The sequence below is a fragment of the Neomonachus schauinslandi genome, chromosome 10, assembly GCF_002201575.2.
Source record: "Neomonachus schauinslandi chromosome 10, ASM220157v2, whole genome shotgun sequence".
Taxonomy (NCBI): Eukaryota; Metazoa; Chordata; class Mammalia; order Carnivora; family Phocidae; genus Neomonachus; species Neomonachus schauinslandi.
Genome location: NC_058412.1, coordinates 127,335,165 through 127,463,388, shown reverse-complemented (window position 1 = coordinate 127,463,388; position 128,224 = coordinate 127,335,165). Strand labels below are relative to the sequence as shown.

Here is a 128,224-nt window from a genome sequence, read left to right as displayed (position 1 = left end):
TGGACATCTTACTGGGCCTGAGCTGGAGCAGGCCATGGACATCTTACAGGACTGCCCTGGGCAGGAAGGTCACAGGAAGCCGTAGACTGTGTGATAAACTGAGGGAAGGGACCCTCTTGGATCCTGGAGCCTGACTCCCATGCCTGGTCTTGAACCATCAGTAAGTTTCCCTTGGCCTCGCAGCCCTGGGACAATGAACTCTGGGGGGACAGTTAGGGCTCCCTGAGGAGCTGCTTGCTCTTCTCGTCCACTAGAAACCAGTGCTGTCTGCTCATCTGGCTCTCCATCAGGCCATCTGCAGAGATACAACTGGGTTTCCCACCACCCCTTCCTCCTGGCTCCTGGTCCTATTTCCATGGTAGGACCCAGAAATGTGGGCTGCCAAGAAGCTGGGTTCCTACCTGCTCTACTTAAACCAACTGTCCTTCAAATCCATTACTCTTCATTTAAATATGCTATTATTAAAAAAAAAAAAAAACCCACTTTCTATCATACAGAAGACAGTTTGCTCTAAATAGGAGGTTACCTTAAAAGAAATTCAACAAGAAACCTGAATAAATCTGAGCTCCTCCCTCTCCTGCCCATCACCCTGTGCCTGGGGCCAGCTCTGTACTCGGCTGAACAGGGGGGTGACAAGTATCAGATTGCTGGGGAGCCAGGACAGAAAGGGGACTAAGGCAAGTGAGTCGCGGTGTCTACTGTGAATTCCTCACTTGGCCCAGAGTGGCCTGCGCTTGGGGGACCCTGAACCCTAGCCCAGTGTTCCCACTTTACAGACGGGGAGACAGAGGCTCAGAGGGGAGGGAACTTATTCAAGATCACATGCAGACCCCCTGGGCCTGCTTCCCTGGCTCAGGAGAGGTGAGCAGATTCCTAGCAGCAGGGAGAGAAGCATCTGGAAGCATCCGGTAGGAGTGGGCCCCACTGGGCTGAGCGGAGAGAAGGGGAGCCCGAGTGGCAGGTGTCAGAGCTAACGTGGCCTCTGTCCTCCGTGGGCTGGCTATGGGGTTTTCCCTCTCAGCAGACTATCAAATGTCTGGGTCTTGTTTGTGGGGGAAGCAAGGGGTGGGTGGGTCAGGGATTGCCTGCGGAGGGCAAAAACCCAGCTCAAGCTGGTATAGGCCGTTCAGGGTGTCCGAGTTTTCCAATAAATGGTGGTCTGTGCTAGCCCAGGAGACACAGACCGTGGGCCAAAGGAGTAGAGGTCTCCCCGGTGTGACTGCCCCCAACCCCTGGATGGAGGTGCCGTGTTTGAGGGCCTGCACGCAGTAAGCACTCGTTCATTGTCTACTGAGACACAGCATTGTCCGGCAAGGTGTGCTGGGGGGCATACTGAGTAAGTGAATGAACTCAGAGGGTGCCATTACCGGAGCCAGTGGGTGCCAGAGGCCTGTCCTGCCTACTTGTCCCAGATGCAGCTTAAACCCCCACCCCCACAAAGGTCTGGTCCCCACTAGCCCCTCCATACTCTAGCCACACACACTGAACTGAGTTCATCTAACTGACCCTATCTCTTGCCTCTGAGCCTTTGCACATGTTGTTCCTGACACCTGGCAGACTCTTCCAGCCCATCCTCTCTCTCTGCCAATTCTTCCTCCTTTTGATTTCTTTTTTTTTTTTTTTAAGATTTTATTTATTTTATTTTGACAGAGAGAGACACAGCGAGAGAGGGAACACAAGCAGGGGGAGTGGGAGAGGGAGAAGCAGGCTTCCCGCGGAGCAGAGAGCCCGATGCGGGGCTCGATCCCAGGACCCTGGGATCATAACCTGAGCTGAAGGCAGACGCTTCATGACTGAGTCACCCAGGCACCGCCCTCCTTTAGATTTCAACATATCGCTTCCCCCAAGGGGTCTCCCCAGTCACTCTCCTTTGGCTGGGTTAGGGGTCCTTGTCAGCTCCCCAGGCCCCTTGTTCCCTGTTACGGTCCAGCCTCATTTCTTCATGTCCTAATTCCTGTCTCCCACTGGATTAGTTCACAGCCGTATGCCTGGTGCCTGCATTCAGTAGGCACTCAATACATGTATGTTGAAGGAACAAATCAAGTGAAGGCACAGTTCTGAAGAGACGTCCTTCAATTGTTCATTTATTCAAGCAGTCACTTATGAACCAGTACTTCTGGGGGGCCCCCTGGTTGGTGAGGTCCTGGACAGACAGCTGTGAGCAAGACCAGAAAGTCCCTGCCCCGTGGAGCTGGGACTCGTGGAAGGGGGCCGCACAACTACCAAGCAGACTGATGAGACAATTTGGGATGGCTAGGAGTTGCCCAAAGGATCTGAAACAGGGGGAGGGGAGAGGGCCTCTCTGAGGGGGTGGCCTTTTTGCTGGGACCTAAAAGCTGGCAGGGAGCATCAGGGGAGACCTGCAGGAAGAGCATGCCACGGAGGGAGAGGCCACGGCCTGGAGGGGGCTGCAGCCGTGGAGCTGGGGACTGTGCTGGCAGGGGGAGGAGTGTGGACTCTTACAGCCCTTCCGTTCAGCACTGGGCCACCAGGGCCAGTCAGGTGACCACTCTGGGCGCGCTCACGGTGAAATGAGGGAGCTGGCCTCCATCAGGCGCAGACAGTCTGGTTCCCAGAGCGGCCTCCTCCGCCCATCCCTCTTAGGTATAAACTCAACATTCCTCATCCTGGGCTATTTTGCCATTTCCTTTCGTGCTAAACCAAACGGTCTATTTTGGAAACTCCTATAAGCAAACAAAGCCCTGCCTGGCATTTGAGCGGATATAAAAGAGCCCTAAGTGAGGGACTCAGGCATAAAAGCCACCCAGCCCTGAGAACCCACGCTGTTAAATTTAGAAGCATCACCTCCAAATGAGGTGAAATTGTAGGTTCCCTGGGCCGGCGGGCGGCTCTGGCCGGCAGTGAGCTGGACGGATTTAGCGGAGTGGGCTCGGGCTCCCTCCAGCCGCGCCTCGGGGGCGGAGGCCCAGGACGTCGTGCCTGAGTCTGGGGAGCAGCTGACTGGGTGAGAAGCCCCTCCAGCTGTCATGCCCCGGCCGCACTCACCAGCTGTGTCCGAGCCATCCGTCTAGGTGAGCGCTGCCCGGGGTGCCCGGCCAGAGAGGCAGCGAGGGACGTGCAGGGAAGACGCAGTCCTGTCTGCCATCAAAGGTTTGGGACCTGCATGACTTCTGTGCCTCTCTCCTCTGCCCAGGGGCCCAGCGAGGTCTCTGGCTTGTCTCTCATGCCCTGCAGAGGGCCAGCTGTCCGGAGCTGGCCTGAGCCTCCTGAGTGTCCCTCCCCAGGGACTTCCTAGACCTGCCCACAATCTAGTGGCGAAAGGATGAATGCCAGCCACCGCGGGGGAGGGGGAGGTGTGGGGTCTCCAAGGTGCCCGGTCTCTGTTCTGAGTGGTCGGTGCCCCTGTTGTGTCGATGATTCAACGTCAGGAATATGAGCCTTGGTCAGAAGTGACCAACATTCATGGGGGCTTGTCAGGAGCCACCCACTGAAGGCTCCTGAGATTCCAGGGGTCTCAGCCTGGCCACCCCATCCCCAGTCCACAAGAAGGGACATGCTTTTGCAATAAGAAACCCAACGGGGGGGGGGCGCCTGGGTGGCTCAGTCGTTAAGCATCTGCCTTCAGCTCAGGTCATGATCCCAGGGTCCTGGGATCGGGCCCCACATCGGGCTCCCTGCTCCACGGGAAGCCTGCTTCTCCCTCTCCCTCTCCCCCCGCTTGTGTTCCCTCTCTCGCTCTATCTCTCTCTGTCAAATAAATAAATAAAATCTTTAAAAAAAAAAAAAAGAAACCCAACGGGGTGAGATTGCAGAGGTCAACTGGTCAACCACCAGGATTAGCCCCATCAGAGCCTTGGGAGAGGGCTGCTGGCCCCACTTTTGGAGCAGCTGAGCTGACTGGGAGCTGATGCTGGTCCCGAGAGGCCCACGGGGACACCCTGAAGCCTGCAGGGGATGGGGCTCGATGTTTCCTGGCCACCCCCAGCTCACTGCTGGCTATGTTTCTAGCTTGGCAGGTGCCTTTCATGACCTGCTTCCATTCTGGGGCCCCCTTCTCTCCCCTTCAGTGTGGGTCTAGCTCAGGGGTGGGAGCATGTCCTCAGCCCAGCCCCTGGGGGGCAGGTGTAGCCTAGCATGAAGCAGCCAGGCTTCTAAGGCCTGTCATGCCCAGGTCCAAATCCCAGCGCTGGCATCTCCTACCTGTGTGACCTTGGATGAGTTCTTTCCTCTCCTCTCTGAGCCTCGATTTCTTTTTCTGTAAAATGGGGATATGAAGGGTACTTACTTCCTATAATCTTGGGAGAATTAAATGAGATCTGAGGCCCTTAGAGCAGATAGCGGGTAGAGTGCTGGCCACCCAGGGGTCATTCAGTAAGAGCTGCAGCTTTTGTAAGTACTGTTGCATGAGAACGTAGCCATGCTCATCATTTACGTAATGTCTGTGGCTACTTTTGTACTAGAACAAGAGAGCTGAGTAGTTGTGACAAAGAGTATATGGCCTGCAAAGCCAAAAACTTTAGTATCTGGTCCTTTACAGAAAATGTTTGTCAGCCCTTGCCTTGGAGTCTGTCTAGCACTTAGTGGAAATTCTTATCCTTATCCTTCCGCTTATCTGGCACCAGGGGGCTGTGCAGGCTGGTACAGTGGGGGCAGCGGCCCCAGCCTGTCAGGCCTTGTTCTCTGGGCCCATGAGGATGTGCTGTGAATCTTCCAAGCACCAGGGAACACTCCATCACCGCCTGCAAGTTGCTCTCTGTCTAGTGGGGGAGACAGGGAAGTCACCATTCACAGTCCACTGTAACTAGCAGAGCAGGGAGGCTTGGGGAAGGGCGTTCCAGCCCCCCAGCCTCCAGGCTGGTGCCAGAGTGCTCGCCCCAACCAGTGACCTTGGTGATCTCCCTCCCTGCTCCCCGCTCCTCCTTCCCTTGCCCGGCTTGGCTGGGGGGCTCTCAAGAATTTGAGAAGTTTCCCAGTGCCACCCTGAGCTTGTACTGATACTCGTGGGGCAACACTGTGCTGATAAATGTTTAACAACCTGCCGGGGTGGGGAACCCCAAAAAGCAAATTTGTAGCACCTGCCAACAGCCAGGGTGCAGATATTCCTACCGCGGCTGATTTCAGGCTACCAATGGACTCTTGTGAGCTGGCCCGGGCTGGCAGCCGCCCAGCCCAGGTGGGGACACTGGGGACCTCCTTGAGGGGCTGGGGCATCTCCTGGAGGGGGGACGCCTGACCGCGCACAGGAAGGAGCGGTGGCGTCCACAAGCCGTCACACTCAGCTTCCAAATGTGTCTCTGCCGCTTCCACGCTGGCTTCCTGGGCCAGTCTCGTCCCCTCTCTGGGCCTCAGGTCCTCGTCTGTCAGCGTAGTCAGCAACAGCTCCTACGCCTCAGGGGTTGTGGAGATTTAATAAGAGAGTTTCCATGAGGCATTTTGCGCAGGGTCGGCCTCACAACGAGCACTTGGTAGAGAATGGCGGCTCCCAACAGGGCTGGTGTTCACAGACCCACAAACAGCATGTGACGATCCCGGGCGCCGGGGCTCGGCACACAGTGGGTGCTCAGCAAACCCTCGCCAGCTCGGCCTCCCCGTCAGGGCTGGAGGGCGCTCACCGGGCTCATCTGCATCTGTAGTCTCCTCCAGAGCTGCGGCCCCGGGCAGCAACCGCACGGACACAACCAGCTCTTCCCGAGCGGCCCCTTTGCACTGTGCGCCCTCCGCACCTTGTCTCCCGGGTCCTTTTCTGACTTTCCACTTTGCAACTGTGACCACTGAGGCCCAGAGCCAGTGAGTGGCACGGCTGGGATTTGAGCTCAGGTCTGGCTTTCTTTTTGTTTCCAGCTCTCGCCTATGTACAGCACACACGGCGTGGGTGGGGGAGGTATGGGGGGAGGAGGCCCGTGGGGGCCGCAAAGATCTGCCAGGGGGGCTGTGGGGCCTATGGCAGGGGCTGACCACATGCAAAACGCAGGACGGGACGCTGGAGATGTGGCTCGAAAGAGAACGTTATTCCAGGGGGAGAGGCCCCAGTATGAGCAAAGGCATGGACGCTGGACTCAGCTGGCTGGAGAAGGGGTGCCGGGACGCGGGTGGAGGGAGGTGGTGCCTGGAGCTTGTTTAGAGGTGTGGCTTGGGCAGTAGGGTCCCTGGAATCCTTGGACTGACTCCACGCTGGCTGAGGAGCAAGGTATGAAACTGTAGCTGCAGAGATTTAGGTTAGATACGAAGAAACTTGTGCTCATTGGGTGCTTGGAAGACACTGGGCAATATTCCCAAGGGAACCTAGAGGTAGTTTGGAAAAAAGACAAGACAGCCAGGGTTCTAGGCTGGCCTCATTGCAGCCTGGGTCAGAGACGGGGCAATGGAGCCGGGGATTCTGGAGGCCTGGGATGCCTGCAGCCTGGCCTCCTGTGAGCTGGGCTTTGTCAACCCCTGGTCAAAACCCTCTCATGGCTCCCAGTCACCCTGGCCCAACTGCAAGGCCAAACCGTTCCCTGGGGTTACCAAGGCCCCCCATGACCTGCACTCTGCTGGCCTCTCCAGCCTCGCCTGGAGTCACGTCCCAACCCACTGTACTGCTTTCTGTTTCTGGAAGACACCACGTCCTCTGCACCCCCAGGCCTTTGCCCATGCTGTTCCCTCCGCCTCAGATACCCTTCCCTCCCCTCCCCTTCGTCTGTCTTTCCTTCTCAGTACTTGGTGGCCTCCTCCATGGCGAGGTCAGGTAGCCCCTGGGCTCCCCTGTCACTTCGCTAGAGACTTCCTACTCTAACTGGTAGCTCATCAGCCTCCCTGCTAGATTGGGAGCCCTGGAGGTGAGGGCTTTGCCTGTGTTGCTCAGTGCATGTCTCCAGCACTGCGTTTGGTACACAGCACTCAGTGAGGGTTTGTGGAGGAGGGTGAGGGTTACCGGCAGAGAGGAGTAGCTGAGAGGGCGGCAGGTTTCAGGAGGAGCAGACTCCCCCCTGCTGGACAGCTCAGTATTGCTCAGGCATTAAGGACCTGAGCGCAGAGTACAGAGACCTGGGTTCGAATCTCGCTCCTCCCACTGGCCCCAGGCAGGTTCCCTAACCTCAATGAGCCTCAGTTCTCTCCTCTGTCAGCTGGGGACAGGACCAGCCGCCCCCTCTCTGCGGCTTTTGTAAGGACCTTGGGGGCCATGGTGGAGGGGGGCCGGCCGTGGGCAGCACTCACCAGGTGGCCGTGCGAGGCTGACTCTCCTGTCCTCTCCCCGTAGAGGTGACGGCCATGTCGGTGAGGCTGCGGTTCCTGTCCTCCGGGGACGCGGGGGCCGTGGGGGTCGTGGGCCGGAGCGCCTCCTTCGCAGGCTTCAGCAGCGCGCAGAGCCGGAGGATCGCGTAAGTTCTGCCCCGGTGGAGGGTGTGGGGCTGGTTGGTCTTCTGCTGCCTGTGACCCCGAGGCTCGCTCTCCTGCCAGGCCTGCAGCCCAGCACAGTGTGCGCGCGTGTGCGTGAGTACGTGCATGACACTGGGTGCTGGGAGAAACCTGTAATGTCCTTGAGACCCGAATGGGTCTCATCTCAGTTGGTCCTGGAAGTCTGATCTGCCTGAGCTTATCAGGCCCACCTGGCAATCAGAAAACAGGCTCAGAGAGGTGGAGCTGCTCACCCAAGGTCACACAGCAAGACGGGTTCAGAACTGGAACTTAGTCTCCTGGGGGCGGGGTTAGGATAGAATGTTCTTCCTGTTTGACAGAATGGGACGCGGGGCCACCTATCCCAGCTCTGTGACCTCCCGGCTGGTGACTTCACCTCTGAGTCTCGGTTTCCTCATCTGAAATGGGGATCATGAGTGTCCCTCCCCCACAGAGCTGTCATGAGAGTACAATGGGGTGACACACAGCCAGCAGCCAACACATGCTGGTGCACGGCGGGGGCTTGAGGGGAATTTTTGAAGGAAGAGGAGCAGCCTCTACAGAGATGGGCCCGGGGTCAGTGTGGACCTTCCAGACACGGGTTCATGGCTCTCCATGTGTTTCCTCTAGCTGCAGGTAATCCCCAGGAGGAAGGTTCGTTTCCACTCCTGGGGCCACCACCTGGTCCTGGGCTTCCTAGCAGGCACGGTGCAAGCCTGGGGGTGCTGTCTGCCAGCTAGCAGGCCTGGGGTGTGGGGCTGTCCTGCGGGCATCCTGAGGGACCCGAATATCTGCCTGTCCGAGCCAATGTGGTAACAGGCAGGACTCCCAGCCAAGCGGGGCTCCGAACCTGGTTGGTCAGGTTGTCAGTCAACAACCAAATCTCATCATAGCCCTCTCCTGCCTGAAGCCCTCCACAGGTTCCCATCCACCTAGAATACAATCCAGTCCTGTCACGTGGCCTAACAAACAGCTCCCCGTGATCCGGCTGGCCACCCTCCTTTTAAATCCTCTGCTTTTGCCACAACGACCTCTCTCCCCTCCAGGCCTTAGTGCAGGCAGTGTCCTCCACCTGGGCCTCTCTTCCCACTCCTGTTTACCTGGCCAGTTGCTGCTTAATCTCCTTTGGGCCTTGGCTTCACTGTCATGTCCTGGGGTGGACCACCTGAGCCCCAGACTACGGTTCCTCCCTGGGGTTCCACAGCTGCCCTCTCCATCCCCAGTGATGCCTGGCCCCTGAGGTCAGGCTCTCCCAGATGCCCACTCATCTCCCGGCTGCTCAGTTCCAGCACGTACCTGTGGGGGGAGGGGCATCTCAGGGCCGAAATCCTGGAGTGTCCTAGTTGGACACACCCTTAGGAATCCCTAGTTCATTACACAAATATTTATGGAGCACCTACTCGGCCCAGGCCAGCTTCCAGGCTCTGGGGACAGACCCAGGCCCTGCCCTCCTGTCAAGGCAGTGAACAAGAAGCCAAAACTGTAATCAGGATGGATTCAGCTGGTGGCAAGTGCGGTGAGCGAATTAAAATGGGGGGCTGTGGGAGGGCAGCAGGGGTCTCAGAGGAGGCTCTCAATGAGGCAGTGGCACGTTTAAGGCCAGAGAGAAAAGTTGCCCATTTTGTGCAGACAGTGGGCGGGGCTGGGGAAGTCTTTCAGGTGGAGGCTGCCAGTGCAAAGGTCCTGAGGTGGGGATGAGTTTTGAGGCACAGAAAGTGGGTGTGTGGCTGTCTTGTGGGATAGAAGTGAGAGAGGGAAGACTGCAGGGCTTTGTGGGAGACAGTGAGGACATCTTTAGGGCAAGGGGAGCCTCCGAAGGGGCTGAAGCACCAGAAATGGAAATTCCCAGAGGGAGCGAGTGCCCAGGTGCCCCCGCCCCCAACTCCCACCTCCAAGAGGAGAAAGTGTGGATACCACTGTGCGGAAGGCATACAGTAGGCACTCCATAAGTGCTGCTGAGAGGGGCTAAGTAAACTGGCCAGGGAATGATGATGTTCCTTGATGGAACCACTCCCCAGCTGCCTCTGCTGGGCTTCATTAGGGCCCCCACCCCACAGGGTCTGTAATCAAGGCTGCTAAGGACAGTTGTGCGGGTCACCCAGCCGAAGGGGTCATCCAGCCATGTAACCCTCCCAAGCTGTGCGCCCTGGTGTGCAGCTTGTCCACTTGGCGGGGGCCTTTCTCTAATTCACACAGAATTAGTGGGGACTTTGTTCCCGCAGTGACGGGCAGGTTGGAGGGGGGTGTTCCACAGACCCTGCAGCCAAGGCCAGCTGCATGAGTGTTCCACGTGTGTGCTCACCAGGGCCCCGTGCTCAGATGTAATGCTCTGCTGTTGCTGTCTCGAAATCCTTAATATGTTTTGAAATAAAGGGCCCCTCATTTTCTTTTGCACTGGATCTCTTGAATTCTGTGCCTGGTCCTGCCTGCATCTGTCCTCCTGCTGGGCCTTTGGGGGCCTCTGGATTTCCTGCATCCATGGGAATGTTCCTGCAGGCCCCAGTCTGGAACTCTGCCCAGATAATGTCCCAAGGTGGGCCCCTGGCCTCTTGCTGCTCCACTCCGGGATTTCTGGGGTCAGCACTCTGGGTGGGAAGAGGACAGAGGGGATCGGACCCTGTCCCACGAGGCCTCATCGGCCATCAGCAAGGACAAGATCACGTCCGGCAAGGTCTGCATCTTGGTTGGAGAAAGATGACCCTGATGGCTGGACCTCTCCTGGGGGCTCCTTCTCCTGGAGGATCCCCCGCTCGGGGAATTCTGGAGAACTCCCAGCCTGGGTGGGTTCTGAGGTCCCTGAGTGACCACCATCTGGCCTCAGTCTCTTCGGCCCCCTTGTCCATGGGTGAGGAAGAAGCTGCCCACGAGGACAGGGAAGCAGCACATCTATTTTTAACTTCCTGTCTCTGTCCGACTCCCAGGAGTCTGGACCCTTGGCTCTGTGGCTAGACAGCCTAGATTAGGTTTCAGACCTAACCTTCTGGCCTTATTTCTCAGGTAATCCAACCAGGCTGAAGCACAGCCACACTGCCGAGGCAGGCAGGCAAAAATAACCTTAGAGAGGAGAGCAGGAAATCGAGGCTCATTGATGCTTTTTGTCCCTAAACCCCACCCCTGTCCTGGCACCTGAAACCCCCTAGACTCTGGCTGTGGCTTTTTATTCCATAACCAAAGAATTCACTTGAGGAAGTGATCTATCTGGTGGGGAAATTTTACACTAAGGTGTGAATGATTGCTATTTTAAGGCCATATCGAATACATATATAGTAATATAATATAAGGCCATATGTAATAAGGTGGGGAGAGGAAGAAGAGGGCCAGGCCCTGATGCTGTCCCATTCTGCCCCCATTCACAGGCGTGGCTGCTCTTAACCCCCTCCTGCCACTCCTCTGCCAGGTCAGCTCTCCCCCAGGCTGTCAGGAGGGCACCCTCTGAGCTAGGAGCCACTGTCCTACCCACCTCGGGCATTCCTCTGTTGGGATGGCTGGGACACGTGGGGGTGAAAACTGAGCAGTAGCCTTTGATTTTCAAGGAGAGGAGCCCGGAGAAAGAGGAGCAGTTAGGGGTGCAGCCACGTGTAGGAACGGGCTAGCCTACGCGAGCCTTGAACCTTGGCGCGTGCCCTGTGCGTGTTACACATCCTCCCCGCCCACCCAGTGCCACCAGACGCGGGGGGAAAGGTTAGCTTACACCGTTGGCGCACTGGGTCCTGGACTGAAATGTGTGCAGTTGGTCCAATAATTGCCCCATGGCCACTGCCTGCCTCCGGATCCCGCACCTGCAACAGCCAGGCACCGAAGTGTGTGCCGACGACCCCAGGCAGAAGGACCGTCCCGGTGGCCTCACGTGAGGGCAGGGGCCCCTGGGTGACACACGTGCCCGTCTGGCATGCCAGAGGCTGTTTAACATTGACTGAGTCCTCCCCGAGCTGGTAAAACATCCGCCCCTGGAGGCTGCTCCCTCCCCTGCAGCTGTGTCACTGGGCCAGACCCGCAGCCTGATTTCGCCACCCAAAGGATACAGCACCGCCTTGCCCGGCTGAGCCAGCACTCAGGGCCCCGCGCCTGCCCGGTGGAACCTCAGACAAGAGCCCCGAACTCCGGGCCTCCCCGGGAGCCAGGCTCAGCTGCAGCAGCGAGGCTGAGGAGGTCTCCAGGTAGATGGCGGCGGGCCCGGCCAAGGGCACCCACCTCCTGGGGACTGTGGACCTCCGGGAGCTGGCAGGTGAGCAGGGCTCCTGCAGCCCCACTTCAAAGTCGCTTGCCTACCCCGCCTGCCCTCCCGCCCGCCCGCCCACCAGGGCCCCTAGCCGGTCTGAAACCCACCTCCCTGAAGCCTGCAGCCCCGCCTGTCTCTGGCAGCCTGGAGATGTCAGCTTTGTGGGCCTGTTCCAAGAGGTGGGTGATGTGGCCTCAGGCAGGGTAAGGGAGGAAGGAGCATAGCCCCCTCGAGGGCCTCCCAAAGTGTACCTTGACATACAACGTATGAATAACAGCAAAAGCAGGTAAGGGATGAGCAGCGCTGATGGACCAGGCTTTGTGCCCAGTGCTGATTGGAGGGGCCTTCCCTGTTCACCCCCATGTAAATTTAGCATCCTGCTTTTATTTTTGCCCTTGGCACTAAGGACTATCTGATGTTTATTATCTTATTTAACTCCGACAGGTATACGGCACTTACCCTTTGCCAGGCACTACTCAAAGCCCTTTCCATTTGTTAACTCATGCAACTCTCATGTAGCAACCCTTTCCCTGGTGCCCATTTTACAGAGGAGAAAACTGAGGCACAGAGAGGTTCAATAACTTAGCCAAGGTCACACAGCTTGTAAGTGGGGTTTCCATAGAGACCCTGGCATCTAGCTCCAGAGCCCGTGCTGGCTGTCCCGTGGTCCCCCCCCCCCCGCCCCCCGCTGGCCTGGCAGCTCACAGGGACATGGGTTTTGTCTGTTTTGGTCACTGTTTTACCTCCAGCCCCTAGAGTGCTGTTTGGTGTGCAGTTAGTGCTCAGTAAACATCTGCTGAATGAATGACTGTCTCATGACTGCGCCATGGGGTCGGTCCTTTTTACAAATCGGGCAACTGAGGCTCCAGTATGTTAAGTACCTGTGACTTCGGGCTGGGATTGGAACATGGGTGGCTGACCAGGAGCTTGTGTCTCACGAGACAGTACAGGCTCCCAGGTGGGCGAGGCCCCCGATCTTCCCAGATCTTTGCTTGCGGCAGTATCCAGGCAGGGCCTGGTGTCTCTATTTCGAGCGTGTTGGTGTGTGATGTGGCTGCGCAGCCGTGGCGAGGAGCCCAGCCGGAGGGGTGGCCGGGACGGCTCCTCCTCTCGAGGCAACAGCAGGTGTGTGTGTGTGTGTGTGTGTGTGTGGACTGGGCAGGGTCTGGCGGGGCTGGATCTACAGCCTGGCTGCCCGATGAGCCTCCTGGGGTGCCAGGGAGCTCCCCTCAGACCTGCCGAGGGAGCTGAAGCTGTGTCCTGCTTGCCCCCTGCTGGGCTCTCCAGATCCCAATCCTCCTCTCCTCCCTGGCTCACTCTGTCCCCCGACTCGGGACACGCTTCTAGGGTTGACCCCTTGTCCTGTTCTTCGAGGTCTGAGCACCTTGGGTTCCTGGACGTCTCTGCTCTCTAGTCCCCACGTCACGCTGTATTTCCCTCATCCCGTTCAGCTCACTCTTTACTGAGCACCTACTGTTTTCCAGGCTCTGGGTGCAGGGAATGATACAGTTAGCATGTGCTGATTGTAACAGTAGCAAACATGTATCAAGCACCTACCGTTTCCATTGTGCCAAATGTTAGACCTGGTGTCTAACAGAATTCTCAGCACCGCTCTCTGATTTAGGGTCTGTTGTTTTCCCATTTAACAGAGAAGTAACTGAGGCTCGGTTTGTGCATTAGTGTAGAGGTGAAATTCCTTTGACAAAGAACTCCCCCAGATACAGGCACTTAACTAAGACTGATTATTCTCCCCTGCACCCCTCCCCGCCTCCGACTTTGTGCATGCTCCCCCCACCTTTCTCTCTCCCTCTACTCCTCCCCCTCCCCCGCACCTCTCTCTTCTCTCTCTTTTTCCCCCTTCCCCCCCTTCCCCCCCCACCCCCGAACTTAGAAAGGTTAGCGGCTCCTTTAAGAAACTGACCCAGATGTTACTTTGAGTGTCATTTCCGCCCTTGTTTCTTCTGTGAGAAGGGAGTCCTGAAGCCGCACCTGGCGTCAGGGGCATCTGGGAAACAGTGTCTTTATTAGAGGATGGACTGAAGTCTGCCTGGTGGTGAGTGTGTCAGCCGCCCTGCTCTTGCACCTACGGGACAAGGCATAGGATCAGAGGACTCTAGAAGGGGCTCAGACACCAGCAAAGCCAGCCCCGTACTGGGACCTGGGACGAGGGGACCCTCACCCTGTACGACTGCAGTCACTCGTGAAACGCAGGTGCATCCCTCAAGGGCTGAGAGACACAGCTGTCACTGCCGGGAGACATCAGTTCTTAGGATCATTCAACCCACGCCCCCAACTCCAGTAGGCTTAAGCAAAAAGGAGAACCAACTGGCTCCTGTAACTGAAATTCCATGGGCAGGTCTAGCTTCAGGCATAGCTAGATCCAGGAACTCATCGTCGTGTGGATTTGGCCTGCCTCCCCCCGCTTCTCCCTGCGCTAGTTTCATTCTCCCTACAGGATGCAAAGGATGTGGCAGGCAGTTCCAGGTGTAGGTTCCCCCAGAATAGCAATGCCAGAAGAAAGAACTCTTTTCTTGCCTGTGACTTTGGAACCAAAATCCAGGCAGGGTTACTGGCCAGATTTGTGTCCCATGCCTCTCCCTGAGCCAGGGGAGTGGAGTCTGTGGACTAACCCAGGCCTGGGACATGTGTTTGCCTCAGAATGCCGTGTATGCGTGTGCAGGTGCGTGTGTGCGTGCGTGTGTGTGCGTGTGTGTGAGTGTGCGTGTGCGTGTGTGGTGATTTGTCAGGCTACCTCCCTCCAAACCACATGTATAAAGAGCAGAGTTAGGGAGGTACCCCAGAGGACAACTGAGGTGCTATTTCCAGATGGAGGGGTATGGATCCCAGGCAGACAAAGCCAACAGGTGCCCGGGCCACGATCTGGCCTCCGGGCTTGTTTGCCCGTATAGACAGAGCACACTGAGCAGAAAGCTTTGGCCTTTGGGCTGCTTCAATGTATTTCTCACTGTGTTAATTTCTCATGTCTGGTTCTTCTTCGTCTTTTTTTAATCTTCAAATGCAAGCCCTCATTTTGCAGATGAGGAAACTGAGGCCCGGAGGGTCTTGGCAACTTGCCTGAGACCACACGGCTTGGTGGTGATGAGGTGGGACTCAGCCAGGCCTCCTGACAGCCTGGGGTTTGACCATTGATCCCGAGGTGCCTGCCCCCGGGGAGGGCTTTGTCCAAAATCCCTGCTCTGACCCTCCTCCCTCCTCACAGAAAGTCTATCCACGGGAACTCGGTGAGGTCTCGAATGCCTGCAAAATCCTCCAAGATGTACGGCACACTGCGGAAGGGGTCTGTCTGCTCGGACCCCAAGCCACAGCAAGTGAAGAAGATCTTTGAAGCACTCAAGAGAGGCCTCAAGTAAGGACCCCGTTTGTTGCCCTTAAAATGCTTGTCCTCTGTCCTCGCCTGCTTCTCCTCTCCACATGTCCCTGAAGACCGCGGCTGGGTCTTGTCTGTGAGAGGCCACACAGGGAGCTAGCTCCTGCTTATTCACTTCACCCACAAGCATGTCTTGGGGGCAGCCCCATGCTCAGGCCTGTCCTCGGGTGCTAGGGATGCAGTGCAGGCTGCTGGAGGACCCTGGTCTCATGGAGCTTATGGCGTAGAGGGGAGACAGCAATGAGGGAGTGACACGATCAATAATGTAACTCCCACCAGCCTTGGTGCAGTGAAGGAAGGTGATGGTGAGGCAGCTCCTGGAAGCCTATCAGACAGAGAGACCGGGGAGACTCACCGAGGAGATCCGGCTGGTCGTGCTGGCCTCTGGGAGATAAGCATCCCGGGCAGAGGGAACAGCACAGGCAAAGGCCCCGAGGTAGGAGCGTGTAGGACAGGCGGCCAGGGTGGCTGGATTTGAGTGAAGGAGAGCTGGACTGGTTAGCTGGGCAGAGGCCAGGACGGGAAGATTTAGTCACTCACTCCAGATCTTTTGATTGAGGGCTTATGAAGCGCCAGGCACAGGGTGTGGGAGTGAGCAACACACAGAAATCCCTGCCCCCGTGGAGCTTCCTAATGGGAGACAGACAGACAATAAACAAAATATAGAGTAAGGCAGGTGGTGGTAAATAAATCAGGGTAAGAAGGCGTGGGGCTGATTTTATTTTTTTTATTATTATTTTTTTTTTCAAAGATTTCATTTATTTGAGAGAAAGAGAATGAGAGAGAGACAGCATGAGCGGGGGGGGAGGGTCAGAGGGAGAAGCAGACTCCCCACCGAGCAGGGAGCCCGATGCGGGACTCGATCCCGGGACTCCAGGGTCATGACCTGAGCCGAAGGCAGTCGCTTAACCAACTGAGCCACCCAGGCGCCCCAGGGCTGATTTTAAATAAGGGGTTTCAAAGAAGTTCTCATTAAGAAGGTGACATTTGAGCAAAAACCTGAAGGGCTGAAGGAGTGAGCCCAGCAGATAATGGAAAAAGAACATTCTAGGCCAAGGAAGCCACACATGCAAAGGCCCTGGGGCAGGAGCATGATTAGAGGATTAGGGGAGTAGTGAGCAGACCAGCTTGGGAGCTGAGAGAGGGAGGGGTGAGGAGGTCTGGGGGACAATGGGGACCAGATGATATGGGTCCTTGTGAACACATGGTATTCACTCTGGGTGAGTTGGGAGCCATGGAGTGTTCCACGTGGGGGAAGGATGATCTGAGTTTGGTTTTAATGAGATCCTTCTGGCTGTATATGGAGAATGGACTGCAGGGGGCCAGGGCAGAAGCGGGAAGGCCGGTGAGAAGGTGACTGCAAGGGCCCAGGTGGGAGATGATGGTGGATTTGGCCAGGTGGCAGCTGGGTGGTCAGGGGACAAGGTCAGTTTCAGGATACATTTTGACAGTGGGGCAGACAGGATTTACTGAGGGAGGGGTTGGGGGTGAAGAGGAAGATGAAAGGAGGGAGTGGGGGCACAAACCTGAGGTTCACGGAAGAGGTCAGGACTCTGGCTTAAGCTCAGTGTTGCCCCATGAGTAAGCCGCATGGAGGGAGGGGCCCTACCAGTAGCCCCTCCATGTTCCTCAACCCCAGATGCCCAGTTCAGGGGGCCTCCTTGCTCCCAGCAGCCACCTTGCGGCAGTCCCAGCCCCGTCCCCACTCACCCCTTCTGCACCTGCCGCCCCAACTCTGTTCAAGTCTCTCCCATGGCTCTCTCCTACCCTTGGGAGGGCATTCAGGGTCCTTTCTGACCTTCAACTTTCCTAGACTTTTCTTCTATTATTCACTCCCCATCCTCACTGGTACCCCGAATGTGCCATCTTCCTTCATATGCCTGCACCTTGGCTCTTGCTGAGCAGCTCCTCAGCAGTGGGGAATCTCCACAGGCTGCCATTCGCCCATGTCCCTAGTTCAGCACACATGCACACCTTCTGAATTGAACGCTGTTCCTTCCTGCTGGGATGCCTGTCCCGCCCTCTGCCTCTTGTGATCCTGTTCTTTGTTCCTCACTAATTAATACCAATGACAGCAGCAGCTATAGCTTGTTCGGGGCTTTATACACATTGCGTCCTTGAATCCCTGAAGAATGCTATCAGAGAATCTCCTAACCTCCTCCTCTCCTCAGTAGAGGAAACTGAGTCCCAAAGATGGGAAGCAACTTGTCCAGGGTCCCCACAGCCAGGAAGCAGGAAGTGGGGCTCCAGGGCCGGTGCCCACCTGCCCCCTGTCCCCCCCCACCGTACCGGGGTTAAGGGTAAATGTCACCTCCCCCACTCGCCACGTCCCGACTCCCCACCCAGGGGGCATCCATCGCCCTCCGCCCATGATGCACACTGCACATCCGGCCCAGCGCTGGCGCAGAGTGGGAGCGGGGGGCGTGTGCCTGGAGCCTGTCTTCAAGGGGCTCATCTCCCAGGACTGCCTCTGGATTCCTATAAGGACCACACATTTGGGACTTGTCTGGGCTCACTCAATAGCATCCCCTTCTTCCTGGAGAGCCCAACCCCTAAGTGAGCAATGGCCTGGTAGATGGTGGTGTAAGTGGGCCCAGAGAGGGTGAGTCCCCTTCCTGGGGTGGTCCAGTAAATCTGTGATGAAGCAGGATGGGCCCTCACCCCTGCCCCCCAAGTCCAGACCTCAGGTTTCATGTCTAAGGCTCTTTGGCTGGAAAAGAACATGAAATGTCCCCACAGAAAGCCCACAGCTTTCTCTATGCTTCCCAGAACGGGTCTTCCAGCCCCTCTCTGGTCCTTGGTCCTAAACATGCCGACACCAGGATGGCCTGCTTTTGTCAGTGAGGGGGGTGTGCTCTTGCTGACCTCCCCATGGGCTGGGGCGAAAAGAGTGGCCTCTGGAGGCCACTGCCTGGTTTCAGATCTGGGTTCAGCCTCTTCCCTGCTGTGACTCTGGGCTGAGTTTACTTGCCCATTTTGAGGGTCAGTTTGCCCATCTCTAAAATGGGTATAATAACCATAGAACCTGTTTGTGTGGCTGTTTTGTGAATTGATGGAGAGACTTCCCATTTTGCACAGCGCTGGGCACACAGCCCACAGCGTGTTGGGTCTGGAGGCTGAGCGAGCTGGGGCCAGGCTGCCGGTGGGCGGGATGCTCTGTCGTCTGACCACCGAGCGCTGTTCCTGCTGGCAGCTGTGGCCGCCTCCGCTCCGGAACACTGGTCACCTGGCCGTTTCTTTTCGTCTACTTGTTCCTTGGCAAACTCCTCTTCCTCGTTCTCCTCACAGGGAGTATCTGTGCATCCAGCAGGCCGAGCTGGATTACCTGTCAGGTCGCCACAAGGACACCCGCAGGAATTCGAGGCTGGTGAGACCTCTCCCTGCCCCTCCGCACCCGAGCAGCCTTGATGGGGTGCTCCTGCCTCGCACCTGTGATAAAGCTCAGTCTCGGGGCTCAGAGGCCTAAGGAATGGACTGTCTTTATTTTCCGATGATCCCACCTCACTTGGCCCCTGAGGGATTTAACCTCACAGGTGGTTAGGAAGCTTCCACTCTCCCTCCCCCTCCTCCCCTCCCTCCCCTCCCTCCTCCCCCCGCTCAAGGTCCAGCAGTCCACCTCCACTCTGTGGCTCTAGAAGTGACTGTAAGGTAGGCAAGTGTATAAAGGCTCCTCCATTCTAGCTGCTCCCATTTCATGGGCGGGCACACTGAGGCAAGGAACGGCGTGGCCACGCTGGGGACCTGGGGTCCTGCCTCACTGGACACTGCTGCTTCTCAGCTTCCTGCGCAGTTACTTTTCCTCCCAAAGCCTTGAGAACTTTCCTATTTCTCTATAGCTTACGTGGAGTCTTAATTTCATAAGCACACACATACAATTTCTTGTAAATGCCTACGTGGGAAAACACACACTTTTGGGGGGATTTAACTCACCTTTCCTTTTGCTTGACACCCCTTCCTCCCCAGTCTTCGGTGTCCCACCCTGTTTAACCCCTGAGGACAATCTAGGATTTCTCTTTCCATATTTTTCTCCCTGATCACGTAGTCACATAAATACACAAATGCATAGAGAAGGTTTTGGTCAACAGTCGTCTTACAAAGATGAAGTCGCAACTTACCCACTGTCCCACGTCTTGCTTTCTCTCTCTAGTGAATCTCTGACCTCGAGAAAAATCCTCCCAGCTCAGGCAGGGTGATTTAAGCTTAAATGAGAGCCTGTCTGGAAATAGAGTTTATCCGCACGTGGCCACGGCCACACTGACGTGTTGTGTGCGGCTGCGTGCAGACCACGTGGCAGAGACCACGCGGCCCCCAAGGCCAAAAATATTCACCATCTGGCCCTTTAGGCGAAGATCTGCTCAGTTGATAGCTTCTTTTTGTTGGCCGCCCCCTGGCCCCTGGCGTGGCTGGATTGATCTGGATTTGCATTTCCCCAAGCCTGAACCCTGCCCCCCCGGGGTGGGGGTGCCCTCCCTCAGTTCTTCTGGTCATGGCCGAAATCACCCCTTAAACAATCAGACCGCAACAGTCCCCATTTTGTCAAAGGCTTACTGTGTCCTTTACTCTTCGTGACAACCGTATGGGGCGGGGGCTATGTGCTATGGCCACCCCATTTTACATGAGGACGTGGAGGCTCAGAGATGTTGAGTCACTGGCCTGGGACACACAGCTGGGAAATAGAGCCAGGCCGAGAACTGCATCACCCAAAGCGCGTGTGTTTATCACTCTTCCCCCGGGCTCTGGACAGGCCACTGATGACTGCAGGCCGCAGAGGTGGGAGTGCGTGCTGGCTGTCATCTGAATTCAGGTGCCCCTGGGATGTAGCCTCATGGGCCTTGGAGGGGCACCTGGAGCCCTAACATCCTGTCCCTCACCCTCTTTTTCTCTCCCACAGGCTTTCTATTATGACCTGGACAAGGTGAGCGAGACTTTCTGTCTGCAGGGCTGTAAGAGAGGTGGGCCAGGCCTGGGTCCAGCTGCATGAGAGGGACCCATGTTATTGCTCCCATTTCGTCCCTCGGGCCATCCTGCAGGAGGGATACCTGGGTTTCCTCCCTATTTTACAAATGGGGAAACAGTTTCAATGATGAGCCTTCCTCGAGGATGGTGAGGGGCTGGCCTGGCTTCGAGCCCAGTTCTGTGTGTTAGTACCTAGAGGGGGGCGGGCAGGGGCTGGGGCCTGGGGGGTGGCCCAGGCTACTTTTAAAACACCTTCTCTTTTTCCGGGAGAAGCAAACGCGCTCTGTGGAAAGGCACATCCGGAAGATGGAGTTTCACATCAGCAAGGTCAGCCTGCCTCCTGGAGGTCACGGGGTGGGGCTCGGGCTTGCTGGACCTCCACTGGGTTAGCAGGGGAGAGGCTGAGGAGGAGCAGGGACTGCAGGGGCTCGGCCCTGAGGTGGGAGTCAGGGAGGGGGATGCCGCTGGGCTCCCCAGGAGTGTGGGATTTAGATGGAAAGACCCCATGCTCCATCTTACAGGGCGAGAAGGCTGAGTCCAACCATCCCATTGTAGAGATGGGAGAGTAGAGGCCCAGAAAGGGCCAAGAATGGGCCCAAGGTCACACAGCGAGTCCTTTAAGCTTTACACTCTCCCAGCTCTTCCATATGCCCTTGCTTTGCTTTCCTGGGGGTCCAGTGGTGGGCAGGGTGTCACAAACCCACCTCCCCCATTTTACAGTCCAAAAGTCGGGCATGGGGAGGGGAAGTGATGCATTTACCCATCCAGGTCACTGGGTTTTACTGTGCGCTCCCAGGCGCTGGGGACACAGAGTGGATGAGCAATGTGGTCCCTGCCCCTGGGCCTCATATTCCCAGGGCAGGGGACCCAGGACCGCCAGCCCAGTAGCGCAGGGCTGTGTGGCCTCTCGGAGGGTGAGCCGGGTAGGCAGGCCTGGGGCCCTGCGCCTCAGCATGGACAGTGCCCAGCAGCCCGTGCGCCCTCCGCAGGTGGATGAACTCTACGAGGGCTACTGCATCCAGTGCCGCCTGCGAGATGGTGCCTCCAACATGCAGAGGGCCTTCTCCAGGTGCCCGCCCAGCCGCGCCTCCCGAGAGAGCCTGCAGGAGCTGGGCCGCAGCCTGCAGGAGTGCGCCGAGGTGGGTGCACAGGGCAGCCTGTGGCGGTGTGTGTGTGTGTGTGTGTGTGTGTGTGTGGCCTGGACCCCGAGGAAGCATCCCTCTCTGCCCCCGGGCCTCTGGCTGGCAGGATCTGCGTGCCCCCCTCCTCCCACCTCACCTGGCCCAGGGCTGGGCGGTGAGCCACCTTGTGTGGGGCTTTGCAGGACATGTGGCTCATCGAGGGGGCCCTGGAGGTTCACCTGGGAGAGTTCCACATCAGGATGAAAGGTAACAGAGCTGAGAGCCAGTGGGCAGAAGCCAGTTTGGGTGGGGGCTCAGGCCTTCTTGGGGGCCCTGGGACTTCTGCTGAGGGTGGGGGTTTGGTCAGAATCCCAGGGGTCCAGGAAAAACTTTGGGTTTCCACTCATGGGACTTGTGACCTCAGCCGAGTCCTGTCCCCTGAGTTGGACATGACGGCCCAGTCCTGTCACTGTCCATCCTGATGATTTATCCCTCCCTGAAGTGGATACCCACACTTGGGCAGGGGATCCCCCAGTGAGGGCCCGAGGTCCATGGGGCAGGGGCAGAGCAGGCCAGAGAGGAGATGAGCCCGTCTCTGTGTTCCAGGCTTGGTGGGCTACGCACGCCTCTGTCCCGGAGACCAGTATGAGGTATGGCCACCTCCACTGTCAGGCCTCAGGGTTCCCCACCAGGCCTTTGGGGGTTGGGAGCTGCTGGGAACCAGGGTCCCAGCTGGGTTTCTATCTCCACCCCCGCCTGGCCAGCAGGGAGGGCCCCCAGGCAGGTGGCAAGGGGGAGTGCCTACCTGGGGCAGCTGACCTATCCCTTCTTGGGCCGTGCCCACAGGTGCTCATGCGCCTGGGCCGCCAGCGCTGGAAGCTGAAGGGCCGGATCGAGTCAGACGACAGCCAGACCTGGGAGGAGGAGGAGAAGGTCTTCATCCCCACCCTGCACGAGAACTTCGAGATCAAGGTGGGCGGGGCCTGGGGGATGGGGCCAGGGTGCCCAGGGGCTCAGCTCAGACACCATCCACAACTCCCACCGCCCCCCCAGGTGACAGAGCTGAGGGGCCTGAGTTCACTGGCAGTGGGCACAGTGACGTGCGACATCACTGACTTCTTCACGACCAGGCCGCAGGTGATCGTGCTGGACATCACAGAGCTGGGCACCATCAAGCTGCAGCTGGAGGTGCTGTGGAAGTGAGTAGGGGCCAGCCGCCTTCTGGGGCTCTGAGGCCCCTCCCCAAGGCCAGCCCCAAACTCCCACCCACAGGGACTCCCACCCAGAGCAGAGATGTGAGGGGCCTCCCTGGCTCCCCCTGGTGGTCTGACCACACCCTAGAGCCCACCAGTGGACATCCTGCCCTCATTCGGCCCCAGAAAGGCTGGAGCCCAGACTTCTTTGTAGCCTCTGCCCACCCCACCTTCCCCGCCCCCCTGAGCTCTAATTCCCTTCTTAACTAGAGACCCGTGCTGGCCAGGACCCTTTCCAGGGGCCTCCTGGGCTGGGTTCCATGCAGGAGCCTTGCCTCTACCCAGGAGGGCTCTCCTTACTGCTCCCAACACCTCATTCCCTGCTGGTCCCCGCCATCGAGCAGTCACTTAGCCCCCCTGGACCATAGACCCCTTGGGTGGGGGACACTCATGAAAACAACCCCTGCCCGGGGTGGGGGCTCTCCATCAGGCATTGCAAGGGGGAAGGGGGAGTGCCCGTTTGGGGCAGCTGACTCATCACCTTCTTGGGCCGTTCCGTGAATGCTGGTGGTCTCCACAGGCTTTGTGTTTGCTCTTCCTCCATATGAAACCTAGTGTTTCGAGAGAATTCTCTTCCCTTTACTTCCCAAGGCAGGTGCAGCAGGAACTAAGGGCTGAGGCCTGCTTCCTCCGTTCTGGTGCTTGCTCCGACTGGTTGGGGCCAGTCTCTCTGGTTTCTTCTTCCTGGGGTGGGCGTCCGAGCCTGGGGTCACTGGATGCTGCTTTCTCCCCAGTGAGCTGGGTGAATTGGGGCGAGTGAGCACCCCCAGCCTGTGTCTTCATCTGTCTAGTGGGGGCTGAGCACACTTCTTCCGCAGGACGCTCCTCAAGTCTATAGGGTGGTGGGCAGCCCAGCACCAACCAATTGGAGTCCAGGCAAATCCAAGGCCGCAAGCATCCTGCTGGCTGCAGCCGTCCTAGCCAGGCAGGGAAGGCTTCCCAGGAGGTGCCTGCAGCGTCTGGGCCCCACACAGCGAGAGCCAGGCCTTTAAGCGAAGGAGAGCGAGCAGGTTTCTGTGAGGCGGGGAGGTTACCCAGACCTCCTGGCTCCCTGGGCAGGCTCAGGGAGGGCCCAGCTGAGCCCCACACCCCCTGTATTTCACACGTTCACTTTGGATTCCCAGCCTTACCTGTGACCAGGACCGACAGAGGTCCTTTGATAGATTATGGCGTCCCTTTTACAGATGAGGACGAGAGGGATGGTGACGTCGTTGACCCAGAAAATGGCAGAATTGAGTGTCCACTGTGCCTCTGCTGAGCTTCTGAGGGGACCTCTAAAGGGGGTGCCATTCACATGAGTGGTGGCCGATGGCTGCCCCTGGCCATTTGGCTCAGGGCCCTCAGGGTGGTGGGAGTCTGAGACGTTCCCAAGGGGGTTGCAAATGTGCACCTCGAGTCCCCAGGCCGTGCCTGTGACCCCAGGCCAGGCCAGGCCCCCGCCAAGCCTCCATCCCTCTTATAAGTCCCCCGGGTCTGGTCTGTGCTCCGGTGTCCTCCCAGGCGGTGATGGCACCCTGCCCTTCTGCTCTCTCCTCCAGCCCGTTTGATACTGAGAGCCTCCTGATGTCACCCAGCCCCACAGGCAAGTTCTCCATGGGCAGCAGGAAGGGCTCCTTGTACAACTGGACACCCCCAAGCACCCCCAGCTTCCGAGAGAGGTATTACCTGGTGAGTGAGCCTCCCCAGGGCAGGGATGCTGCGGTCACGCTGGGATTTCGGATGGGGGCAGCTCCCCGGGGGCCAGCATGCGGGGCTGGGTGGAGCAGCCTGGTGCCTCCGGAGGTAGCAAACTCTGGACTCAGCCTCCCTTGTTTTGGGGACATCCTGGGTGGTTTCCGGTGCTTTTTCTTCCTCGCTGTCAGCCCTCCATTCTGGGGGCCTCTGGACTTGGTTCCGGGTTTGGCTGGTTCTCCAGGAAGCCTGGAATGGGGTTCCCTGGATGGTTCTACCCCCCCCGCCATAACCTTGGCCTCCGATTTACTTGTTTTAAAATTAAATTTAATGTATGTTTCTAGTAGGTAATACCTTGACATAGTGCACGGTAAAACATCTCTTTCCCGTGACCTCCAGAGATCTGGGTCCCTCCCTTAGAGCCAACTATTGTTATCAACTTCTTCCATATTCTGGCCATGGTGGGCCCGGCATATACTTCAGTTTAAAAAAAAAAATCACATCTGGTCCAGAGTATGGACTCTGGAACTAGACAGGCGGGGGTCAAATTCTGTTTATGCCTCTCACCTGCTGTGTGACCTTGGGCAAGTCACTCAGCCTCTCTGGCCGTCAATTTCTGTATCAGAGAACTGCGAACAACAGCACCACTCTGGTGGGGGTTTGCAAGGATTAAACGAGTTAATACATGAGAAGTGCTTGGCAGAAGGACTGACGAGAATAGCTGGTGCTGTGGGAACATCAGTTATCAGTGGTCTGCCTAAGGGGGGCGGGGGAGGGCTGCGGCAGAGGGGGCAAGGGCTTGCCCATTCACGTCACTCGTTCAGAACTCTGTGCCAGGTTCTGTTCTAGGCCAGGTGAGGACGGTGCCCTCAGGGAGCACCGCCTGCCCATGGGGGTAGGGACAGTGAGAACAAAAGCCAGGAAGCGGGAGGGGACTGCTGGGGCAAGGTGGGACTTGCTCCTTAAAATAGGGTGTGCAGGGGAAGGTCCCCAGAAAAGGTGCCATTTGACTGAGGGCCTGAGGGGACAAGGGCACGACCACAAAGACCTAGGGGGAAGAACGTTCCAGGAAGAGAGAACAGTCACTGCAAAGGCCCTTGGCCAGGAAGGCGCGGAGCCTGGAGGCCAACAGCTTGGTGGCCTCAGGGGCTGGAAAGGAGTGAGTTCGAAGGACGATGGGGATCAGGGCAGAGAGGCTGCAGGGTCCTGTCAGCACCCCCAGGCCGCTGGTCACCTTGGGCCTCAGTCATGTTGACAGGGTGGGTGTGCAGCGCGAGTGTTTAGGGAGGGAAGCACTGCCGGGGGCCTTGCCGTGGTCCCCGGTGCGACAGTAAGGATGCCCGTGTCCCCCTCCCCAGTCTGTCCTGCAGCAGTCAGCGCGGCAGGCTTTGCTGCTGGGGGGGCCAAGGGCCACCTCCATCCTCAGCTACCTATCTGACAATGACCTTCGGGGCCCTGGCCTGCGGAGCCAGAGTCAGGAGCTGCCCGAGATGGACTCCTTCAGCTCCGAGGACCCCCGAGACACGGAGACCAGCACATCGGCATCCACCTCAGACGTGGGGTTCCTGCCCTTGGCCATTGGCCCCAACTCCTCCATTGAAGAGGAGGCCCAGGAGGACCCCCAGCCCCTGGGCCTCCTGCCAGAGATGGACCACCTGGCAGAAGGCTCCTTTGTGGAGCAGCCTGGCTGGAGGAATTTGGGAATAGAGGGCCCCGACCTGCCACAGGGCTCCCCATTCCACAACCATACCGCCCCGGGTAGCCAGAAAGACCATGGTGAAGGAGAAACCGAGGACAGAGTGGATGGGCCTGAGGTGAGCCTCGAGAGGCCCTTGCAAGAGGTCCTGGATTTACTGAGGTCCGTGGACCCCACCCAGCCGCAGCTGCGGGAGCTGGAGTACCAGGTTCTCGGCTTCAGGAACCGGCTGAAGGTAGGTTTATTCATCAAGGGGCGGCAGCCCTGATTTACCAGTGCCTAACAAGGGAGAGTAGTCTCTGGGGCCAGCCAGCCTGGGCCAGCATCCTGGGCAAGGTCTTCCCTTGGGGCCTCAGTCTGCGCATCTGTCGAGTGGGGAGAACAAAGGTCCTCAGTGGCCGGGAGGAGGATTATAACAGGAAGTCGGGGATCACAGTAGATAACCCGCTCCACGTCTGGCCAAGAATCCGGCCCCATCTGGCATCTTCTGACCCGGGCAGGTTGGGGCTGAAGCTGGGTGTTCCATTCCCAAACCTGGGGTGTGTTCGGGGTCAGAGCTGGTGCCACAAAGGCCCCGCGCAGCCTCACACCCTCCCCTGAACCTGCTTCTCGGCAGGGCCTGTGGCGAGGGCCGTCCTCGGGTGGCTCTCAGCGGTGCTGGCCTGGGCAGATTATTCAGTTTTTCCAATTACATAATTTTAAGTGTATGGGCAGTAAAACGTGTAACGCGAGCACCTATGTACACACTGGGACTGAAGTAGTTTAACGGCTCTCTTCAGAAATTATTTGGGGGGGATTTCGAGATTTAGAACAGGCCCAGCCGCAGTGCTGAGGGGCCTAGGGCTCCCAAGCGCAGGGAGGCCGTGACGGGCCTGGGAAGACGCGTGTGTGAGCTCAGCCTCGTTCCGGTGGGAGTTAGTGCTGTGGCGGCTTGAGCTCAGTGTTAGGGAATCGTGGGTGGAAGGTCAACACTGTGTCTTCACCCAGAAGCACACATAAGACAAGGTTCGGGACTGACGGGCTGATGACAATGTTGTGACCACCGGAGGCTCACGGTCTCTGCGTTTCTCCTAGGAGTGATGTTTGGTACACCGCGGATTATGAGAACCGAGTGTGTGTGTGTGTACATGCATATATACCCATACCCAAGAAGAGAGACCTCCCCACATTTTTTTTTTCTATCAGGAGAGGGAATCTCTGCAACTAGCCTTGTTATTCTCATTAGTAAAGGTTTTCTCTGTGGGCTCCACCTTGGGGAGCCTCGTTCTGGCTCCCAAGGCAGGATCTGGGAGCACTCTGTGTGGGACAAGGCCTGGGCGTGCTGGGGATGGGGACACAGCCAGCCCCGGAGTCCCGCCATGAATCGAGAGGAGACCAACGTCTCCCGCAGTGGGTTTCTAAGCGCTGAGGAAGGACCTGCCTTTGAGAGCTGTGGCACCAATACTCTCTCCCCACCCCCACCAGTCAGGGGGTGCCTCAAACGTCCCCTCCTTCCGCGTTTCCCTGGGAGAAGAGACACTTGAGATCTAGAGGCTCACCTGGCAGCCTGTGAGCCTCCTGAAGAGGTTCTGACGCACGACATCTTTTAAAATAATTTGGAATTGGTGGCCAATATTTAAAAACTGGCAGCTTCCCACAAAAGTCTAGGTTTCCAGCTTTTTTTTTAAAAAAGAAAATGGAACGATCTGGCAACCCTGGCCCCACATTCCCGAGTGGCAGGTGTCAGCTGGGGCAGAGCAGCAGCCTGGCCTCTCGGGGGGAGGACGCACGTTCTGCTCCCCACCTGCCCCACTCACTCACTCCTGTCTCTCGCCCTGTCCCTGTGGGCTCTGTGAGCCAGGTGAGGCTTTTCAGATCTGCGTCCCTTGTGCTCCCGAGCCATACCTTGTCACAGGCTATTTGGGAGGGACCTCGGGCAGGGCCGCGCCCCCGTGCCCGTCCTTGAATTGGGGGATCACACTTGGGCAGCTGAGGCTCGCAGCCCTGCTGATGGACGGTGCTCGTGAGCCCCCGTCCTCCAGGTCTGCCCTAAGGGCTTGCTGCTCCGTCCACAGCCCCGCAGAGCCCGCCAGGAGCACGCCTCTGCCGAGAGCCTGATGGAGTGCATCCTGGAGAGCTTCGCCTTCCTCAACGCTGACCTTGCCCCGCAGGACCTGTCCCTGTTTGGGGGCTGCCAGGGTCCCCAGTAAGTGCACTCCCCTCCCAGCGCTGACCCCGGGGACCAGCCTCAGTTCCACGCTTCCTGTCGGCCTCCTGGCCGATGCCTTCCATCACCCTGGGCCCAATTTGTACCTCTCTTGTTTCTCTGTCATGCCCCCGCCCCTGCATGCCCACTGCCCGGCGCAGAGCAGACCTGTGCTGACCACTGAGTGAATGACCGTCCCCCAGCATGGTGCTGAGCTCTGAGCAATGGGCTCTTTTGTGTTTATCTTAAAAAATGACAATAAGGTACAAGGTAGAACTTCTGTACTCTGCCTCACGAACGGGCAGCAGTGAGCAGTGACCCATGCTCCCTGTTCTTCTGCACAATTCGCCCTGACCTCTGACACCAACTTCCTTCTCAGCTCAGCAGCCCCCACTTGCCCTGCTCACGCCTTGCTCCTGTACCAAATCTCAGCAGCACCAAAGAGGTTACACAGTAAACTTTTTCTCCTCCTCTTGCGATCCCATGGGGAGGGGGTGGCACTCCCACCTGCCATCCAGTGTCACAGTGTCCTCAGGCCTCGGGCTCAGCTCCTACCATGAAGCCAACGTGGTGCCAGGCCGGCTGGCTGGCAGGGTTGCACTTACCCCTCACTGCCCCGAGCTTGATATTCCTGTCCCCACTTCACAGATGAGTACACTGAGGCCAGGGGGGCAGGCCGGTCCAGAGACACAGAGCTAAGGATTAGTTTGAGCTTCTGACTTTAGGTCACCCACCCGGGAAGGTGTCCCCAGCTCCCCCGTCCCCAGGGCCCATGCCAGGCCAGCACCTGTTTTGAGTTGTTGCCGGCTTTTGCTGCTTTTCCTTTTCTCTTAGTTTTCTCCTTGGTCTAACTCTATCTCCCTGGGACCTGGAGTGGGCCTCCCTGACCAGAGCTCTGCAAGGAGGGAGGGTTTCTTCTACCATTGGAGGGAGCCAGGCTGCTAACTGGAATGGTCACCCGGTTCTTCTCAATCCAACTCAGGAAGGACAGGACCCCGCCCCCACAGAAAGCGTCATCTGGGGAGCTCACGGCCGGCACCCTGGAGCTGGACAGGCTGCTCACGGTCCACCTCCACGTCTGCAAAGCTCTGCTGCAGGTGGCTAAGGGGTGGGGGTGGGGAGGGCTTGCTGGGAAACCGGGTTGGGGGTCCTCTTTGCGAAGAACTGATCTTGATGGTGGGGGGGGAGAGTACGGTGCAAGGAAGAGAGACCCCCCCCCCACCCTGAGGGCCAGTGAGACAGAGGAGGTTCCTCTGTGGAAGGTTCAGGCCTGGGTGAATAGCCACGTGGCTCTTACGCATCCCAAGTGCTGAACCAAAAGCAGTGGCCACGGCTCCTTCGGCTGCAGACGCCAGAACTCCAGTCTAAGCTGGCTCAACCAGAAGGAACTTTCTGGCTCACAGAATTGAAAGGCCCAGGGGTAGGCTTCGGGCCCAGCTGGATCCAGGGTTTCAAATATCATCGTAACCGGGTCTCTCTCGGCTCTGCTTTCCTGCGTTGGCTGGCTTCACCTTCAGGCAGGCTAGCCCTTTCTGGTGGCAGAGGTCGCCCCGGGCAGTCACGGCCTGCATCCCACCATCTCTGCCACCTTGGTGAATCAGGAATCCCCGAATGACAGTCAGAGAGCTACTGTCGGGATAGAAAGGATGGGCAGGGGGGAGGTGGGAGCTGCAGTCAGGATCGCTGACCTCAGGGGCCATGTTCTGTGCTAACCTGGAGCATCGTGGGCTGCTTTCCAGAAACTGGCCTCTCCTAATCTGTCGAGGATGGTCCAGGAGTGCCTTCTGCAAGAAGCTGCACAGCAAAAGCAGGTTCTGGAGATGCTTTCTGTGCTTGATTTTGAGAAGGTCAGCAAGGCAACATCCATTGAAGAAAGTAAGTAACTGCCCACCACCCACGGGCTGCTCCTGTGAGTGGCTTGAAACGATGGGCTTCGAAGCCCAGGGAAGCCTCGTCTTCCCTCCTGATGTGCAAAGTTACCTGGAGCCCAGGGGGGACATGTTGGGGTGGCGACTGGGCTGTGCTCGGACACTCAGTCTTACGTGCCACCTTGGAGTCGGCGGCACACACCCTTCTGTCAGCTGTGTGACTCTGGGCAAATGATTCACCTCTCTGGGCCTCAGCTTCCCCATCCGTATAAAGGGGAGGCCACGGGAGAGTGTTCAGTGAGGTAATCCCCAGGCCACATTCGAGGCGCAGGGGGTGCACTCAAACATGAACAGTACCTGTGACCCCAGCCCTGCCTCTGCCCCCCACGGAACCTCCCTGTGTCCATGAGGAGAGGCCAGAGGCAGTAGCTGTCCCCGCGCTGTGGGGGCTGCGGGGAGAGGCCCGGGGAAGGCAGTCACAGCTGAAGTTGCTGGTCCTCGTGGGTCACAACTGGGAGGTGGGAAGGGAAGCTGCATGATGTCCAGTCACCCCTCGCCTCCCTGACCTCTCAGGCCTTAGAGCGGGAGGAAATCCTTGGGCCGCCTCCTTGCCGGCCCTTCCCCACCACCAGTGGGGTCCTGACCCGGGCTTTCAGTCGTTCCGCAGGCCGCTCGGAGGAAGGGGTGCCTGAAGCTGTGGAGAGGGTGCACGGAGCCCGGCAGGGTCCTGTCCTGCCCCGCCACGACACTGCTGAACCAGCTCAAGAGAACGTTCCTGCACAGAGTCCGAGGGAAGTACCCGGGACAGCTGGAAATAGGTACCCCCGCCCCCCACAAGCTACGCTGTGCTGAGTCCCCCCCGGGGCCTGGTCCTAGCCCTGCCTGCACCCCCGTGTCTTCATGGCACCAAAGGGACGGCGTCTCTCAACCTGCCCCCGAGCCGCCTCCTCTCACGGGGGACTGGAAGGAGTCTGCGGACCCCCGAGGCTGCCGCCGTTAGCCCGTTGGCACATTTCTGCAGATGGACTGCGCAGCTTCCACCAGAACCTTAAAGGGGTTCAGAAAGAACATTTATGGGAAGGTAGGCAGGAGAACGGTGTCTTCCAATGTTGGCTGGACTCTTCCTCAGAACGCAGAGCATCTCCCCTGCAGGGGCTCTGGAACTTGGGCCGCCCTAACCGGCGCCTGGCTGCTACTCGGCCTGCATGTTCCCAGGCGCCCGCGAGGCCTGGCCCAGCCCAGGGCAGGGGAGGCACCCCAAGAACGCCTGACTCGGGGCCTGCAGACCCCAGCTACCGCACGCTCCTCCTGTCAGGCAGAGGGGGCCCAGGGAGGGGCACCGACCCCGCCGCGCCTGGCCGAGAAGCTCCGAGGGGCCTGGTCTCTCTCCTCACGGCCTTCTCCCGTGTTTCGGCAGCGTGCAGGAGGCTCCTGGAGCAGGTGGTCAGCTGTGGCGGGCTGCTGCCCGGAGCCGGGCCTCCCGAGGAACAGACGGTCACCTGGTTCCAGTTCCACAGCTACCTTCAGAGGCAGAGCGTCTCTGACCTGGACAAGCATTTTGCCCAGCTCACCAAGGAAGGTAGGGGCTGGGAGGGTGCCGGCCTCCCAGCCAAGGTGGTGAGAAGGGAGGGCCATCGGTCCGCGGAGCCCTCTGTCCTGGCTGTCTGCAAGCCCGTTTCTCAGAGCCACTGCGTCTTTCCCCTCCGCCGGTTCTCCGGAGAACCCATATTTAAGGAGATGGCACGGTCAGCCCACGTAGGGGAGTAGCTCCAAGGGAAGGTTTTACAGCGCGCATTGCAGAGGTCAGAGCTGGATACGAGCGGGACGCGCGGCCAGCCAGTGTCCTTGAAGTAGGGGCTGAGGTGTTATTAATCTTCAGGGTGTATCTGATCCCTTGCTAGAAAGCCTTCCTAGAGGTTCCAGGAGGCCCCTGTGAAACCAATCCAGACTGAGCCTTGGTGATCACATGGGCCTCCGCTGGGCTCCTGGCAGCAGCCAAACGGACCTGCAGCCATACCGCCGACGGCAGCCAGAGGGACGCTGGCCCACTTGTGTCTTCCAGTGACACTTGTCGAGGAGCTGCAGTGTGCGGGGCAGGGCAAGACGGTCCGGAAGCTGCAGGGGAAGCGGCTGGGCCAGCTCCAGCCCCTGCCCCAGACACTAAGGGCCTGGGCGCTGCTCCAACTGGACGGGACTCCACGAGTGTGCAGGGCAGCTAGTGTTCGCCTGGCCGGCGCAGCCAAGAACAAGAACTTTCGGGAAAAGGTATGGCGTGAGGACGGGAGGCGGCAGCCCCCTGGCTACATGTGTGTGAGTTGCGGGGAGGTCGGCTTTCTCTCTCAGAAAAATACTCCAAAGGAGTGATGCTGTGAAGGGGGCGGCATTCGCTGCAAGTTGTTTCGGTTTTTCAAAGATTTTGATTTTTTAAGTAATCTCTACACCCGATCTAACTTACAACCCCGAGATCAAGGGTCACATGCTTTACCGACGGAGCTGGCCAGGTGCCCCGAGACGTTCTGCTTTAGGGATGTGCCAGTGGGTGAGCACAGCCCTTCTCCGGCCGTGGCCCTGGGCGACACCAGCCCTGCAGAGGGATCTGGGCTGGACTGGGCTGGGGCTGCCAGGCCACCACCCGAGGATCCCACAGAACCTCACGCCACCGCCTGACCACCTCGTTCTCTTGGTGCTTCCGACACAACATATCCTACCCATTTGGTCTGAGATGTCGCTGGCGTGTAGAATGAAGGGGGCAAGACCAAGGCCTTGTGAAGGTCTCTTGGGCCACCCCACGGCCAGGTTGCATTCTCACATGCTTCCTAATGAACCTGTGCCATTTTGGGAAGCCAGTGGCAGCTCTCTTCTGGCTGAGGTGGCCGAGGGGACGGGGCCATCGCTGTGACTGGGAAAGGGGGCCGAAGGGAAGAGATGCTTTGTCCTCGGGACTCAGGCAGCAGCTCTGCTTTCGGCCTACGAGGCCACCTCCCTCTCTACGCCCAGTTCTTCGGTTGGCCCCAGCCGGACATCTGATTTCTCTGATGTCACATTTTATCTCGATTTGGGAACTATTATTAGACAAAAAGAGCGTTTTTCATTTTGATTACCATCAGCCCAGGGACCAGTGTTTTTAGAAATACACCAAATGCTGCAGCAGACACCCTGAGACTGGGTGCACCTGGCGCAAAGATGAATAGATCAGGGCCCGATTCTTGTTTAGAGAAAGATAAGCAGGGCTCGACTTACGGCCAGCATCGGGAGGACTGAAGTCCCACTCACAGCAACCTCCTTCCCCAGGCTTTGCTTTTCTACACCAACGCTCTGACCGAGAACGATGCCAAACTCCAGCAGGCCGCATGTGTGGCACTAAAACACCTCAGGGTGAGTCTAACCTGTCCTCGCCAGGGGCAGGGAGAAGCCCAAAGTTAGTTCATGTCAAAGTTATTCCACTGGGACCCCCCCCCCAAAAAAATTACCGCCAGCAGGAAAAAAAAAACAAAAACAAACAAAAAAACAAAACCCAAAAACCAAAAAAACCTAAAGAACAAAAAACAGCCCCTGAAAAGCATGTGTCCGCTCCACCCGCAGAGGCCCCTCGACAGCAGTCAAGGAGCGTTTGCTCTGACTCTGCTTGAACAAGCAGGTGGCCCCAGGGACTCACTTCTGAGGCCTTGCACTCTATGTTGTAATATCCTCAATCAAACAATTTCTAAAAGCACCATCAGCTCATTGTAGGAAAAAAAAAAAGGTGTAAAATACAGAAATGTAGAAGTTATCCATCATCCCAATAACTTAGCAGAAAGTACTGTTGGCATTTTGCTGTATTTCTTTTGTTTGTGGGTGTGGGGGAGCATTTAAAATTGTTGATTGTGCTAAATACAATTTAAAAGCAGTGAGTGAAACAGGAACTCAGTGGCAGGCTGGCAGCACTTTCGAAGTCTCGATGAAGAAGCCGTCTTAAGTTAATGGACTCCCCCACTCTCGTGTGGTAGAAAATTGAGGTTCATCATCCATTTTTTTTTATTATAAATAGTGTCATTATGAGCATCTTTGTGCACCAAGCCTTTAAAAAATATATATATGGAGTTCTGAATGATCTCCTTAGGCTGAACTCTCCGAAGCATGACTCCAGGCCAGAGAATACGAAACTTTTGGAGCCTCTAGATACAGCTCAGCCACTTAGACTCACAAAAGCAGATGGGAGAGGATGTCCATCTTGCCTCCACCTCACCTGCATCTGGAACTCTCATTTTAGAAAAACCATTGCCAATCTGCTGGATGAAAACTAGATTAAACTCACTCACCCCATTCATTCTGGAAAGAACCATAGAGAAATTCTAAGAGGACCACCTGGTTATAATCAACCAACCAGTAAGGGGGTAGGGCTGGGTGCCCTGTGGAGGAGGCTGAAGGCGCTCTGGTCCTTGGCCCTGGAGGAGAGGACCAGGGTCAGCTGTGCCCAAACCTGGGCTCTGACTGATGCTCTCAGTCTGACCAGGAGGGGACCGTCAGGAGAGCAGAGAGGAGGTAGGAACGTCCCAAGGGAAGCAGGTCTTCCCATTTTCAAGACAGGCCTTCTAGAAGGTATTCATAAAGCTCTGCCAATGGCCTGGCTCACAGGCAGGTGTCACGATGGAAAAGGTCAGGCACTTCCAATGGCACTCCTGATGAACTTGAGGCCACAAAAGAAACCTGTAAGCCTTCAGAAAAGGAAGGGGTTGAGGCCCTGAAGTCCATGCCAGGGCTGGTGTCTTGCAGAGCTTATGAAAGTAGATTCCACCTGCTACTTAAAATGTTCCCTAACGGATCCTCCCCTCCCCGCCCCAACAGGGCATCGAAAGCATCGATCAGATCGCCAGCCTGTGCCAGTCTGACCTGGAGGCTGTGAGGACAACAGCCCGGGAGGCCACACTGTCGTTCGGTAAAGTACAGCATCGAACGCCGGGCACGGTGCAGTGGGGTGCCCTGAGGACCTCCAGGAGGTGGTGCCAGAAAGGCCACGGCCAGCACACGGGCTGGGCGCTGTTAGTGACCCGTTTAACCACATTTGGCCAAGACAGGTCTCCTTCATGGTTGAGGTGGCAAGAAGTGCTATTTTCCCTCTTAAGCTTCAGTTTATGATCCTGGGGAACGAACACCAGATGCAAGGCAGGGATACAGTTCAGCAGATTCTGTCTTGAATGTAGCAGCGAGGCACTGAGTCCACGTGAGGGGCCGGCAGGAGCTCCCCCAATGCTCCCCGCCTCTGCCCCTTACAGCAGCACCCCAGACCCAGGCGTCAGTCAGCACTAGGCCATCTTGGCTCCCCAGAGCAGGCACACCGAGGCGGGGGACAATCCAGTGACAGATCACCTTCGTGTTTCAGGTGAGAAAGGACGCTTAGCTTTTGAGAAGATGGACAAGCTCTACTTGGAACAAAGAGAAGAGGCCTTTTGCCAGGAAGCGGATGTTGAAATCACGATATTTTAAGCCTCAGCCGATGAGTTCCAATGTGGCACCTTTGTCTTCGCTCTGCCCCGCCCTGACGCAGGGGCTGAGTTTGGGGTGGGGGAACGCTCTTTGCCCCCACTAAGTGCGAGCTGGCCCGAGCTGCTCCATCTCCAGACCAGTTACAAAGGCCAGGGGCACGGATGAGGCCTTTCGTACCAGAGCGGAAGGGGCTGCACAGCACTGAGGGCTGTAGAACTTCAATCACACGGTCAGCTTTTGCTTCTGAGAATCGGACCTTCCCCAGCCAGCTGCACTACCAAGGGGCCACGGCCAGGCAGGACGAGGCCTGCAGCGAAAAGCTCCAAGAGGAACGCGCGGCACTTGGGGTCTCCCTGCGGGTTCTGGTTCCGTAAGGACTGGGAGTGAACTGGCAAGCGGGCTGACTGCTCTTGCTGAGGAGGATGCCGTGGGTCATGTCGGCAGCAGCAAGCTGTCCCCTCGACAAGCTGGGGACGGCGGGAAGGCACGCAGCCAGGGTTTCACGATTCACGCTCTTAACCCGAGCTGCGGCCCAAATGCCACCACGGAGCCTGCTGACCACGGACCTTATTCCCCCCGCCGAGAAGCCCTGCGTGTCATGTCAGGAAGAGCGTTCACTCTGACCTCACTCATCAACGTGGAATGAAGCTTCTGAAGCAAGTCAACATAAGGCCTACTAAATAAACTGCTTCGGAAGTCATAAGCTGGTTTGAAAAAAGATTTCACTGAAGAACATGTTTAAAGAAAGAAAATTCATTTCCTATTTAAATCTATTAAAAAACCTCCAACATGCCTCAAACTGTTTTTGTGTGGAGCTGTACAGAGACAGCCTGGGGTATGAATGCGACACCTGACAAAGGCACTGGGGACTCTGTGACTGAAACCTTCTTGTGTAAACTTCCTGTATATATTCTGTGCTTTTCAGTTGAACTTAGTATTTATTTGCCTTGTCCCTAAGTTCGATTTTCTGAAATTTCGATTAAAACGATTTTTATGGGTGTTTCCCTTTACCTGAAAAAAGTAGAGAGCAGTGGTTGTATCCCCAAACCCCCCGGGGAGGGAAAGAGCGGCCCCTCCCGGCCCGAAGGCGGGCTCCCCGATACGCGGCTCTAAGGGAGGGCGGCCCCGCCGCCTCAGTGCCCTTGGCACTCCCTGTGCTGGCAGAAGGCCCCCCGAGTGCCCTCTCCTACAGATACCAAGCAGCACGGCCCCTCCTTGTCTAGCCCTTGGCCTCATCCGATTTCGGCACCGAAGTTCCGAGTTCAGCGATTTTTTTTCCCCCACACTGGCATTCCACCTCTTCGTGAAAGCTTAGATGCCATTTTTGTATCTGAAACCAAGACTGAAGAAGTGACAGTGGGTGTGACACCACCGTCCCGTGGCCACATGACCACAGCCCGTGTTTACTCCCCAGTTCCGTGGATCCTGCCAGGAGGCCCAGCGGCCAGTCATACAACCCTGGAGGATATAAGGGAATTTTTTGTCCTATTTTTGCAACATTTTATAAATCTGAAATTATTTCAGAGCAAAAAGTCAACCGATCACTTTAGAGAAGATTAACGGCGTACAAGGAAGGAAGACTAGGTGACTTTTTTTATCCCGTCATTTCTCTGTCCAGCGTGGCTCGACAGAGGTACTGAGAAGTGGTGACTGTGGGTCTCATGGACAGCCGGCTAGGGACACGTTCTGAGCAGTCCCCCAAGCAACTTGAGGAGGTTTGCTAAGGCCACCCAGGGCCCTGGACATTCAGAAGGTGGGTTCTGTCGTCGTCTAAGAAGCTGGGTTGAGGCCGGAAGTGTCAGTAAACTCACCGGGAAGGGAACGGTCCCCCAGCTCAAAGGCAAGCACAACCCCGGGAGGCCGCAGTAACTCTTGGTCACCTGACCGACAGCACCTGCTTCTTGGTGGCGGTGGCGGCAAGAAACAGGAGGTACCCGTCCTTTAGGCCCATTAAACAAAGGCATGGGAGGCACCCCAAATCCATGTTCTTTAGAAAAAAAATTTTATTGTTGCAACTAAAATGCAAACCCATCATTTATATGGCAAGTTGGAAATCTGTACAGTTTGACAGTTCTGTGAGGTCACAGAAGACCCTGAGACGCGCCCCCCACCCCCCATCATGCATCCATGTATACACACACCTGAAAAGGTATTCTACCAAAACACCTCACTTTTTTTGTGTGTTTTTATTTTTGTAAAAATGGTTTATTCCATGGCCATTGTAAAAAATAATGACCTGATGAGTAAATATTGGCTTAAGGCATATAGCAGAGCAGCTCGCTACTTCTCTAACATACGTGTAACAAGATGGACGGCCATCTGTTTTCCAAGGATAGGAGGTTAAACCAGTATATCCATTTTGAAATGCTACTATATATACACACCCAAACTACTACATACATATACAGGACTTCAAAAAACAAACAAACAAGCCCAACTCAAAAATGCTTACAGCCTCTGGCACCTCAGCCTCATCCACACCTCACCAAGGCTCTGCGGAGCGATGCCTCAAACGTTCCCACCACAGAACTTCTCTGCACAGGCTTCTAACACGTGAAAGGCAAAATGTGAAAATGCTGGCAGAAGAGCAGCTCGTGAGCTACAGCTGCCTTGTTTTTGTTTTTTCTTGTTAAAAAAGCCACTTAACGTGGAGGTCTCAAGTTCCCTTGCAGGAAGAGTCGTGAGCACCATCAGTCCCCAGGATTCAAGGGCGGGGGCAGACGTGGCTCTCAGCAAGGCCCCCGGAATGGGACGACGGCAGGCGGACTCCGAGGGACTGTCACCCAGATTGCTTCAGGACGTGTGGTTTCCAACAGTTGCCTTGGTTCCAAATCACCGTCTGCTTGAGAGGAGCGTGAACTTCTGAACGTGGAGGCTGATCCCCAAGGTGTTGGGTGGGTGGGTGGGGGAACCCTGCTTGCCTAAATGTCCAGAGCGTGAGGTGTGACTGCGGCTTCCCATACCCTTGGAATGTCTGAGTTACAGTGCGACCCGGATGGACAAGGCCAGGCCGGGTCTCACCAGGAAGTCACCAGAGTGTCATGCCAGGAATTCGGCAAATATCTCTTACTGGAAAACATCACTCCATTGCTGAATGGCGATGATTTTAGCAAGTCTTAGGAACCACAGCCATGGAATGATCAGATCATGCAAAGGTAGACTGGACTTGTACATGGGGCACATTAATAAGCAGAGAGCGAAGTATTTCAAGCACGTGGTATTTGATGGGGACACAAGACGACCGTACATGCACTCTAATACACACAAGGAAAGCAGTGATTGAGAACAAGGTTCTAGCAGATAACTGGGAGGGGGTAACTGGGACAAAGTAATCTCACGTCATGTATCTTAAATATCCAAATGTTCAGTATATATCATCCCATGTTCTATAAACATATGCCAAACCTCTGCTCACCTTACCCACAATGTCACGAAATAACGACTGCTTACAACCGTCCTCCTTCCTAGTACTGGTCTGACGCAGCAGGCTCATGGCAAAGTCTTATGTTCCCAGCACTACCTGAGGGTTTATTATTGTACTTTTTGATAAAGCCCTTGATGCAAGGCTGACATCAAAAATTTTAATACATTATTGGTTTAAGAAAATGCTAGTGCACTATGTGGATGCCTTTGGGGAAAACAACAAGAACAAAAAAATAAATATGGAGCGGAGAGGCTCACCGCACAGTCTCCGTGGAGGCCCAGGGGGCGGACACCGTGTGCTGCCCACCGGGATGTGCTGGGCCGCACCAAGAGGGAGTGTGCGGCAGGGCGAGCCTCACGACTTACGCAGGCCACCAGCACCGGACTCTCCTTTGCTCTCCTCAAAAAATGGGCTGTGGATTTGGTACGCGAAGAAAGGGAGGGGCAACAAAGTCAAAAGGAGTAACAACCAACAGCCCGGGGCGGGTGGTTTTAGTGCAGAACAAACGTCCGTCCAGGTCATGGCTGGCTACGCTGTCCTCGGCGCCCCCCACCCTCCCCTACCACGACATGCCTGCTAGGCGGGCAGTGGGGTGGGTCAGACTATGTGCTGCTGCTGAACAGGAACTGGAATGAAACCAAACATTTTCAGATGAGCCCAGCCCCCCCCCCCCCCAGCCCCCCCCCCCCCCCCCCTCCAGCCCCCAGCCCCTCCAGCCTCCAGCGAAGGGGGTTTCCTTTCTCTTTTACAAGAGCCCCCCTCCCCAAAAATCACCCTGAAGGAAAATCTTGTTTACATGTTGTTAAACCATCCGATATACTCAAAGATGGTCGCTTGGAAAGAGATAAAATATTTAAAAATTTTTAAGAAGTCCTGTGAGGTGATTTCCATGACCAGAGTTTTGAGGCTAATCCTCCCTCTTCCCCTCACTTTAACAGCAACACACTTCTCACGTGTGGATTTCTACTGAAACAGCATCTATATTCCGAAGAAAGTGGAAATTGTTCCTTCTGGACCTCAGTGGCAGGGTGAGAAGCTGGTGGCCACCCTGCCGTGACCTCGGACCCCGAGACAGGGGCCTTGAGGAACCCCATTTGTGGAGGTGGGGGGATGAGGGCGGGGCCTGACCCAGAGAGCCGGAAGGAGAAATGAGCAATGGGAAACCGGTGGGGACACCCTGAGCAAAAGCAGAAGCCGGGCTTTGTTTTCTAGAGCTGGCCTTTTGTTGTTTCTCTTCTAAAAACGGGAAAGCTCGCAGGCACTGTCCAAGCTCAGTATGCGCACAGCAGAGGAAGCGACTGAGCAAGACCGCACCCTAAACCCTTAAACCCTCTTCTCCAAAGGAGTTTACATTCGTAAAAGCATGGGAATCTTTCCCTGGGAAATCAAATATAAACTGTGTATCTGGTGACACCACCTAAGGGTACAAGAAAGTTTCGTAAGTGCCTAGTCTTTTTTTTCCAGAAATAAAAGCTGCTTTTTATAAAGGTTAAAAACAACAATGTGTTGTAATTCTATTATTTTTTTTCAAAAACAAATAACAATAACAAAAAAAAAAGAGAGAGAGAGAGATAGAGAGAGAGAGACACATATTTGGCATTTTCTCTACTTACTCCTGAATAGGTTAAGGCCCTGAGATTAGACTCTCGTATAGTCTTGGGACCACAGGGCTCCTTAAAACCCCAGTGCATCAATCCTCAATTCTCTCTTATTAGCCCTTCACAGTTCCAGACTTTAAAAACCTTTGCTCTGTTTCTTCTGAGACTGGCTCAGATCCTTCCACAGCACTGAATGCTAATGCCGGGCTGTCGGCCAGTGCTTTCTGTACACGCGGTCTTGCCAGCACGTCCGTCAGTGAAAACATACCCTGTAGCAGAGGTACGCGCCGGCTGTGAGGACCGTGGCCATGCACATGTTGACCAGGAAGGGCTTCCAGGGAGTCAGCGCCTGGTCCTGCTCCTCCTTGGGTGGCGAAGGCTCCCCCTGGGCAGGACCTGCCCCCACAGCCCGCCTTCTGACTTCAGTGTCTGGACTCGTGCTGAGGAGGAGAGGGACAGAGATGGGTTACTCATTCTGGGGAAAAGGACGGCGAGGACGCTACTACTATGGTTGGAATTCCAGGAAAAAATGAGCCACATGTAAACAGACCTTGGCAGTACAGACACTGACATGAAGCCCACTTGTCAGACCGCCCCCCCAGCCCCAAGACCCAGGAGGCCCCCACAGCCAGGGTATGGTTCTGGAGACTCAAGTGGACTCCCTGGTGACGGAGGGTCGGTAAGACTCTGCTGAGAAATACAGGCGCTGGGGTAAAGATAGGTGCTAATTTGCCCTGGGGTTTGCTTGGAGAATGTTCCCCTTCAGATCAGGGAAGGCAATGGTGTGGCCCACATGCCACCACTCCCTCCCCGGGCCCCCTACACAGGAGCCTTTGTTGCTCCTGACGGGAGGACATCACGCATTCCCTCTGTCCCTCAGCCCGCCCTGTCCCAGGCTCGAGGCCCCAGCATCAATCCGATCCCGCCAGCAGGACCGTTTCTCAGGCCTCCTGCGTGCGTACAGTAGACTGGCTGCCCTCCTGGTGGCAGGCCAGAGCGCCCCCGCGGGGACCATGTGCACTGTGTTCTCATTCCAGGCCTGTCTCAGGAAAGGCCGAGGCCCTTCCTCTCCCCGCCACCTCCTCCAGGCCTTTCCCTCTCCCCCCTGCCCTTGCCTCCCTCAAAGGCCCTGACCACAGGATGTCCTGCTTCTCCTATGCATCTCCACAGCCTTCCTAGCCCAGCAGCACCTCGTGTGGTGGGCAGGACCACCCTGAGGCACCCCCCCTACCCCCTGGGAGACAGAAGGAAGTGGCACAAAGCACCTGCTTTTTGGCAGCCCGCCGTGAGGCCCAGGCTACAGGGCTGAGGCCCGCATGCATGTAGGCCCCCACTGGTGTCCAGAGGTACAACTCCACTGTTTCCTGGAACTCTCTGGCTTTTAGCTTCCCTGATCCACACTCCCCTCCTCACCACTTTCGCACATACACTGAAAAGCACCCCTCTCTCCACCTCAGTCTTAGCGAATACAGAATAGAACACATGACGGACTGGACACCAGTCACGTACCAGCTCTCACCTCTCTCACCCTCAACTCTTGGCAGGCCCTCAGATGGAGCACGCTGGCTCGCCCTGAGAACATCACCAGAGGCCCTGGGAAGCTAGGTGCGTCTCCCTGGGGGACTGTCACTGAGCTACTGCTGAGCACGTCACCTGGCATGTGCTCTGGGAGGCCCCACTGGACGAGTCTCTCTCAAGCCCTAGAGCCAGATGTGATGTTGCTGGGATAGGGACCCAGTTGCATGAAGGACCCTGGTGACCTAAGTGCATGGGTCAGGACTGGGGCCTGGCACTCAGCATTCGGCAAGGTGCCCAGGTAAGCTCCTGATAATCAGTGTAGCCAGAGGACCACTCAGGCACACACCATGTATAACCTGCTTTCTTGAGTATTACAATTCCACTGTCTAGCCACATTAATGCATTCCCGATCCTGTCCTTTAACAGCTCCAAAATATCCCAAGGTAGGAAGAAAGCATGATTTACCTAATCCCTAGATATATAACCGGCTCATCTCTAATTTTTCACCATTCCAAATGACGCCTCAATGAATACCTCTACCTACAGATCTCTTTGGACACCCGTTTGCAAACTGTTGCAAACCAAATTTCTAGATGTGTACAAATGCTGGGTCAAAGCATGCGCTCGTCCAGAAGGCAGGAACCAAGGGCACTGTCTCCTCAGGCTTAAGCTCAGGCTCACTCCCATTCATTCTTCATGCTTTCACACCTCATGCAGGCAGCCTTCCTTGAGCACCCCGGGAAGGCAGAGTATCTCTTCTCGAAGGCTGACCACCGCAGTGTGCCCTTCCATCTCCTTATTGTCCACAGGCTCCCATCCATAATCCACTGTCCCTGTCCCAACAAGATGGTCTAGAATGCAGACCAGAGGCCATGTTCTAGTGAACTCAGTATTTCACATGCACCACTATGTGCTCAATAATCTTTGCCATGCATTAAGTTAATCAAGACTACACGAAAAGGTTAAATTCCCAGAAGTACCATTCTAGGGGCTGAAAGTACACGGTCTAACCTGGATAGCACATTACAGGACTGGGCTGGAAGCCAGGGGCAGGGCATAGTCATCTCTCGGCAGGACTCGGTTACATGAATCCCTGATTCCAATGGGCACCACAGGGTGGTGCTAGAACCCCACTGAAGTAGGTCCCTTGGGGGGGGTGGGGGGCAAGCTCTGGCCGCCTCAGATGCCCCTGGCTGTAGGAGTGGTGATGGCCCAGGAGTCCCATTCCCCAAAGACACAGAGGCAATGCTTGCCAAGAGGAGGCCGTGTCCTCAGGGTTTCAATATTAACGTGTTTCTGGATCAGAAGGTCAGTCCCCCTCACCACCAAGCCAGGCCCCCCTGGCCTTACCTTTCCATGCTGCAAGGGACATTTAAGGGGGTTCTGGTTTCTTCCTTGATGGAGCAGGCTTCTGTATCCTCCCCGGTTTCGTCCTTTACCCACTGGTGGTTGGGGAAGAATTCCTTGCACTTCCCATTATGTGGCTCCAGGATTCGTTTGGGGGGCCGGGGAGGAGGGGGGACGTGTTCGGGTGGGGGCTCCAGGTCCTCATGGGAGAGCTCCTTCCATTGCTCCTAGGGAAAGCAGCAAGAGAAAGTCCCATTAGTACTCACAGTGGGCTGATCTGTCAGGAAATCTGCTCCCCTTTAAAGTGAGTAGAGGTGAGGGGCTCTCTCTGCTTCCTGAGGCTACAGACGCGTATACTTGGAGGATGAAATCTTTTGAAAATCAAGTCTATTCTCCCTATCAATGTTCTCTACATCAGCACATCCAAGGCAGAAACTGGATCACAACTTTCTAGCTATTTAGTCATGAAGGATAGCTATTTCTTCTGACACATGACAGAGTATTTGAACTTTTACAACTGACCGCCTCCTTCTTCAGAGACAAAACTTCAAAATCAACACACTTGGATGCAAGCAGAAGCAAGGCTTACCTGCACTGAAGAGTCTCCCATGATGAATTTGGCACCTTCGATCACAGCTAGGTAAGAGAAACGGAGCTGGTCTGCTGTCTGGATCAGTCCCATCCGAAACTTCCTCATTTCTAACAGAACTTTCTTGATGTCGACAGAAGAAGGGTCTTTCCTCTTGTCCATCTGAAAGCCAGAGAGGAGACACCATTCAGCCAGCCCCAACTCCCAAGTACAATGTGATTTTTAATGTTCTGGAAGAGTCCTCCAGTTTCTACTAGGGAAAAATCACAGTGGGGAGGCAGAATTCTAGCAAATGTGTGAAAATGCAGCAAAATCGGGACCACTAGAGCACAGGGGAAAGAGTAAGAGAACGGAACTCTTTGGGTCTTCCTGATTCCACATTCCACTTAAGGACATCCCTCTGAACAAAGCAACTTAGCTTAGAGCTACTTCCACAGGAGGAAAAGTGTTAAAAATTGAAGATCCTGGCTAATTTACTGCAGAGACAATGACAGAGAAGCTGGGGGCAGGCCATGGGTGGGGGGGCGGGGCTAAAATGGGCTCCCTTCTCCTCCCGGGGCCTCCTTACCAGCAAGAGGCAGGTGTCAGCCAGACAGAAGGTCCCCGACCTGCCAATGCCCGCACTGCAGTGCACCACGACAGGGCCGTGCTCCGTGCTCAGTGACCCTGACTCACGAACTTTAAAAAGAAAGTTTAGGAATGAAGCTGGCGATTCAGGGACTCCAAAGTCAGGCCACGTGGTATAGTGGAAATGTAAGATCTCTCGAGTTTCTTGAGACTGAAAGAAAGAAAGAAAAAAAACCCCAACAACTCATGATGATTCTAAGAGAATCACCTGTACAGAAATCACTGCTTCCAAGTAAGCACCAAGTGTACTCGCTGCCCCCCCCACCCCGCAACTAACTTGAAGAACAGCTTCCCTTCTCAGACCTCTTTCCGTCTGCTCACCCAGCCAAGAAATACCAAGCACTGGGGTGCCCGACACTGGACCCGGAAGCTGCTCCCGCCTCGACTTCCCTTCCTTTAGCATGGAAACGTTCTCGCCCGCATCTCTCCTCCGGTGCCCCATCCCCTCTGCTGTCTTCATGGTTACAAGTGATTTCTCCCCATCCCACAAGTCACAATGATGCTGCGTGGCCGCCCATGGCAATCCTGTCCTAAAGCACCGTAAGGTTTCTCATGGAAGAGTAAAACACGTAACCGCATGTGTGTGGCACCAGCCCTAGGTAACTCAGGGCTTTACAAGACTATCTGGAAGTCTCAGAGGATTGTCATTTCAGAGAAAAAACCAACTCAGTCTCCAAAGACTGGCAGCTGTCAGGTGCGGCTCGATAGGCAGCTGAAGAGGCGGGCATCAACGCCAGCCCCGCCGGCCCGGCGGCGTCCCAGCGCTGGGGACTCAGCAGCTCCCTGAATTCGCACATCGACCCCTCAAGGCCTGTATTCCCATATTCCCATTTTCTCGACTAGGAAACTGAGGCTCGGAGGCCAACCCTCCATGAAGTGAGGAAACAGGAGTTAAAATCTAAGTTTGCTTGACTCCAGAGCCCCTGTTCAGAGCCTGCTGCAGAAACTTCTGAAACGAGGGCCCTGGCCCTTGTCCCCAACTGTTTCTCCCCCTGGCCCCGTCTGCTCCCAGTGGAACAGAATGAAGAATGGCCTCCGGTGCCATTTCCAGCTCTGCTCCTTCCTCTGAACCTATGAAGAGTCCAGAGGCCTGCTTACCAACAATGCCTCCCTTCACTTAGCAAAATGTCCACAATGTGCCTACCACGTGCCAGCCAACGTGCCTGGCAGCATAAGGTAAAGACACTGCCTGGGTGCCTGAGTGGCTCAGTTGGTTAAGTGACTGCTTCAGCTCAGGTCATGATCCTGGAGTCCCGGGATCGAGTCTCGCATCAGGCTCCCTGCTCAGCAGGGAGTCTGCTTCTCCCTCTGACCCTCCCCCCTCTCATGCTCTCTCTGTCTCTATCTCATTCTCTCTCTCAAATAAATAAATGAAATCTTAAAAAAAAAAAAAAAAAAAAAGACACTGCCCTTGTGCTCCCAGAGCTTACAGCTTTAGTTCTAACAACCTCCCTGGGTCCAGGGTGATGAAAACTTGTGAAAGAGCCTACGATAAACACCAGCGACTTAACATCAGCAAAGAATACACGTACGGAACCCTGCACCAGCTCTGACACACGGGTACCCTTCTGCAGAACTGGAAGAATCTGCAGATGACATTAGGATCATTTATAGAACCACCCAGAGCAATGCCATTTTTTCCTCCCTAGAAAATGGTCTCCTTGTATGGCTTAAAATGAGAGATGCCCTTTCTTTTTCAGGGAAAGAAAAACACTTAAAAATAGATTTTTAAAATGGAGTAAGAAGAAAATATACCAAAAGCAAGTTCCTTCTTTAATCATTAAAAAGGTGTAGATCATCTCCTGTTGACACCCTCCCTCACAGCTGCCCTCCTCTTTCTTAAGGAATTCGTTCTAAATCTCTGCTTGAAGAGATACACCTTGAGAAAAGAATTTTTTTTTTTAAAGATTTTATTTATTTATTTATTTATTTGAGAGAGAGAGAGAAACAGCATGAGAGGGGAGAGGGTCAGAGGGAGAAGCAGGCTCCCCGCCGAGCCGGGAGCCCGATGCGGGACTCGATCCCAGGACTCCGGGACCATGACCTGAGCCGAAGGCAGTCGCTTAACCAACTGAGCCACCCAGGCGCCCCGAGAAAAGAATTTTTAAGAACAAAGTCTGTTAGAGCAAACAGACCTTCCCAACATCAAAACCTCCACGCTGCTGCAGGTGCTCCGCCATGCGAACAGCATGAACCCCTTCTGCTCCGTCTGAATTCCATTTCCCCTCAACAAGCGGGAGAAATTTTCTTAAAGTTTACCAGAAGTCCCTCTTAATGTCTGGCTTGAAAATTTTAAAAAGCATGAAAAAGAACGTCTATGACATAATCCTCCAGGCACATTGCACCATGCGGCCAACATTATTCCTGAAAATCCTCTGTCAAGCCCCTCCATAAATCACAGCCTCGGAGGCCGGGTGTGGGGCTGCCGCAGGCTCGGGCTGCAGAGCGCTCGCACGGAGAAGAGTTGGCGCGGGCTCAGCTGCATCGCTACATTCCACAGAAAGCCACGCAAAGCCACGCAAAGCCACGCGACTTACTTTCCTCTGCTTCGTGGTAACCGGCGCTAAGTTCTAGATCTTACTTCAGTCAGGAATTCAATAACAGGAGTCATGTGGACTGGAAAGCAGTCAGCTGAAAACTAACACGTGAGCAGAACTCAGGGGCAGCCCCCCAGCAAGCCCCCACCCAAGTCTGCACTGCTCCCGCCTTCCCTCCAGTCTGGGTGGGGACTGCCCTGGATAATCTGGTCACTTCAACCCCACAGAACCTGCTAACCCTTCCCAGCACGTGCTCTGAGCCTGGTGTTGCTCTAACATTTCGCTGTATTCCTTCTGAACCCTTACAAAAGCCCCATCTGAAAGCAGAGGAAACTGAGACACGGTGAGATGTGATGCCCCTCCCCAAAGTCTGACGGTCTGACACGGTGGGGCCAGGAATCCAGCCAGGGAGTGGGCCAGAAGGGAGTGGCGACCCCTACGGCCAATGCCGTCCCCAGGAGCTGCCGGGAGCTCCCTTCTGCTGCTGCTGGCCCTGGCACAGGGTCCTCTGGGCGATGGCTCCTGGTGAATTATTTCGAATCCCCAAGGGCAGGGTCTTGTGTGGTACTGCTTCTTAGACCACTGTGCCTTGACCTGTTCCAAGACCATCTTCCAGTGAGAGCTAGCAGCTGGTGTTCATGTTCTTCCCATGAAAAATAAGCCCAAGACCTCACTCAGAAAACGTATACAGACTATGACCTTGGGAGTCAGTCCCAGAAGGGCCCTTCTGCCCTCACTTCAAGCTAAAGAGACTGTGGACAAGAAAAGAGCGGCTGCTATGTAACCTGCGGCCACCACTTCAGTCCCTCTGTAGTTGCAAAGACAGGAACAGAGAGAAGTTTTAGGTGAGAAAGTCCCTTTTCCCTAGAAACTGTGATGAACTAGCGTTACAGTTCAGGAAGAGAGTTCTGTGGCGGAGGGAACTGAGGACACCCCCGGACACCACGCCCCGCCCCGGCCCCGAGCTCCCCTGGTATATAAGCGGGTAAGCTCTGCTTTCCACAGGGCTAAGACCACATCTTGCTCAGAGTGTACAAAACTCAGAAAAACTGGCATTGGGTAATATCACCCAAGTAGAAAGACCTCTCAAGCAGCGGCCGTGGGGAGGACGAAGTACATGTCATACTCACTGTAAGGTTTTCCAATTCTAGCTGCCGTACTGTGTAATACGACTTAATATCTTCAGAGATCAAGGTTAATTTCAAATTTGTGTCTTCAAAGATCATTTCTTTTTCTTCTTTTTGTGGCCAGTACTGCGCACATTTTAACTAGGAGAGAAAATGATGAATTATTATAAGCAAAGGACTGTTCTTCCCACGAAGAGAGGTATGGAGTACCTTCCATGAGCTTCAGGACAATCCAAAGGAAAACCAGGCGTTTTCTGACCTTGGAAGTCACCATCAGCATAACCTACCTGCCTCGTGGGGAGATGGGGGGAGGGGGTTAAGACCCAGGACTAGTTGGGCAGAGAGGGCTCAGACCTCCAAACATAGCTGTTCCCTGGTGCTCCCCACACAAGGAGGTGCTTCAGGGGTCTGGCCCTTCTGGACCATCTACGAGGTGAAGCACAGGCCATTTCGAAGATTACCAAGAACCGGATCACTGCTGTTGGCACAATGCAGACCCCTTGCCCCAGGGGAACAGAACCCAGTCCAGAAGAGGCTGTGGGACACTATGAACACGCTGAAGGGCTGTAACTGAGTGCTTAGAGAAGGCGTGGAGAGGGGCTCCTCCAAGGCTTGGGGTCACCTGCTGCCCCATCCCACCCTTTCATTCTGGTTTGGCTCAGTCCCCCAAAATCCTTTTGATTTTCTAGTTTAATGATTTCAGAACTATTTGATGGTCTTCATTTAAATACAGCTCGTTAACTTTTTCTTCAAAGCAAGCAAACTCCCAAAGATTTGGTTTCACTTAGAGTTTAAGAAAGAAAATTTGACTCAAATTTAGTGGCATACTTTGAGTCAAGTTTCTTTTCTTTTCTTTTTTTTTTTAAAGATTTTTCATTTATTTATTTGACAGAGAGACACAGCGAGAGAGGGAACACAAGCAGGGGGCAGTGGGAGAGGGAGAAGCAGGCCTCCTGCTGAGCAGGGAGCCCGATGCGGGGCTCGATCCCAGGACCTGAGCTGAAGGCAGACACCCAACGACTGAGCCACCCAGGCGCCCCTTGAGTCAAGTTTCTATACCAGACCTTTCTGTTTGATGATGAACATTTTGGACCAAAACAGCAGGTAGATGGGGGCTAAGCTGTAAGGTCTACGAACCAGAGGGTCAGACAATGTGCCTAGACAGAGGGAACCCCAAAGACATTATGATTTCCATCACATGAAATTATCAAACTAGCTCTTTGGGAAATGGTATAAATTCAAGCCCACTGCAACTGAACACACACTGGCCCACCAGCACCCCCTCTGAGGCACAGGACAAGCCGCCTGAAATGCCACAGTAGGTGGAGGGAGCCCCTCCAGGCCCAGCCTCTGTCTGTGAGAAGAGACTGTTGGCGCAGATCAGTGACAAGGAGGCGTAACGGCAGTAAACGCTATGGATGTGCTGTGGGAATCCAGAAGAGGCAAAGGTTCCAGGCCGGCTGAGGTTACAGGCAAGCGATCAGAAAAAACCCTATGGAAGGAGCGGCCTCTGTCATGATCCCAGGGTCCTGGGATCGAGCCCCCCGCATCAGGCTCCCTGCTCAGCGGGGAGTCTGCTTCTCCCTCTCCCTGTGCTCTCTCTCTCTCAAATAAATAAAACCTTAAGAAAAAAAAAAAAAAAAAGATGTGGCCTCTGACAGAGGCGTGCTCGGAGGGATGACGAGGATTTCCCAGTGACTGCCCAGAAGCCAGTCTCAGAGGAGCAGCAGGGAGCAGGGCCAAGGGAAGACCAGACCACGGCAACTCTGGCGGCAGGCCCAGAACCTGGTGTCACCTGGGCAGTGAAGAACCAGGAGGCTCCTGAGCAGAGTGAAGACAGAATCAGGAAGGCCCACTAGTCCTGCCCTAATGAAGCTGCACGCTACCCAAAAAACAAGAGAAAAAGAAGAAACAAACCAAGAAACACCAGACTGGGATGCCAACATAGCAGGAGACATCATGGTCCTGAAACAGAAGGCCAACAGGGCCTGGACCGGGCCTGTTTGAAAGACTGGGCCAGTTTCACCCACATCTCCTCCTCACACCGATGAGGAGTTGCCAAAGATGAACCCCTGGAACAGGACCAACCTGTCAGCATCAAAGCAATTCTGCCACTCGGGACCCAAAAGCATCAATGACATGGCGAGGTCCCCTCCTGAGCCAAAGGGGGTGGGGCAGCTGGAAGGGGGACTTGAGTTAGAGGCTTCAAGGATGCACTTCTTCCCATACTTCCAATAATCAGACCCGCGCAATTCCTGAAGACCCCAGAGGCAGAGAGACTGCCCTGGTGGGTTCCACGGCACGTGCGTTGGAGCGTGCCCCCAATGCCATGAGCAGAGCAGCAGAAACGCAGGACGGCCGGGCGCTACCAAAGAGGCCCGTGCTTTCGGGTCTCACGGGCAGGGAAGTAGAGTCTTTGACATCTCACTTCCACACAGCACTCACTCACTTTCAAAACTGAATACAAAGCCCAGTAAGTCTCCGTGATCTGGGTAAAGACCAAGACTCTGGAACTCCACTAGCGCGCAACTCTGGCGCCCACTAAGTGTCATTCCAGCAGTATTTATTTTCAAGAGCTCTCAGGCATCCACAGGAACATGCCGTGCTCTGCTTGCTGTCATTTCCTGTAGACATTTCTGTTTTCACACACAAAATACAACAAAACTAAGCTCAAGAGCACGACTTGCTGCTGTTCTATTAAACTGATCCATCCCACCCTGAGGAGGAGATTTATTTTATTAGAAAGCAGTTCTTCACCAGAATTCAAATTGTGCCACATCCTGGGTCAGCAGCAAACGGCGGTGCCGACGTGCTGGGTGTCTGCCACAGCCGCCCTTCCCACCTCGAAGCTGGATGTGAGAGAGAGGCCTTGGGGCCTTCCAAAACAGCGAGGCAATCTTCAGAAAAATCCATGAATGTCACCTGGGGTGACCCTGCGATGCAGGATTTGGTTTTCCCAAGGAACGATGAACCAGAGAGCTGACTAAGCAAATAGGTGAACCCTGACGTTCCCGCGACACAAATCCAAAGGCTCACCGTGCACGGAAGTACCGACGTCAAACAGCACCATTAGTCAGGGGTTTGGGAGAGAGATACAGCCGATGTTTCTGGTTAAACATCGCCTTGTTTATTTCCCCTGCCTAAACAACAATCCCTGCCCTTACACACAAACACGCTCTTCATGGACATGTCTCAACTCAATCTTTAACTCGAACCCACAAGAACTTGGGCTACTTGGATGAGCCCCATCTAACACACATAATCATTTTCTGCACCACTGTTCTCCAGGAAGCACATGGTCCCAAAAGGGTAACAGGCAGGTCTGCCAAAAATAAGAGGGGCACATCCTATACTATTCAGAGAAGGAAGGAAACCAGAAAACAAATATGCATCGCATGGAAACACTCTGCAAGCTGGTTCTTACCGCGGGCTGTATGCATAGTTTGTAATTAGATCAGCTGAGCAAATAAGACACTGCGACTTCTTAGAATCTTCCCCAGTCAGCTCTAATGGGGATGACAATGGTGATGCCAAACTGAAATTGTTGATCCCAAGAAACTTTAAGAATCTCAAACCACTCGCTGCTTTCCACGCCAGTGTGCATGCCTGAATGACCCCTGAGCAGGAAGAGTAGTTACACAGGAAAACAGAGACTCCTGTCACAGAAACTACACGAAAACCAACTAGCCAGGTTTCCTTTTTTTTTTTTTTTTTAAATGGCCAAGGGGAAAAGCTGTCCTTTTACAGTCAGCCTTGGATAGGAGACAACCAAGAGCAGGCCTGGGGGCCAGCATGCAGCTACAGGGTCAGGACAGCACCCCTGCTAGACTGGGCCAACGGCAAAGGGGTTTCACGCAAAGTTAGTAACAATCAAGTAAAAAGGAAATGCTACCATATCCAATGATTTCTGAATAAATGACTCGATTTAAAATTCCCAAACCTTCCACACGATCTAAAACAGTGCTTCTCAACGAGGGCAATTTTGTGTCCCAGGGGACCCTGGACAAAGTCTGGAGACATTTTTGACGGCCACATGTGGGGGTGGGTGTGTTAGCGGCCCCCTGTGGGCAGCGCCGAGGCTCCGGGACCCCGATTGCTCACCAGTGCCAAACACGTGCACAGGCCACCACGTCGGTCTCTCTTTCCCCTGCAGAGAGTGTGTGCTGTGGGAACCTAAAGTTTGTTTCTTTATTCAAAATTGCTGACAAGAGTGGTGACGGGTGGGAGTTGGCCTCGCATCTGTAACTTCACAGTTTACTAATCAAGCCACTGAAGCAGAAATCATCAAAACCACTTTCACTGAAAAAAATTTTCTCAGAAGCATTATTTCATTCTTTGAACACTCAGGTAAGCTCTTCATCTGTTATTATCAAGCAAAGAAAAGCTTTAAGAAAACGGGGCTGAGGCAAAACCCATGATTTTAAACTTGTGCTGTCGTAAGAGGACCATCCGCCGTGACTAAGACTGCCGCTGGGGGCGGGCTTTGCGGTGAGTGCTTCCCATTTCACCACGGACAAAACGTTTCCTTTGATGTGTTACTTCTCTGCACTTGCATTTGTTCCCTCCAGGGCCATGACTGTGCTTTCTTTGGAGGGGCGGCTTCTCTGGAGCCTGCGTGCTGTCCTGGCGAGCCCAGTCCGAGGTGGCCAGGCCAGCTGCGACAGCAGTGGCCCGGCTGAGCCCAAGCGTCGTGCCAGCACCTGGCAAGGCCCGGGCACACGCAGTTCTCTGCGCCTGGGCTGCCCGCTCCTCCTGGTGTCCACATTCCTCAGCCCATCCCAGGGCCTCCCCCGCTCTGAGGCTGGAGAGCCCCCAGTGTGCTGGCCGTGGCAGGAGAGGAGGGAAGGAGCCAGGGTAGCAGGGGTGTGGCGTCTATTCGCTCCGTTGCTGCCACACTGTGCCCTGTACACCACGTCGCCTTCCCTGGGAGACGGGTCTCCAACAGGCAATCTGCAGAGTGAGGGGGTGGAGGGAGCACGGGCGGTGGCTGATGCGAGGGAAGCACCTGGAGATACCTGCCAGAGGGCTGGGGCTGGGCGGGGACTCAGACTGTTAGGCCAGAACCTGGCAAAAAACTAACAGCAGAAGTGTGTTCTGGCTGGAGTCTGGAGATGGAGGTGGGAAGTCGGGGTCCAGGTTAACTAGGTCCCGTAGCCACATTATGCACATCCCAGGAGGCTGTGGGGGCCGCACAAGGGTTTTCGGCTCGGAAGAGCTGTGGTGACACTTGGGTTTCAAAAGGCCGTTCTGGACACTGGGGGTAGGGTACCCAGAGAAGAGCAAGTGGAGAGGCCACGGTGGCGACTGCAGGGACAGATGCGCGGAGGGTGCTGCCTGAACCATCACGCACCTCCAGCCCACAAGCTATCCCGGGGGATGTTTAGAGAGTTGCAGAGAACTTGGGAGAAACGCTAACGCAAATTCTGCTGGAAACACACAGGCAGACAGCATCCACGTTAAAGAGGCGGCCGGGAGCCAGGCGTCTGCGTATCTGACAGAGGCGAATCCCGAATGCGGCCACTGCCACAGCTCAGTCAACGGCAGGCAAACTTGTACCGGCCAGAAAAACACGGATGAGGAGGATACAGTAGAAACTTGCTTTTCAAAAATAAAGCTACGCTCACACAGCTCCCTAATGGAACAGCAGAACACACATGGGCACTCCGGAGAGGGACCGACTCGGTGGCGGGGGGTGGGGAGAGGTCCAGGGCACTGGACTTTTCCCCTTTTTAATTCATTTGCTTTTCTGACTAATAAACACGTTATTTATATAATGCTTCTTTAAATTTTTCTAATAAAGAAGATATCACATAAAAGAAATATAAAAGCAATGTAAAGAAACTCAGACAAAAATGTCAACTTCACGGACTGGGACACACATGGACGGTGAGGTAAACAGGAGATAAATCCATGACTTACCGATCCTTTCTCCATCACTCTGTTGAGCATGACAACGCCCCTGCTTTTCTGCTCCCACACCATCTCCCAAAAGTGACCGCATGTGTTAGGCAAAGGACCCTGCAAATACACAATCCACAAAGTGTATACCATTTTACACACCGATACGCTCCAATGCGAGCACACCAGCGGCGGTTGGCAGACGACAGTGCCCTTCGGGAGAGTGGCTGGGGCTGGGACAGGGACCGCCTTCCCTGCCTAGTGGTCAGTAACCTCAATCCTATTTTCTGCCACGTGGTGAAAGGTTATTTCTGCCTCACAGGGCTGGTTCGGGGCTGACCCACAGAGGACAGAAAAGGCTGATTCTGCTCTCTGGTGTGAGATGACTGGCGGAGGGGCTCCACCGAGGTCCCTCTGGAGCGTGGGTGGAATGTGGAACGAAGCTAGCGGGTGCAGGCAAGAGGCAGTATGGGGAAGCGATCGGCAGTGACACTTCCGGCGGCTCGAGTCTCAGCCCCAATCACTTATCATCCACGTGACCTTGGACAAGTCACTTCACATCTCCATGCCTCAGTTTCTCCACCCATTGCTCTCGACTAATCACAGTCCTTATTCACAGGGTAGTGAAAGTTAATTACGTTCATAAATGTAAAGGCCTTACTTACCGCAGCACCTGGAACAGTAAACAGCCAGTAAAACGTTAGCTGTTATTACCATTAATAATGATGGACCTGACCATGGACTGCCTTCATCCTGGGACCAAGGAACATAAGAGATGTAGACACAAATGATCAGTCGGGTGGCCCAAGGGGTCCAGTGTGGGCACCAGGACATGGTGGGCTGCCTGCCAACCTAGCAATGGGCACAGATGTTTTCTGGACACAAGAAAACGAATGCCTCTGGTATGTGTCAAGTGTTAGTGCTGCCTGGAAGGGACATCACCTCTCCCCTCCATGACAGAGCGTGTCACCCCCTCCAGCCAGCACCACGTCTACAATGGTTTCTAGTCTCACCTCGTCTCACCCAAAGTCTCCCGATTCTTTGCAGCCGTTCCCTTCAGGTCCCACCACACCTTCCCGGACCATGTGAGCCCTCAGCGCCCACACACTTTCCTGAACTCCGTTCCCTCCCGCTGCCTAAACTGGACACATCCACGCTCCACACAGAGCCTCAGACAACAGCACTCAGATGCATAACCCTCTCCAGCCAATAAACAGAAAAATGGCTCCTAGAAGACAGGGGTCCCGGGGCCTCCTCGCTGGCCACCTGGGTCTTTCATCCGTACAGCCTGGGCACGAGGACCAGGTCTCACAGCTGTGGCTCTTACCCGTTACCAGGCTTTCACCGTCCCCACTCCCCATCACCCTAGTTTAGGATGGGTTTCAGGGATGAAAAATCATGTAAGATCCGAAAGGAGAACTTAGCCAACGATTCATTGTGGAAGTGACAGAGGGCACTTTTGACATTATTCTCTACACTTCCATACCACTGCCTTAAAAAAAAAAAGACTATAGATTTGTATTATTTGCATAATGAACATTGAAAATTTAAAAAACGGGCAGGGTTTTCTTGGTTTTGTGGCTTGGAAAATGTGTCACTCCTACTGTCTAGAGGTACAACTCTGGGGTCAGGTTACTTCAATCCCTTTTACAAATCCCAGGACACAGGGTGACCGTGCAGGCAGCCAGACGGTACAACTTGACAAAAACAGAGACCTTTAGATGTGCGAAGTAACTGCTAGGGCGTGGGGGTGGGGAGGATGGTGGTGTAACAGCTTCCATGGTGATCTCCTAGCACTCCATTTGGCTTCATACCCCTACCCGTCTTTGCTTTGGACTTCTTAGCCCCACACCAAAGCTGAATGGCTAAAATCAGGAAGTACGAAACTTGACTTCTTCTAAAAAGAGAAGTTACCAAGAAGCTGCTTTTCCCTCAACCTCTTCCCACCAGCCTGCCACTACCAGGATCTCCTTCCTTGTCACCCTATCCCAACCACCCCAGAGGTGCTGGAAAGACCACAGGCTGAGGTCTGGTAAAAGGCCTGCCCCCTACACATATACCAAGAACTTCCTCAATGGCCCAGGACTGAACACGGTGTGGCTGATGTTCCATACACTGGGAGGCACCTGGGCTGATGTTCTTCATGGACAGAGAGGAACTGGGACATGACAAGACAGGGCAGTAAAAAAGGGCCATGGTAGCTATGCCCGGATTCAGCTCCCTGCCCCAAGGCAGCCTTTCTTCATAAGCTCTCTGGCTTCACTGTCATTTTAATCTCCCAGTATTAAACAGAAGTACAACATTCAAAATCACCCTATACCCGAAGCCATACAGAACACTGATGAATGGATATGGAATGAGAAAGCAAAAACTGTGACTAAAAAGAGAGAGCAACTTCAAGTGTTGAGAGCAACTTACAAGTAACAGACTAAGACTTGAGAAAACGAATTAAAAAAAAACTTTTCTATCCTCTTTCCCTGATATCCATGGTCTTGGGGTCATATGCGGGTAAGTGTTTCACAGGAAGGTCAAGTATTAAATCATTTTTGTGATTTTTTCCCCACAAAGATGCCAAAAGCCAATGGGAATTTTAAATGATTTTGCATGCTTGTCCACGCAATCTAAGGATGCTTTTTTTCTGGGCTCAAGAATGAAGACCATGCTGAGGAATTCCGAGCGGACACCCGGACGAAGATTACTGGTCTACTACTAACCCTCTTCGATTCCCGTGAGCAGCTTCGATGCTCTGAAGTGAACACTTACGGAATCAACACAGGTGTGCGCGCTTCTCTTGCCACGGCCCTGCTGCCTCCGGCAGTGGGCCCACAGGCAGTTCTGGCATTTCATGCTGTTTTCTAGAAGCCCAGCAGCGGCGTACTTCCCAGAAAAGATATGTGTTACAAGCAAACGGAGTTTCTGAAAGAAGATTTTTTTTCCTTCCTCATTGCTTTTTCTGGATTGTGCACAACCTGGCCTTCTAAAGGGTGTGACAGATTTTATTTGAAGTACAGATGACAGTACTCTGAAATTCTTAAGTTGACATCAAGTAAGGCAAAAACCCATTAAAGAAAATCTTGGACAATCCAATTACCTGGGTAAGAATGTAACTCCTCTGGGCTTCTTCCATCTTTATCAAACTAGCATTGATGTAGTCATTCTCTTCTTGATGCAGTTTAATCCGACTATGGTCAACTGAAAGGCAAGCCAGAACTCCGACGTTAGTCCTGGACGACCAAAGTGTCTACACAGGCAGTGCACCCCATGGGGAAAGCAAAAAAGGTGAGTCGGTGGTGGCTGAGGCCATGTTGTTTTAACTGAGATTAGTCATCAATATGAGGAGGGCTTAGTATTTTCAGAAAGGTTTCTGGAAGTGTTTGAAACTTAACGCTAAATAGCAACAGACAAACTACACTAAAACATGGGTTCTGTTCTAATTGGACAATCTATTCTGAGGTCCTATCTTCCTACACTTATCACTGCCCCACAACTCAGGAGGTTGTGAGGAGGGGGTGCCAAGGGATCTGTTCTCGGATGCCTAATACATACTTTCAAAAGGTAAAAAAAACACAGTGGATTCAATCTTTAAAAGGGAAAAAAATCCACCAAAAATTTCACCCAGTCCCTAGAGCTCTAGTTGGTACAATGAGCCACAGTAGGTGGGATTTATGATCATATCTCCACCTACCCTATGTCCAATGGTTTGAAGATGAAATGGACCTAAATATATAGTGGTGTGGGAAGGGTTACCTTGAATTCCTTTATATAAAGTTTTTTTCTTTTTCTTTTTTTTTTAAGTTTCGAGTGTAATACACTTAAATGATTCTAATCTATGAACAGAATTCAGTTAGAATTGAATTCTAATATTTCAAATTCAGGAATTGTCATGATCAAAGACATTTAAAAGATAATTAACTGGAAAAAATAAACTCTGAATCCGAAACACCGAAAGTACATTAAATGTAACTTTCAGAATAGTTTTTAAAAATAAACTCTCATTTGGAAGGTCTGCCCCAGGTTACTGAAAATGCATAGCCACTTTTTTTCCCTTTTACCATGACTTTGTCACAAAAGCAGTAGTTCCCTGAGGGCCACTTTCCTTATCCTGCTAGTGCAGCTAACAAGAGGAGGTAGGTATTTTTATTTCTGGTACAACACAAGGGATGATGAACTTGGGTGACCACTCGTGAATACTATCTTCTCTCCCCTAGCCCAATGGGAAAGGAGAAGTTAATGGGGACACATGGTTTGGGGCTTTTTGTTCTAAAAGATTTCAAGGAAAGGTTTTAAAAAATTAGTCACCATTTGGAATAATGTTTCTCATCAGAGAGGATTAATACAAATTGAAATACTTGGGTAATATTTAAGTCATGGAGATAGATTTCAAAAAAGATGAAGAGACCACATAACCCTTTGGTGGGTTATATGAATGGGTTCAAACAGTACTGGGTGACCTTGGCCAAACAACTCCTCCTCTGAGCACTGGGCTTTTTCATTGGCCAAATGGAAAACAGACAAAAGATCACTTTCTACCTTGAATCATTCCCCTTATGTCCCCCATGACCTTAAGAGCAAATTATCTGTCCTGCTGGACAGTGGAGTTGGGGGAAAACAAGAGAAACAGGAGTGAGATTGGGGTGAAAAGGTCTGGGAGTTGTTTCCTGCAAAGAATATTTTAATGATCCTCCCCCCCCTCTGTAAAACTGGCTCATAAAACCATTTAGATGAGCACAGATGAGAAATGTAGAAAAGGAATATTAAGAGGACATCACTGCCTAGTGCACAGTAAGGATGGCAAGGGGGTCTCCTGGCTCCACATGAACGATGCCAACAGTGATATTTCTTTGATGTTCAGAGCTGCTGGTCGGGACTCCACAACAGAATGACCGGAGGGGAGCTTTGTTGTTGTTGTTTTTTTTAATAAAACCTGCTAGGTGCCGCAGCCTAGACGTGCTGCATCAAGAGTGTCGGGTGTCGGGGCACAATCATGTGCCGCTTGATGACCTAGCACTACACTTCAGATGTGCCTGGTGTGCACCTTCTATTAACAACCGTCCCCACCACTGGGCTAAGCGGCCTGTGTTATTTTATTGCATCTTCACGCCATCCTGAGATCTGCGTGGCTCCTGCTTTTCTGAAGATGAGAGAACAGATCCATCAGCCGTAAGCAGCAGGCTGGAACACAGCCGGGCGGGGAACCATGGCAGCACTCAGAGGCAGACTGCCCGGGACCAACCCAGGTCCACTCGGTGCCCCTCCCAGGAAGCTGGTGCTGCACAGCTCAGGGCAGGAGGCACTGCCGGCTCTTCCGCCGAGAGGGCGGGGGGGCCGTGGGACCCAGCAGGCCTGCGGGAGGCGCCTGTGGGACGGAGGGCTACTGCGTCCCTGGCAGACGGAAGAGACTGCCACGGGAGACGGGCAGCCACAACCCTCTCCGACGGGCGGGGTCTAAAAGCCCTGGAGGTGAGTCAGAAGGATCTCTGTGGCCTAGAGGAGATGGCAAAGTCCATGCTCTCTACTCAGCTCCAGTTTTTCTCGCTTTACACAAATTCCAACACCTTTAGTTCTTAACTATCAGCAGATTCAGAGCCAGTTACTCAGAAGGCAGAGGCGGCTGTCAGAGGCCAGCAGGTAAGCTGAGTGATAACGGCAAGAAAGAGCTAGGAGAATGAGGATGGCGGTGGGGGGGTAGGGTGCGTGGGGGTGGGACTCACAGGCAGAGCGGTCTTTAGCAGGCGGGAGCGCCACCCCCCTTCCTCAGTGCCTGTGCCGGGCACTAGCACAGTTCAGTACGGTGCTCGGGGTCTACTACTACTGCTGCTGAGTCACCCAGAAAAGGTTTTATCATGCCTACTATACTCTGTTTCGGCTGGGAGCAAAATGATTCATCATAAAAACAGTCAAAGCTCAAAAAAGTGCTTTGAACTTAGCTGAATTTTCCAGAAACTGAAATCTTGTTCTTTCTATAATCGTGGAAAAAACAAACCATTACTCTAAGTCTCTGATGCCTGGACTACAGCAAACAGCCAAGTCATTAAGCGGTACTGCCATGGCTGGATTACGAAAGCCCGGGGCACAGGGGTCCCGCTGGAGAGGCCCTGCCCCTGAGGAGGCGCCGCCACCGCGCGCGCACCCAGTGGGAGCAGTGAGACTGGTAATGGCGATGTGAATACTTACAGGGACTGACATCTCTGTACCTGTTTCGGTTTTTGTTCTTAGGAAGCTTGGCCACTCTACATGGGAAGTCACTGGCTTCGTGTCGGATATCCTACAAAAAAAAAGGATAAAGAGTTCTCTTTTGAAATCCCTGGCATCAGGAAGCCATGCAGACGTTTAACCAAGCGTGGGCTATGTGCCAGGCACTGAGAGGACCCGGGACAGAAACACACGTCCAAGAGAACTAGGCAGTGTGGGGAGCACAAGGTGATCGATCATTCAGAGGCACATACAAGGTCCTGAAGGGAAAACAGAAGAGGATAGCCACATGCCTCCAATGGGAGGATGGTGTGGGGCCGGGAGCTGGAAATACGGGGAAGAGGGCAGGGAGACAGAAAGGGGTGGCGGGGCCCTTGGCTCAGGGACACCCAGCACAGCAACGGCGAGCGTGCACATCTTTTGCAAGCGGCAGTGAGTGGGCTGGCGGGGGCAGTGACAGATGGCTGGAGCACACAGGTGGGCTGGCCAGATCTTAGAGAGCCTTGAACGCCACAAGCCTGGGAGCTCCATCTGTAACCTTGTATAAAGCCACAGTTATTGAGAGCAGATAAAATGCACTTTTATGCCAACAACTGTTCAACTCCTTTCCGAGGAGATGGTCAACAAATCCCATTACACCAAACTGTCAGAAAGAGGAAGTGCCTGGGTTAACAGAAGACCCAAATCATGCCTCCTGCTAGACTGATCACAGGCATCTAATTTCGCTCTTCTAAAACACCACGATAACCCCATTTAAAAATCTTTTCTTTTTAATTTGTATTTTATTCTTATTAAAAGATAAACCCATATGACAATGTGAATGTACTGAGTGCCACTAAGATATACACCTAAAATGGTTACAGTGGTAAATTTTATTATGTGTATTTTATTACAATTAAAAAAAAAAAAAGACAGGGTGTCTGGGTGGCTCAGTTGGTTAAGCAACTGCCTTCAGCTTGGGTCGTGATCCTGGAGTCCTAGGATCGAGTCCCACAGCGGGCTCCCTGCTCAGTGGGGAGTCTGCTTCTCCCTCTGACCCTCTCCCCTCTCATCTCTCTCTCACTCTCTCTCAAATAAATAAAATCTTAAAAAAAAAAAAAGACAAACTTACAGGAGAGGGCAGAACAGGAGAAGGTAGCAGCAATAGAATTTTGGAAGCTGGAAATCTTATTAGTAGTTGGCAGGTCTGAGAAAGCTCAATTACAAGCCAGCTGTGAAGACAGCAAAGCACCAGTCCATTTCCACCACAGAATCCTGCAGAAACTCAGGAAATGCTGCTTCCGGATGGAGGGGTGGGATTCACTGCAGGGGACGGGGCTGGAGCTGTCTGAGAAGCAGCGGATCTCCCCACTGCCCCCCTTCCATGCTGCTGGGTGACTGTCACCCTGCACCACAGAACTCTGGAGAATCATTTTCTGGAGAATATAAATCAGGAGGCAGGGCTTTCTATGTGATCTGAGCAGACAAGAGCAAAGACCAGAAGATAATATCACCAGGGCGCACAACCAATAGCCCAGCTAGAGGGCTCATGGCCAGATCAGTGCTGATGAGACCCTTCCACCTTCTCAGAGCTCTCAGTCTGCCTTGTGAGCCCCAACTCATCACGCACAGACAACCACTGATTCTAAGATGTGAGATGAATGCCTCTAGTATAAAAGAGATTTACAAGAAAAATGAAACAGGAAAAAAGTCCCTTGGAAGAAATAAACTACACAGAAGAGAAAGCTTTAAAAAATATATTATTAATATACTCAGTGAGATAAAAAAAAAAAAGATACTGTATCTATGAATTAAGAACAAAATGTTAAGTAAAGGTAGAAGAAATCCTCCCAGAAAGTAAAGTACCCCCCATCCCCAAAAACTCACAACAGAAAATCAGGCAAAACAGAATACAAGGAAAGAAAACATTAAAAAAACAAAAATAGTTTTAAGGAAATCTTCCAGACCCTCAAATGCTCAAATGATAAAAACAGACCTACATTAAGGCTCATTAATATATGATTCCAGAATCCTTCAAAGAAAATATTCTGGGGGCACCTGGATGGCTCAGTCGGTTGAGCATAGGACTCTTGGTTTTGACTCAGGTCATGATCTCAGGGTAGTGAGATCAAGCCCTGTGTTGGGCTCCATGCTAAGCAGGGAGTGTGCTGGAGATTCTCTCTCTGCCCCCTCCCCATCACACACGCACACGCGCTCTTTCTAAAATGAATAAATAAATCTTTCTAAAAAAAAAAAAAAAGAAAATACTCTGTAAGTTCCTAGAAAGAAAAAATAGTTCACGTTCAAAGGATAAAGTCATCAGAATGGCTTCAGACTTTTCGAGAACACTGAAAGCTAGACAGCAATGGAGCAATGTTTTTATTTATTTATTTATTTATTTTTTGAAGATTTTATTTATTTGTTTGACAGAGAGAGACACAGCAAGAGAGGGAACACAAGCAGGGGGAGTGGAAGAGAGAGAAGCAGGCTTCCCGCAGAGCAGGGAGCCCGATGCGGGGCTCAATCCCAGGACCCCAGAATCATGACCTGAGCCAAAGGCAGACACCTAACGACTGAGCCACCCAGGAGCCCCTGGAGCAATGTTTTTAGAATCTGAAGCAAAAGGATCTCTAGCCTAGAATTCTATACCCAGCCAATTATCACCAAGTGAGAAGGCGCAATAAGTTAACTAAATTAACACTGCAGAGAGGCAAAGCCTCAAACACTTGACCACACCCATGCTCCCATCCTCAGCAATCCACTGGAGCATATCTTCCACCTGAGGGAAGAAATAAAGCAAGAAAGAGAAAAATATAAGATATAGTAAGGTAAAAACAAACAAACAAAAAAAACCACCTGACACAAGAGCAAAGGCAAAGGCAACTTCCACTGCAACTGTGGAGGGAAGAGCTCCCAGGATGACAAGTATGTACCAGACCTGGAAGCAAGAGGGCCAGACTGGAGCAGTAGGCCTCAAGAGATAGATGTGTCAGTGACATGCCTTTGTGCACCATACCCACCATGACTGAACGAAACCACCAGAGGGAGATAAGGAGAAGTCCTGAAATCCAAGAAATAGGGAATCCAGTCAAGAAAAACAGAGGAAGTTTCAGGATGATAGCTATGTTTGTCAGGCCTATAGAACAAGCAACCCAAAGAGAAGGAGGATGGAGGTCTCCAGAACGAAAACTGAAACCAAGAAATCACCTGAAATTGCTCTAATACTCCAGCCACGACCCGCATGTGGCTCCTGAGGGCACAGAGAGATGGCCAGTCTGAAAAGAGGTGCTGTGTAAGTGTAGAAATGCAGATCAGGTTGTGACGACATACTAAAAAACAAAAGTAAAAAACCTCAAATATTTTCAGTAGTATTTGTTGAAATAACATTTTGAACATATTGGGCTAAATAAACTACTATTAATCTCATCTGCTTCTTTTTACCTTTTTTCCTGTGGCCACTAGGAAAGGTGAAATTATACAGGCAGGGTGCACTGTATTCCTACTGGCCAGTGCTGACCGACCTTGTGGAAAACTGCCCGAGAGGCTCCAAGAGGTATGGGAAGAATTAGCAACAGGCAGAAAGAAGCCTTTGCAGATGGAAGTATACAAGGCAATTATTAACTATGGGAAAACTTTAGAAAGGAAACTACGGTACGACATCATCTGTGACTATGTGCATAGGCAAACAATGTAAATGATGGATATTGTTTTAACCGAAAGGTGTAACAGATTGGGAGAACGGAAGGGGAAGCTAAGGGGAGGAAAAGCAACAAGGATGGCTGTTTAAGAAAATGAAATCCTCCACCTGCGTAAAGGTCTAAGTTAATGAATTAGAAAATAAACATTCTCCTTAGAAATATGGAGATCTACGCAAGTGAGAATCAGCCGCTCAAGGAACTGAAAATGGCCGTGAGCCAAGAGGCTGTGGCAATGGGCTGAGGTATGGAGAGCACAGCACCAGCCTGTATTTTCAACCCATCGTGGTCCTCTTTCACTGCTCAAACCATGTGCAGATTCGACAGGAATTTTTAAAAATCGCCACATTCTGCTAATTCTACTTACTTTAAAAAACTGCAAAATGGCAGGGAGGCCTTTTTGACTCACACTAGAGGTGGGCTAATAACTTAAAAGCATGTTTATAGATGATAAACCTATCTGAGATAAGCAAAATAATCCAGCATAACACACTCATCACGTCACTGTGGATGAGAGTAAGCCTTTCAGGGAAATGCTATGTAACACAGAAAAATCACTTGAAGGAACAAAAATCTAAGCCTTAAATCTGTTGTTCTATTTGACTGGAAGCACTTAGCAACAAGTACGAATTCTGCCTTGGGAGGGGAAACAATCTGGTCAGTCCAGCTGGTGTGACTGAAGAGACGGAAGACATCTTCGATATGGTTAAACCACTGAACCAACAAATATTCGCTCTGAGGAAAGAAGGGCCAAAGTATCAGTAACTGTGGGCAATTGATTTTATTCAGCCAAAGGATTATATTAATATGTACTTTTTGTCACACACCCCCACAAAAGACAGAAAGGTAAAGAAAGTAAAACTTGGAGATGTCATTTACTAAAGATATTTAGAAAATAAGAGGTATTCACATAATACTTTTTAAAAATTGATTTTAAAATTAAGGTAAACTCACAGAGTAAAATGCACTGATCTTACATGCAATAAGCTTTCCTAACCAACTTTAACCTACAAATATTTAAATATACCCATTTAAGTGTTTCTCTACGTTACACTGGGCTTGACTGGGCTTGACATGGGGCTTGATCTCATGATCCTGAGATCTTGACCCCAGAAGAAACCAAGAGTTGGATGCCTAACCAGCTGAGCCACCCAGGCGCCCCTATCCTGCCCGCACTCATTTAATGAGGTAACAGATGATCTCCCAGTGAATACTGAATACAAAGGGCTAACATACTTAGAAAGCTCTGATAACAGAATGAATTAGGGCCCAGGGTGAATTCATTTCTGTACACATTCAGGAAAGCTCATTATCCATTATTCAAATACCTCCCAAATCCAATTAGGCCAAGTAAAACTTGGGTGAAAAGCTGACCATTTTTTATTTGAGATGTCTTTTTTTCTTCAGAACACGCATAGGCATAAAAGCCAGTCCAGCCTTGCAGAAGTATTTTCATGTTTATAGCAAGCACATCGTTAAGTTAAGTATAGCAATTTTGGCTTTAACAGCCTTTTCTCTTCAGTCCCACAATGGGGTCAATGTCCCTTATTGGCTCCGTGGTAAATTAGTCATTTAAACTGTTCCACACATGACGAGGTAGCTAGCATGGCACCTGTCACAGCTGCGAGTCCGACAGAAGTGCCTGGGTCCTTGCCTCTCCATCCCTCCTAGCATAGGCCCAGGCCCAGAGGAGGACACAACCAGATTCTGTTGACGAATTCACGAACGGTCCCAAAGGCTCCCCAAAAACTCAAGTCTTTACCTTTATACCAAATGCTTTATTTCGCGGGACAGAAATGCTCCTGAAAGGGAGGGAGTATGTTTAAGCAAATGTCTGATCCGATCCTATTTTCTCAATTATCTGTTATAGAATGGGAGTTACTGGAATAATAATAAATATCATTATGATTCTGCTTTGCAATTGGGACAGAGTCTCATGACCAGACAGTACCAAAATAGCTACTAATATATGGATTCAAAGCAGAAAGGGTTATCTTTTAATGGTTCTGACAGCGATCTGTTCTACAAGTCTAAAGGAAGAAAAACTCCAGTGGTACTCTGCATTCGCCAGGACCAAGGTGAACTACAAAGTCCCTTCCCACCTCTGACATCTACACTTCCCCCAACCCCCATTCTACAAAGGGTGGCCTAATTTGATTGTTCGAGCTGTTACCTGGTACTTTACGGAGGGCCTTGGCTCTCAGAAATGGACAGAGCAAGCTAGACTGAAGGGAGGTGCTCAAGTACAGTAAAGGCAGTAATTTAAAGTGCCATGAGCGAGCATACAGGGGTGTACATTTCCTGGAACTCTCGGGGCAGTTGTCAGCTGAACAGGGAGATATATATAGAAGGGGGGGGGGGGAGAGGAAGAGCTAGCCTAAAATTTTAAAAACCAAATCTTCAAAGTAAGGTGTGGACCAAATTTTGTTAGTTATAAATCTCATTTTAAAGGTGAACATTAGGTTTCTGTACAACAAAATACAGCATTTCTGTATACACTCTAAAAAACAGAAAATTATCCAAGTCAGAGGTTAAATGCCTTCCAAGCTGAAAGCAATACTGTGTCCTTTATATATGAAAATTAGTGGAACAATATCATTTACTCTAAAAACCTTAGGAAAATATTTTTATTTTACTCATACCTTTATATGATCGACTTGCAAGAAATCACATACTCAATATTGTTAAATTTTAAGATAAACTACAATGTTGAGATAATAAAGAGCAAGCTCAAAATTTAGCTAACCAACACCAAGCCTGTTTGGGTTTAAGTTTTAAAATGACTGTGTACTGAATTTAAAAAAAAGATGCTAAAAAGTAAACCAAGCACCTAAAAATCTTCTGTGGCGGCTGAAAAGAGAGACAGGGAAAGGAGGGAAAACTGGTCAGCATTTAAAAGGCTGTCGGGTGTACAATCATCTTCCCTGCCAGAGTCTGAAAAAGTGCTGAGTCTTCTTGTACACTGGTCCCGGGCGAGGTTAAGAAAAGGGAGTTACAAATCACTAACAGAACAAGTATGTCCACGTGGGAAATGACATGGAAAAAAGCCTAATCAAATTGCTTTACATATTCCTCGCAAGTGAGGGGAGGCGGGCTGGAGGGTATGGAATGCCCTTCACGACGTTGGCAAGGGCAACATCTGGTAGAGATGGTGGAGCCGATTCCACGCTCTGATGTACGTCCTCTTCTCGGAACACAGAAAACAATGGTCCATTAAATACAGAGAAAAGCACAAAGGCATAGCTCAGCTCAAAACCAGAATGAGAATGAATGCAAAGGAAACAAAAGCCCTCCCACTCAAAATGGCCTGTAAACACAGTACCCAAAACACAGCAGATGACTAGTTCTGAAAAAGATAACCAACAAATCATCTAGGAAATAAGTCTATTCCACGTGAAATGTATTATACACCCTGTCAGGCACTTTCAAGATAAATATATTCAAGATCACGGATAAACGAAGAAAACCTATTTTTAAAAAAGATGTTATGAATAAAAACAGGGACAAATGAAACCAGATTAAGTAGACAGGAAAGAACAAATGAGAAATCTTGGAAATTTAAAAACAAAAACAAGACACAAAACCTCAACAGAGAGGATAAATGCTAGATGGAACACAGTCAAAGGAGGAGTAAATTGAAAGCTAGGAGAGAGGAACAGAGCATGAGAAATAGGACACAGAGGAGAACACATACCCAAACAGTCGTCAGTACCCAGACACATCAGGATAAGGGTTAAGCTGCAAAATATTAAGGATAAAAATCTTCAAAACAAATTATATCTTTCGGAAGCTTAACAGAGCTTTAACATTATCACTCAATTTTTAACAACTCTAAGGTTACACAGCCATTTAAAGAACTCTTAAAAATATAGAAAGGGAGGGGTGCCTGGGTGGCTCAGATGGTTAAGCATCTGCCTTCGGCTCAGGTCATGATCCCAGGGTCCTGGGATCGAGTCCCGCATCGGGCTCTCTGCTCAGCAGAGAGCCTGCTTCTCCCTCTGCCTCTGCCTCTCTCTCTCTCTCTGACTCACATGAATAAATAAATAAAACATTAAAAAATATATACATATAGAAAGGGACCACTGTCATTGATAACCTTAAATCATTTACAAGACAAAGCCACTTTATGTATTTGTAGTTAATAGCTATTTTTGATTCCCTAAGGCCATACGCAGTTTCAGAACTGAAACTTACGTTCCAGCTGCAGTAATAGGGCTTATTTAGAAATGGAGGATCTGACCTTTAAGAAAACCTTGTGATTGGTGAAAGCATATCAATACGGGCTTCTAACTACTGAAAAACTTTGATGCAGATAAAATTAATTGGAACACAGCATTCTGAGTTCACTAGAGTAAGCTACTAAAACCTTAAATTATTTGTAGGCTAAGTAGAACAATTAACAAAGAGGTATGAAAACTGCTTTTTCAAGTGTTGCTGATTCTAAACCTTATTTTTACAGTCCTTAGTAGTATATGTTTTTTCTAAAAAATCACTTATGTTTTCTGTTAAATGTCACGACTTTCACCTTGGGCAGAAATCAATAGGCAGAAAATGAATCAGACTTACAGTAATTGATGTCAATAAAACACAATGGAATCAGTATCTTTTTAAATGCTGAGAATCACAAAGCCATTCCTGTAAGAGAACAGTCTCAAAAACGGAATCTACTTTCGCTTCTGTTTTGTTTACCTTCTGCTTTCCATAAGGACAGTTTAAGTACTTCAGGCCCCAGGGTGCTGGCACTTGGCCCGAGGACAGTGGTACAGCTGACTAAGGACACAAGTAGTCAGGGGACATGAGTGTGCAAGGCTTACACCTTCCTTTAGAGGGAAACGGACTGCCAACCACCAGCTTCCTCCCTCCACGGTTAATTCCCCTCAGCCCCGAGGGGGCTCACAAGGAGGGCCCTTAGGAACCCACAGGATATTCCCACCGTTGGTCCCTCTGAAATTCCTGAGAGCCATGCTTATAAAACAGATATGGTACTTCTGTGGATAATTTAGGAGGGTAAATGGGAGGAAGACACAATGTCCAAATGAAAGTAGCTTTGGTTAAGAATTTCTTAAATACCGAGAGAACAGTACAAGATCCTGGTGCCTTAACCAAGGCTTTTTTTGCATTATTATCATCGAACAAATAAATTTTCTAAATACTTTCTAGGTGTAATATGGTTTTCTATACACCACTTAAGGGATCAGGGATGAAGAAGGAAGACATTACCAATGCCCCCAAAGCATTATGAAGTGATTAGTTCTTCAGTGAGGCCACAAAAATAAAGTGACACTTTAGGGAAGAGAGGAAACAGGTGACCAAGCTCTTCAGCACAGCTTTCCAAAGAACTCTGTATAGGGATTAAGGAAGCAGGGCTTAGATCAATATACGAGTCCCTTCAACTGAGCACTGATCACGTGACAGGCACTAAGGATAGGAGCACGAGAGGCAGAAGTCCTGCCATCACCGAACTTGGCGTTCCACTGGGGACGACGGCCAGATAAACCGGATGCCACCTTCCGAGCTAGGTGCTGTCACGTGTAACTCCTATGAACACATCCACAACCATCCCTCTGGGTTACACAGCATTAACAATAAAACAGACAGATTAAGGCCCACAAGCAAGGGGACATTCTACCCATGCCCCCACCCCACCATCAGGGTCTGCTCACTCTTGGAAAGGCAGAGTGAGTGGTTCAAAAGCCCCAACTTCTACGGGGCTTCTTGTTACTGTCTCCATAGTTCTGCCTTTTCCAGAAATGTCATATAGTTGGAATGATACCATATGTAGCCTCTGTCCACTTTTTTCTATTAGGTTGTCTTTTTCTGCATCTTTCTTTTGGCTTCTTCCTATGGATTAAATTTAGGGTTTCAGCACCGAAACGTGCCCAAGAACAACAGGCTATATGCATAACATGCATCAGACTTTATGGGCAATTTAAGGAAAACCCGGTCTAAACGCAAATTTCTCATCTTTTTTTTTAGACCCTGATCCATGAGTGAGCCACCACTCTACAGACATAAAGCTAGTTTAGGATGCTGCTACACCAAGAGCAAAGGTCCTAAAAACTTTAGGGCTTCAGAAGAAAATCTCCTCAGGCTACTTTGGTGAGAGAGGGCTTCCTGACGAAACCTACAATCATCGGTTTAGTGTACACTTACCTATTTACCATGCCAAGACAAGCTAGTCTTATCATGAGGTTACAAGAGACAAAACCCTGTGAGCCCAGAGCCTGTGGTTTTCTGTTTCTCCATTAAAAAGTCATGTAATACTCAGGGGGACTTGAAATCCCTACTCAAGAAAGCATATCTGAATGCACCATGTGAAAGTAACATCATGGGAATGACTTTACAGCCACTCTAACATAGTTATTTTAAAGTAACTATTTCATCCCATCAGCACTGAAAGATTGTTAACTGGCGGCACAGCACGCTTGGCATGCTCGCTCCTAAGACATCTGGCTAAGGAGCCACACCGGCACAAGATACCCCTGCTACAGGCCACAGGGGGCCCTTGAAGTGTTTTGGAGAAAGGTTCACTCTTTGTTTTGTAAATTCTATGAGTTTTGACAAACGTATAGTGTCATGTATCCACGATTACAATATTAAACAGTATTTTCACCGCCCTAAAATCCCATGTGCTCTACCCATTCATCCCTCCGTCTCTCCCCACAAATCCCTGGCAAATACCGATCTTGTTACTGTCTCCATAGTTCTGCCTTTTCCAGAAATGTCATATCGTTGGAATGATATCATATGTAGCCTCTGCCCACTTTTTTCTATTAGGTTGTCTTTTTCTTAATAATATGCAGTGCTCCTTATGTACTCTGGGTACAATGTCCCTTGGTGGTCATATATACTGCAAATAACTTCCTCTGTATCAGTTGGTTTTTGCTGTGTAACAAACCACCCCAAAACACAGGGCTGACAACAACTGCTTATTTGCTCATGATTCTAGATGAGCAAGATGGCTTGTTCCATGTGTTGTTGACCGGGTTCAAATATGCACTTATGCTCAGCTGGTGGCCCAATGGCCTCACTCACACACATACCCGATGCTTGGCTGGCTGCTGACAAGAGTGATGGCAGTCATTTAGCCACATGTCCTTCATCAACCAACAGGCTGGTCTGGGCTTGTTAACAGGGTAGCGACTGTAGAATTCTCAAAAGCAGCAAAAGAAGGCAAGGCTCAATATGCAAGTACTTTTTCAGGCTTCTGCTTGTGTTATGACCACCAATATTCCATTGGCCAAAGCATGTCACAAAGCCAAACACAAATTCAAAACTGGTTCTCTACCTCTTTTTGGGAATCGCACTCAGAGGGGCAAGCAGACAGGGGTGGGAGGAATTTGGGGCTACTTCTGCGAACCACCTAATGGTATCTTTTGATGAACAGAAGTTCTTCTTTTTTTAAAAAGATTTTATTTATTTATTTGACAGAGACACAGCGAGAGAGGGAACACAAGCAGGGGGAGCGGGAGAGGGAGAAGCAGGCTTCCCGCCGAGCAGGGAGCCCGATGCGGGGCTCGATCCCAGGACCCCGAGATCATGACCTGAGCCGAAGGCAGACGCTTAACGACTGGGCCACCCAGGCGCCCCAAACAGAAGTTCTTATGTCAATGTAGTTCAATTTATCAATCTTTTCTTTTTTATGGTTTGCTTTCTGGGGCTGTCTTAAGAAATATTTGCCCATCTCAAGTTCATAAATACATTCTCCTACGTTGTTTTTTGAAAAATCCACTAAAGAAGAAAAATGTTTTCCACACATTTTAATTTATATCTTGATTATGTCTCAGACTGTTGGAAGAGAACATACAGATGACAGTGTCACAGCTCTATCCCTTCCAACAGCTGTTTGTGTGCACAGAAGTTCAGCTTTCATAAGGAAGCCTAACAACTTGGCCTAACTCGGTGCTCAGTGTCTGATGGACGCTTACACACAGTGATCTCTTCTGTTCTTTGCCTACTGATCTTAGAGAATATTAGTATTTTTCTTATTCATATAACCTCTTTATATATTTTAAAGCCACCAATTCTGTCTCTGCTGGAAACCACCTTTCCAGTTTATTTGTTGTACATTTAAAAACTTTTATGTATGGGAAACTGAATTTTAAGTGTGGAAGGATGATCATAAAACTGTCAATGTATTAACAGTGGAGCGGCTACTGCTAGCTAGCAAGATGATGAGTGGTTTTTTATCTTCTATTGCTTTCCAATATTTCCTACAGGGAACATGCATTGCCTGTGTAATTGAAAGTTTAAAAGTAGTTTTAAATTTGTATGCATTCCAAACTACTGACCTTTTCCTGTGCAATTTCCTCTACTGCTCCTAGCAGTAGAGTCTTTCTTCCTCAATATGGTAATACCACTTTTTTTAAAAAAACATTTAATCTATCTGGAGTTTATTTTCCTGCTACAATTTTCAACTATGCCCATTATTAGCCGTTAAGCCTCACACTGTGCTTCTGGTTCAATCAGCTTACCAGTCCCACACTCAGTGCAATCTTTGTGCTTGTGTATTACAGTAGCTCAAATTGTGTATTACAGGGAGCTCCTCCTCCCTCTCCCTAAGTTGAAATAGTAACAAAATGCAGCTGCATCTGATAATTCTGATTTCAGAATGAACAAATCACTATTTTTCAGAGATAGATGAACCATTACAATTAGGTAGAGTTGTTTTTTAAAGAAGATGATGCAGCCTAGACTCATTTTTTTTGCAACTATTTAGCAAATTTTAAAAATCAACAGGAACACAAGAGATTAAAATATGGGGAATTTTAAAAACCTACAATAGTAGTTCTGTAGTTAAAATGAATACTGTTACTTTATTCTTCTGTAAGGAAAGAACAGGCAGGATGGGATGGCTCCGATACAAAAATCTCCATATTCTTCTAGTATGTATTACTATGCATATAAACTTGTAGCAAAATAAAATAATTAAAAACATTAAATTATTTCTAGTCACCATGTTCATAAACAGTTCTGTTTTAGAAAAAAAAAAAAAGGTAAAGCATTGTTCACCGTGTCAACTGCCTGACTTCTAACTTCGGGCAAAGCAAATTTTACTTTATTATTAAGTCTATTTAATTAAAAAGCAACTTTTAGATAATATCCAGGTAGCAGTTTCTCAACAAATTAAATCAGTACATCTTCCCACCTTGTCAACAGATTTAGTGAGATGAGATTTTTTTAAAGGTTCTCTCCCTTCCTCTACACTCATAAGCCTTGGGCTTTTGGTCTTCTGCCTTCTTTGAGCTGAATATATGAAAAAGCACATTCTCTACATAATAGAAAGAGGCAGTAAACCTTTGCTAATAACATATGATCAATTTTTGAAGCTTTTTAAGGCTGATAGATGCCAAATCCTTCCTTAAGAGACTGCTCGATATCTCAATGCCACACTAAAACTAAAGAGGAACCAAAATCCATATACATAGTGCTATACACAAACTGGGGTCACTATTGTTACATAAATAACTGAAGCTACTGGAGATGTAATATCCTTTAAAGATATTACAATTAGCTAGATATTCTTCCTCCCAAGGCTCACTAAATGACTAGCAGGAAAATAAATCCCAAGGGCCAAATGGATCAAACATTTGCAAAAATCAGGATAAAGAACTTTAGAAGCACTAAATCCAGGGACATTTTTATGTAACAGCAATACATAAACTAAAAAAAGAAATGACTAGCAGAATGTTGGTTTCCCTACTGTGCTGAAAAGCAATCTTCACAAGAACACTCAGGTCGAACAGTATAAAATTTCCCTAAGGTATATTCATTAGGGGACAGGATAGTTAAAAAGCCAGAATTGTAAAATTCTTTAAAGGTTTTGCCACCCAAGTATCTTCCTTAAAGCAAACTCCTCCACAAGATGCCAAAAGTCGAGTTTTGACAATGACCTTCAGAATCAAAACCACAAATTATCATTGTACTTGGAGCCAATTTTTGCCCTTCCATTTCAAGTTGTGCCAAGTGTCGATGAGGCAGGTAGTTAGGTCATGATCCGCGTCCTCAGTGAGTTCCCACTCAGTGGGGGAAGACCACCTGTGGCCACAAACAAATACTGCAGGAAGTACTGATCAGAGGGGAAATCTGTTCCACTGGAAAACGGGAAAGGCACCAAGGTTAGCTAGTACAAGTGGGAATAGTAAATTCGGGAGTACCTAACTGCAAAGCAGCCACATCTGGTACAGAGGAAAGAGATCTTCCTGGCCCCGCTGACCAGTTGCTTCTCCTTGCAGATTTTGACTGGCGTCAATCGGAGGAAATAAATCAGACAGCTATGTCCAAGCTGTTTGCCCAGCCCGTCCCGGCACTGCTGCTTGAAAGGAAACCTTGGCACGGAGGCATGGGGTACAGAAGGGATGGCCATTCTTCCGCTAGGCAACCTGGGAAGCCTGCTGCTTGGGCCACTGACAAAGCCCCTGTCATCACACCAAGGTCAGAAAGGTCAGAAAGGAGAGTGGGCCCACACCCCACTACAGTGGCCTGTGTTGGCGTGCCCAGACTCCTAGGGATGCCCAGGGCACAAAGAACACTTCCTAAACTTCCTACCTCCCTTCAACAGGGCTGGACAGGTTTTCTGGAAGAGATGATAGATTAGTCTCCCCTGCTCAAGAGCAGACACTCACTAGGTCTAGCTTGTTAGGCAGCACAACCCAATTCCTGCTGTAAGGCCCTCAGTAAGGATTTACTAGAGGAGTGTGCTAAACAGGTCAGAAAGAAGCAAGGGAGAGCTATGCATCTGGAATTAAGAGGAGAGCTACAGCATGAGGATGACAGTGGATACAAAATGACTGCAATAACAAAGTACTGATGACCCAACTAACTTTGAGAATTCTGTTCTCTCTGACCTCCTCAATACAAGGCTCATGGGTGATTTTCCAGTAATGAGTAATTTCCTGCCTAGGATACCCAGGGAATGGCTGGGTGTGAGAGAAACATTTCTTGGAAGGATGTGCCTCTCTCCCCCACCCCCACCCCTTCCCCTGCAGGCAGAGCCATTTTCTGCTGTGATACGTTCCTGGAGAAGGTAACATTCCATCCGAATGTACACCCTCCCTACAAATCTGGGATGGAGCAGGCCAATGGCTGGGATAGCAGGAAGGATCTTACATGGAGCTGCCAAGCCAGGCTGAGGAGGGACTCAGTTTAGTACAAAGCACTCCCAAATTATGACATACTAGGACTCTCTGCAAACAATATTCAGGCAGGAATGGCAAGCATGGTATTGTTAGCTCCTTGTGCCCAGCAGGGCTTGCCATGATGATCAGCTCCTGAGAAGCTGGACTCTGACTGTACTTCCAGGCTGATGGGCACCTCAGCCTGGACCCTGGATGCTATCACCTCCTTTCCTTGATCTTTCACCTTCCTCTCCAAGTCCAAAGTAGAGGTGCTTCTGGCTTCTCCGATCCCAGAGTATTCAAGTTTTTTCTTCTTTGAAAAAAGTATTTTTTATGGCGCTAGGATTTATTTCAAAACAAATCAGAGCTAGGAGGGGTTCATGGGGTAGGGTGTGGGGAGTTCAGATGAAAGAAGATGGGTCCTGAGTTTATAATTTTTGAAACTAGGTGACGGATATATAAGGGCTCATTATACTAATCTAATTCTACATGTTTGCCAGTTTTCTGGAAGGAGATTCTAAAAGCTCAGTTTTTCAAAGTAAGGGGATGATATAATGAGATGTCGGTTTCTGAGTGATTACTCCGGTTTTAGGATTGGGAAGGTGGCGGCAGCAATGGCAGTTTTCCCTTCCTCCCAAGTTCCTCCACATAAGGAAACAGAGCAACAAGGACAGGAGACTGACTCAGGCAACAACTAAAACAAAACCAGGGACAAGGCACCCGTATGATCCTGAAAGTAAAAGGACTTGGGGAAAAGCCACTCACTGAGACCCACGTGGCATCATCATTTGTGTGGGAGGAGGGTGAATCAAGACCACAGGTGATTCTGACAACTCCGAGATCGGGAGAACGCCCCCCCCCCCCCCCCCCCCCCCAGCAGCAGGTGCTCGCTGCCAAGTGTGACGGCCAGTCTGTGTTCGAAGCCGAACCGCAAATGGATTCTGCAGGCTCCAGATCATGGGCAAGGCCAGGCTCTCCCGCCACCCAAGGTGCTGGGACGTTCCGGGCCCTATAAACTCTCAACACTGAGCACAGAAAGGCCCTCCTAGGACAAAGCCCTGCACTGAGGAGAAACTTCTAGGAGCAGAACAAATTGAGCAAATACAGGCAAAAGGGGGCTAAGGAAAGGGGAGGCTGTGATAAAGTTAGTCTGATGGGAGGAATAGGGGAAGCCCATCTTAGAAAGTACAAGGTCATTTTAAAATAACTTCACAAAGACATCTGAAGAGGGAGCCGGAGAGCACTAAGCTAGACTATCTGACGCACCCATTCCTTCCTAAAACTACAAGGAAACTGTTCACTTAAAAATGATGCGAAGACAAGGAGCAGTTGAGTTCCACACAGCATTATTCTACGAAAGACAGTAAGGGACACAGCAGTATCTCTACAGAAAATAAAAGCCAGCTAGAAAGATGACCACGACAGATGAAAACTCATCCGACTAGCAAACAGAAATTAAGAAAGTGGTAGAAACTATGGAAGAACAATACAGACAAGAATGAGACATCAAGATCAAGGTCACTGGAAAAAAAGAATGATCTGAAAAGAGAAGTAAAAGAAATAAGGAAAGAACTAAAAATAAAAGGAAAATATATTTTCAGAAATGAAGACAAAACGAGGCTCATGAGTGCAAATAAACATGTTTCATGCCTTTTAAAAGAAAAGGGGGAGTTAAAATTTTTTTTAAAGAAATAAACAGAAATAGGTTCCTTGTACTATCACTGTAATTTTTTGAAATCCTATTAATCCTATTTAATTTTTTTTAATTAAAAAGACTTCTTTAGAGGGTACAAGTGGGAGAGGGGGAGAGAATCTCAAGCAGACTCTGTGTGGCTCGAAGCAGCGCTCGATCTCATGACCCTGAGATTATGACCTGAGCCAAAATCAAGAGTCAAACTCTTAACCGACTACACTGCCCAGGTGCCCCATAATTAAAAAAATTTTTAGGCTGCATTTAATATATTTTTTTAAAGTAATCTCTACCCCCATTATGGGGTTCGAAATCATGACCCTGAGATCAAGAGTTGCATGCTCTACTGACTGAGCCAGCCAGGTGCCTAGTAATTTTTTTTTAAATAAATATTTAAAAATTTTTGAGAGAAAGTGAAAGAAACAGATGACAGGCAAAGAAGATCAAACACAGACATAACAGGCCAAGTCCCTGAAAAAGGAAACCAAAGCAATGTAAGAAAAGAAATACTGAAAACTCTAAATCAAGACTTAACTAAGGTTAAAAAAAAAAAAAAGAAAAGGTTTGAAACTCTTCACTGAAAGATACACTGATTTTTGGAGGAGAATGACTGAAAATGGCAACCACGGCATGGTTTAATAAATGATCAGACTTTGAAATAAAAGGTTAAAAAAATCCTTTGAGAATCTAGCAAAAAGACCCAGTGACTTTTAAGGGAAACATAATTAGGTTGTCAAACATCCACAGCAATGCTTTGTACCAGAAGATAATGGAGTAACGTATTTAAATTACTTAAGGAAAAAAAAATGTGATCCAAAGATTTTTATATTCAGGCAAAGTGGCCTTCAAATTTAAAGGCTGTTAATTCACAAAGGCTGTTAATTCAATTCACAGAATATTGTTCCATAATCTTTCCTGAGAAATCTGGTAGAGAATGAGCATCAGGCAACCAAAATGATAAGGGAGACTCTGGGAAGAATGGGAAGTCAGCTTTAGTATTTACTAGTAGATTTAAGACACAAGGATGGTGGTAAGGAGACCGTGCACTGTGTAATAACGCAGAGTACAACTATCAAAAGGGAGTATGGGAGGCAGAACGGAGGAAAGAGCTTTTAATCTTGCTGATGGGTTCTATGGATATCGACTGAGAATCTTCAAGTATCAACTGAGAGCAGCTCAAATAAGATCCTGGGGAAGAAGGAAGGGAACAGGAATAAATGGCCACAGGTAACATCAGTAGGCCAACACAGTAACAGCCAAACACGGAGGGCAGTAAGGGTACACAATAAAGATTTGGTACAGAAGGAATCATTAGAAAATACAAACATTCTTAAACACCAAAAGACTTAACCATCTATAAAGTTCCTTCTAAAAAATTATAAAAATAACGTGGCCAGAGCAGAGAATACAAAGATGTAACCAAAAAACTTAATCAAGGTTAACAGTCTAGTCAGTGTCCACTCCTCCAAACTTTTCTCCAAACACATGCAAACATAAATCATGCTTACTGCTTGCTTTTACACAGACAGGCTCACACTATACATGTTACCCCAAAATATAATCTCATAATCCAGCCATCTAACCTGCCTTCATTTAGTTTTTAAACTGGATTTTCGAAGTATTCAATCACATTAGCAAATACACTAAATCTGCCTCTCCCAATACTTCTGCGACAATTTAATTTTCTTATCTTATTACTTTACCTAGAACTTCCAAAATAATGTTCAATGAAAGCTGGATTAAGTTAAAAATAACTTCAGCATTTTAAAAATTAGGTTTGAGATATAAGTTCTCCTATTTAAGTAGCTTCCTTCTACTCTTATGTTTTACATTTTACTTTACAGTTACATTTTAATTGTTAAGAGCTGCTAAGTAAGGCCACTTAGAATTCAACAGTTATTTTTCATCAGGGAGAGTCTAACCTCCACAGATGCTATTCTGGACAGAAAGAGCTCCCTGCCTTCTCTCACTGTCCAAACTCTAACCTCACAATCATAACTAACTAGTTTTTCTCTTTGGGCCTTTTCCATTTGCTTGGATAAAGTTCCTTGGCAGTTATCTCCTGCTTTTAATTTTTCTCCAGCTGACGTGCTCTGGAGCTATCTCATACAACTGGACAGCAGCATCAACCATCCTGGCTTCTCTCCTGCTCTCTTCATGATTTCTGAACTCAGTCACTCTAAAACAACTTCCTTTGCACACATCTACTGTTTCTTTCCTTTTTATGTGCCCAAATTGAAAAATTCTCATTTAGAAAATCCAAGCAAGACTGAAAACCAGATCACATATGAAAATCCTATGACCACTGAAAATCAACTGCCCACATGTGTAACAACCAGGGTGGTGCATATCTTCTTGGTTATTTGTCCCACAGAGTAGTAGTCATGGATAGTCAGATGATCTGCTATCACCTGAGAATATTCACTCAAGAGTAAGAGCAAAGATCTCAAAGCCTCTTTTGTTACTGGTACTTTCCCTGTATGTTTACTCTTCTACTTATTCTGCTTTTTTTTAAATTACAGGCAACTTGACATTTTTATCACTGTCAGGCCTTTTTCAGACATTGTTAATACTTCAGTCCATTCTGAATGGCACTAAGTGGTTCTCTCTTGGTTAGAAACAATCCAGAGTATCTTTCAGCAGCCAGGTCAGAAACTATAAACTAGCTAAACGGTCTATAAACAACCAGTAGACTGGTAAAGTACATTCAGACTGACAATTCTGTTTTCAATCTATTTCTTTTACAGGTAGGTAGCTGCTTTCTTAAACAGGTTTAGAGAAAACACATAGGGGCATGACAGGGATATATGATTAGGGGAGGGGATGCTTCTTGAGGGCAGAATAAAAAAACCCTATAATTAAAGCATCAAAAATAGTATTACTAATACAAGAGTCTATAGAAAACAAACAATACAAATAAATACAAGTAAAACTGAGGAAATCTGAATAAGATGGGCAAATTGTATCAATGTCACAATCCTGGTTGTGATACTGTACTAGCTTTGCATAATGTTACCACGGGGGGCACTGGACAAAGTGTACAATGGATTTCTGTATTACCTCTTGCAACTGCTTATGAATTTACAATTATCTCCATAAAAATTTCAATTAAAAATAAAGTTGACAGGAGCGCATGGCTGGCTCAGTCGGTAGAACATGTGACTCTTGATCTCAGGGTTAGAAGTTCGCGTGCCATGTTGGGTGTAGAGATCCCTTAAAAATAAAATATCAGAGGGGCACTTGGATGGCTCCAGTCGATGAAGCATCTGCCTTCGGCTCAGGTCATGATCCCAGGGTCCTGGGATCCAGCCTCACATCAGGTTCCCTGCCCAGCAGAGAATCTGCTTCTCCCGCTTCCTCTGTCCTCCCTCCCACTTGTGCGTGCTTGCTCACTCTCTCTAAATAAAAAAAACTTTAAAAAAATAAAATCTTAGGGGCACCTGGGTAGCTAAGCTGGTTGAGCATCCAACTCTTGATTTCAGCTCAGGTCATGATCTCAGGGTCGTGAGATTAAGCCCCGAGTCAGGCTCCGTGCTCAGAGGGGAACCGGCTTGGGATTCTCTCTCTCATTCTCCCTTTGCCTCTCCCCCCATGCTCACACTTTCTCTTGCTTGGGCTTGCATGCTCTCTCTAAAATAAGTAAATCTTAAAAAAATAAATAAATAAAATCCTAAAAAAATGATTGGCAGAATATAGACAAAATGTTTATAGTACTTATATTGTATAGTGACAGGGATAAAGCAAATTTTTATTCTTTGTTTTCACTTTACAATGAAATACAGTATAAATTAGAAATATAAGAATTATTAACAAGGTTGAAAGGATATAATCAAGACTTTGGACATTTAAAAAATATTTTATAAAATCCCAAGGAAGAGGAGGAAAGTAAATACAGGACTGTTCAACAAATCACAGGATTCTACTATAAAGCAAATCCCTAATTTTTAAAATCTGTATAATCAAAGGGGAAGTCCTACTTTCTAGCAATAAATAAACTTCCAGGAGTCATTATCTCAAGAGGTGATATACTCTAGAGACCAATACTCTGGCCACGTATGCCTTCCCTGTATTCCTGAAAACTGCTAAGCCACTTCTAACCAAAAGGCTCGCCCACCCTTTCCTTCGGGCCTCATTTATACCCATTCAGTGACCTGTTCAAACCAGCTTAAAACCCAATCTTCAACACTTTCCTGACACCTTTTTTTTTTTTTTTTAAAGATTTTATTTATTTATTTGACAGAAAGAGAGACAGACACACACAGCGAAAACAGGAGCACAAGCAGGGGGAGTGGGAGAGGGAGAAGCAGGCTTCCCGCCGAGCAGGGAGCCCGATGTGGGGCTCAATCCCAAGACCTCGGGATCATGATCTGAGCCGAAGGCAGACGCTTAACGACTGGGCCACCCAGGCGCCCCATCCTGGCACCTCTTATGTTTCTCTCATAGCACTTCCATCACAAGATTAATCCTTTGTGTGATGGTTTCATGCTGTCTCCTTCCTAGGACCATGAAAAAGACCACAGGTTTATGTTCCTGATCACTCCTGTCCTTGTCAGTGCCTAGCACACTGCCTGGCACCTGCAGGTGCCCAATAAACTCGTGATGAATTACATGCCAGCATGATTTATATGAATTTATAGATGGCGGTCATAATGGTTTATAGGGAAAATTAGAGGATTCTTCTGTTCAAGAATAATTGTTAGGTAGATTACTCTTAAGTGCTGAGTCCTTCATGTGGTTCATTTCATTCCACAAACATTTCTGAAGGATTTACAGAAGTATCCAATCCTATACAGCAACTAAATTCTATAGTTAGCAAGAAGCAAAACAACATGCAATTAAGATTAACTTTGGAAAAAATACCTTCAATTGCCAGCATAGAAGCCTCAGATATTTTAAAGCCCAGATCTTAACCTCTTTTGTTTCTCTTTCAACTATAGCTTCCCTTTCCCTACAGAGGATATAAAGGTGTGGTCTGCCAGGACAATGCAGTATTTAGAGGAATGTCTTTCTGTTTGGGGTGGGGGCAGGGAGGATGACACCATGTCCAGTTTAACTAAGGAAGGTTCAATGTGTGCGCAATGCAAGTCCATAAGGCAATGCTGGGCCAGACACTACGTACTTCAGGTACTGAGGACACAAAAGATGTGAAATACACAATCCCATATTCTCAGAGGGTTCACATGCCAGCTAAGAAGAAAATAAATATACATAAGGAATAAAAATATTACTTCATATAAAATGCTAAGTATTAAAAAAGGAATAGCATGCTGGGAAAAAACACTATTTGGCATATCAGAAGCTGATGGCTGTTCTTTCCAGTGGCTTTCTTTCTGTAACCAAATCCTGATTTCCCCCTAGGCAGAGGATTCCTCGGGTGGACCAGGGCCAAGAGAGCAAAGCAGCTGAAGGCAACTGTAAAAGGCCAGAGACCAGGAGGGCCTGGGTGCCATCACGGGAAGAGATCAGGAGGAAAGGGAAGCAGTTCAGACATACATCCAAGAATGAAGGTGGAGGACTTGGCCATCAGTTGGATGTAAAGGTCATCAGAGAACTGAAGATTAGGTTTTCGAGTTAGTGCCACTAAGGATAGATATGTAAATATAAGTATCCACTGATTTTATAATCACTCAATGGATTTCTCAAAGCAGAAAAAAAATAATTCTTAGTGGTTAAAAAAAAAATCAAGCTTACAAGAAAAGATAAAGCAGTGGTCTACATCACAAAACACATCCTCAAAAAGCATGCAAAAGTCTACAGAAACCTATTTACTACAAAAAGAATGTATTAGAAAATATATAAAATCTTTTGGGTATCCCACTGCTGATCCCATTTTAAAAGAATGCAGCATATCTGCACAGGTAAAAAAAAAAAAAAAAAAAAAGTGCTTGAGTAATTTTCTGGCAAATTACACATTTTTCAGATGAAATGCTAGTAAATTACAGAGAGAAAAATCAAAAGTCTCATTTGGATAAGATTTGCTAAAAAGCAAGACCCATTGTGACAGCTTCTATAAACCAGACAAACCACCCCCCCCCGCCGCCCTGACTCTAGTGTGCCCATGATTAAGGGGAAAAAAACGCCAGAAACTTCCATCACACTATGCCAGAATGTACTTGTGGAACAATATGTAGTTCTGGGGAGCCGCCACGTTCCTCCTTCAGCTCCACCTGACCCATCTTCTTGATTACAGTGATACCAGACGGAACCTTTTAGAAGCAGTACATCAAACCCTCCTTTCCGGGTGTGCACTGCATGGTGTCCCTTTCTGCTCGGAAGGGAAATAGCAGCCATCAAGTCAGGGACAAAAAGCTGGGTATGAATAAGCAGAGAAGCTCCAGCTCTGCAGTCTCCACCAGCCAGTTTAAAAGTGTGAGCTGCTAAAAGAGGAACGAATGCTCAGGCCTGCTCTCTCCATCAGCTAACAGCCCATGTCCGAGCATTCTGGTAGTGTTTGGTGGAGGACAAAAATGAGGTACAGGTTGAACTGTGTGTTCGGGGAGAGGGATGTAGTATCTGCAGGAAAGGAGAGGCCTGGAGCAGACACTTTCCCCCAACACTGCCGGGGCCAGGCCCTGCTGCGCCATTCAGCCCTCCCAGGTCCCGTCTGCTAGATTGCCTGGTGCTGCCGGTCCTTGCCCAAAAAGACAGTCTTTGTACCATGTGAAACAGGAGTCAGGCCGTAAGAGACCACAGTCAAGACCTGCCGTAAGAGACCACAGTCAAGACCTACCCTAAGGTTTAGCCTCTCTCCTGGCAGAAGACATCTTGGTCTCTGAAATACTGTAGCAGACAGTTTTAGAGGGGGTAACTAGGAAGTGCACCGTATCATGTCATGGACTGTCATGGAAAGGTCTTCTCTGAAAACGAATCAGAAATCAGAACTGCAACCAAGGGAGGCGATGTTAATTATAAAAGCTGTTATTTTCTGCAATGGGATATACAATAGAGGAGAAGGAGATTGAAATTCATTTGGTTTATAAAGTTTAGTCATCTGGGATTCTATAATTTCTCACAGCAAAAATAACATGTGATAACTCTGCCGCAACATTTAATTTAGAAAACCTCAAAAAGACTATACATTTCTTCCAAAAGCAGGAGACGGATAGGGTATTTGGTTATAGACCAGAGGCAAAGCCCCTGCTCAGAAGCAACAAAATGGCAACCAAGGAAAAAACAGGCCAATGCCTGCAGACCCCAGAGGAAAGCAAAAAGGGGGTAAGGAAGAGAGAGCCAGGCTCAAGAAGAGTCCCTAGAAGCTGTCATCGCTCTCCAGCCCCAGAAACTCTGGCCTAACTGTGTTCCTCTCAGCTCTTATCTACCCCCTGCATCCCTGCATCCAGCCTGCCTCCAAAATCCACACGAGTCCATACTTACATGGAAGCGAGGAGCAAAATCACGTTGAGTGCCTGTGTCGCACGGGAAGGGAGATGTTAATCCATACCCATACCCGCCCTCCCCACATACACATACATACATATTATGCCCTAGATGGAATCCGGAAGGGTTCTTATTTGTAAAATCACTATTACTGTGTAACACTAATCATTATCACATACACTAATTCTAGGGGGACAGTACCTATTATATTAACAGGAATATTTCAGGTGTACGGATTAAAACGGTTCCATGGGTGAGCTTGGAACTTAATCACTATTTATAACACTGATTCTATAGAAAACTATGTTCAAAGTGCCAGACAACCAACTTTCAAACTTTTGAAGCAGACACATTTGTGTATTAGGGACTGTCTGTACTTTCATGCTTGGTTACCATTTTGACTCTATGCCAGACAGAAACATCCATCTGAACATAGTTCCTGTGAACTGACCCAAATAGGATTTAAGGGGATGCTTTGGATGGTAATAAATGTTGAGGTCCTCCATGACACGGAAGACTGGCTATGGCTTTTATCCAGGCCTGTCGATTTAAAAAGGACTATATGGGGGTATTAAAAAAAGCAAAACCCATGAACACAAAATTTTGCCACAAACTGACCCTGTTCTAGTCCACAGACATATTGTAGTTAGTTTGCCGGCTGTTTATTAACACCCCTCCCAACGTGCTTGAGCCTGTGCTTGCTTCTATCATCCATCCTCCTCAATGCACCCTAAATGCACAGGCAGCGAGCAACAACAGATGGATCAGACACAAGAGGCAGTTTATTGCTAGTTCCCAGGCAGTCAAACGTCACGAGGTACACAGGAGCAAACCCACAGAGTTTGGTTACCATGTCTATAGCCAACACCACATGCCCTGTATCCTTATAGGGAAGCAGCCTCAAGATCCAACATGTCGGTAATTGCTAGTGGTGGTTGCGGTAGCCATGGGCGGGGGGGGGTGAGGAGGGGAAGCAAAGAAGGGGGAAAATAAAACAAAGAGTACGATTGTGGGTGGGGACCCAGTGACACACAGACTGCAACATGGGGACTGAATAAGTATGCTTAAACCCAACACACTGGAACACAAATGCTTATTGCTTCCCACACAATCTTCTACACGTTTTATAAGACTCCTACCAACAACCCTGTCTTTAAAGCTGTTTCTACTCTGTTCTTAACTGTTCTACCTCTGACCCCTCAACCTTGTTTACAGGCATTTTTAGGTTTAAAAATCTCGGTAAATAGGGGCAACTGGCTGGCTCAGTCGGTAGAGCATGGGGACTCTTGATCTCAGGGTCAAGCCCCATGCTGGGTGTAGAGATTACTTAAAAACAAACTAACTAACTCAGTAGCTAACGTGGAGAATTCAGATCTGCTGCTCTAATTGACATAAGCAGAATGAAGGCAGGCAAGTGCTATAATCTAATAGGAAATCTCTATTCCGTTTAGACTCAGTTACTCTGATGAAAGGCAATCCTGGGGCTCCAGGAAAGTAACACATCTGGAGGAAAGGCCACTGGACCAGGAAGAGCAGGATTCTCTTCGGGTCAGAGGTCTGCTCTACAACCATTTAATCACGCGGGGGCGGGGAGGGGGGCTCTCAGTTCACTTGAAGAACAATCCTCACCCCAAGTCATTTACCATAATGACACTTTTAAAATAGGTGCTCTGCAAAAAGTGCTCTGCAAATTATAAAAGTGCTTCTAAATTCGATTACATTCACATAAAAATTCCAGTTTAAAAGAAAACCCTAAAAAAAAAAAAATCAAATACAGTAAGAAGCCAAACCAACCCTAAGCATCCCTTCTTCACCAGACTAGATGTGTCATCCCGCTCCAAGCTATAAAGCCGAGCTTGCCCAGGCAAGAAACAAGGCTTTCACATTTATTTTTATTCCTCTCCTCCTCTTCTCCATTCAAATAATACCGCTTATTTCATAAGATCCAGAAGAAGAGGGAAAGGTAAAGATCCACAAATAATAGAATAATCTTCAGGGCTGAACCAAAGATAATATGTTAAGAAAAAAGTGAAAAACAAAAACAGTGACTTCGTTTCAGATGCAAATGCTTCACCTGCCCAGATTTTTTTTTGCTCTGAACTTTCTGGCAAGATCCAAATCTCAGGAAATTCCAAACAAATGAAACTCTAAAGGCAATTTACTTAGGAAAAAGGATCTAACTTTAGAGACCCAAGCACACAGCCCCCATTCTTGCCTAGTTCTTTACTTTTACAGAGTTGCACCAAACCAACCACAAAATCATATGCTAACAAGAGCTTTGCTTCCTGCAAGTTGACAACTCTCTGGCTTTTAATAAATGCCTCTATTTCCTGTCAGCATTGGTCAGTCCCAGCTACCAAGCCTATGAAGTTTGAGCGAGGGAGACTTTCATACCACGGCTGTCTCTCATACTTGGCCAGCATGCTGGAACACAACAGCTAATAAGCCACAGGGAAATTGCCCCTCCAGATTGGCATGGTCTGTGCATGGCACAGAGACCGGGCCAGCTGAGGAAGACAAGGAGAGATAACAGATGAGACTTCGTTCCACTAAGTGTAGTATGTGTGTATGTGTATACATAAACATATCTGGGTTTAGGCCCCCCAATGAAATTAAATCCGAGGACATACAAGGCACTCTGAGGGAGACACCCAGAATTATACATGATTGTCCCTCAGAAGGGGCTTCTAATCTTACCAGGGGAGGGAGGGTATGTCAGACACAGAAAATTAATATAAAACATATAGAGAAAACAAAGTGTGTGCTAAATCGATGGTGGGTCAGTAACACATGGTTCCCACAATACTATAAACTCGATGCTTCCCTATCAAGCAGTTCATGAACCTTCGTTTTTTTGGGGGCGGGGAGGATAAGGGGGAGGGAGAGAGAGAATCTCAAGCAGACTGCCCCGTGAGCGTGAAGCTCGACACGGGACTCGATCTCACAACCCTGAGATCATGCCCTGAGCCCAAGTCAAGAGCCAGACCCTTAACCAACTAAGCCACCCAGGCACCCCAATTCATGAACATTCTAAATAGCACAGCTCATCTATTCATTCAGGAATGACTTATTGGGCACTTTCTACATGCCAGGTACTATAATGGGTGATACAAATGACTAAGACAAAAGCAGTCCTGACTCTTTTAAGACTTAACAGATGACTTGGAAATTGGTTGGTAAACAGGCAATTAAAGAAGAGTAGATATGATTACAGTACAACCACACAACATGCTATGAAAAGGGAAATATGGGGGTCATGGGAAGACCTGTAAGAAGCACCTAACTTGGATCTGGGGAAAGGGGAAATCAGAGAAAGCTCCTAAAAGAGGATGCCTAAGATGTGACTGAAAGGAAGAACTAGAATTAGCAAGGTAGAATGTTCTACGCAGAGGAAACAGTACATGTAAAGGCTCTGTGAGAGACAGAGAGCATACCATTTCAGGAACTAAAAGTGTTTTGAAAGCCACACCAGAGTGCAAGAATGTGTACGTGCATGCTCTGAATTCAAGGGCCATTACTACTTCCTGAGCAAATAGCTGAGACAGCCCCGGAAGAAACAAAGAGTCAGATGAAAAGGGGCAGTGTGGGGAGACCCCTGAGGAACCTCCCCAGTAGAGGATCAGAGAAGAAGCCCAAGAGGGAGATCAAGGACTAGCTAGAGAAACAGAAGCTATAAAAAGAAAGAAAAAGGAAAAAAGAGCAAGTTAAAGAAACAGGGGTTAGAGAAAATTGAAGCAGCAAACAGAGGTCAGCTGTGTTAAACGGTACTATGATAAGGATGCAAAGAATCCGCTGGATTAGCAACAAGGAAACTAATAGTGACCTTCTCAAGAATTATTTTAGTGGCTTGGTGGGGTGGAGTCTAACTTCCCTGAGCCAAAGTGACTGGAAGGTGAACAATGGACACCGTGACCTATTTATTTCAAACACTTCAACTGGAGAAGGAAACTAAAGAACAGTGGCTGGATGGAGAGTCACAGCTGGAGGAAGCCTGAGAATGGTTAAATGGTTCAAGTAAGATGACAACAGAGAGGGAGGGTGAAGGACACATGCCTACAGGGTCACTAACCTGTTAGGGCAAGATGCCTTGAACAGGTGAGACGGGCAGGGGTCAAGAGCACAGACCTAAGGGTTGCCTCAGATGGGAACGAAGGGTCCCTTCTTGTGAGAGAAATGAGGTAGGAAGGATGGCAGCTGAGTTTCAGATCTGACAGCCAGGGGTTGGGGAGAGACAGACCTAGGCTGAAGACTGGATTTCTAGTGGCTCACCTTGCAAGACTGGGAGATTCTCTCCACTTAGAAGATTTTCTTCCCTTAACACTTAGGGGCCTGGGCGCGGGGAGAGAAAGGCTGGTCCAGGGCTAGAGCTGGTCATGTAAGCCGAGAGCGGGCAGATGGGCAAAAGGGCTAGGAATGTTGGCAAGACAGCATTTCAAGAGTCATGACCACTGTGTAAGAAGGGGAGAGAGGACTTGGGGCTGGGAAATCTGGATGAGGAGAAAACCCAGAAATGGGGAAGTAACTGAGTGAGGGGAGTGAGGAAGCACAGGATGCTGAGATTGCAGAGCACGGGGTCTGAGTCTGAGATGTCTAAGGGAGAGGAGATCGCAAGGACCAAGGCCTGCCTACGGGAGGGAGGTAGCAAAAAGAGAGGGACATGCAATTTCCAGGGATGAGGTGGGGATGCTGGGCAGCCTGCCCAAATGAACACTGACATGGCCCAGGGGCGACAGCAGCCTTGGAACAGAAGACCCTGTTGTGAGTCCGGTAAATGAAGAGGAGGAGGCAGAGATGGGGGGGGGGGGCAAGTAATTAAACACTTCTCCAATATGGCAATGTATTGACTAGGAGGAAAGCTTGACCAACTCCTATGATTAAGATACACACACCCCCTATATCTCCCCTCCAACCCCAAGTGTTTTCACTTTCCTTAGCAAATCAATGAACCAGGGGTCTTATCCAGAGTCTGGACTTCTATAAAAAGTGCCTTTTTATAATTATTTCTTATTCACTTTCACCTTAAAAATGGTACCTCCCCTGCCACTCCCTGCAATATTTTGTCCATTTGATGACTATGTTTTAGGGATTCTGTTGAGAGGCTTGTGAACTATTCTTTTTCTACTCCATACATCTACTTCTGCTATGTTCTACAGACATGGATATGATTTCAAAATAAAACCAGAACACGCACACACACACACACACACACGAGCGCACACGTGCACACACGGCCATGCACGCACATGCTTAATCATCCCACTCACCATTAAAGGAGAAATAGTCAAAATGTCTTTTTTTCTACTTAGTCATCTATTGGTAAAGAAAACTCTCCTTTTCAAATATTTAATTAGTAATCAACGACTATTTTTTATCACATGCAGGACAAATTCTGCACGTAAACTTCACAGCTAGAATTAGAAGAAGGGAAAAGGGAAGAGGGTTTGCAGATACCAATTCTGACCCCTTCTATACGGCAAGGAAGGCATAGTAAGCACGTGAATGAGAAACAGGCAGTAACCAGTAAATCCCTCAGAATTTCTCAGATGAACATTTTTGTGTCTAAACTAAAACAATCGTAGTCTCAGAATTTGTAATCATATCCAAAGTGTTTAAATGCCTAAAAATTAAAGCCTATTACAAAGCCATTTAAAAGTAGGATAATTATCAGCAAATTTAAGTTATTTTATAAGGTACTTGACTTGAAAGAATCACTCAAAGCCATCTGTGTACCAAAAACTGCTAATAAACAGACCACATAATGGGGTAAGTCAGCCAGCATCATTAAAAATACCCTTTAAAATTCACAATGAATAACTGAGACCTTCATTCTCATAGTGTCAGCTGCAAATCAGGGGTCTGACCACAGACTTCCTTAGCGAGTCAGGCTTAGACTTCAAGTATTTGGCCTATTAAAATATATAATAACTCTGCTAGTTGTACAGACTGAAGCAGATCTGCATCAACTCTTTACACCAAAGTTACCAATCACTGCAGTGAGTACTGCATTTACTTGCCTACTAAGTGCAGCACACTGTGGACGCTCTCGGGCTGTAAGCTGATGGCACACAAACCTCCTCCTGAAGACATCTACACAGACGACCCCGCTGCATGGGGGCATGCGGTCAATGCCATGATGTAACCTCCACTATGCCATCCTACTAGAAGGGTTCAGAGGCCATTAGCGCAGTCAAGGTAAGACATAATGGCACAGGAAACAGAAAAGAAGGGAGAAAGAAACTATATATGGGAGGGTATACAATGCACATGAATTGTGTGCATTGTATGGGGATGGAAGAAGGGTTAAAACTGAAGAGAAAGAAAGTTAAGTATGCTCCCATGCTTTCAAACACAGGTAATGTAACACTTAATATGAAGGGCAAGGAGGAGCATGCCCAGATTAGGGGTCTGGAGAACAGACGGGGCTCACGGCTGCTTGCTCTTGGGATCTCCACTTAGACATTACTTTTATAGGCTATCCTTACCTGACAGCGCCTCCATCTGTTTTTCCTGCTCTCAATGCCAATTAACTACTTCTGAGTATGCCCTGGGCCCAGGCCTGTGACAGTTTTTACCACTCTGAACTGGGACTGTCTCCATTCAGCCCCTTTGCTGGCTAGACTATGAAGCTTCTAAGGGTGAGGACCAAGTGTGTCTTGTTCACCACTTACCCTCACTGTCTAGTGAGGCCCTAGCACCCAGGAGCTGTTCATGTATTTGTTGAGTGACTGAATGAATGGACTCTGCCTGCAAGAAGCTTACAATCTAGAACAGAGAGGAAATGAGGGTGGAAGAAAAGCTTCATGGAGAAACTGGTCTTTAGGTTGATTTTCATTTCACATATACAAAAAAAGTATAAAATGGCTAATGCCATCCTGTCACATGATTTAGGGGTACTAAAACACTGAGCTGGTTTTGGGATCCCCTTTTGGGATTCAGCTTTGGGGGGAAAGGTACAAAACTTGGAACAAAGACCTTGACTGTCTAATAATGGTAAAGAATCTTCCCTGTCTATTGTTTGTTCTCATTTGTCATATACAACATACCTCTATGGAATAATAGATGCAAGAAGGATCAAAGGAAAAGCATGACCTACAATATAACATGTCCTTCTGCTCCTGAACAGGGATAGAGACCTTAACAACACACATTCTTTATAACCTGTATATTTATTTTACTTGTTTCATGGCTACCATTTATTTCATTCCTTGACAGAGTAAGGTAGAGAAGCCATCTAATCATGAGTTCAGACACACATGACAAATGGTATCATCCCTAACCAAGTCACAAAACGAGTCATTAAAAACAATACTTCTTTGGTTTCTCAGTGCAAGCATATTTGGGCAACTCATTCTTTTTATCAAGTCCCAATTTAATTTCCATGTTGGTCATCAAAAATAGTTCGTGGAAATAGCTGAACATGGGACAAAAATACACTTACATTCAGGCGCCCAAGGTGGAAAAAATTGGTGGCAGCTTCCAACTTCCTCAAAATAGCAGAAGGGGGCTAAAGATGAAGAGGGAAAGGGGGAAGGGCAGGAAGAAGCACCTGGTTCAAGATTTCATCCTGGATTTTAATGTCAAGGGCACTCTCCTAGGCATTTTCACACTAGCCACCAAACTTTATCTCTGGCTAGTCTTCCCTCGCTTTGATCTTCCCTAATGACAGTATACCAGCTACTTAGCAAGGCTAAATATCTTTTTTAAATCATCTTAATTCTAATACTAGTATCAAATGCCAAGAAAAAAAAAAAAAACCCAACCTAGACTAGAAGCTGCAAACTCAAGAGCATCCAAGGGCTGGGTGGTTCGTGTAAGGGAGGGCAGCGTGACCCGCCGTGGAGCTGTGCTAAACTGAAGAACACACACGTGTCCATCCAGCAGGAGTGGTGCCCCTCAGCCTAGTAGACCATTGCCAAGGTAGGCTCAGACAGGACAGTCCTCGGACTTTTCAAGAGAAGACCAGAAATCCAGATTTGTATGTCACTTCTCCTGATTCAAAAACAATGACAAAAATTTAAACTCTTCTTAAAAAACAAAAACAAACAAACAAAAACACTGTGTGGACCCTGCAAAATAGGACTGCGGGTGGCCAGTTTGACCTCTAGGGTAGAGGACAGAAAACTGGGTAAAGGTCTCAATCTACAAACTCTCTATGCCCTAATAAATTAGGAGACTTCGCACAATTCTTGTCTCTCTTTGCAGCTGTGCACCGGCGTGAGCATGGCCACAATGCTGCTGTCAAGTTGGATTCAGGACACAGGAGATCTCAAGCAGAGAAGAACATCAAGGCTCTGACACCTAATTGTCCTCCTAAAACATTTCCTGCTTATTAAAGACCAATTTATGATGCATAATACACAGTAGTGCATGTAAAGCACTTTGCATAGCGCCTGGAGCACAGAAACAGAACTCAATAAATGTTAGCTGTTTAATGGGTTCTATTACAAATGAGGGTAGAACATGGATCAGACTGTGCATTTCTCCCTTGAATGGGAGGTACTAGTCCAATTACAAAACCCAATAATCCTTTTTAGACATAAAAAGGATTTCTAAGGAAAGTTTCTAAGGAAACGACATTGACATTCATCAATGTGGTACGCAGTAACTTTATAAAATAATCTGATTTACGCTCTCACTGGGCATTGTAATTATTTTTAAGGACATAATAACGGATTTTTAAAGTTTTAAGTTGAGTAAAGATCCATCTCACTTTTAGATAAGGGGGAATCAGATAACATATAAAGCTACCAAATCCAGAAAGAGTAGGACACGAAGCCCCAAGTTTTCCAGAAAAGTTGCCCCATTCTCCTGGCTCCTCGTGCGACTCTGCAGTTGTAGAATGTTAGCTTCGAGTCATGCTGTAAGGCGATCTCGTCTAATCACCACATTTTACACATCCTGCATGTAGCTCTTTCAAGGTCCCACAACAGTCGAAGGCCAACCGAGAGCCCGAACCCAGCCGTCTTTTTCCATTACCTCACAGATCCCTGGGGAGAGGTCTGTTCAGGGTGGTTGGTTAAGGGTGGTAGCAGGGCAGCCTGGGACTAAAGCTTGGAAACACAATTGTCCTATGTGAACTTAACTGGGCACAGATTTAAGGCCCAGCCCTTGGGAGCAAAAGGCCCTACCGACCAAGGGCACAGGGTGGGGAAGGTTTCTGATACACAGCCAACCAAAGCCTCGCTTCAATAGTACATCTCAGGGTCAATCATGCACTTTTAAAAATCCTCTAATATTAACTGTGCCCTTTTAGCCACCAGCTTGGAGCAAGAGTTCCAAACCTCTATGAAAGAATCTAATTCACTCACTGGAAAAGTAGAGATGTCACTAAGCAAAGGAATTAATGATTTTAAAAGAATGTTACTATGCTTCAACTGTCCAACTTCCAAAGTACTGAAAAAGTGTTTTGTGAAATGCAGGCCACTTGAGAATATAGATTGTGTCCTACATTCGAAATCTGTCTTTCTAGAAAACATGTTTTAATGTCAAAGGATATAAAGCAAGCTGTGAACAGGAGACTAAAATTAGCTCAAACCACAAATAACCTAACACACTTATCACTTCCTTACGATCAACCTACAAAAATCAACATTAAAGGAAGGCATTTACAAAACTAAGGGTGTGACGCCAATTTATGCCTTTAACTTCAGCTGTATCTTTTCTTCCTTCTAAAACAGACCTGACATGTAAATATCCCCCCCAAAATGACATTTATTAATTTGAAGACAAGTACGAGGGGAACATTTAGAGCTAAGTTTTGCCCTGTAAATAAAACAGCATGTACCGTGCAGTTCTTAAGCGGTTAGAATGGTAACCACCTCCTCAAACTGAAGATAGGAAATTTTAGAGGACGGACCACACCCATCTCCAGCTGCACTTCACACCAAGAACTAGGGACACGCTAGACTCCTACTTCAAACCGAAGCTTGCCTCCATCTCCTAAAACCATTTATTTCCTACTTTCAACAAGAACATCTTCCAGCAAACAAAGTCTGTTGGGAAACACAAAAGTTTCTTGTCATCAAATAGTGGAGCAAGTTGCAAAAGGAAGCTCAGTTGACAAATACACGTTCATTTAAAAAAAAAAAAAAAAACCACAACAAAAAAACAACTAGGTTTGTTAAACTTTTACAGTGATTCTCTCCGCATGATGAATATGTTTTGGTAAGTTTTCTGGAGAGAACACAAGCTCACAAAAGACAGAAACAAGTGGTTAAGGAAAGGTGTGGTAGAACCTGCCAACGACCTCTGTGCGCTCAATACTGTCCTCACTCAAACGCTCAGAAGCATTCTTCCTAGCAGGCAGAAAAATAAGGGAAAGCAGCAGACCTGGGTGCTGCGGCAAGAACAGATGAAATCAAATACCGCTTACGACACTAGTTATTTGCAGGGTATGCTAAGAAAAACTGTTAGTGGGAATGTGAAGGAATATTTAATATACTTTGCTAGAAATGGTACCATCATGGGTACATAAAGGATCCGTTAAAACCCAGAATCACAGGGATGTGGATTCTCAAGGACTGTTCAAAAGACGTGACCAGCTACCCTAGCGTAGCTAAATCACCGGGTGCACGGGGGACTGCTCCAGAAATGTGGCTTTGAGCCGGTAAACCTGATGTGGCTTAATGCAACCTCCTGACCTTGCACCATTCCACTGCACCCCCTCACCCCACCCCGGAGGAGGATGACCCAAAAGACCCTGGCAACGGGGAGGTGGTATCCAGGTCGTGGAGAACAATAACAGCGATGCTCCTAGATGCTCCTGACTCTAAGACACTGTAAAATACAGTCCCAATCAGAGGAAAAACAAAGCAGAACAACAACAAAGAAACACAAAACAAAATACCCTCCCCCCCCAAAGAAGACCATGAAGTATCTTCTTAGAGGCACCTTCTCTCCCTGCAAAAGTGAGCTGCACGAGTATTTATGACCTAGTGAAGGCATTTCTTTCCTTAGCCCTTGCAGAAGCAAACTAAGCCCTATTTGAATAATGAAGCAGGACAAAATCTAAAAGAGATAAATATAACAGTGACAAATGTTTAACCATCAAGGGAATTTAAAGCTCATTTACCACATTACGCTAAATGCAGCTTGCCTATTTGTTCTCTTGAGTGAAGTTATATTCAGAAGTGATTTCATCCACAGGCATTTTTAAGTAACCTCTTGTTCTTAAGAGAACTCCAACTATTTGGAATAATTACTTGATGTTCGCTTTCCTGTAAGCAATTCACCATAGTGTATAATTTTCTGAGTAATCAGTACTCATCAGAATAAAAACTAGCAAAGCTGTTCAGTGAAACTTAGTGTGGCAATTTTAAAATGAGATTCCTCAAAAGGAAGAGATGCACCAGTAAGAAGCCCATTAAGTAAGAAAAAGAGTCAGGGGAAAAACATTTCATGAGAATAACAGATCAGGAAGACTTTTTCCTTCTCCAATCACTAATACATTTAAAAAACAAAATTTGGAAACCTAGTTTTGCTATGCTCATCTTATCTTTGCAAGTGGTGTCGCTTGCCCACAAAAGCCACAAACACAGCCGAGGTTTTTCCTTCTTCATCTGTAAAAGAAAACATGCCCCACTCAGTCTTTGGGAAGCCTCTGCAAGTAAGAGAGAAGGACCCTAGGACACAAGTCCACTTGGGCCCAAAGCTTTACTTCAACAAGTGGTAACCCCTCAATCAGGAACCTGAATTTCCCAGCACAGTACCAGATTCAGAGTAGGAAGCAATGGGCGACGTGGAAAACAAACTGCCTCACTAGAATCATAAGCATTCAAAACTGCAAACTGAATCATGTCACATTTTTTTTAAAAGACCAAAAATTATTTATTAATAGTTGTTATTTCGTCTGCAGTGTGACTCGTACCACATCCCATCAATGGATATGGGGGACTAGACTTTTCCTTGGCTATTTATTACAGCAGAAAAAAGTCTTCCACGTGAAATGGTCTTGCTTCCAGTTTTCAGACATTCAAAATTTATAAACTGTTAGTAAGATACCCGTGATTATGTCACGCTGCCTAGCTAAAAGGGCAGTAGCCAGTGAACTATGAAGTCCACTTCTACAAAGTATTATTTCTAAAATGCTGGAGACTTAGGTACTTTCTTCTCAAACATGGCAGCTGTGTAAACTATCATACTATTCAAATGAAGTTTAGACCAGATGTAGGTTTCTTTCTAAAATTACATCATAAAGGGCAGCTACCCTTCGGGTACCTAGCTGGGGTTGAATCTTTCGTAAATTCTCAAGAATCAGTTCCTCTACCTTTTACAGGAAAAACCACCCAACTGCTACTTAGAGAAAAACTGCAAGCATATTGCATATGTCAGTGCTACTCATTTTCCCACATTACTAAATCACATGAACCCTACTGATTAAAAATGTTTAATACTTCTTGTGGAAAAAAAGACTCAATTCTTTTGAATCGTTAACTATACTCACAGATGACTCGTATACATTTTTGAGCCTAACTGTACTCACCAACCAACACCCACACCTTACAAAACTGAGTAACCGGACGCCTGGGTGGCTCAGGTGGTTAAGCGACTGCCTTCGGCTCAGGTCATGATCCTGGAGTCCCAGGATCGAGTCCCGCATCGGGCTCCCTGCTCGGCAGGGAGTCTGCTTCTCCCTCTGACCCTCCTCCCTCTCATGCTCTCTGTCTCTCATTCTCTCTGTCTCAAATAAATAAATAAAATCTTTAAAAACAAACAAACAAACAAAAAACTGAGTAACCACTGCAGTGTTTACAGGGATGACTTCGGGAACATTAAATTCTCTTTGTGAGTACATTACAGACTTTTATTACTTGACGTGAACCCAGTGATCAGTTAGGCCAGGATCACTTTTACAAAGGGAGGGACTGAAGAAGAAAGTTAGCACAGTTAGTGACAGAGCTGGGACCAAAATGAAAGCAAAAGATTCAACTACTCTCCTGGCCCGAAGGGTGATCTGACCAAAGACCAAAAAACATTTGCCTTTACCATTTATACTTTGGGGGGTGGGGGGAATCACAGACTTTGTAAGGGTTGTTACTTTATGGAGAACCCTAATCAAAAATATTTTACAAACCAACCACATGCAAAGCCCTTCCAGAAGGCATATGAGAACACGTCAAGAGGGATGAGGACAGAGTAATTCAGTAATTCTTAGAGCACCTCCAATTCTATTAAGTTCATCTCAGTCCAAGTACAAATTTGTTATTAAACGTAAAGTTCCTATAAAACAAACTGCTGGCCTCAGCTTCTAGTAGGTAAGAAGTCAAGCCTTTCCTCCAAGCCACCAGGGCAGGTGGTATTAAATTGCCTCAGTAGGCCATACCTTAAAATGTGGTGATTTTCTCCAAGAGTGACCTCTGCTATCAGTACTACTAATGCAGGCTAATCTAATTGTTTCTACCACCCCCTCCCCACCTAGAATGGGAGCTGGGAAACAGGTCTTGTTCGTCTTCATACTGCCAGAGCCTGGCACAGTCCTGCCAACCAATTTTATCCCAACATTTCTTAGGCACTTTGTGCCAGGTGCAGAGGACACCAAGATGAATGAAAGAAGGAAAAGCTGACCTCAACAGCTTGGACTCCAGAGGATATGGGCCCTGATGGAAAGAAACAGTGCCTTTAAGAGCTGGGCTTTAGATGAGATAGGTATGAAGCTGTCTGGAAACACACACACACAGGGGAGAGAGCAAAATCCAAAGCGAGGAGGCACACATTTGAGCTGGGAGATGCAAGCTAGATTGTGGGAAAGGCAGCCTGGACAAAGTGTTAAGCCAAGACATAGAAGAGTGAAAGCTAAGGATGATGTTGGGGGACACTGTACCTTCTAGTGTGGCTAGAATAGAATGTACATGGGAGGGGATGGCTGGAACCTGGCTGCCGTGCTAAGGAGTTTGGACCTTACAGATACTACAAAGGCCCTACAAGTAGTTCAACAGAGTGATAGTCTCAGGTCTGTTTTTTAACACAATTATTCTAGGGATAATGTCAAAAATATACACGGTGGGTGGGGGAAGATGTGAAGAAGCTGTGAAGGGACCATATTAATTCGTTACCAGTTTCCCTCGTTTCTGTGGTGTGGAACTAAAAATGACAAGTGTCTCATAAGGAAGATTTGAGAACCTAGACCCCTGTAGTGGTAGAAAGGATGCCAGGGTGGCCAATCAATGACATGTGGTATAGAGGGAATCAAGGACTATCCCCAGCATTCATGGATATTCAAAACATGCACATCAAATGACTGGTACCAAACTATAATGTCCTGGAAACAATGACCCAGCTAGACTTCCCATTTTCCCCCCAGAACATGGGCAGTAGGAAGAAACACGCCCAGCCTATTTGTCAGTATTAGTTGGTGACAAATTAACCAACAAATTAACAAACTGACAAAGTAACAAAAATGAACAAATTAACATAAACACTAAGGAGGAATACCAGCTTGCACAAAATATGCAAGGCTCGAAGGGTAGGTTTACAAAAAAGTACCTGCTTAATAAAACCATGGCACAGGACAAAAATTGCCAAAAGGATTCTGCAAACTAAAGATCAGAAAATAGACAACTCAAGAAGGGGGATGGGGGAGAAAAAGAAAAGGCACAATTATTTCAGCAGTTTATAGTCTGAAAAACCCTTACACGGCATGTTTAAAAATGTGTTTCTATTATGAAATTCACTATTCATTCAATTACATTATTCAATACCAGGTATTTTTATAGGTCTGGGGGAGCCATTCATGCTAAAATGTAAACACAGTGAGGAGGCTGTGGAGCCCAAAAGTTGATCAACTGGTAACTGAAAATCGTCAGCATCACCATGATTCCCTGGCTCACTTTTGAGAGACATCTGATACAGTTTACATACTTCCAAAAGTACCAAAGTATACCTATAAATATGCCAGGGATGCCAAAGACATAATCCTAGCAAAATGTCCTCCCCTCCACTATTTCTACTTGTGCTCCCAGTTAATTTGAGTCCAGACAATTACAGAGGTCTTCCCACCATTTCCAAAATGGTGATCAGACACCTAAATTTAGTTCACTCAAACCAGGGCTACAGAAGAACATTTAGATCTAATGGGTCACTCAAGATGACTAGAACTTCCCAATCTCTCCATGTCATTTCCGTTTGTCTTTAAGTGAGTCATAGTGTATAGATCTTCCTCCCCTGCACAAAATACAGTTTTTCTCTGAAGAGAATGGTATTGATATAAAAATTATTAGGAAATTTTAATATTCATCTGCTTGGACTGTGACAATAGAAGCTGTATACAGCAGGAAGGAATTTGAGTGAACTATGGTTATAACATGGTTTTAACCCAGTCAGGCATTCGATCATATTTCATAATAAAAGCAGCTATAAAAACAAATGTCAATTGGAAGAGTGGCCCACTTTACAAAGCCTGCCTCTAAAATGGAATAAATCTTGACTTCAAGTCATGAGCTATTGTTGCAATCTCCTTTATCTGAAACAATCACATCATTCACACTGAAAAATAGGAACAGAGAGTCAGAGAATCAAAGAACTGGAGATGAGACAAACAGCAAAACACCTGACCCAAACCTTAAACTACAAACGGAGGGCAGCTCATTAGCTATTTTCATTCATTCCAGCCCTCTCCTCTCTCATTCCGGCTCTGAAAACCAATCCCTTTCCCCGTGTCTGCGATCTCTTTCCTCTTCTGGACAGCCAGACCAACTCAAACTCCAGGCTACTATTACTTCCACTTTTCAAAACAGGCACACAATCGCTTAAATGACAGAAAACAATTTTTAAAACCATCTATCTACATATGCTATCAAAGCTGACTCTTTATATCTAAATGCTGATTAGTATCTATGAGATTAATAATTAAAAACAGTTATGCTCATTTTATCAAGTTGAGATAGCACAGAATCTTTGCCTGAAACATTTGTTTCCTAAGCCACCACATTCCTCGGCATTCAAAGTCTACTTCACCCTTTGTTCTTCTCCCAATTGTTTCCAAGTTTTTGCATCTTTTTGCTTTAGTTAGGAAAGAAGTATAGTGAGAAATAACTGCACTGCCTCATTTACAAAATTTTAAGCCAAAATTACACATTATTTTTCTAATCACCATAGACTACACAAGCTCAAAATGACTTTGGTAGAAGGCTGCCCTCACTGTGACATGCTATAAAATACTAATTTTTTTACTTCTACTTTCTGCCAACGATGCACACATTTCTTTGAATTCTTGAAAAATAATGGTTTTGGTAAACTGACACGCACTTTGGGAAATTTGCCACTTTAGACTCAAGGTCATTTGAACTCTACATTTTTAAAAATGCCCCAGTTGCCCAATAAAGAGCCACTTTCAAACTCAAAAAGGAGAGGATATTCTGATTTCAATTTTAGAAAAGAAAAATATCTGTACGGTATAGGTGAGAAAGCCTATAGTGGACAATTGCCTAAAATAAAAAGAAACCACCTCCAGGAATGTGCAGTCCACTAAGAAGCTGGGGAAATCTCAACACATTGCAATGCGACTAACTCCTGGCATTCAAATGTGGTAGACACACATAAGAACGATGAGGGAAACCAACATGCTTCATGCTGGTGGCGTGTGCAACACAGTTTTAACAATGCTTGGGTGATGGATTTCCCACTCTGCCCTAAAACAGTAAGAAATAAAATTCAACCAAGAACTGTGGGGGTTTTTTTCCCCAAGAACTTTTTAGAATATGAATTTGTTGTTGCCAGCTTAGTTTCAGTACAAAAGATTTTCCCCAATGCTTCCTAGAGGCCATCTACACTTGTGATGGGGTATATTCTAATCAATACTTCGAATCAACAATTTTTTCATTTAAAGCCACTTGAGACTCTACTGCATTAGATTTGATGCAGAAAATTTGTCTACAGGGGCGCCTGGGTGGCTCAGTCGTTAGGCGTCTGCCTTCGGCTCAGGTCATGATCCCAGGGTCCTGGGATCGAGTCCCACATCGGGCTCCCTGCTCCGCAGGAAGCCTGCTTCTCCCTCTCCCACTCCCCCTGCTGTGTCCCTGCTCTCGCTCTTTCTCTGTGTCAAATAAATAAAATCTTTAAAAAAAAAAAAAAGAAAATTTGTCTACACATTCTCAAAGTTACTAGTGGAATTCATTCAATTAACTCAGAGATGAGACAGAATACAAATTTCATATATTGATTCAGCATACTTATACAGATTACAGTGGTTACAAATATTAGCCTATCAGAAGTTAATATCCATTACAGTCCTAGTAAGAAGAATCCTGTCAGATAAGTTTGATGCAAATCCACATGAAGCCAGGCCTGCCAAAAAAAGGCTTTTGTTAGTCAAGCATACCAAAGAACTGCTTAAAGCTTTTTTCCTTTTTAAGTGGAGCTCAAAATAGACTTTAATACTACCAGCTGATGGATCTCACAATTTGCCTTTTGAGACTATAAGCTGAAAACAGAATAAAATGCATTCTCCCTTTACACAAGTAACAAAAATCTCCCTATTCTGTCCATCGCCTATTTAAAATACCGAGTGTGGTTTTGGTTAATCCTCTCACAACCCCCGCAATGACATTTAATCAGAAGCTCGTATTTTCTTTAGAGAATTTAGCTGCTTATGAAAGCAGACCTTTTCGTGTTGTTAATCTGATGCTGCCCATAGGTGAGAAACCCTACCTTTCTAACTTTTTTATTTATGAACCATGTAACCCACAAGGAGATGAAGACTGGGAGGACTCGATTATCTCAGCCAGGGCAAAAAAAGATAAGATGCTCACTGGGGAAAGAAGCTATTTTAGAAAGGGCAAAAAACGTTAACCTTCCCTGTTTCCTGCCTGAAAGGGTAATATTTTGGCCCCAGAAGAGTGAGTATTGCAGGTCTTCTGGCTGAAAAGCGCTTTGGCCTGATCATCTCAGGGCTTGCCGCTGCTCCTCATTCAGCGCACAGTGCAAAAGTCTCTTCCTCTCACAGATCCTCCCTGATCCCCCTTGAGGTGGCCCACCTTCCAGGCAGTGACTCTACCCCGTTATGGTGTTTTGTTTTCGTCACAGCATTTGTAACAATCTGAAATGATTTGCTCATGGGTTTGATTGCCCTATTCGACTCTAAGCTCCGCGAGAAATAGGGTCTTGTCTGTCTTGTTCTGCAAACACTACTTCCAGCGCCATGCCCAGCATAGAAAAGGCACGCCAATTCATGTTCACTAAATGAATGAACAGGAAGGGGGAAGAGGACTGTCATCCTTGGGACTTGACACACACTCAGACGAGGGGAAAGGAAATGTGAAGGAGGGAGGGGGGAGTAACCCTTTCCCCCAGGGAGACAAAGGAAGAGAGTCTGAGGTGGTCCAGTCTAGAAAAGGAAGTAGTGGGGGTGTTCCATCAACCCCAGGGGACAAAGAGTGGATAAGCAGGGGGGCGGGGTCAGGGTGCGAGGGATTCGCGCTGAGAGCACCGACCGGTGGCCTCCAGGCTTGAGGGGTCACCCGGGCTGGAGGATATAAGGTGGGTGGGGAATCAAAGGGGTTTGAGAGGCCCCGGAGAGACGCAGGCCGACCCGGGGGACAAAGAGAGAGGAGGCCGGTCTCTGCCGCCGTCGGATCGAATCCTCACGCAGCACGGCCGAGGGGAGAGTGAGACCCAGAGGGAGGACCGGGCCCGGGGGTCTGAGAGGAAGGTTCTCGCGGCCTAAGCTAGGGGCCTGCCGCGCTCCGGGGCGCTACCCCACCTGGTAAATGGCCGCCCAGCTCCCGGCCTTGTCGATCTGCTCGAACTCCTTTTCCATCTCCATGACGGGCCAGGGCGGCTGCTGCGCCTCCTCCTGGGCCCACTGCACCGCCTGCTGCTCTAGGCCGCGCCGCGCTCTCAGCTCTGAGTCCCGCTGCAAGCCTCGACTCCCGCCGCTACTGCCGCCCTAGCCGCCGCTGCTTCTTCATGTCAACCCGGCAGCCGGAAGTACGCACCGCGCTACCGCGGGCTCCGCCCCCGCGTGAGAGAACCAATCAGCACTCGAAAATGTCGGCAAGCACTTCCGCGGGGCGGAGCCGGGGGGAGGTGCTGGGGGAAGTGGCCTCAGCCCCGCGAGACGTCCGGCAGCGTGCGCTCCCTCCCTCCTCCCGCCTCGGGGCTCGGGGCTTGGGCGTGACCCACGCCGGTTGCCTAGGCGACCCTGGGAGCCCCGCCCACGGAGCGTGGGTTTGCAAGGCCCCAGTGGGTCTTGGGTTCAAGTCTCGCCGCGGCCCGTTGAGTCACAGAGTGGCCCTGAAGTAACCGTGCATCTGTCTTTCAGCGCCAGGATCCTGGCCTCAGTGCTGCAAGCTGGAGTATGGGCCGAGGGCTGCATGTCTTCCCCTCAGGCCAAATGTCTGCCCCTTTTTTGAGGGTACTATCCTTGTCTGAAATGCAAGATTTCTGTTTGAGGTCTCCTATCCTGGGCACTGCAGGAATGAATGGATTGGGGTCTTGGAATGATTTTCAATATTTCTCAAAGTAGCAAGGAAATCCTGCTCAGACTGGACTCAGTGGAGCAAAAATTACGTGGTACGTTCATGTATTGAATAATGCAGATTTCTAGAAGCACCTTAAAAGGATTCAGATACCAGGAATCTGTATTTTTCATCAGCAGCTCCAGCTACTATACCTGTGGTCCTTAGAGCACATATGAGAAAGTCTGTGCAGGTTGCCTTCCTGTGGGTTCTGCTTTAAGCCATTCATTTCTGGGCCTGGCACATTATATGGGATTGTGAACTCCGTGGGGTCAGAGGACCTAGAAAACTGAATCATCGTTTTCATTGTTCCCATCTCAGGCCTGCCCAGAGAAGCTGCCTGATGTCACTGGTTGAATTCCAGCTCATTCCTTGAGTGCTTGTGGCAGGCACTGCGCCTAGCACTCCAAGTACACATTCTCATCTAATTTCTACAACAACCCTACAATACGGGCACTATTATTATTCCCATTTTATAGATGAGGAAACTGAGGTGCACAGAGGCAAAATCACTTGTCCTTAGTAGCATTGCACATTGGCACAGAGGCCAAGATTCTCACCAAGTCTCCAGGGGAGTGCTTGCTTTGGAGCCAGACTGCCTAGGTCCAAATTCCAGCTCTACTAAATGCTAGCGCTGCAACTTTGAGCAAATTATCTAACCTCTCTCTGCTTTTGTTCCCTCCTTTGTAAAATGAGGACAACAAAGGTAGCCACCTCATAGAGGTGGTGTGAAGCCTGAATGATTATATGTTGCTATAGATCTTGCTTTTAGTGTAGTGAGTGGATCAACACATTATTAGCCCGCATTATTATATACTTTCAAATAATAGCAAATAAGGAGGTAAATGAGTGATTATTGAATAAATACAACTGGTTTGATAGCCAATGTATTTTTTTTAAAGATTTTATTTATTTATCAGAGACAGAGAGAGAGAGCATAAGCGGTGGGGGGAGGGGGTACCAGGCAGAGGGAGAAGCAGGCTCCCCGCTGAGCAGGGAGCTCAATATGGGACTCCATCCCAGGAGCCTGGGATCATGACCTCAGCCAAAGGCAGACACTCAACCCACTGAGCCACCCAAGTGTCCTAGCCAATGTCTTTAGAAACTGAGTATTCCGTGGGGGAAAATTAACAGAAGATGCCCATTCTGGTGAAAAGTTTGGAAACCCCTACACTTGGAAGCTGCCTAATTTAAGTCTTAGCCATTTAGGTGACTCTCCTGTCTCCTGAACTCTTCCTGCCCTTATTTCTTTGAGTGTTAGTTTGTCTGGAACGCACAGAACTGAGAGCTCCTTGGAGGAACAGAGAACAGGGCTGGTTCATTCCTGTCCTCCTGAACTGAGCTAAGTAAATAAATCAAATATCTATCTGGAGCCCAGGTGGCCTGCCTGCCTGCAGGGAGTGCCACTCAGTGACTGGAACGGCCTCAGGGTGGTTCCAAAGTTACACACAGGTTCTTGGGGGCTGCAGGAGGCGGCTAATGCAAGGTCCGAGTTTGGACTGTTTCATGGCTGCATTAATTTCCTAGAGCTGCCGTGTAACAAATGATCACCAATTTGGTGGCTTAAAACAACAGAAATTTATGTTCAAACAGTTGTGGAGGCCAGAAGTCTGAAATCAAGGTGCAGCAGGGCTGTGCCCCTTCCGAAGGCTCTAGGGGAGAATATTCCTTGCCTCTTGCAGCTCCTGGTGGCTGCAATCATTCCGTGGCTTGTGGCGTATCACTCCAGTCTCTGTGTTCATCATTACCTGGTTTTCTTCTCTATCTTCCCCTCTTCTGTCTGTCTAATCTCCCTCTGCCTCACTCTTATAAGGATACCTGTCACTGGATTTAGGACCGACCCTAATCCAGGATGATTTGGCAATCCCAAGTGATCCAAGATGATCTCATTTTAAGATCCTTAAATTAATTACATCTGCAAAGCCCTTTTTCTGAAAAAGATCATATTCTAGATTCTGGGGGTTAGGACTTGGACATATTTTTGGGGGGAGGCCCCAATCAACCTATTACCGTGGCAGAGGGTGAAACTGGTCACAAACATTGATCCTGAATGAAATCCCTAATTTCAGGTATCTGCTAATCCCGTTATATCCATTCTTCACATAGCAGTAGAGCTTTTAATATTTGGATCATGAAACTCTAATACGTAAAACCTTCCAATAGTTTCCCATCCTTCTTAGAATGAACCCCAAATAAATCCTAACCCTGGCCCATAAGACCCAGGCAACCTGGTTCCTGCCCACCTCCCCAGCCTCTCCCCTCTTTTCATACTCCATTCCAGACAGGTCCTTAATACATCGAACTAGTTCCACCTCAGGACCTTTGCACCAGCTGTAACTTCTGCCTGGACCACACTTCCTGCAGATCTTCTCACCCTTCAGGTCTCAGGTCAAATGTCACTTCTGTAGACAGGTTTTTTCTGACACAGAACAGAGCTTGTCTTGTGCACCATGGCATTCACCCCTGTCTAAAATTCCCCCGCAAAATTATTTATTTGTTGGCTTGCTTTCCTCTCCTGCCCCCCCCCATAATGTTCTATGGGGGTAGGGACCTTGATTTTCTGTCTGTGTCCCAAGCATCTGATATTGGGTCGGGAGGAGGGACCCAAGGTCTTCTGTGGCTCTCTGTAGCTTGCTTTTCATCTGTACAGCTCCCCCAGTTCCTGCCAAGGCCTGGCCGGGAATCAGCCAAGCCCTGCGATCCCTCAGAGATTTGATGGTGATGATTGGGACTCTTTTAGTGATGACTATTTAGAAAATAAACAAATGACCACGTGTCATGATAGCTGAAACCTTTTCCCGGCAGGCATGCCTGAGGAATGGGCTCATGCAATTTATTAGGCTTTTCCTTCATGGATTTAGCTAATGAAGGAAATCAATGACCCATTAAACTTTTTAAAAAGTCCTAAAGAGCTGTCAGTGGAGAAGGATGGCTGTTTACCAAGCCTCCAACAGATCATCTGCTCCTAACTTAGCCGTGTCAGCAAGTTTCCTGGTAAAAACTGTCCTGGTCGTTTTTCTGGGAGATAGCCCAGGTTAAGAGCTTGGGATCCGGAGTGAGACCAAATTGGTCTCTGATGAAATGTCGCTTCCTCAGAGAGGCCCTCTCTGATGTCTTCTAATAAACGGTATCCCAACACCCTATCCCTTTTCCCTCTTAGCACTTACCAGGCATTTAAGGACTTATTTTCTCTCATCTGTTAACATGTGGTATCATGTTCTATATTTGTTTTATGTGTCTATCATCCAGCTCCACCACTAAATATAAACATCATAAAAGAAAAGAGACTAAGGTGATTTGGTTTAATGCTGTCTGCCTTGAGTGACAGGTCATTCCCACATGAGCACCGGAGTCCTCAGAAGGTTCCAGAAACCAAGATGACAGGGCTTCTTTCTACCTCACAGACTCCGAGCTCGGGGTCATCCAGCTCCCTTTGTCCACTAGTGAGGACACACAGCCAGGAAAGGAAGTGGCCCTGTCGTCTGAGAATCACACATGCCCTCCTAACATAGTTTAGCACCTCGACTGGATGGATGGCTGGTGTGGGGTCAGCCAAAGACCTCCCTGAGAATAACTGACTGGGGACAAAGCCAAGGCCCACAGCACTGGAGACTGAGTGCATAGCGTTTCAGTCTCCAGCCGCAGACTGCACTGTGGTCTTGCATTTTATACTTCCCAACAGCCCTGCAAGCCTCGCATTATCCCATTTTGCAGATGAGGAAATGGCTGTTCAAAGAGCAAAAAGAGGTAAAATCAGTGAATACCCAATACAGAACGCTGGCTTGGACACAGCAGATCAGAAGCTTTTACATCTTGCATCTGCTGCTTACTTGCTTTGAGGCCTTGGGCAAGTTGCTTAACCCCCTGGTGTCAGCCTGGATGCTTTCCAGTGAGAAAAACCCAACTGAAAGTGGCCTTCACAAAATGGGGAATTTACTGGCTCATGAAACTGGGAAGTCCAAAAGTGGCTTGCTTCAGGCATTGCCCTATCCAGGAGCTCAAACAATACCGTCATGACTCTCTCCAGCTCTCTTATCTGCTGCCCCCTGTGTTAGCTTCAGACTCAGATAGGCTCTCCCCCTGAGATCGCCAGGATGGCCCCAGCGGCTCCAGGCTCACATCCTGCCAGCCCAGCAACCCCAATGGAAAGAGTGCTTCTTTTCCCTGGTGGTCTCAGCGCAAGTCCTGGCCTTGAATCTCATTGGTCAATTGAGTCTCACATCTCTACACCAATCTCTCTGTCCAAGAGATATATTTGCAAATGAAGAAACTGAGGCCCAGAGAGGTCAACTTCTTAACCAAGGTCACATAGCTATAAGTAGCAAAGTGGGATTTAAATATGGGCAGTCTGGTTTCAGCACCTCTGCTCTTGGCCATGCTCTACGGTCTCTCCAAGAACTCCCATGAGCACTAAACAAATAATCACCATGAAAAGATCAGAATAGTGATAATAATTGTCACTTACACTAACATGGTGGAGCCTGTATTATTTTCCCCCATTTGAACTGAGGCACAGAAAGGTTAAGGAACTTGCTGATGGTCACACTGCTAAGAAAGGATGGAGCCAGGATTTGAACCCAGTTTAGCTCTAGATGCTGCTCCCAGTTCTGACATTCTGTCCATAGATACCAGTTCTGCACTGTTTCAGAATTCTGAGCAAAGTTTGCAGTCCAGAAGCTCCTCACTCACATCCTTACTGGACTCCCCCACCTCTCCACCCCCAGAAAATATTTTAGACTATTCCAAGCCATTAAAAATAAAAACAAAAATAAATCCATAAATCTAATCTGGAGCTGCCTGTCTTGAAGGGTGACTGCCTGGGCAGGGGGTGGGGGGTGGGGGTGGAAAAGGCGCTCAGGGGAAACTAGGGGAATCACGTGTGTTCTGAGAAAGAGGGTCAGAGGCACGGGGGAAGGTTCCAGGAGGGAAGTTAAAACCCGAGGATGGAAACTAGACCAGGCCCCATGCTTTCAGCAAAGGAGGAGTCCAGGAGGGTTTCCAGAGGCCACTGCAACTTCTCCTACCCTCTAGTTTAGAGGGTTGGAGGTGGGGGGACACTTTCAATGCACACGCAGTGATTCTGGGTAGAAGTTCTGGAATCCAGCTGAGTTGGGCTTGTGTGCCCTTGGACAAGTCCTCCACCCTCTGCGGTCCTCGGCTTTCAGTCTTCTTCCATCACAGGGATATGATGGTCAGACAAAAGGGTGTCCAGCTCAGTCTCTAGTTCATGGCAAGGAATTAATACCCATGGCTGTTGTCATTCTGACTGTGTAGGTCGCTGAGTGGAAAAAGCAGGCTGCCACGGGCTTCCAGACGTTTCCATAGTATATGTGGTAAGCTGCTGTCTACCATCTCTAATTTTTGTCCTGCTGGTGGAGGTGAGCAGGGCCAGCTTTGCGGGCATGTGTGCAATCTGTGCATATCCTTATGAAGATTTTGAACTTCTTGGTAATTTTTGAATGAGGGACTCTGTGTGTAGCTAGTCCGAGAGGTGAGATCTCGATTTTCAAATTCTTGAAGTAGGGCTAGAAGCCATTTCTGTCTTTGAAAATGGAAATGGTCTCTCCCCTTTATTCTGGGAAGAACCACTGCTCTTGGGGGGAAGTCCTAAAGCACTGACATTGTCCAGATACAATGATTCCCCATATTGGATTGTATACAATTGTTTAGTAACAGGAATTAGAATAGCTACATGTATTGGGTGTTAACTGTGGGCCAGGTTCTGTGCTAAGCTAGCATTTTACCTCCATCATCTCTCTAGATCTTCCCAACGAACCTGTGAGTGGGGCTGTCATTAACCTAATTTCAAGATGAGGGAACAGAGTGGTTATGTAACTTGTCCACTGTCCCACAGCCGCGTTGGCATAATGAGTCGAGTGGGTCTTTACATTCTAAGCTTACATTTAGATAGAAATGTTCTGGGAATCCTTGGGAGAGATGTATGTCTTTTTGATCAAGTATTGCTCTAGTAGGTTTTGCATTTGAAAATGGAAATAGCCTATCATTTGAGACCCGACTGTGCAGAGAAGGAGCCCCTGACCCAAACTTTTCTTCTTCTTTTGCTGGAGGCAGACATGTGGAGAGGACCCACACTTGAAGTGACCGAAAGCAGAGGGACCCAGACTAGGGGGAATGTGCTTACAACTCTGATGCTGTCCTCACCTGGGCTGTGGGGACAACACAGTGGATGGAGCTCCCCCACTGCCCATATCTGGGGTAGGTAAGGAAGAGGAGGGTTCAAAATTCTAGAGAGAAAGGGTCAGGAAGCCTCCCTCCAGGAGAGGTAGGCTGGCTCCCACAACACGGTGGCAGGCTGGAGAGAAAGGAGGGTAAAGACCAGCATGAGAGAAAGAATGATCCAGGTACCTGGGCTCAAGGAGCTATTTGTTTACAGATCCATCTTGCATGTTCCTTTTCTGCATTGTAACTCCACCTGTTATTGCCAAGGCTTTAATAAAATTTCATCCGCTGCTATGGACTCATCTTAGCTTTGGGGTCAGATATTAATTGTCACCAACGTAAAATCTCCTCTTTTTTTTTCATAGAAATAGGATTGCAGCCAGACAAATACCTGCCAGCCAAAGACTACATTTCCCAGCTTCCCTTGCAGCTAGATATGCCATGTAACTACATGATGGCCAATAAGACAGGGATAGAAGTGATGTGCTCCACTTCTAAATCACACCCTCAAAGACTGAGGGGGTGCTGGGGGTGGGGGACAGGGGAAGTTCTTTCTTTCACATTTTCCTCCATCCTGCTGCCTGCAATGTGGACATAGTGGGCTCCAACTTGAACTGTGCATTCAAGGGCAACAATGCAAGGGAAACAAGAGAACAAGATAGAGGGAGCCTGGGACCCTGACTCCGAGGAGCTTCCCCATCCTCCCCAAACTGATCACACACAGATTGTTACATGAGAGAGACATAAAAAAGGGCTGCTATTCAGCTGATATGCATGGATCCGGTCATCCTGGTTGCTTACAGGCATCATTCTGATTGTTAGAAATGAACTGCTTTGTTGAAGCCAATGTTAGTGGTGGTCTTAGTTATGATAACTGAGCCTATATTCCAATGAACCCAGCCATGATCTCGGGGGCTGTTAAGGAAGAGGGCAGGCTACTGCTGCTAGGTCAAGACGGTGTTGGGGACAGGCGCAGCATCCTGGTGCAGGCAGTTAAAAACTGGCAGTGGAGGGCAGTGGAAGTCCTGACAGAGATGGCTCACTATGGTTGCCAAGCAGCCCCAAGGACAGTCCATGGGACATGTAAACATCCTGCCAGAGATTCTGAGTAATATCCTGCAGAAAGAACCTGATAAAAATTTGGTCTTCTTATAGTCATGGAGTCCTCCCGGAAATTTGGGGGATAGCTGGAGTTATAAACAGTGCCCAGCCGATGTTAATTCCCTTCGGAGGCAGATACTTTTGGTTGTCTATCTACCCATCATTCCCTTTCCCTTTCTTCTTGGTTGACAGAGCCCACCCATTATAACAGAGGCTGAAAAAGTGAAATGTTCCTTTTAGAAGTCACGTTCGCCGTCCAAGCATGGCTATATGACTCTATCCCAGCCAGTGGGATGTGAGGCAAAGTCTGCCCAGGAGCTTCTGGGAAAGGCTTTTTCCTCTCATAAGAGAGACATGTGAGAGGAAGTGTGCCTTTTCTTTGCCAGGCTAAGGCTGGAGGAGCAGAGAGATAGACAGCACCTGGGTCCTTGGCAACATCGTTGGGTTGTTAAACTGTCCCTGGAACCACCTAGCTCTAGATGTCTTTGTAAAGACCATAAATGGTTTTGTTGTTAAAGCCACTTTGGGTTGGCTTTTTTGTTACTCGCAGCCCAAAACATGCTAACTGATCCACTGCCTTTGTCTTCTTTCTCTACTTTCCTCCAGCCCTATGGGTCTCAAGTTGAACCACATGCCTTCTCCAGAGCACCAGTTGCTTTGGAAGTCAAGATCTCTTGGAAACTACCTGCGTCACCACTGTCCTGAATAAGAACCTCCCTGTCACTCTTAACTTCTTCATTTCAGGAGTGAGATCTGTATCTGGGTGGGGTGAGAGCAGAACTTCAGCCTTTGTGCGAACCTCATTTTGGCATGGATCGATCCTCTAGTATTGGTCCCATCAGGTCACCTTTGTGTCTCTCTCAGCTGACTAGGAGCCCCTCACAGGCATGGACTGTGTAGTATTCATCGTGGCACATCTCCAGGGTAGCTCAGGACCTGGGCAAGAGGAGGTGCTCCCTGAATCCTTGTTGAATGAATACATGAAACAATGAATCATCTAAACCCAATGTTATCACCTCCCTAAACAGAGCCGATTTCCCTCCCCACTGTCCTCCTCCGCTACTCTAGGACAAGCCAGTTCTTGCAGAAATAGAGCCAGGAAGAAAAAGTCAACCCAACTCTCCTTGCAAAGCAGCTTCTAATCCTCCCCTTAAAATCCCTTTAACCCACTCGCTGTCAGCCTCAATTCTGGCTCAGCACCAAGCCAACTCTGACCCAGGTCTTCTCAAAGAAGGGAAAGGGGGAGGAGGGAGAGAAGGATGGAAACTGTATTTAAGACACCTCCAGAAACATGGAAGAAGTAAAGATAGAAGAAATCCAGAGCGGGCCTTCTCTCCACTCGGAGTTCTAAGTGCTAGCATCGGGGGCGGGACATTTTTATTTTTCTCAGTTCTTTTTCTATCACAAAAGGAATACACATTTAATGAAGAGATCTTGGAACGTGCATGTGAAAGAGAGAACACTCACTTCTTTGTCTCACTGCTTATGATGCTCGCTGTGTTAACATCTTGGTGTGTGTGTTTTCACCTTTCTTGAGTTCTCCACCTCTTCCCCTCTACCTCCATCTCCCCCTACCTCAACCCCTCTCCTCTCTTCTACTCTGTCTGTCTCTTTCTCTCCAGGTCTCTGATTCTTTCTCTCTTTCTCTATCAAACTTAACTGTTTCCAAGTTCTTCGCCCTTCAGAGGGGATCATTCCTCCTGTTAAGAACCCATCCACGTGGTCTAATTTCCATCTCATGAGACAGCTGGAAATCAAGTCGCCTTCCCTCCACAGTGCTTTCTAGAAACCCAAATACAGTGTCCTCTATGAACTCTGGTTGTCACCGCCTCTCCTTGCTGTAAATTGTTGCTTCAGTCTCCTCTCCAGCTCCCTCTCGCTCTTCACAGGTCAGTGCAGAATGCTTTCGGCTGCAAGGAACATTCGATCTGACTAATGGCAGCTTGAGCAGGTCATAGTTTATTTTCTCCACAGAAGAAGTCTGGGGAGAGGTGTTCTCTCGTCATGCTGATGACCTGCCCGCATTTCCTTAGTGCACGGTGTTCACACCTGCAGCTCTCTGGCTGAAAGTTTTCTCTGGCCATGGGAGTGCACTCAGCTCATTGTAGGGCCTGGCCAAGAGTGTTGGGGAATTTGTGTCTTCAGAAGCAGCCCTCAATCAGTAACAAATGCAAGTTGGTGAGTAAGTACCCCAGTTCCTTGTCCCTTGGGGATGGCAACAAAGAGGCGTGTTCTGCAAACTGTCCCAGTGGTCCTCAGTGAGAGGGACCCCCACTTGCCTGCAGTGGTGACCTCACCTGCTCACGAATGCCCTTCACTTCCCCATCTCATTTCCCCACTCCTGAACTGATGCCTCCTGAGATCGCCTCTTGAATAATTTACTTGCATTCAAATCCTTGCCTCCGAGTTGGCTTCTGGAGGAACTCAGCCTAAGACAGCACACTTTTGGCTTTTCCTTTTGTCTAACTCAAAGGCTTCAAACAGAAGTAATTTCTCTGACCACTGTGACTCCACAGACTTCTAGCATCTTTAAAATAGCACTGCATCCCAACTTCTAGTCCTCAAGACGTCAAAAATATTGGGTTTCCATCCAGGGACCTCTATTACAGCTGCTTTGCACCAGGTACTTCGCATACACAATAAAGTGATGTTAGGAGCCCTCTGGCCCTCTGAATCACTCAGCCAAGTTCAGAGGTCATCCAGCAGTTGGGGACAGCCACCTTTCCTTTCAATAAAATGGCACCCCATCCCATTCCTACCTTGCACCGCCCCCTCCCCCCAGCTCCAAGTCTGTAGAGCCATGAGTCTAGCCTGAACCGAGTGATGGAAGGGAGGGAGGGTATAAAAGAACTCTGAACCGGGGGCGCCTGGGTGGCTCAGTTGGTTAAGCAAGTGCCTTCGGCTCAGGTCATGATCCTGGAGTCCCGGGATCGAGTCCCGCATCGGGCTCCCTGCTCAGCGGGGAGTCTGCTTCTCCCTCTGACCCTCCCCCTCTCATGCTCTCTGTCTCCCATTCTCTCTCTCAGATAAATAAATAAAAAATCTTTAAGAAAAAAAAAAAAAAGAACTCTGAACCGAATCTGAGATTGAAATTATTTCAAGTACATTTTCATTGAAATATAACACATATACAGAAAAGTAAAGGTGTTGTAAGTACAGAGCTGAAAGAATTTCCACAAACTGAACATACTCACATATCCTGCATCCAGATGAAGATACAGAACTCTACCAGGCCCCTAGAAAGCCACCTTGTACCTCTTCTCATCACTTCCCCAGTTCAAGGCCTACCATCACCCGGACATCTAACACCCTGGATTAGTTTGGCCTGTTTTCGAACTTTACATAAATGGAATCATGCAGTGTTCACGCTTTCGTTTCTGCCTTCTTTAGCTCAACATCATGACCGCGAGATTCATCTGTGCTGGGGGGAGCCGGGGCTCACTTGTTGAGACTAACATTTTAACTTGAGTTTTAAATTTTGAGAGCTGAAATGAGACAGCTTTGGTAACCAAAATAGCCTGACAAGGAATGGCAGAAAGGTAGGTTGAGGAACCCCACCCCTAAAGAGCTGCATGATTTGGGGGAAATGACCTAACGTCTTGTTTCTCTGTTCCTATAAAATGGGAATAATATGGGTTCCTACCTCCTAAGGTCACGAGGATTTAGTGAGCTAACATATCCGAGGGGTTTAGGGCCGTGCCTGGTGCGTAGGGAGCACTCTCTGAGGACTTACTACTACCACCACAATTACTCAATGATGTTTATTATTACCCAGAGGGGAAGGGGAGGTTTCAACAGAGGATATTCGGCCGTAGTTATTATAAAAATAAAAACGATTTCATAGTTACATCTCGACGAGTTGAGACATAGCACTAAACCGGTTAGACATGCGTCATCTCAGTTAAAGTGCACATCAACCTTGAGAAGCTAATATGATAATGCTCATTTGACAGATGAGAGGCAACTCCCTCAGGGTCACACACTGGGTGCGTGGTGGAGCCAGGGTCTCTCTGACCATGGAATCCTGTTCTTCTCTTTGTCCCCTGCTGGATCTAGCCATCTTCAGGATGCTTGCTGGGGTGACTTCGCTGGGCTGCCTTTGGCATGACCACACCCCTGCGCACCCCCGCCCCGCCCCGTGCAGTGTTTTCTTTAGAACTTACCAGACTGTTTTCTGTGTTGATTTTCCCATCCACCTGACCACAGGAGGCTCAGTCGTTCTTGTAGGTTGCAAGAAATTGTGAATTACCAGGTGAGTCAGTCATACTCAGCAAACACGTCCTAAGGTAGCTCCACCGTGGCAGTAGGGTGGCTGGGAATGTAGCGGGGCGGGGCCGGGGGGGGGGGGTGTTGGCTGAAATCAGTCAATGGAGGTAATAGAATTCTCCCACTACAAATCATGAAATTGGTTCTAACCAACAAGAATAGAAGAGGAACTGGTTAGAAGGACACAAGGCACTTTATAGAAATAGAGAGAACTTTCTAGAGAGAAAGCTCCAGAAGCAAGTTTGAAAAGGATTGGAAACAGGATGCCCTGGAGGGTCTTGGCTGCATAAACTGGCTAGTGTTCTCTTCAGCTCTGATGATGTGTCACTTAGGATGTTTTGGCCGCAAGTAACAGAAAACTCAGCTCAAACTGGCTTAAGCAGTAAGGGAGTTGGTTGGTAGGGCAATTCCAGGGTTGGTTGACTCAGAGGTTCAAGAATGTACTTGAGAACCCAGGTTCTCTTTCTTTCCTCCTCTACCATCCATGTATTAGCTTCATTTGAAAGCTTGTTCCCTCTATGGCTGTCAGTAGTAATCAAGCTATAACATTGTTAACACCCAGTAAGGGAAGAAAGAGAGAAAGAGGCTTCCCTTGGCTCTCTCTCTCTCTCTCTTTTTTTCTAAAGATTTATTTATTTGAGAGAGAGGGTGTGAGCAGAGGAGAGGGGAAGAGGTGCAGAGGGAGAAGGCGAGAGAGAATCTCAAGCAGACTCAAGCAGAGTGAGGAGCCCAATGCAGGGCTTGATCCCACCACCCTGAGATCATGACCTGAGCCAAAATCAAGAGTTGGAGGCTTAACCAACTGAGCCATCCAGGCACCACCATCCCCCCCACCCCCCGCCCCCGCCAGCCGGCTCTCTCTTACGAGTAAGGAGGCATTGCTGCCAGAAGCCTCCCAGAAATCTGTCCAGGTGTCTCAGTGGCCCAACTGGCTTGGGCCTGTTCACCCCTGAACCAGTCATCAGGAAGAGGCACAGGGGTGATTCTTGGCTCCCAGAGGACATTTGGTAATGTTGGGAGACTTTTTCAGGTATCACAACCAGGGAAGTGTTAGTGGCAGCTCATGGGTGGAAGTCAGGGATGCAGATAAATATCTTACAATGCCCAGGACAGCCCCACCCCCTCTTCACACACTACAGAAAACGATTTGTTCCAAATGTCAATGTGCAGAGGTTGGGAAACCCTGGGTTAGACTAATCACGCCCGCCCTGTGCCTGAGGCATAATCGCTGGTGGGGAGGCACCGACAGTGTCCATTGCAAACTTTTTTCCAGAATTTTTTTGTCACTCTACTTGAGATTAAAATTTCAGAGAGGTTTTGTTTGTTGTGGCCTGGGTCACTTGCCCATTCATAGGCTAATAGAGTGCAAGGCACCTGTGGTTGACCATTAGTTCCCCCACAGGAAGATTGGGATCCTAAGACAGGAAGTGGGAAGGGATGTTAAACAAGCAAAACAAAGCAAAAAAGCCCACCTCAACTTCTCAAAGAATCTTTAGCTCTTGATGCTCCTGGAGGGGACAAGTTTCATGTCTTATCTGGAACCCCACAAAACTGTGATGCATTTTCTCAGTGGTACTCCCCTCAAAGAAGAAGAATATGGGAGGGGGAAAGCATGTAACATCCTGGGATGATATCGGGTAGGGGTGGGTAGAGGAAGAGTAAAATACATTAACTTAACTTCAAAGATGGCTATCATCCAGTTTTCTTGAGATATGGGGTCTACTCTTCCACTCCCTTGAATCTGGCCAACAGGAACAGAAGAATCTGGACTGGCCTTGACCTGGGACTGTGTGACCAATAAAGCATGTTAGAATAGATGCTGGGCCATTTCTGGGCCTCCTGTCTCATATAGCCCTGAGGTTTCTTCTTCTGTGGAAGAAGTCTGGGCTACTCCAAGGAGAGACACCATCTTGGATGTCCAGCCCAAGTCAAGATGGCATCAACCATCTTGCACCCAGTTGCCATCAGCCTGCAACGACATGAGAGACCCCAAGTGAGAACTACTCAGCTGAGCCCCATTAACCCGCAGAAGTATAAGTGATAACAATAAATTGTTGTTTTTAAGCCACTGAGTATTGAGGTACTTTGTCATGCATCGATTGAGAGCCAAAACAATATATAAATACATATAAATATAAAATAAATACATATATCAGACGAACCATGGGAGATGATGGACTCTGAAAAACAAACTGAGGGTTCTAGAGGGGAGGGGGGTGGGAGGATGGGTTAGCCTGGTGATGGGTATTGAGGAGGGCACATTCTGCATGGAGCACTGGGTGTTATGCACAAACAATGAATCATGGAACACTACATCTAAAACTAATGATGAAATGTATTGTGATTAACATAACAATAAAAATTAAAAATAAATAAATACATACATATATCAAGATTTTTCTATTTTAATATTCACCAATATTAGATCAGAAGATGCCGGGCTGTTGGCTTTGAAGATGGAGGATGTGCCATGAGCCAAGGGACTCAGCTGGGCTATAGCAGCTGGAGAAGGCAAGGGAATAGATTCTCCCCGAGAGCCTCTAGGAGGAATGCGTTCTGCCAACACCTGGATTTTAGCTCCATGAGACCCATTTTTTAGGACTTCCAACCTCCAGAACTATAAGATAATAATTCTGTGTTGCTTTAAGCCGCTAAATCTGTATGAATTTGTTATAGCAGGCATAGGAAAGTAGGGTATCGCCGTCCTGAGCGTCTTACACGTGGTGTCTACGGAATTCTCCCGCCCACCCTCCGAGGCAGGTCTGATACCGTCTCTATTTTAGAATCGGACGAAGCTCGTTTTCAGAGGGATGAAGGGACTTCCTCAGGCCCCACAGCTATTAAATGGCAGGGCCAGGGACATTTGTTGGCCCTGCCATTTATGGTTACACTTACAAATACCACTAGCCTCTGCCACATTGCCATCTTTTTTTAGTTGTTTGTTCCAGGGTTAACACTGTGACCGCTGTGGAAGTCCCCACCAGCCGTAAGATGAAAACTGCAGTTTTGAAATTACAAGGGTCACTGACTCATTAGTCTTTGCTGTTATTGGCACCAGAGCATCTCATTTAAAAAGACAAAATTCAGGGGCACCTGGGTGGCTCAGTTGGTTAAGCGACTGCCTTCGGCTTAGGTCATGATCCCGGAGTCCCAGGATCGAGTCCCGCATCGGGCTCCCTGCTCCGCGGGGAGTCTGCTTCTCCCTCTGACCCTCCCCCCTCTCATGCTCTCTCTATCTCATTCTCTCTCAAATGAATAAATAAAATCTTTAAAAAATTAATTAATTAATTAATTAAAAAAAATAAAAAGACAAAATTCGCATGGGGTTCGGGTGGGCCAGATGCCCACCTGAGCTGGAATTCCAGCACTCTGCCACTTATCCGCCATGCTACCAAGAGCAAGTCCCGTTCCATGTCTGAACCCGGTTTCTTGTCTGTGAAATGGGAATTATACAAACACGAATCAGTGTGCTAATGGATGACAAGTGCCCTGCGCTTTGTAAATGTTGGTTTTGTACCTTTCCCTCTTTTCCTCCCTTGTCTTGAGTTTCCCCAGCCAGCATCAGGGCCCGTCGTTGTCCCTTTCAGCCCACCATGGAGGACTGCCTGTGGTTCGGTGGATCGTTCTCTATATGCCTGTGGCTTCCTACCTCCGGCATCCGCATTGCTGCCTAGGGCCTGTGTGCTGGGGTGCGCTCAGCAGGTCACAGGGGAAGTGCCTGAGAGCTGATGATGCCAGCCAGAACCTTCCACCATTGAGAGATGGGTGTTGTTCTTAAGTGTCCCGGCTCCCTTGCTCCTGCACGAGACAATTCTGAAGACTACTCCGCATCAGCTCCCAGAGGTCCCCACTGGAACTGGGCCCCAGGTGCCCATAAAGGGAACCAGCTCATTGACATGCCCTTTCATGGGGGTCCTCCCATCCCCATCTCACTTCCCCACCCCCTCTTTGTTCTTCCTGACATTGTCTCCCGAATGCACACACTTGCATCTGGGGAGTAGCAGTTGCTGTCCGCAGTCCTTAGGTTTTACCATTTGCCCAACTTCCATCTCCCCACTTTCCAGTTGCTAGCATCTGCATTGTTCTGCATGAGTTTGAGCTTGTTTTCCCTCTGGTTGTGGGAGTCAAGCAGGCTAGAAGTGCTGGAGAATTCATGCTCCCCGCCCCCACCCCCAGCAGCCATCACCCAATGCAAGGGAGGAGGTGCTGTAGGGATCTCCCAATTCCCTGGTCGCTCAGGTAGGATAACTCTGAGGCAGGTAACTGTTGTACTCCCATGGTAGTAACTGTCTTGATAACTTGCTTGATTTCAGTTGCCCTCCCCTCCCTGGCTCACTTTCCTCTTCCCGATTGGTGTGTCTTTGGCCTTCCAAATAAATTATTTGTCCTGGAATCTTTGTCTCAGGGTCTGCCTCTGGGGAAACCCCAACTAAGATACAAGCTCTGCTAGTGGGCGTTTCCAAACTAAGATACGGATTCGAGCCCACCCTAGTCTTGCTTTCAATCTCCCTCAAAGAACAGGGTGGCGCAAGGTGCTCTTCAACGAAACAGCACTCCTATAGTAAGTAACTGCATTTGGAGCCGAAGCTGGTGATTCTTATTCCCTGGCTGGAGGGACCTCATCTTTCCTGTGGCATTAACAAGCCTCACGCCCTACCCTTGGGTACATAATTGCCCCCTGTATTTCCCGCGAACTCCTTTGTTGCATTTCACAAAGTTATGGAAACACTGAGGATGTTCTGTTGGTAGCTTTGGAAATGCCCCTTGGGTCTTTAGCCCGAGGCATCTCTTGCAACTATTTATTTAGTTCCTTTCTGCGGATAGTCACACACATTTGAATCATGGCAGGGAAGAACCTGTCTGGCTCAATACTTTTATTTGCAAAAAAACACAAAAAAACAAACTAGCAGAGTGGCTGATAGGAGATCGCTCAGCAACTACCCCCAACATGACACTTTGTTATTTTCTAAATTTTCCTTCTTTCCTACTGGTGAGTATGAAGCCTGTTTGCTAGTTGGGGCTCTCCAGCATCCACTGCATTCCGTTCTGTGCCAAGCACCCCACGTTCCCAGGGTGCAACCACCCACCCGATCCCTAAATTTTCTGGGTTGCTGCGACGCCCATGTGATTTAGCACCAGCCAATCAGAGCAGCTGAAGTACAATGGCCATCACGATTGGTTCAGGCGGGGGGCCTGTGGTACATCCGTGCAAGAGGAGCTCATCCCAGGATTTGTTTGGTAGCTACCGAAAGCAGCTCTCTCTTGCTCCCTTCATGAGCTTAGAGTGGTTGGCAAGCTAACAAGTGAGCTTGACTTACTGAACATCTCAATGCCAGAAGAGCTATTTTTTTCTTCTTCACGAAACACTGCCCCCTACTGTGTTATATTGCATCTCCCAGGAGAGCTGATTCCTTAACAGTATTTTATTTATTTTTAAGTAGGCTCCACACCCAGCATGGGGCCTGAACCCACGACCCTGAGATGGTGACCTGAGCGGAGATCAAGAGCCTGATGCTCAACCAACTGAGCCACCCAGACTCCTTAATGGTATTTTTGAACAGAGTCTGTAACTTTCCCATCACTTCTGCTTGTTTTAAAAAAGCTCAGCCTAAAATAGTTCCAAAATCTGAGCAAATCTCTGATTTAAATCTTGTACTGCTCAGGATATCAGTTCAGCTGCTGTAATAAAAGCCAAAATAACTGGCTTGAACAAAATAAAAGTTTAGTCCTTTCTCATGGAACAGTCCAAATGTCCGGTAGGCCATGGTGGTTCTACCTTGTCTGGGATTCAGATTCTTGCTATCTTGTTGCTTAGCACCCTCAACATGTGACTTCCACTCTGTGGTCTAAAAATGCTGCGGGAGCTCCTGCCATCATATCCATATTCCTTCTTAAGAGTGAGAAAAGGAGAGGGAGAGGGCACTTCTGTGCCTTCCAATTGCACAACCCAGAAGCTTGCAGTCACTGAGTAGGGGATGCAAGCCCTGGTCTCCAGCCTCCTTCTCCAACCTGTCCACTCTGTTCCATGACCTGTGTGGACAGCATCAAAGGGCTCTCCTGCCTGCTGGCTTCTGGTTGGGTTTGACCAATGAGAGACACTGGCAGGAGATGGGAAGAAGGAAGCAGAGTAGGTCTGGGTATTTATTCCCCAGCTGTCCTGTTGGGCACCAGGGGCTACTGGGTCCCTCAACCAAAGGTCACAGGTCCTTCAGAGTGCCTCTCCACAGGGCTTCTTCTCTCCAGATCTGGCAACCAATTCCTTCTTTGCCCCTTCAAGCCTAGGTGAGAACACCTCCACTGTTTCTATCTAGGGGCTGGAGCGCCCCCAGTTACTACCTGGTGGTAACATGCCCTCCGTTACTAGTCTTGGGGTGTTGCGGCTTCTCCGCAGGTTTCCTACACCCCAGCCACACTTTATAAAGTTTGTTCCTAAACTTCTACTCCTGCTGGGACCCTGGCTGATATGAGTCCTCTTAACAATCCCAAGCAATAAATGCTTTTACCGTCATCCCAATGCTACAAATGAGACACTGAGGGACAGAGATTAAGCGAACTAAGTCACAGAGCCAGTCAATGGTGACAACAGTGTTTGAACAAAGGCAGCCTGACTCCAGAAACCACATTCTTCACCACTTCCTGAGACTTGGCTTCTTGGAAATGTGAGAAGGACTGGGTTGTGAATTAGCCCTCAGGTCATCATGAACCTGCTAAGGATCTCTGTTCCTCATATTTTTGGTGTAGGGCTTCAACCAGTCCGGGAGCTGCAAACCCAGAGGCCTGCAGGGGTCAAAAAGTGACATCGGGGGCGCCTGGGTGGCTCAGTCGGTTAAGCGTCTGCCTTCGGCTCAGGTCATGATCCCAGGGTCCTGGAATCAAGCCCCACATCGGGCTACCTGCTCAGCAGGATGCTTGCTTCTCCCTCTCCCACTCCCCCTGCTTGTGTTCCCTCTCTCGCTGTGTCTCTCTCTGTCAAATAAATAAATAAAATCTTAAAAAAAAAAAAGTGACATCAGCAGGGAAGTGGGCTGGGTCATTGCCACAAAGAAATATGCTTTCGCCTTTTTTACTTTCAACATTTGGCCCTCTTGTCTATCTTCCCTTTCCTCGCTAGCATAAGAAACCAGGCACAGAGATAAATCACTTAAGTACTGACTGCACTTGGCTGACAGTAACAGAGACTTGACTCCAGTGGCTTAAACAAATTAGAGATGCATTTCTCTTACATAAAACCAGCCTGGAGGTCAGCATTCTAAGGGGGCAGGGAGGGTAGCTCCATGATGTTGTCAGGGGTTCCATTCCTTTCCATCTTTAGCACAGAGCTCCTCTCCTTGAGGTCACAAAATGGCTACTTGAGCTCCAGCCATGTTTGCAATTATAGGGAAAATGAAGGAGAATGGCAAGACACCAAAGGCCTTTCTTGGAAGTGCCACCATCATCTTCAATTTACAACACACGGGACCACTCAACTGCGGCACTATGGACGGACACTCTGGACTGAATAATTACCCCTTGTGGGAGACTGTCCCGAGCCTTGTAGGATGTTTAGCAGCATCCCTGCCTCTACCCACTAGATGTCAGTAGCAGCCCCCTCCCCAGTTGTGACAACCAACAATAGTCCCTAACTGAGAAGCATGAGGGCACACAGATTCCAGAGAAGCTGGGAAATGTGATTTTTGAATATATCGCCACCCCCAATAGTGTAGGAGTTTCTATTAGTAAGAAAGAAGTGGAGATTAGATACTTGGATGGCAACTAACTGTCTTTGCTCCAAGAGAACTTGTTCACTTTCCTCTTATTTCTACTAAAAGAGAAATGGTGACCTAAGAGTGATGATCGACAGCTTTGGTGTCAGGGGTGATAGAGAAGGGTGGGGACTGTGGCAAACTGAGAACAAAGGCCCCAACTAAAGAGGCTGTTTCGCAGCTTTGTTACTGAAAGGGAGTATGGGACCGGAGTCACTAGAGCTTCTGATTTTTTCTAGAAAAGCTGGACATCCAGATTTTTAGATGCAAGCTCCCATTTGTAGGTATTGGCAGCCAGTTCAATTTTTATAAAGATTTTTACGAGTGATATTTACCAGGATAATAGTTTGCAATGACTGGTATATATGACTTAAAAACGTATGGAAAATATCAAACATATACAAAAATAGAATCATGTAACTAACATCTTGGTATCCATCTTCAACAATTACCCACATTTTGCCAATCTCATTTTTTAAAAAAATTTATTTTTAAGGAATCTCTACACCCAACCCGGGGCTCGAACTCATGACCCTGAGATCGTCATGATCCAGAGTCACACTCCCTTCCGACTGATCCAGCCAGGTGCTCCTCATTTTTATTCTCTCTCCTCAACTTTTTCTTTCTTTCCTCAAGTATTTCCTTTCTTTCTTTTTTTTTTTTTTAAAGATTTTATTTATCTATTTGTCAGAGAGAGAGAGACCATGCACACAAACAGGGGAAGGGGCAGGGAGAGGCAGAGGGAGAAGCAGGCTCCCCGCGGAGCAGGGAGCCCGATGCAGGACTCGATCCCAGGACCCTGAGATCATGACCTGAGCCGAAGGCAGACGCTTAACGACTGAGCCACCCAGGCGTCCCGCTCAAGTAATTTAAAGCAAATGGCAGGATTCTTGTCATTTAACCAGTAAAAATTTGATGATCCCATTTTTTTAATGAAATCACCATGCTGTTATCACACTACCAAAGTTAACTATGAGATCTCAGTGTAGACCAGATGATTTTTAAGGGCCTTCTAGCTTGGCCATTCTAAGTTTTATCAATGGATTCTCCTCCTTGTCTCCTGATCATCCTCCCTCTTCTCCCTCTGCCCCGCCTTTTACACAGACAGACACACAGACATACATAGAAACACACACGGAAGCACATAGACAAACACACAAACAGAAATACACATGGACCAACTCACAAAACACCACAGACATCCCAGTGAGCGCGCGTGCGCACACACACACACACACACACACACACACTCCTCTACCAATTCTTGGGGAATAAAGCACGCATTTTGAATTTAGACCCGCAAGCATTTTAAACTGGGCTGGAGTCAGTGCCTACCTGATTCCCACCCACATCCTGCCGTCTCCCTCGTGCTGACAAATGTTTGACCCTGAACGTGTTCACTCACCCAGGCCTTCATTTTCTTTTGTGCAAAACAGGGAGAACAATTCCAACTGGCCTCCCACAAGGATGCAGGGAGGGACGTAATTAAAGGATTGCACCCGCCTTGTGCAAGTCTTAAGTACTTAATAATCACAGCGACAATAGCAGCGATGATGAGGTGATCATGAGCCCCGGGCGGAAGCACAGCATAACCAAAGAGGCCTGGCGAGGGTTCTGCTGGTCTTAATCTTCCGATTCCAGACAATCTAAGACCCACAGCCCTCCTGTCCCGGCAGCCTCATCCTTGCTGTCTATTAATACATGACGATGTTTTGGCCGCCTGGCAGGAGAAGAAGTTCAAAATCCAAATTCCCAACTCAAGCCATTAAGGGAGACAGATATTTTGCAGCTCAGTTCCTAAATTAGAAGATGATTTCTGGGTGTTTAAATATCTCCCTTTATCTCTGTACCATTTATGCTGCTGCTGACACAGCTCTGGGGCTCGGGTGGGGCCTGGGGTCAAGGGGAGGCCGGTGATACATTCTTTAGGTATGTCCTTGAAGATATCCAAAGAGGCCTCTGGCTCCTGCCATGCTCTGCCCAGGACACTCCCAAAATATCCAGGGGACAGATGCTATTTTTGAGGTTCAGCTTAAAGGCCGCCATGTGGCCCCCACATAATCTGGTTTCACTTTGAGCTTGCTTTTAAACAGCTCCTGCCTTTGCCTTTTGTCCTTCCAGGAAACTTGGTTTCTCTTGGGGTTGCTTGAGTAAAATGTGAATTAGCTTCAGTTCTTCTGGCCTTTTCTGGAGAACCAAACCCTATTTTGGTGTTTAAAAAAAAATTTTTTTTAACCCTTTGCTGTTTCTTTCCTATTATTAAGTAGAGAGGATGGTAGCTAAGTGCTTGAGATAAAAACTTCAGATGCTAGCTTTCAAAATCCAGTTCCTTCTGAGGGGGTACGAATTGGTCATTCCCAAAGGTTGTTTTCTGGCCTAGAGTCAACAGAAAATGAGGCATTTTTGTTTCCTGTTGTTCTGCTATTTTATTTTATTTTTTTAATTTTTATTTTTTTAAAAGATTTTATTTATTTGACAGAGAGAGACATAGTGAGAGAGGGAACACAAGTAGGGGGAGTAGGAGAGGGAGAAGCAGGCCTCCCACGGAGCAGGGAGCCCGATGCGGGGCTCGACCCCAGGACCCGGGGATCATGACCCAAGCTGAAGGCAGACGCCCAACGACTGAGCCACCCAGGCGCCCCTGTTCTGCTGTTTTAAATACATAGTAGCGGTCGACACCTTTTGAAGATAATTTCAGCTGTAATATATTCTAAAGTTAAGAAGTGGCCATTTTTATTTCTGCAAACAGAACAAGATAATAACGAGGATGATGAGGATAGTGGTACTGTGTGCCTGGCACGGTGCTGAGCTTGCCCTGGCAAATCTCATTTAATCTTCTCCACAGCCCTATGAAATATGTTTGGTTGTTATCTCCATGATGAGAATCTCCACCTCTTCCAGGAAGCTCTCCCTGACTCCAGCCCCATGCCCTTACTCCAGGTTGAATGTTCTGTCCTTTGGGCCATTGGGGTGAATGCTCTTGCCATGCTCTTTGAAATGACTTGATTTCATGTCCTTGAGAGCAGAGCCCATGCCTTAGTCAGTGTTTGTATCCTGAGAGACCAGCACATAGTAGGCATATAGTTAACACTTGTTGAATGAAATGAATAAGACCTTGGGCAAATTACCTAATTTCTCTGAGCTTCACTTCTCCTCTCTAAAACTGGGCTAAAACAACAATAATAATAGTGAATATTTATTTATTGAGACTTCATGTGGCAGAGATGGCTGGCTGCTCTCCCAATCCATTCCTTATTAACAGACCCTGATTTTGTTCTGGGCAGTAATGCGTCTCCCATGCAGCTAGGGCAGAAGCAAGCAGAAGTTGTTGGGTGGAGCTGATGGCACGTATACGCCTTGCTTCCTTCTTCATTCTGCCTGGAATGTGGACCTGATGGCTGGCACTCCGGCAGCTATTCTGGTCCATGAGGCAATCTTGACGCTGGTAGAGCAAAAAGATAGAAGTCTAGGACTCCGACGGCTGTTCATCTTTCCAACCCTGGATACCACACCTTTTAATTTCTTAAGTACGTGCACAGGGACAGGGAGGGAGAGAGGGAGCTCTATCTTCTTTAAGTCACTCATGTGGGTTTTCTGTGTTATATAGCCAGATCTAATTCTAACTGACAAGACTTGGTCAGGCCCCTGTTGAACACTTCTCATGCATTCAGTTAATCATGACAATGGCATTTTTAGGCAGGGATCATTCTTATCACTTTTATTTTATAGATGAGGGGACAGAGGCTCAAAGGGATTTGAAGTAGGCTTTCTGCCTGCAGAGCCTGGACTCCTGGCTGCTACATTAAGCTGCCTGCTTTACTAAGATCTTGTGATGGCTGTGGGAGTGCTATGGATGCTGTAAATCACAGGACACATATTCACTCTCTCCCTCACCTACTCATTCACATATTAATTCATTGATTTAGTCAACAAACATTTACAGGGAGCCAACTCAATAGACTTATGTTGGGCTTGGGTGTTATGAAACAAACCGAGGTGGTTGTCTGCCCTCCAGGAGTCCCTCAGTGTGAGGTTCTATTATTATTACTTTCCAGGGACAGAGAGTGGGCCAGGGTCCCATATATAGTGATGCACTGTACCACCTGTAGGGCACCATCTACATAAACTATAATATGAAACCGTATCATTTCCCCTAGATTTGGGCAGTCTGTGACTTGCACAACTGTATGTGGCAGCCCTGTTAGTCACAGAGCTGGGATACAAAATCCTGGTCTTTTGGCTCCTATCTGGTGCCTTTTCATCTGCTCCCTGCAATATTTCGGTTTGCTCCCAGACCCCTTTTACTGTGTGTTGATGCTGGTCTCTGTCTTTCATGCTGGAACTGTTTCTCAGATGTCAGGGACTCTTTGGACCTCTACTCATATTTGAGAAGGAGGCACTGAAAACCATTTGGAAGCTCCATGTGTTTCGCTGTAATGTGGCTGGGCTGTGCGCCAGCTTTTTCATTCTGGGACCCAAATGTCATTATCAATCAGTCTTTTTGCTGAGAAGGTCCACTTCCAACTCTCCATAGAGGATTCTCTGGGGTTCCTGCTGGAGCCAGGCTGCCTGTGTTCTGGAAGCTGAACTAGGGAAGGGAGCTGGGTCGGACCATTTTGTTTTTAGCTCCCAGCCTCATCCCTAGCTTCTGCAATGTCTGACGTCCCTAATGCCCACCTCCTCTCTATCCCAATGTCTCCAGAAAGTAGTCCCCAGACCTCTGCCAAGAGGGAGGGGCAGTTCCTTGGCTGCTCAGGCTGGCAGAGGGGATCGAGGGCCTTCTTACCCCAACTTCCGGCGAGGCCCCTATGCTCAGTCTGGCCCTGTCACCTACCTTCAGAGGCATCTGGTGCCACCAAGACATCTTTTTAAATGGAAGACACGACTTATTGGATAAAATGTTGAAATGTAATTTGACATTCATTTAACAGGAGAAAAAGAAATGGCAATGAAGGAATTTTCAAAATTCAAATAAAAAATCTTTTATCCCTAAAAGAATTAGTTTATTTCACTTTCTTTCTAAAGTTAAGGAAGAATGATTATATAGATAGTAAGATATTTGAGGCCTTAATTTTTTAATTATTTATTTCTGTTTTTAAATGACTGTGTTGGTTTTTGCTAAGATGACATTAATCCACTTGTTCTTCAACAATATTTTTAAATTGAGGGATAACATGCATACATTAAAGCAGCTAAAGTACTTCTTACATATGTTCACACCTAGGTAATTACCACCCATTTCTAGAAGATTTCTAAACTCACCCCCCGCTGCAAATTTCCCTTTCTTTCCCAGTCTATTCCCTCTCTCCCACCTGAGATGACCCCTATTGTGACTTTTATCACCAGAGATTAGTTTGGCTGATTCTCGAACCCTGTATACATGGCATTGTACTGGAGTATTCCTTGGTGCCTGGCTTCTTTTACTCACTTATGTCTATGAGCTTCATTCATGCTGTTGTGTGGATCAGCAGTTTTCCTTTTCATTATTTGAGCCTGTATCTCTTATCATCTCTATCTATCTGTTGTCTATCTATTACAATTTATTTATCCATCTGCTGTTGAAGAACACTTGGACCATTTCCAGTTTAAGGCTATTCTGAGTAAGGCTGCTCTG

At 49.0% G+C, this 128,224-nt stretch overlaps 2 protein-coding genes across 3 annotated transcripts; one reads left to right on the top strand and one right to left on the bottom strand.

The window, feature by feature from the left end:
- The first annotated feature begins 7,206 nt into the window (after positions 1–7,206).
- On the top strand, positions 7,207–36,429 carry RIPOR3 (RIPOR family member 3). The gene is made up of 21 exons (XM_021685917.1): positions 7,207–7,319; positions 14,775–14,921; positions 18,231–18,309; positions 19,834–19,857; positions 20,172–20,225; positions 20,888–21,037; positions 21,223–21,286; positions 21,626–21,669; positions 21,866–21,991; positions 22,073–22,218; positions 23,811–23,940; positions 25,302–25,874; positions 27,694–27,824; positions 28,807–28,921; positions 29,564–29,699; positions 30,349–30,510; positions 31,110–31,271; positions 31,755–31,957; positions 32,984–33,067; positions 34,517–34,607; positions 35,052–36,429. The coding sequence occupies exons 1-21, from the start codon at positions 7,210–7,212 to the stop codon at positions 35,153–35,155; spliced, it is 2,835 nt and encodes a 944-aa protein (XP_021541592.1). The 5' UTR covers positions 7,207–7,209; the 3' UTR covers positions 35,156–36,429.
- A 493-nt stretch (positions 36,430–36,922) lies between these two features.
- PTPN1 (protein tyrosine phosphatase non-receptor type 1) lies at positions 36,923–102,775 on the bottom strand. Of its 2 annotated transcripts, none has more exons than XM_044918724.1 (10): positions 102,565–102,775; positions 59,995–60,085; positions 56,912–57,012; positions 53,842–53,940; positions 47,926–48,063; positions 44,200–44,409; positions 43,632–43,793; positions 43,046–43,269; positions 40,446–40,617; positions 36,923–39,205 (listed from the first exon to the last, which is right to left on the bottom strand). In XM_044918724.1, the coding sequence occupies exons 1-10, from the start codon at positions 102,625–102,627 to the stop codon at positions 39,182–39,184; spliced, it is 1,284 nt and encodes a 427-aa protein (XP_044774659.1). In that variant the 5' UTR covers positions 102,628–102,775; the 3' UTR covers positions 36,923–39,181. The 2 variants fall into 2 exon arrangements, with proteins under 2 accessions (XP_044774659.1, XP_021541564.1); XM_021685889.1 differs by lacking the exon at positions 36,923–39,205 and adding an exon at positions 39,271–39,996.
- Between the last annotated feature and the right edge of the window lie 25,449 nt (positions 102,776–128,224).

Bases quoted from the DNA above. Each gene is read 5' to 3' on its own strand.
- RIPOR3 (XM_021685917.1), top strand. From the start codon at position 7,210: ATGTCGGTGAGGCTGCGGTTCCTGTCCTCCGGGGACGCGGGGGCCGTG. The intron at 27,825-28,806 runs GTAAGTGCACTC...AATCCAACTCAG, and splicing joins GGGGGCTGCCAGGGTCCCCA to GAAGGACAGGACCCCGCCCC. The intron at 31,272-31,754 runs GTAGGGGCTGGG...TGTGTCTTCCAG, and splicing joins TGCCCAGCTCACCAAGGAAG to TGACACTTGTCGAGGAGCTG.
- PTPN1 (XM_021685889.1), bottom strand. From the start codon at position 102,627: ATGGAGATGGAAAAGGAGTTCGAGCAGATCGACAAGGCCGGGAGCTGG. The intron at 43,270-43,631 runs GTAAGCCTTGCT...TGCTTTCCCTAG, and splicing joins TGGGAGACTCTTCAGTGCAG to GAGCAATGGAAGGAGCTCTC. The intron at 40,618-43,045 runs GTAAGGCCAGGG...TCTCCTCCTCAG, and splicing joins GTCCCTTGCAGCATGGAAAG to CACGAGTCCAGACACTGAAG.